Source organism: Hyperolius riggenbachi, chromosome 5 (assembly GCF_040937935.1).
Source record: "Hyperolius riggenbachi isolate aHypRig1 chromosome 5, aHypRig1.pri, whole genome shotgun sequence".
In the NCBI taxonomy this organism is placed as follows: Eukaryota; Metazoa; Chordata; class Amphibia; order Anura; family Hyperoliidae; genus Hyperolius; species Hyperolius riggenbachi.
The window spans coordinates 131574733-131718911 of NC_090650.1; the positions used below are offsets into that span (position 1 = coordinate 131574733).

General features: G+C 46.0%; 1 protein-coding gene across 1 annotated transcript; it reads right to left on the reverse strand.

The window, feature by feature from the left end:
- Positions 1-9455: 9455 nt before the first annotated feature.
- ACP3 (acid phosphatase 3) lies at positions 9456-104318 on the reverse strand. Its single transcript, XM_068236265.1, has 11 exons — positions 104177-104318; positions 80779-80874; positions 72789-72875; positions 71433-71585; positions 66441-66539; positions 62628-62726; positions 55714-55846; positions 52731-52813; positions 31110-31216; positions 16848-17026; positions 9456-10482 (listed from the first exon to the last, which is right to left on the reverse strand). Exons 1-11 carry the CDS (start codon positions 104294-104296, stop codon positions 10370-10372), a joined length of 1269 nt encoding a protein of 422 aa, XP_068092366.1. The 5' UTR covers positions 104297-104318; the 3' UTR covers positions 9456-10369.
- Between the last annotated feature and the right edge of the window lie 39861 nt (positions 104319-144179).

Sequence of the window (144179 nt, forward strand, 5' to 3'; positions counted from 1 at the left end):
CACAAACTTTGCTGAACCGCACTGTGGGCTGGATTCACTAAACTGTGATAACTGATATCAGGGTGGTGCTAGCGTTTTGCGCGCGTTATTAAAACGCAGGCGTTTTGCATGAAAATTAGCGATTGCGCACGAAAACCATTACGCACGTTATAACACGCGCAAATGTGATATCAGTTATCACAGTTTTGTGAATCAAGCCCAGTGACTGCAAGTGTGCTGGCTGGCACTTCTCCCTTGCCCATTATAGGTAGCTACAGGTGTAGCATTAGGTACCTCGTATTAAAGTGAACCGAGCACCTTTTTTTCACTCAGGACATTTCTATAGCACATGAAAAATGTATGCCGACTATCTGTTTCATTATTAAAATAAACTTTAATTTTACCTTGTATTTTACATTCAAAGTTGTTAAATTGGCCTGTTTGAGCAGACCTGCCGACCGTCCCCATCCGCAGAAAGTTCAGTAACCTCTAATTGTTTTATTGCGCTAATTACCAAGAGGTAAACCATGCCTTTCATCAGCAAAGAGGGTGAATAATTAGGAATGTGTTTTCAAAGCCATGCCAGGGCCGGTGCTACCATTAAGGCAAGGGGGGCAATTGCCCCCAGGCCCCAGAGCCCAGGGGGCCCCCCAAGCCTTTCCCATCTTCACCATTTAAAAAGTGTCATGCACCTGACCAGGCTGCCGGGTATCGCGGCCGTTAGCTGGTGTACAGTGGCAGGCAGGGGAAGGAGGAAGGCCCCCCCAAATGCCCCCCCCCCCCCGTCTGCCCATATGCAGAGTGATGGGAGTGGAAGTGACTGTATAACTCGCGTACGTTAAAAAAGGGTGTCGGGAAAAAAGGGCGCAGGGTTTTAAACGATAAGCGTGAATAATGTTTAAAAAAAAATTGTGCTATATTTCATTTAAAAATAATGTTTTATAAAGTTATAAATCATTAAATAATGTGTATAAAATCGGCAATTGTAAAAACGTTAATCTTCCCTGTTTAAAAAAGTGAAATGTATATTAACGTTTTATAAAAGATTAATAAGAATTTTACTAAAGCTATACCTAACCCTACTCTCATACAGAACCCTCCCTGTACCTACCCCTAACCCCTAGACCCCCCTGGTGGTGCCTAAACCTAAGACCCCCCTTGTGGTGCCTAACCCTAAGACCTCCCTGGTGGTGCCTAAACCTAAGACCCCTATGGTGGTGCCTAAACCTAAGGCCCCCCTGGTGGTGCCTAACCCTACGATCCCCCTGGTGGTGCCTAAACCTAAGACCCCCTTGGTGGTGCCTAAACCTAAGACCCCCCTGTGATAAGCATTAATAACGTTTGAAAAAATATTGTGCTGTTTTTGTTTAAAAATAATGTTTTAAAAAAGATTGTACTGTTTTTCGTTTAAAAATGTTTAAAAAATTATAAATCATTAAATAATGTGTAACCATGAGAAGCAGTTATAAAACAGTAAAAGTCTCCAGGCGCCGCTTGTAAAACGTTATTTGTCTTTTTTTCCTGTTGGGCGCCCATTAAACGATACTTATTATGGGAGTGAATGGTGGTGCCCTTTTTGTCCACTTGCCTCAGGCGCCCGAATTTACTGTTTCCGTATAACTCACCTGTCAGGGCCGTTGGGAACTGCTGCAAGTCTTCTCCCCATCACACAGTTCCGTGTCTCCTCTCTGCTGCCCCCTAGTGGTGCCTTTCATTACTGCGCCAGTGGAGGAGTCAGAGAGGAGATACAGAACTGTGTGATGGGGAGAAGACTTGCAGAAGTTCCCAACGGCGCTGACAGGTGAGTTGTACTGCTGCTTCCACTCGCATCACTCTGCATATCAAGTGGGGGGAGACTGCCTAAAATGGTGGGAACATCTGGCTATTTATACTAGGGGCAGACTACCTAATACTCGGGAGTATAACTGGCAATCTATGCTTGGGGGGTAACTAATCCTGGGGGGGGGGGGGCACATCTGACTATCTGTACTGGGAGGAGGCTACCTAATGCCTGAGGCACATCTGGCTATATATAGTGGGGGCTACATAATGCTTTGGGCACATCTGGCTATATATACTGGGGGGCTACATAAACCTTGAGGGCACATCTGGCTTTATGGGGGGAGGGGGGGGCTATCTAATCCTGGAGAACACATCTGGTTATCTATACTGGGGGGGCTGCCTAACCCTAGGGGAACATCCTGCTCTCTATACTGGGGGGGCTACATAACACTGGGGGCACATCTGGCTATCTATCGGGGGGGGGGGACTACCTAAGCCAGCACAGTGATGGGGCAGTCAGGGGGGAGGGTGTCAGGAGGGCCCCCAAGTTACTTTTGCCCTGGGGCCCCAGTGGAGCTAGAACGGGCCCTGCTCCCCCCTCATTGCAATTGCAGCCGCTACATGATGCAATAGCGTGTTTACTCCCTCCCACCCACACACATTATGGCACTAAGCACACTCTGTGCCCTGGAATGCAATGCCATATGCTCCAGTTGCGTGCATATGTCAGCCATTGCTATGCGCACTGGGATGCACGCCCTGCGGTCCACTCACTCCAGGCATTACATAGTGGCTGCATGTCCGGGACCTCGGATTTATACAACGGCAGTGCAGTCCTGAGTCATCAAGGCCACCAACGCCAAGGGGGAGAGCTCTTTAAGGAAATGGATTATTTAGGGACATGAACTGATCTACTCTATGGACTTAGAGTGGTTTGAGTGAACCTACTTTTTATTTCCGCTTCAGCTGAACATTGGAATAATTATGTGTTCCAGCCAGCACCTTCTTCCTCCTCCTCCTTAAAGGGAAGGGCTGAGCTAATAAAACAAACCAGATCTACTTACCCATGGTTTCCTCCAGCCCCTGGCAGCCAATATGTCCCTTGCCGCAGCTCCGCTTCCAGCCGGTGTCCCCTCTATTGCAGATATCGATCTTGCCAAGACGGCATATTCTGTGCCTGTGCATGCAGCACTCGTGCTGGCGCAGTAGATGCCAGGCGACATTTGCAATGGAGGGGTCCCCGGGACACCGGCTGGGAGCGGAGCTGCGGCGAGGGACAGGGGCTGGAGGAAGCCACGAGTAAGTAGATCTCTTTTGTTTTTTTTTAGCTTGTCCTTTAAAGAGACTCTGTAACAAAATTTTGAACCTTATTTCTTCTATCCTATAAGTTCCTATACCTGTTCTAATGTGGTCTGTCTTACTGCAGCCTTTCCTAGTTGCACAGTGGCTGTATTATCTCTGTTATACTGTATAATCGAATCTTCTTTCCTCTGACGGCTTTGTTGGGCTCAGACAATTAGGCAGGAATGTGCTGCTCTGCTTGTGATAGGATAGAAGCTATACACACCCTCTCCACGCCCCTTCCAAGCTCCGTATGAGTCACAGACTGAGCTCCTCTCAGCCTATCACATGCTGGTTAGCAGCCATGTCTTTTGTTTGTAAACACTGCCTAAAACTGGCAATTACATGCCAGGATTGCAGCAGGGAGTGGCAAAAACAGCACAGAGGGGCCCAGGAGAACATAATTAATAGAATGGTATGCTTTTTATTGTACAAATTTTAGAGTACAGATTCTTTAAACTTTAAACAAGAATTGAACTTCATTACTATCAGCAGTTGAACCCCCTTTCCCACGGAAATCTTTACTTTTTCTCTAAATAGATCATCAGGGGGATTTGTATGGTTGATATTGTGGTGAAATCCCTCCCACAGTGTGATGTCATGACCATGGTTTTGACAGTTTCCTGTCTGTGAACCTTATTGAATTGTGGGAAATAATGTTTTTTTTTTCCAGCTGCAAAGCAAGCAATATCTCCCTTTGTGCATAGAACTCTCAGTAACGAACATCTCGTACAGATCACTGGCATGACTAAAGATGTCACCACTAGTGATATTGTACAATGGGCAAACACTGGCTAAATAATCTATAAATGAATATTGTAAAAAATAATCCATTTTATTAACTATGTTATTTTCACTACAGTTTCTCTTTAAAGAAAATCCAAGCAGATCTTTTAACATAAAAAAAGCATGCCACCTGATCGGGGAAGGGGGTATTGTAGGATCAGGCAGTGCCTATTACTGCTGCTCTCCACCGTTCTCATGCCCAGTACTTCTCTACTTTCACTTCTGTGACCTTTGGGGTCCATGCAGAGGAGAGCGCTGATGGGTATTGAGGGGGTGGGGGGTAGGCGGGGAGCAGGCAGTGGAGAGCCATTGAGAAGGCTGCGAAAGGCGGGAAGGGGCATTACGCAGGAGTTCCTCTTCTGTAAAGGATGCCCTTTCCCCATTTAATTTGCTGACAAGCTGCATGTTGGCAAATTCTAGGGGGACTAGCGGGGCGCAGGGGGGGACCAAGAGCTGCAAGGAGGGCACACAGAGGCATGTCCTTTAGATGGGAACATCCCTTTGTGTCCCTGTTTTACATCTAAAACCGCCTCGGGTACACTTTCTCATTTCTGCTCTGCCCCTCCCCTCAACATCATCAATGAGTGGGACAGAGAGCATAACAGACATAGGAGGCCCAAGGAAGAGGAAGAGGTAGACAGCAATGTGCTGCATTTACACATTACTATGAGATCTGCTTCACTGCTAGCTCTGCAACACTGCCCTAGCTCACCTGCCGCCCAAGCCCTTTGTTGTGTTTCCAAAAATCCAGCCAAGGACCTCAACTGCTCTTCTTTTACAGCTGGTACAGATCAATGTAAATAAATGTATTCCCATGTTTTTCCCAACCATTTTTTTCAGGAGGATGGGGTGAAATACTAGATAGCTAGGTGGTGAAAATTTGGGTGCAGTCAAAGTGACAGTCATACATCACATATTTGGTATTGAAGTCCCAGTGCCTCAAGTAAAGTGTTAGGTTTTTCAGTATCCCCCAAACTTTGCTTCATTTCTATCACCTCCCTATATTGGCCTCAATTCACTGAGCTTTAGCAAACACTTTATCAAACGTTTGATAATTAACCTCATGGGTAAAATCTAATTCAGAATTCACCAAGGTGTTATACATTTATTGAACGTTTTATCGATAAAACATTCGATGAGGCGGCCATTGTCTTCCAGTTTTTCAATGTCCCATTTACATAAAGTGCCACAGCTTTCCAGTGCTACCAGCATAAGGTTACAGCCTCCAAGTACCCCTGAAAAGAGTTCCAGTCTTTTATATCTCCTCAGTGTGCTCTCAGGTTTGTAGGGTCCTGGTGGACACTGTTTCCACCTGTGACTCCTGAACTGTGATTTCTGATAAAAAGTTAGGGTGTGAACTGTGACTGGTAAAAAGATTGAGGGCTGTATAGTGACTGCTAACAGATATAGGGGCTATGTGACTGCTGACAGACATTAGAAGCCACACTATTGCTGTTGACAGAGATTGGGGGACAGACTCAGTAACAGTGGCATATACCGTATTTTTCGGACTATAAGACGCTCCTGACCATAAGACGCACCTAGGATTAGAGGACAAAAACCAGGGGAAAAATCTATACCAAACCTGGTGCATCCATGGCGAGGGGGCATCTTGTGGATTATGCCCCCTTTGTACCTCATGCCCCACTGTATGTCTTGTGTCTCCCTGTGTCCTCCTCTGTCCCCCTTGTGTCCCTCTGTGTCCTCCTCTTTGCCCCTTAGTGTCCCCCTGTGTCCTCCTCTGCTTGGGCACAGTACAGGGAGTCCCCAACATTGCAGCAGGTTGGAGGTTCGTATTGGCAGGCGTTCACAAGTCAGGAGCTCCCTGCATTTGGACTATAAGATGCAGTGACTTTTTTCCCCCGCTTTTGGGGGAGAAAAAGTGAGTCTTAAAAATACAGTATTTTGTGTCATACTGTGGACTGCATTGTGACTGTTGACATGGTAATGCACCACCAATTATTTTCATAAAGGGAAACTCACCCTTAATGCTATATTGAATAAACATACAATACCACGTATGGATAAAATAGGTTGCGGCCTGATTTATTTGGGTTTTAAAGCATCCTTGTTTCTTTATTAATCACCACTTGACAATATGAAGTATTTTTCTGAAACCATAAACTCAAACCAGATATTCAAAGTTCAAACAATCAACCAAATATCTGTATTAATTCAACAAACAATATCCACCCGACATTACCTGATCCTTTTACCAATCAGTAAAGGCAACACCCCTCCCAATAAAGTCTTTAGGCCACGACAATGGATGGTATGTAAGGCAGCTTTTTTTCTCCGCAGGTAAGGGCTCTTTATCACTTAGAAAATCAATTGCAATTGTGCTGCAATGTGATTGTGTTTCTTCCTAAATTCCACCACTGCGATTCCACTGTGATCAGGGTGCGAGTGCGACTCATCTAGTGTACGGATGAGTCGGGGGTGGGGGGGGAGGAGAGAATTCTGCACAGCACACACAAGGCACCATTTTTACCACATGCGCTGAGAAGCAGGTGGGGGGGCCTGGGCTGCCTGCATAAGCCTTCATGGCGGGGCGAAACTATCTTCGACCACACCTCCTCCACACCTCCTGCTGACTGTCCACCAAGCTGCATTACCTAGAAAAGGACCTGATAAGTATATTTGTGCTTTCTTATCTGCCATGTCATTTTTTAAAGAAGATGTTGGATTAAAGTGTTCATGTTTTTAAGAGGCAAGTGAGTTGCTCCTGGATCTTTTTTCTGTATGGCGATAGTGTATTAAGGTTAGGTCACACTGAATCTGTTGCAATGAGGGCATATCGCAACAGATCTCAAATATAGCATCTTCTGGTTAGTAGTGGGATAACAAGTAGATAACTACTATGGCGCACGGAGCCTCAGAAGAAGCTCATCTTTGAGCGAAACAGCTGTCAGGCGGACCGCTGCTCCCACACTACCCCACAGCTATGAACAGTAAGGGTATGTCATTGTATGCATAAAATTGATAGACCTGTTTGCATGATCAGGTAAATGGATACAATAAACGACAAGTATGCTTAACCTCTATATGTAGTGCCGGATGGTTCAATCTTCTTGCTATATATACAGGATCTTCTAAAAAAAATTAGCATATTGTGATAAAGTTCATTATTTTCTGTAATGTACTGATAAACATTAGACTTTCATATATTTTAGATTCAAATACACACAACTGAAGTAGTTCAAGCCTTTTATTGTTTTAATATTGATGATTTTGGCGTACAGCTCATGAAAACCCAAATTTCCTATTTCAAAAAATTAGCATATTTCATCCGACCAATAAAAGAAAAGCGTTTTTAAAACAAAAAAAGTCAACCTTCAAATAATTATGTTCAGTTATGCACTAAATACTTGGTCGGGAATCCTTTTGCAGAAATGACTGCTTCAATGCGGCGTGGCATGGAGGCAATCAGCCTGTGGCACTGCTCAGGTGTTATGGAGGCCCAGGATGCTTTGATAGGGGCCTTAAGCTCATCCAGAGTGTTGGGTCTTGCGTCTCAACTTTCTCTTCACAATATCCCACAGATTCTCTATGGGGTTCAGGTCAGGAGAGTTGGCAGGCCAATTGAGCGCAGTAATACCATGGTCAGTAAACCATTTACCAGTAGTTTTGGCACTGTGAGCAGGTCCCAGGTCGTGCTGAAAAATTAAATCTTCATCTCAATAAAGCTTTTCAGCAGATGGAAGCATGAACCCACTTTTGAACCAGAAACAGCGGCAGAAGCGCCTGACCTGGGCTAGAGAAGCAGCAATGGACTGTTGCTCAGTGGTCCAAAGTACTTTTTTCGGATGAAAGCAACTTTTACATGTCATTCGGAAATCAAGGTGCCAGAATCTGGAGGAAGACTGGGGAGAGGGAAATGCCAAAATGCCTGAAGTCCAGTGTCAAGTACCCACAGTCAGTGATGGTCTGGGGTGCCATGTCAGCTGCTGGTGTTAGTCCACTGTGTTTTATCAAGGGCAGGGTCAATGCAGCTAGCTATCAGGAGATTTTGGAGCTCTTAATGCTTCCATCTGCTGAAAAGCTTTATGGAGATGAAGATTTCATTTTTCAGCATGATCTGGCACCTGCTCACAGTGCCAAAACTACTGGTAAATGGTTTACTGACCATGGTATTACTGTGCTCAATTGGCCACTCCATTACTATTGGCCAGGCCGGGTAAATTATGGGATACTGGGCGGGTCAGATCCGTTTGACATGCGTGACAGAGCGTGTTTGGTATTACACAGGATGATATGGACTTGGTGAGTGCATTGGTTTACATATATTTACATGTTAGGATGACAGTCTCCTCTCAGGTCTGCAGCAGGACTCCTCCCACGCTAGGGGAGGTATTTAAAAGTGTATGGATTCACATTTTTACTTGGCTTTGAGCACTTTGATAAAGGGTATTAACCCGAAAAGCAGTCTGTCACTGCTACTACTTTGATGCAATAAAGAGCTATAATACTTGAAGCAGTGACAGTCCTTGTGTTTTTGTTGGACTGTGCTCCCCAGGAGGCACTGGGGTGGGACTTTGGCACGCAGATTTCCACTTTTTGTCGGCGCTTCCTTACTTCTGTTAAAACTGACAACAACAACTGATATATTTCAGCTCTGACAAAATCTTGTCAGAACTGTAAAGGTGCCCATACACTTTACCACTGATAGACAGCAGATTCAATCACTGTGATCGAATCTGCTGTGAAGTCAATGCGCAAATACTGACCGTTCAACCGATTTCCGCCCAAAAACGATCGATCCCGTCAATCTGTCCGCACGGAAAATTTCAATGGTTCGCCGGCGGGTCGGGAGTATGTCGATAGCGGCGTTCGAATGTCCAACGACCGACGCTACCGGTAATACATTACCTGTTCCGCCGCCGCGTGTCCCCGCTGTCCCCGCGGTCCCTTCTCCACACTGGGCTCCGGCTGGCTTTACTTACTTCCTGTCGGGGGAAGTTTAAATAGTAGAGTGCCCTCTACTGTTTAAACTTCCCTGACAGGAAGTAAAGTGAAGCTGGAGTCCAGAGCGGAGAAGAGACAGTGTAGACCGGGAGACTCGCGCCGGCCGGATCAGGTAATGTATGCAGGGGGCGGCGGCAGCGGCTGCTCCACAGATTGTGAATCGATTTCATAGTGAAATCGATTCAAAATCTCTTTGGCAGCCAATAGATCCCTCTTTGATTAGATTCCATTACAGAGGGATCTATCTGCTGGTCGATCTGGTGGCATAATTGACTAGTGTATGGCTGCTTAAGGTATTATTGTTAGAAGAAAATGCTAAGCTTCTGAGAGGAACTGACGGCGAAGTACTTACGAGAGGACAGCAGCACTTTCTTGAGGATTAGGAAAAAGCCTTTACCAGATCCCTCAGAATTATATAATACTGGTAAGTATCATTCCATTAATGGGAGCTAGGTGGCCTCCAAACGCACTGTGCATGCACGGCCGCATCCACGGCCTGCACCACCACAGCCATGGACACAAGTGCATGCAGACACATGCGATTTTGTTAGGTAAGATAATGTTCCACATCTTACACACATAAAAAAGAACCATAGACAAAAAAAAATACAGTAAGATTTTATTATCATAATACACCACCTTTTTAAAAAAAAGCACTAAGGAGTGTTGAGCAATGAATTTAACATATTTTGTTTCCCCCATAAACCATCTTATTACATCCCCATGCTGAAGAAGTACAGCAACTTCCTATATTTAAACACCAAAGCTTCTCTCCTCATGCGCTCGAAGAATATTCTTTCTTGTTTTGACAGACAGCAATGCATCAGAGCAGGGTTTTTAGAGTTTGCACTAATACTAAAGTGACCTCTTTCCACTCTAGGGGGACTTGGCCTTTGTAACCAAGAGTTTGGCAAGTGTCATAAAAGAAGTCCAGAATGCAGCACAATCACATTTTCAGTAAGCTAGAGTATCAAGCTGGTTTACTGCTTGAAACCGAGCTCTGAGCCAGACACTCTCTGGGCTGTGCCAGTCAGCCATCTGTACTTTTATTCAGCATAATTGGTAACAAGCACTTGCTTCCTCTGTGCTGCTGAGGCATTCTGTTATTTTGTGTGTTGTACCTCATATCCTCTGTATTGTTTGCATTACAAGCCTTCGGATTAATTGTAGAATATTATTTATTACTACACACACTGGCCAATTTGTAAATGCATCAATACCCAATTGTTTGCAGGTCTTGCTTTATATTTCAGCCAGTATATGAAACCAGCCAGTTAGTATTTTCATCACTTGCTCTCATATACCCAACTTCTGAGGCCATCTGCACATGCGTGTATATGCTGGTTACATGTAACTTCATTCTTCTTCACCTGTTCATGACATTTTAGTGTCAGTCCTTTATTTAACCACCATTAGTAATATAATATCATGTCCCCGATGTCTGTTACCAGCCTGGTCTTGGCACAATATAATGTCATTTCTGCTCTCTAACAGAAAGCTTGTCCAGTTCTCTATACTACACTGTCTCATAATTAGTCGTTCTTTTCCTGGTGCAACCAAAGAGAGCGATAAGGCCAAGGACCACAATAGTCAGCAAAACCACGGCAACAGTAAGACTAAAAATGCCACCTGAAAAGCAAACAAACAATATTATTATCTTACTAGATATTATTATTATTACAGCAGCAATATGTTACAGAATCCGACATACACAGCATCCTCTATAATAAAACCCTGTGTCTCTGCGTCCCATGTCCGTGTGTGTGTCCCTGCATTTGCGCTACTGCGCATGTGCCACAGGGACACTCTTTGGACATGGAGCAGGACAGCCAGGGGGCGGCCAGCATGGCGGACGTGTGTGTGCACGCGCGGCGAACGGGCGGGTGCACGCATTCGCTGGCAGGTGGCGGCGGAGATGGACCAAGCCCATTTTTAAACGGGCTAAGGTCACTAGTATAAGTATAATATGTAAAAATATAAAAGCATGTTCCTTTAGATTTGTCACTTTAATTACTATGCTCACCTGTTCTGTATTATGAACCAATACCATTATATCATTCATATTATGAACCATTGTCTGTATTATAATTTACCCCGTGTTTTTTCTTACTCTCTACAGTGCCATGGACTATGTTGTTGCTCTATAAATGAATAATAAAAATAGTAATGATCGGCATAGCTCCCAACTGTCCCTCTTTCGAAGGGACAGTCCCTCTTTGGGAGCCCTGTCCCTCTTTTCTCACCAATTGTCCCTCTTTCAGGACTTTGTCTCTCTTTCTATGGATATTTCTCTACTAAATATATATAGTTTTTTTTTTTTTTACAAAAAAGTGTGTTTGATTGACTCTGAACTTTATTCCCATCCTTTAAATTGATATATTACTAATTTTAAAATGTTAATATGAAGGAAATTGAACCAGGATAGAAAGGACCAGTGTGGTTTGAATTATAAAACAACACATTTTTCTTATAAAATCTTTATGGTTTGCTTGATCAGGGGTGTGGCGGGGGCGTGGCTTAAGTGTCCCTCTTTCTCATCTCAAAAAGTTGGGAGGTATGATGATCAGTGAATTATTATGAACTGCAAATCTCCTGCAGAGGATTTATAATACAAACCTCTGCCATTCACCTTTTTGTTTTTGTTGTTTTGAGAATGGTGAAAGGAAAAATCTTATTGACCTGCAGCACCACCTGCTGGTGATTCTGAAATCACCTCTTTGTCTGACTGCCTTTTTTGCTCCAGTCTCCTGTCTGCAGGGCCATACAGGGAAGGAAAAATTGAAAACTGGCTATATCACCAAATATGATATTTCTCTGTTAGCCTTTTTCCTGCATTTCCTGTGCTGTGTATTCTTCGGTATACATTATGATTGTAAAATGATTCTCAGATAAGTGCAAGTTCATCAAGAAGTTCTTTTGCTAAAAAGCTGATACTTACCTCGGGTGGGGGGAGCGGAAGCAGGAAAAAGGGCACAGGAGCCCTTATGAAAAAACGTATTTAGTGGCATTATCGGGAAATGTGGCTATGAATGTGAATTTGGGCGCCCAGAGGTGTCCGATTACTGGCAAGAGGGGACATTTTTTTCCCGCACAGGCTTGTGGAAAAAAAATGGCTTGCAGATACCCATATTGTGGCATTCCATAGCCGCGCCCGCTATGCAATGCCACAATATAGGCACCTGCAAGCTATTTTTTTATGCAAGCCAAGTCCCCTCTTGCTAATAATCCAGCGCCTCCAGGGGCCCCAAATTTACCTTCGTAGCCGCATATCGTGGTTTTGCGGCGGGGGTTAGGTTTAGGCACCACCAAGAGTGTTAGGGTTAGGCACCACTGGGGGGTTAGGATTAGACTCCACTGGGGAAGGGGGGGTTAAAGTTTACCGCCACTGGGGGGGTCTTACAGAGAACCCGAGGTGGGTTCTAAGAATTCAATTAGCATACAGAGGCTGGGTCTGCATATAATCCCCAGCCTCTGCTGCTATACTGTTTGCCCCAGTCTCCCCCCTGCGCTCTGCTGTACCCCCATAAATCAATCGCCGTGCTGGCGACATGCAGAGTGTCATCTGAAGTGTCAGTCTCTGCCGCTCTTCCGCCTCCTCCATAGCGCCACTCCCCGCCTGCGTCCCCTGATTGGAGGAAAGGGACGCAGGTGGGGAGTGGCAATATCAGAGGCGGGGGAGCGGCAGAGACTGACACTTCAGATGTAAACAGCCAGCTGGTGAGTCGCTGCATGTCGTCAGCATGGCGATTGATTTATGGGGGCACAGCAGAGCACAGGGGGGAGACTGGGGCAAACAGTATAGCAACAGAGGCTGGGGATTATATGCAGACCCAGCCTCTGTGTGCTTATTGTATTCTTAGGAACCCACCTCGGGTTCTCTTTAAGGTTAGGCACCACGGTAAGAATGGGGGGGAGGGTTTCTAGGGTTAGGCACCACCGGGAGTGGGGAGTTAGAGTTTACCACCACTAGGGGGTGGGATGGGGTCTTCAGGTTAGGCACAACCAGGGGGATTTTAGGGTTAGGCACCACCCCGGGGGGTATTAGGGTTAGGGGAGTGTTTTGTGTGAGAGTAGGGTTAGGTTTAGCAATAGTAAAATACTGGTACATAATATCAATATTCTACTATGGATATTTGGTAGTAGAATATCGCTAATTTTAGCAAGATTCTACTACCGGCAAACTCGGCACCCTTTTTTTCTGCACGCTTTTATTTTATTTATAGGGCCCTTTTACATTTAATGTGTGGCATTTTATTTACGCAATCACTTCTGTATTTCAGTGTACAGTGTACAAAAAAGGACACTGGACTGCTCATCAGTGGTCCTTTCACTTATAACTGACAGCAACTGATGTAATGTAAAATGACCCTCAGTCTCCGGTAATAATAGCCCATCCCTGCTCTACCTACCTTGGCTATTTCCACAGGAGCCTGAACAGAAAGCTGCTAGTGCTCCTGCGCAGGCAGGCCAATGGATTGTTATGGTTGTCGGAAAGCTGCTAATGAGCATGCGTACAGTGCCAACAAGCCCCAATGAGCGGATCTTAGGGGGTCCCAGAACTGGATCCCCTCTGCTGAGGAGTAAAGGGGAAGTCTCTTTAGGATCCAGAGGCTTCCCCTCCTGAGGTAGGTACCCCCCTAGGGGCACTTCAGGTACACTTAAATGCAATTAATGTATACAGTTATGGCAATTTCCATAGCTTTGGGATTTCTATAGGTTTGGGAGTAAAAGTGCAAGAACGCGAAACAAATACTTTGTATTGAAGCGCAAACTCCAAAATGCTGGGAAATGATGGAAAATTGTAAACGCTACTGTGAGATCAACTTTATTGACTTTTAATAATATAACTCTTTTGGCATTGCAGGCAATTCCAAAATGTTACAGAAAGCGCTCTAGTGGGCCCCAGGCCAAAGGCAGATACTGATTATTAGAGATGGCCGAACGGTTCGCCGGCCAATGGGAACCGGCGAACTTCGGTGGTTCGCGTTCGCGATCGAACGCAAACTTTTCCGGAAGTTCTATTCGCACCCATAGTGCATCATGAGGGTCAACTTTGACCCTCTACATCACAGTCAGCAGGCACATTGTAGCCAATCAGGCTACACTCCCTCCTGGAGCCACTCCCCCCCTTACAAAAGGCAGGCAGCGTCAGGCTTTGGACTCACACGTGTGCCTGCAGTAATTAGAGAAGGGAGAGCTGTTGCATAGAGATCTATAGGGAAAGCTTAGTTAGGCTCTTGAAGGCTTCTTAGCTTGCTCCTTGCTGATTCTTATTGCTAAAAAAGCACCCCTCAACAGCTCTTTTGAGAGCTAATCTTGTTCTTGTGATCTATTTTTTTTTTGTGTGTGTGTGTGTCCCACTGACACTTGTGTTGCATAGCCAGCCTTGGTAATTCCTACTGTGTGTGCCACTTAATTTGAGATTTGAAGCCTAGCGTGTGCAGCTGGGAGGGGTGATCAGGACACAGGACAGTTGGAACTGTGTCTCATGCTCTCTGTCACCTTCTTTCAACCCTGTCTTCCCCCATGAAAAAGATGTCTGCCCCCATGAAATCACAAACATTTGCCTGTTCTTTTAAAACAGGGTGGGTAAGAGATTATATTACCTATCTATCTTAATTAGCATAACTAATGTGACTTAATGACATTATGTTTATTTAGGCTGAAGTTCCCCTTTAACAATAGATCTTATCTATTTGTCATAAATTAGCTAACATCCTTTGAAGAGCCTTTTTGAATGTTCTGTTGCAATTATGGCATCTTAACCCATTCAGGTTCCGTGGTTTTCACGTGAGAAATGTTCACCTCCCATTCATTAGCCTATAACTTTATCACTACTTATCACAATGAACTGATCTATATCTTGTTTTTTCCGCCACCAATTAGTCTTTCTTTGGGGGGTACATTTTGCTAAGAGCCACTTTACTGTAAACGCATTTTAACAGGAAGAATAAGAAAAAAATGGAAAAATTCATTATTTCTCAGTTTTCAGCCATTATAGTTTTAAAATAATACATGCCTCCATAATTAAAACTCACGTATTGTATTTGCCCATATGTCCCGGTTATTACACCGTTAAAATTATGTCCCTATCACAATGTATGGCGACAATATTTTATTTGGAAATAAAGGTGCATTTTTTCCATTTTGCATCTATCACTATTAACAAGTTTAAAATAAAAAAAATATAGAAATATTTCATCTTTACATTGATATTTAAAAAGTTTAGACCCTTAGGTAAATATTTACATGTTTTTGTTTTTTTATTGTAATGGTTTTTTTTTTTATAGTAAACATTTTATTTGGGTAGTTTTGGGAGGGTGGGAGGTAAACAATAGATTTATAATGTAAATGGGTGTTCATTTTAATTTATTTTTATTTTCAGGTGTAGTACTACATGAGTTTGTTTACATGACGTCACTCTAAGCGTAACACACGCTTAGAGTGACGCATCGGGGAGGGATCGGCCAGAAAAGGCGCAGCTTCCGAGAGAAGCTGTCGCTTTTTCAGCGGGGGAGAGGAATCAGTGATCGGGCACCATAGCCCGATACATTGATTCCCTGGCTACCGAATCCGCGGCCGGGAGTGCGCGTGCACGCGCGATCGGCCGCAGGAGCGCGTGGTAGCGCGCATGGTTCCTGGACGTAGTTTCTACGTCCAGGAACCAAGATAGGTTAATGACATTTATTTATATTTCCAAAACAATCTATGTACCTCTTTTTGATGTGAAATGTATATAATACACTTTTTCTTTTAAGTTAGCGAATAAATGGTGTCATCTTGATTCAAAACTTCTTGGTTTTAGGCCCGGTTTGTAGTGCTGTGAAGAAATCTGCGGCGTGCCATCCAGATTTGCTCCACAGTGTGATCTGAATAGCAAGCCATGAAAGAGGTAGGCAGCGTTTCGTCACCCCTCTGCCTGCAGGGAAATGCTGCAGATTTGGCCCGGATTCAGTCATAGTGGAACTAGGTCCTTATTGATGGCTAACATGGTACAATACTCTACTGCTGCTGCTACTATTTTATATAGACACTAAAAATATAGCAATGTTGATAATTTCTGTCAACATTGAGCATTACAAATTAATTTCTATTTTGCTCTGCTAATGACATCTGGACATTATTACATGATCCTGTTACTGGGGAGAGGCAGATGTAAAAAGGAAGGGGAATGTAATGAATGCCATTAATGCTGTTCCTTTTTAACCAATAAGATAAGTCCCCTGTACCGCCTGTATGCCCACCTGTGCCTCCTGTGCCCCAGCCTCCCCCCCGTGTCACTTCTGTCCCCCTATGCCTTCAGTATTCTTCTCTGTGCCACCTCACCTGGGGGTGGGTAAGGCCTACTGTGTCATCTCTGTCTCCCCTGTTCACTCAGCAACCCCCTCTGTGCCACCTCACCTGGGGGTGGGTCAGGCCTACTGTGTCATCTCTGTCTCCCCTGTTCCCTCAGCAACCCCCTCTGTGCCACCTCTGCCTCCACTGTATCCCTTTGTACCACCTCTGCCCCTTTGTGCTTGATTCTTCCCCCCTTTGTGCCTTCTTCTTTCCTAATGTGCTAATTTTGCTTACGCTGTGTGGCTACGCTCAATCACGGACAGGAGAGCAGACGCAAACTTCCAGAGGGTCCCAGCGTTGGATCACAGGTTTGCTTTAAAATGTATAAAATGTGTATGCAGGACTCACTACGACAGGAAAATGCCATTTTACCAAGTTTAAAAAAACATTTTTTTCTTTTGTTTAAAAATTGATTTCTTTAAAATCTTTTGACTTGGTCCTACAGAATTTTGCATTTTTGAGCTGTTCGCATCGGCGGGTCATTCATAAGTCGGGAGTTTGTAAGTCGTAAACTCCCTGCACTGTACATATGAAATTAGCAACTATAACATTTAATACATATATATATATATATATATATATATATATATATATATATATATATATATATATATACTGAAGACATGAAGACATAAATATATATAGATATAGAATACCTTTGCATTTATCTCCGCTGACTACATTTCCACATTCTTTATCTCTGTCTTGGACAGCGGCAGAAGATAGGAGATCAGAGAACTTCTCTAGAGCACAAGATTGGGAGCATCCTGGTAAAGTCATCGGGTATGGATTCACTGCAGAGTTATTCCGGTAATACATCTCAATAAAATAGTTCCTAGTATTTGGAAATAACATATTGTGAGTAGATGAAAAATACTTTGTCATATAAATGAATTACAGTAAGCTTTTTAGGCTTCTTTCAGACGGACAACTGAACTGCACGCTTGCTGAGCAGTTCAACTTCCCATCTGCCGCTCATGAGTGCAATTCAGGTCCAATTTAAATTCAGCCAAATGGCAGCAGTTGCAACACAACAGGTGGCAGCTCTTAGCACACGGTGGTGATACCCAGTTGCAGAGAACCGCAACATGTCGCGTCTGAACATGGCTGAGGCCACACTCAGATGTGACTCCATGGAGGGGGTACCTGTTTAGCGCCAGTACAGAGTGCTAGCAAGCGCCCAGCCGGCTTTTATAAATATTCTACCATAACGTTATCGATAGTAGATTATTGGTGATGTTACCAATATAGTCTACTATTGCCTATTGTCACGGACGGTTGCGGGGCCGCAGGCGCGTCCTGTAACTGCCCGTGAAGAAAAGCGATCGCACTCGATTCTCTGCGTCGATTGCGCTTCAAATCGATAGAATCTGGATTTATTGTGTAGGAGGTCTGCAGTCCTTTCTTAGCAGAGGAATAGCATCACCTTAACTGCAGGATGGCTCTTTTGATATGCTAATGAGCCTGGGCCCAGAGAGTCCCTGGCTTCAAGCTGTGCTGATGGCCCATCCATCAGGTATAAGGTGACAAACACCATGACAGAACCAATTTAGAGTGAGGAAACTCAGACACTCCGACTCCTTTTCCCAGCAGGGAGCCGACATGTGGCTTGCTGCTGCCAACTTCAAAGAACCTTTGCCTGGGAATGACCTGGTATAAATCCCAGGGGTCTCTCATATTCCATAAATTGCTATATGTATCATATTTTCTGTGTTGCCAGGCTGGCAGACCCTCCAAACTAACAGAGCAGGTAGGGCCCTGCCTGGCGTTGGTTCTGAGAACATTTCAGAACCTTCTGAGGTAAAGACTGCCCGTTAGGCAGTCCAACAGTGCCCTAATGGTACCACAGGGGTCCCACCCCTCATGTTTGGTATCAGACTGCTGGGTACATCGAGGCAGATCTGAAAATATTAGTAAATCTGCCCTGACCTGTACGGTTCTGTGAGATAGAGCCCATATATGGGTAGATATGATTTCTAGCCCCAGTACAAGAGGAGGGCTCATCTCATCTTTGAAGGAGGTGTATAGCTCCCCGCCCTCACTCCCTCCTACTGAAGCAGGGGCATAAGAATGGCTGAGGACCCAAACTCAGGGTCCTCCACACTGAACCATCTTGCACTCATCAGATGCCAGCTTGAGGATATGCTGGTATCCACCTGGTCTGAACTCTGAACTCTGGACTTTGAAACCAAGGACTTTATGATTCTTCCCACAATAAGGACATCTTTCCAGGAACTAAGTATTTTTCTCCCTTCTTTTATTTTTCATACTGGCTATTACTGTTTAATAATTGTCTGTATATATTAATTATTTATATTGCGTGAATAAACGACTTTCTCCAAGTCATTCACTTTCCGCTACCCTGCTTATCAGCACACACAGAAATGATCCCGGGTCTCTGAAGATACGCTACTGTTTGTTTGTTGTTGGCTAGACAGAATATCGTGTGTTTAACCGTTTTATTCGCAGGATTAGTCAGTCAGTTAGTGGGCCCCACGGTCCCATGATAACCGCGGTGGTGGCAGTTTACTCTGAACCAGTGGGTGAAGTGGTAATCACCCGTGTCTCACAGGCTCCCTTCTGAGTTGTCCGCGGCTAATTCTTAACGGTTCCTGCGCATTGACTGCGACCAGAGTTCGCACGATCTGTGCGCTGGCACCGTTTAGAAGGCTAAGTGCGGTCAGCCACTGAGGGCTCCTGTGACAGTGTTAGGCAGCGGTTGGGACCTGTGTTGTGCTGAAAGTATCTGCGATAGCGCTAGCGCTATCGAGAAACGAACTAATTCGTTGGTGTAGCTGGAAGGCAATATATTTTTTATATATACAGAGAGACTGTGTAGCCAGTACCCCTCCCCAAAAGTTTTATTTTATTTGGCATGGAAATGTCCGGGAACTACCAGAACATGTGCCTAGCAGACCTGGAAAATCTTTGCGAAGAGAGGGGCATTGGCATCCTCCGCAAGAACAAACGGGACCTGATAGCAGACTTGTCCAGATGGGATGCCCAGCAACTGCGGGAGCCGGGAGTGTCCGCTGAAGTGGATACCAGCCCATCTGACAGTCTAGGGGAACCAGAGACTGAGACTCCTGACCGTACAGAGGTTGTGCATCCTGAGGGCCCTGCATCAACAGTTACGCAGGAGAATGTCAGTGTGGACCCCAACCCCAGAGTTTCTGAAAGTACTCGCCTGGAACCTGCCAGTACTGGACTGTCCGTTTGTACTGATCCGCTAATGCAGCAGGCATTACAAAAGCTGATGGACACTGACCTGGAAAAGTACATGCAGTACATGGAAGCACGAGAGGAACGGGAGCGCCAATCTGCCGAGGCGCGGGAGAGACGACAGCATGAGCTCAACATGGCAAAGGTTCAACAGGCCAGCCGGAGTTCACCGCCCAGCCTCCCTGCCGAAGGAGCTGCAGCACCTGTAAGTGCAAAATTTAAATTTGCTAATATTGAAAAAGACACAGACATTGACTTGTTTTTGCGGTCTTTTGAAAAAGCATGCCGTCAGTATCGTCTGTCCCAAGACCAGTGGGCCAGACATCTGACACCTTTGCTGCGCTACAAAGCGCTTGATGCCTTCGCAGAATTGCCTGCGGAGAAGGATAATGATTATGCTGCTATAAAAGACGCTATCATTACTAAGTACCAGCTGACGCCAGAAGCCTATCGGAAGAAGTTCAGGGCCTGGCAGAAAAAGTCTTCTGATTCGTACCGAGATGTGGCCAGCAGCTTGCTCACCACACTCCGCCAGTGGACACTAGGCCTCACCAAAGGGTCTTATGGCGTCCTGGAGGACTTGATAGTCCTCGAACAATTTCTGAACATTTGCCCTGCTGATGTACGACAGTTTGTGTTAGAACGCAGGCCGGCTTCAGCCACTGTCGCTGCAGACCTTGCTGAGACTTTTGCAACTACCCGGGTGGCTGATCCCCGCAGAACTGTCCCATCCAGCTGGAGAGGAGGTCAGCCCAATACCTCGGCAGACCCTCCTGCCCCTGTGAGCCGTCCGCCACAGAGGCCACCCAGCGCAGCTGCTGCACCCAGGCCTGCAGCGCCTGGAGAGGTCACCTGTCACTACTGCCGCCAGCCCGGACACATGAAATTCGACTGTCCGGAGCGGAGACAGACACCACCAGCACCTGGATCATCTGCATCACCTGCACCTCACCCACAGCAGAGGCAGCCCGCCAGCGAACCACAGCCTGGATCATCCGATTTTGTCCTGTTTGCCCGCGGAAAGGAAATCCGCGACCGAACCGACCAGCAGCAACTTGTTAGAGTGAACGGCAAAGTTGTCACCGGATTTCGAGACACCGGAGCTGACATCACGTTAGTTCACTCACATCTTGTGCCAAAGGAGAGCATCAGCTCCAGCCGATCCCTTGCCCTTACTGGAGTAGAGGGCACCCTTTTCCACATAGCCCACGCCAGAGTGAAGCTGGATTGGGGAGTGGGAGGGGTCCACGAAAGGGTTGTTGGGGTTATGAAGGATCTCCCAGTCCCTGTGTTGCTAGGGACTGATTTGGGCAAGCTTGTGTCCTACTATGAACCTGCCACGACCGCCTTGTCGCTCACGGAAGGAGACGGACTCTCCACCCACCACCAGGTACTTTATACACTTGGGGGAGCACCAGGGGGAGGTGGGTTAAATGTGCCCAGTTCAAGGGTACCCGGTTCTATAGTGCCTGCTTCAAAGGCACCTGAGTTTGATGTACAGACTGTCTGTTGTGATGATGCTGTACCTGTACCTGAGTTTACTGTACAAACTGTCTGTGATGAAAATGTTCCTGTTACTGTTATAAATGCTTGTGACAATGATGTAGGTAATGCCAATATGTGCCATTCTGACAGTGTACCTGTGCTAGCCATACCACGCAGCTGCACTGCTCGGAACCCGAGCTCAGAACAGGTGGAGGGGGTTCCGGCCTCCTCCCCCTCCTCTGACCGCAGGGATGAGACCTTTCAGCCGCTGGCCTCGTGTGACATGAGCCAGTTGGCTGAAACTGACAGCGCCGTATTCTCAGCCGCACTACAAAGTGACCCAAACCTGGAGGTGCTCCGGCAGCAAGCCGCTGAGCCCCTCGCAGACGGGGCCGCTTTCAAGGTGTACTGGGAAGGTGGGAGACTGTACAGTGAGTCTGTACAGCCCCCTACCGGTAGATCACACGCGAATACCAAATGGCTTGTGGTCCCGAGTGCGTTCAGGGGACATGTGCTGAAATCCGCACATGGTAATCCTCTGACAGGGCACTCGGGTGTCCGCAAGACACTTGCCGGTATTCGGAAACAGTATTATTGGCCCCGGATGAACAGGGATGTAGCGAACTACTGCAGGGCATGTGCCGTCTGTCAGGAGCTGGGAAGGACCAGGGATTCCCGCGGGGTTCCCTTGGGTCCACAGCCACTTGGCAGGGGAACCCTGCGTGGGCTGGCTGTTGACCTAACCAACCCACTGCCCGTTGTCAGCAGTCCCAGCAGACACCACGTCCGACTGCAGTGGCGCAAACGCCCTGTCCAGAACGGTCCATGTCGGGTCAACCCTGAGGGTAGCAGACTGCGACCGGTCCAGGGGAACCGAGCCACAGGCTCCAATAGGTTTTCCCGCCGCACCGGCAACCCGAGACCCGTCAGCCAGGTTGGCCGACCCGCAGCGGGCAGCCGACCCCAGAGCGCCAACGGGGAACTAGATCAGATCTCGCAGGTTAGCGGCAACGACACACATCTTGCTGATGAATGTCTATCTGCCTTCTCCCCAGGGAGGGCTGTCACGGACGGTTGCGGGGCCGCAGGCGCGTCCTGTAACCGCCCGTGAAGAAAAGCGATCGCACTCGATTCTCTGCGTCGATTGCGCTTCAAATCGATAGAATCTGGATTTATTGTGTAGGAGGTCTGCAGTCCTTTCTTAGCAGAGGAATAGCATCACCTTAACTGCAGGATGGCTCTTTTGATATGCTAATGAGCCTGGGCCCAGAGAGTCCCTGGCTTCAAGCTGTGCTGATGGCCCATCCATCAGGTATAAGGTGACAAACACCATGACAGAACCAATTTACAGTGAGGAAACTCAGACACTCCGACTCCTTTTCCCAGCAGGGAGCCGACATGTGGCTTGCTGCTGCCAACTTCAAAGAACCTTTGCCTGGGAATGACCTGGTATAAATCCCAGGGGTCTCTCATATTCCATAAATTGCTATATGTATCATATTTTCTGTGTTGCCAGGCTGGCAGACCCTCCAAACTAACAGAGCAGGTAGGGCCCTGCCTGGCGTTGGTTCTGAGAACATTTCAGAACCTTCTGAGGTAAAGACTGCCCGTTAGGCAGTCCAACAGTGCCCTAATGGTACCACAGGGGTCCCACCCCTCATGTTTGGTATCAGACTGCTGGGTACATCGAGGCAGATCTGAAAATATTAGTAAATCTGCCCTGACCTGTACGGTTCTGTGAGATAGAGCCCATATATGGGTAGATATGATTTCTAGCCCCAGTACAAGAGGAGGGCTCATCTCATCTTTGAAGGAGGTGTATAGCTCCCCGCCCTCACTCCCTCCTACTGAAGCAGGGGCATAAGAATGGCTGAGGACCCAAACTCAGGGTCCTCCACACTGAACCATCTTGCACTCATCAGATGCCAGCTTGAGGATATGCTGGTATCCACCTGGTCTGAACTCTGAACTCTGGACTTTGAAACCAAGGACTTTATGATTCTTCCCACAATAAGGACATCTTTCCAGGAACTAAGTATTTTTCTCCCTTCTTTTATTTTTCATACTGGCTATTACTGTTTAATAATTGTCTGTATATATTAATTATTTATATTGCGTGAATAAACGACTTTCTCCAAGTCATTCACTTTCCGCTACCCTGCTTATCAGCACACACAGAAATGATCCCGGGTCTCTGAAGATACGCTACTGTTTGTTTGTTGTTGGCTAGACAGAATATCGTGTGTTTAACCGTTTTATTCGCAGGATTAGTCAGTCAGTTAGTGGGCCCCACGGTCCCATGATAACCGCGGTGGTGGCAGTTTACTCTGAACCAGTGGGTGAAGTGGTAATCACCCGTGTCTCACAGGCTCCCTTCTGAGTTGTCCGCGGCTAATTCTTAACGGTTCCTGCGCATTGACTGCGACCAGAGTTCGCACGATCTGTGCGCTGGCACCGTTTAGAAGGCTAAGTGCGGTCAGCCACTGAGGGCTCCTGTGACAGTGTTAGGCAGCGGTTGGGACCTGTGTTGTGCTGAAAGTATCTGCGATAGCGCTAGCGCTATCGAGAAACGAACTAATTCGTTGGTGTAGCTGGAAGGCAATATATTTTTTATATATACAGAGAGACTGTGTAGCCAGTACCCCTCCCCAAAAGTTTTATTTTATTTGGCATGGAAATGTCCGGGAACTACCAGAACATGTGCCTAGCAGACCTGGAAAATCTTTGCGAAGAGAGGGGCATTGGCATCCTCCGCAAGAACAAACGGGACCTGATAGCAGACTTGTCCAGATGGGATGCCCAGCAACTGCGGGAGCCGGGAGTGTCCGCTGAAGTGGATACCAGCCCATCTGACAGTCTAGGGGAACCAGAGACTGAGACTCCTGACCGTACAGAGGTTGTGCATCCTGAGGGCCCTGCATCAACAGTTACGCAGGAGAATGTCAGTGTGGACCCCAACCCCAGAGTTTCTGAAAGTACTCGCCTGGAACCTGCCAGTACTGGACTGTCCGTTTGTACTGATCCGCTAATGCAGCAGGCATTACAAAAGCTGATGGACACTGACCTGGAAAAGTACATGCAGTACATGGAAGCACGAGAGGAACGGGAGCGCCAATCTGCCGAGGCGCGGGAGAGACGACAGCATGAGCTCAACTTGGCAAAGGTTCAACAGGCCAGCCGGAGTTCACCGCCCAGCCTCCCTGCCGAAGGAGCTGCAGCACCTGTAAGTGCAAAATTTAAATTTGCTAATATTGAAAAAGACACAGACATTGACTTGTTTTTGCGGTCTTTTGAAAAAGCATGCCGTCAGTATCGTCTGTCCCAAGACCAGTGGGCCAGACATCTGACACCTTTGCTGCGCTACAAAGCGCTTGATGCCTTCGCAGAATTGCCTGCGGAGAAGGATAATGATTATGCTGCTATAAAAGACGCTATCATTACTAAGTACCAGCTGACGCCAGAAGCCTATCGGAAGAAGTTCAGGGCCTGGCAGAAAAAGTCTTCTGATTCGTACCGAGATGTGGCCAGCAGCTTGCTCACCACACTCCGCCAGTGGACACTAGGCCTCACCAAAGGGTCTTATGGCGTCCTGGAGGACTTGATAGTCCTCGAACAATTTCTGAACATTTGCCCTGCTGATGTACGACAGTTTGTGTTAGAACGCAGGCCGGCTTCAGCCACTGTCGCTGCAGACCTTGCTGAGACTTTTGCAACTACCCGGGTGGCTGATCCCCGCAGAACTGTCCCATCCAGCTGGAGAGGAGGTCAGCCCAATACCTCGGCAGACCCTCCTGCCCCTGTGAGCCGTCCGCCACAGAGGCCACCCAGCGCAGCTGCTGCACCCAGGCCTGCAGCGCCTGGAGAGGTCACCTGTCACTACTGCCGCCAGCCCGGACACATGAAATTCGACTGTCCGGAGCGGAGACAGACACCACCAGCACCTGGATCATCTGCATCACCTGCACCTCACCCACAGCAGAGGCAGCCCGCCAGCGAACCACAGCCTGGATCATCCGATTTTGTCCTGTTTGCCCGCGGAAAGGAAATCCGCGACCGAACCGACCAGCAGCAACTTGTTAGAGTGAACGGCAAAGTTGTCACCGGATTTCGAGACACCGGAGCTGACATCACGTTAGTTCACTCACATCTTGTGCCAAAGGAGAGCATCAGCTCCAGCCGATCCCTTGCCCTTACTGGAGTAGAGGGCACCCTTTTCCACATAGCCCACGCCAGAGTGAAGCTGGATTGGGGAGTGGGAGGGGTCCACGAAAGGGTTGTTGGGGTTATGAAGGATCTCCCAGTCCCTGTGTTGCTAGGGACTGATTTGGGCAAGCTTGTGTCCTACTATGAACCTGCCACGACCGCCTTGTCGCTCACGGAAGGAGACGGACTCTCCACCCACCACCAGGTACTTTATACACTTGGGGGAGCACCAGGGGGAGGTGGGTTAAATGTGCCCAGTTCAAGGGTACCCGGTTCTATAGTGCCTGCTTCAAAGGCACCTGAGTTTGATGTACAGACTGTCTGTTGTGATGATGCTGTACCTGTACCTGAGTTTACTGTACAAACTGTCTGTGATGAAAATGTTCCTGTTACTGTTATAAATGCTTGTGACAATGATGTAGGTAATGCCAATATGTGCCATTCTGACAGTGTACCTGTGCTAGCCATACCACGCAGCTGCACTGCTCGGAACCCGAGCTCAGAACAGGTGGAGGGGGTTCCGGCCTCCTCCCCCTCCTCTGACCGCAGGGATGAGACCTTTCAGCCGCTGGCCTCGTGTGACATGAGCCAGTTGGCTGAAACTGACAGCGCCGTATTCTCAGCCGCACTACAAAGTGACCCAAACCTGGAGGTGCTCCGGCAGCAAGCCGCTGAGCCCCTCGCAGACGGGGCCGCTTTCAAGGTGTACTGGGAAGGTGGGAGACTGTACAGTGAGTCTGTACAGCCCCCTACCGGTAGATCACACGCGAATACCAAATGGCTTGTGGTCCCGAGTGCGTTCAGGGGACATGTGCTGAAATCCGCACATGGTAATCCTCTGACAGGGCACTCGGGTGTCCGCAAGACACTTGCCGGTATTCGGAAACAGTATTATTGGCCCCGGATGAACAGGGATGTAGCGAACTACTGCAGGGCATGTGCCGTCTGTCAGGAGCTGGGAAGGACCAGGGATTCCCGCGGGGTTCCCTTGGGTCCACAGCCACTTGGCAGGGGAACCCTGCGTGGGCTGGCTGTTGACCTAACCAACCCACTGCCCGTTGTCAGCAGTCCCAGCAGACACCACGTCCGACTGCAGTGGCGCAAACGCCCTGTCCAGAACGGTCCATGTCGGGTCAACCCTGAGGGTAGCAGACTGCGACCGGTCCAGGGGAACCGAGCCACAGGCTCCAATAGGTTTTCCCGCCGCACCGGCAACCCGAGACCCGTCAGCCAGGTTGGCCGACCCGCAGCGGGCAGCCGACCCCAGAGCGCCAACGGGGAACTAGATCAGATCTCGCAGGTTAGCGGCAACGACACACATCTTGCTGATGAATGTCTATCTGCCTTCTCCCCAGGGAGGGCTGTCACGGACGGTTGCGGGGCCGCAGGCGCGTCCTGTAACCGCCCGTGAAGAAAAGCGATCGCACTCGATTCTCTGCGTCGATTGCGCTTCAAATCGATAGAATCTGGATTTATTGTGTAGGAGGTCTGCAGTCCTTTCTTAGCAGAGGAATAGCATCACCTTAACTGCAGGATGGCTCTTTTGATATGCTAATGAGCCTGGGCCCAGAGAGTCCCTGGCTTCAAGCTGTGCTGATGGCCCATCCATCAGGTATAAGGTGACAAACACCATGACAGAACCAATTTACAGTGAGGAAACTCAGACACTCCGACTCCTTTTCCCAGCAGGGAGCCGACATGTGGCTTGCTGCTGCCAACTTCAAAGAACCTTTGCCTGGGAATGACCTGGTATAAATCCCAGGGGTCTCTCATATTCCATAAATTGCTATATGTATCATATTTTCTGTGTTGCCAGGCTGGCAGACCCTCCAAACTAACAGAGCAGGTAGGGCCCTGCCTGGCGTTGGTTCTGAGAACATTTCAGAACCTTCTGAGGTAAAGACTGCCCGTTAGGCAGTCCAACAGTGCCCTAATGGTACCACAGGGGTCCCACCCCTCATGTTTGGTATCAGACTGCTGGGTACATCGAGGCAGATCTGAAAATATTAGTAAATCTGCCCTGACCTGTACGGTTCTGTGAGATAGAGCCCATATATGGGTAGATATGATTTCTAGCCCCAGTACAAGAGGAGGGCTCATCTCATCTTTGAAGGAGGTGTATAGCTCCCCGCCCTCACTCCCTCCTACTGAAGCAGGGGCATAAGAATGGCTGAGGACCCAAACTCAGGGTCCTCCACACTGAACCATCTTGCACTCATCAGATGCCAGCTTGAGGATATGCTGGTATCCACCTGGTCTGAACTCTGAACTCTGGACTTTGAAACCAAGGACTTTATGATTCTTCCCACAATAAGGACATCTTTCCAGGAACTAAGTATTTTTCTCCCTTCTTTTATTTTTCATACTGGCTATTACTGTTTAATAATTGTCTGTATATATTAATTATTTATATTGCGTGAATAAACGACTTTCTCCAAGTCATTCACTTTCCGCTACCCTGCTTATCAGCACACACAGAAATGATCCCGGGTCTCTGAAGATACGCTACTGTTTGTTTGTTGTTGGCTAGACAGAATATCGTGTGTTTAACCGTTTTATTCGCAGGATTAGTCAGTCAGTTAGTGGGCCCCACGGTCCCATGATAACCGCGGTGGTGGCAGTTTACTCTGAACCAGTGGGTGAAGTGGTAATCACCCGTGTCTCACAGGCTCCCTTCTGAGTTGTCCGCGGCTAATTCTTAACGGTTCCTGCGCATTGACTGCGACCAGAGTTCGCACGATCTGTGCGCTGGCACCGTTTAGAAGGCTAAGTGCGGTCAGCCACTGAGGGCTCCTGTGACACCTATCTTATCTTATTCTCACACTGACTTTCCCTGTATCTATACCTGCCCCTAATACTAACCTACCCCAACTATGTATTGCAGTTAAATAGCCACTATTTAGATGGTACAGGCAGCCACTATACAGAAGTATGGCGGTGAAATAGCTGCTATTTAGATAGTAGCAGTGTTTAAGGCACTATATAGCTGCCATTTAGATGGTACACCTGTTATACAGAAGTATTGTGGCAAAATAGTTAATTAGTAGATGGTCCGGCCACTATACACAAGTAGCAGCCAAATAGCCACTATTAAAAAGGTACATACGCAAAGCAGAAATAGCGGACACTTAGGCCTCAATTCACTAAGCTTTATCAAACACTTTATCAAACGTTTGATAGTTTACCTAATGGGTAAAATCTAATTATGAATTCACTAAGGTGTTATATCTTTATCGAATGTTTTATCGATAAAACGTTCAATACATCTATAACACCTTAGTGAATTCAAAATTAGATTTTAGCCATGAGGTAAATTATCAAACGTTTGATAAATTGCTTGATACAGCTTAGTGAATTGATGCCATAGACCTACGTTGATGATACAGCTGCCATGAAAAAGTACTATGGCAAATTAGCCATTATTTCAATGGTACAGACGCTAAATAGAAGTACTGTGCTCTAATCATCCAGGCTGCACCTATAAATCTGTAACAGTGGTAAAGTTACATTGACAGTTTAGCAGTCCCCAAATTTCCTTGTGCTGTTATTCACTGTTCCCACACCTAGTCTTTCTTCATAACCTTCCTCTGACAAGACCACTTATTGAATGGGTTATAATACACAATCTCTTCAGTACATATCCTCACTAATTTCCAGATACCAACCCAATCGCAATCTCAAATCGGCACATGATCTTCTGTTGTCCTCTAGATTTACCTCCTAACATTCACATTTACAAGATTTTGCACGCACTTCACCCCACCTCTGGAATGCCCTCCCCCAACACATCCGTCACCCGTTAACCTTTGTTACCTTTAAACGCTCTCTAAAAACGTATTTGTTCCGACAAGCATATGCGCTACCTTAGGCCACTTCCCTTTGTCCTAAGACCAAATTGCACTCCTACTAGGTATCCTAAAACACACTGCCTCTATATATTTTATCGTATACTACCCCTCCTCTTGTCCCCCCCCCCCCCCATTCCCTTTAGATTGTGAGCTCACAAGGGCAGGTATGTAAGCAGGGGTACAAAGGAGAATGGGGGGGGGGGGGGGAGTGGTGGTTGCCATCAGGACAGCTCCCCATACATGCCTGCTCCCCGGTTTCCCCCTACTCTTTGTGGTGACTCTCCAAAGCCTGTCCTGTGGCTGTACACATCCATCTCCCCACAACAGACATTATTGTATGGAGGATTAGCCAGTCAATTACCCGACGCCTTTGATGTCTAGTACAGTGCATTTGGGACATCCTTGGCATCATGGATGTGGTATAGTATACAATGCTGTGAATCCTGACTTTTAGCTGTTGCTTTTGCTGCTTCTGTGCTGATTTGTGGCAGCTGCCACAGCGTGCAATTCCTGCTTTGACCTGCATGGCTATATACAACATGGCATAGAGACTGCATTTTCACTGCCTTGCCTTGCCATTTCTGGATGCTTTTCCTGCTATAGATATCACCTCGGTTTTTTACACACTTGCTGATTGATATCATTGAACCCTCTGGACTCTATGAACTGTGCTGGCTTGATGCCAAAATTCTGCAGAATTCATTCAAATCATACAGTACTGGATTAGAGATCTTGAACATAACTGTCTGGCTATCACCAGCAAGGCAGTTTCTAGACTAAATTGCACCCAGGGTGAGGGTGTAAAAATTGCACCCCCTGACCCCCGTGGACTCGCGAACCTTTACTTTTTAGGAACAGTCACACAGCCACAGGTCACAAGTAGATCTACCTACTTAGGGCCTGTACACACTGCTGCACTTGCGCTGCACTTTTAAAATTGCATGCGTTTTTTAATCGCAAGGTCTTTTGAAAAATCATGAAAATCGTGAAGACCTGTACACACTGGTGTGATGTGTTTTTTCTATTCTCATGAAGGCTTTGCGATTTTAAAATCGCATGCGATTATTTTAAAAACACAGCGCAAGCACAGGAGTGTGACCAGGCGCTCATCCAGGAGAAAGCAGGGACCAGAAAAACACACAGATGAAGAGAGCCCGAAAAACTGACTCCTCCATGGGCGCCGCACACTGACAGCCTGCAGTACTACAACAGGACATCAAGTGTCATCATGCGGTGGTGACGCGATGATGACTAGACGTCTGATGCAAGCATTTTAGGAGCAGTCAAGGAAGGTGAGCGAGCTGGCAATCTTCTTCTTCCATTTGGCTGCACTGCGCGTCACCAGCTCCCTATCGGTTATGTCTTTCTGCCTGCGTCCCCCTTCTACTTGCTGGTCTGCACCCAGGGCGGTCGCCCTACCAGCACTGCCCAAGAAACTGCCCTAATCACCACAGATTAGTCGCTGTATGTTTGTAGTGTGGTCCGTGTGCGGTGTGTTTGGGAGGCCGGTCAGATCCATGTGTCACTTTTTATATTTAATGATATATTCATAAAATTATGATATTTTAATTAATTTTGAGTAGTTGATTGACACGTACCCATCCATTATACTATCCTACTAGTTGTTTCTTACTTATCCCTTAAAGCAGCTGCCAGCTTCCATAATCTCGGTTTCTTTTCCTTCCTCAGTCAATGGAAATTTGTATATGGGAATAAAGTTGTGCTCATCACTGCTACTCACTGCAGGAATCATTACTACCGAAACTGCAGCTGTACAAGAATCCTTTGGGCTTGATTCACAAAGCGGTGCTAACTGTTAGCACGCTTGTAAAAAAGCTCCTCTTCATGCTTAAACTCAGTTTAGGCGTGCTAAAAAGTGCTCATGTGCAAAGTCCCGCATGGGCTGCGACCTTAACGTTGCACGATGCGCCATTAGGGTCGCACCCCATGCGACCTTATAGGCGCATCAGGTGCGTTGTTTTGTTTCGCGCACACCACGCTGTGCGCACGCAAAACTTTGCGCATGGGACTTTGTGCGCGATCTGATTTCAAAAAACGGTGCTAACCTACTTAGCACCCTGGTTAGCACGCCCAAAGTCTTTAGGCGTGCTAAGCAGGTTAGCACCGCTTTGTGAATCAAGCTTTTGTTTTGCCACTTACCCGTTTTCATCTTGATACAGTTCAAAAAAATGGCAAGAAGCATAAGGAGGGATCTTTCCATTGGATACATTTAAAGCTGTTTGTAGAGCAGCTACTGTTGTATCATGCTGCAACAGAGAAAATAAAAACAATTGTTCAGGTTAAGTGCAAGTTCGCATGGATGCTTTTTTTGCATTTTTTTCCCTCTGTTGTACCCAAATGCTTATCTGGAATCTGCATAGACTGCAATGCTATAGTACAGGTAAATGCTGCTTTTGGGTATCAAGGTAACTGTGGCACCATATGAAGACACCAAAATGCCAACAAATGCATAAAAGGGAGCACTAACATGTCATAACACAGGTATGGCATCATTTAAACCCAATAGGTTTTAAAAGTTCCTTATTAGCCTATAGAAAAACATACAAACACTGTGTGTCTGTTCTTATGAAAAACGTTAATGTGGACTAAAGAATGGTATACACATCCAATCTTGATTGGCCAATCACTGGCCGACTTTACCACCTTGATGTTGTATGAGAGCTTACCTCCACAATCTGTTCATAGTATTCAAAACGTGTGGGCCCTCATACAACATGGAGGTGGTAAAATTGGTCAGTGATTGGCCAATCAAAAGTGAATGTGTGTATTCACCTTAAAGGACATCCGAGGTGAAAATAAACTTATGAGCTAAACAATTGTATCTATCCTTTTCCTCTTAATGACTTTTTTAGTTATCTCACAGTTTTATTTTATAGTTAACCTCCCTGGCGTTTTAAATCCCTGCGGCCGCATGGCCGTGGGTGGTTTTTTTTACCTAATTTTTTTTTTATCATGTAGCTAGCCTAGCGCTAGCTACATGATTCCCCCTCCCTGCTCCCTCCCTCCCACCCTTTCGATCGCCTCCTGCGATCAAACCCATCAGGAAATCCCGTTCTGACATCAGGGGGAGTCCCGATCCGCCCCATAGCGCAGCCTGGCGGTGATTGGCCAGGCTGCGCAAGCGGTCTGCGTGGGGGCCCTCTTTCGCGGCAGATCGACGGCGGCTATCGGGTAGCAAAGTGCTAGCTGCGTGTTTTAAAAAAAAAAATTATGCAAATCGGCCCACCAGGGCCTGAGCAATCCAGCGCGGTGTTAATGGACGAGCTGAGCTCGTCCGTAACGCCCAGGAGGTTAAATCTACTTTTTAATTTTTACTGTTTCATGGCCTTGTCTCAATGACACATGCATTGAAGTATGCCAGAGCTAAAATGTATGAACTATTTGAGACTTTTTATCTTTTTCCTTCTCTCAGAAGCCATTTTCTGCCCGGAAAGTGTTCTAATGGCCATTATTCCTTATTAGTGACCAGGTCCCGACACAGACAGAAACTGTCACTTGCATACCTGATTTGTAAATCTTTCAGACAGAGAAAGAAAAAAAGAAACACAGCATAGTTATTTGTGTGCTTGGCACTGTACATACACATGTCTATCTCACAATGTCACTTGTTACCACGGATGTCCTTTAACCACTTCAGCCTAACTGGACGAAAATTTTCGTCCAGTTAGGCTGCGCGCGCTGCCGTGGGCCCCCCCGTGCGCGCTCCCGCTGGGGGCCGTTAGCCCAGCGAACAATGAAAGGGATTGTAAATCCCTTTCACTGATCGGACCCCCCCCCCCCCCCGGAGAAAAGCCGACAGCGTCTCTTGTGACGATGCGGCTTTTCTGAGCTCAAAGAGTTCCTTTGCTACAATCTTCTTCCTGGGAGCGAGCTCGATCGCTCCCAGGACTTTTTGACTGTGGCCATCTTGTGGCCAAATAGCTAACTACACCAAAAACACTTAACACTGAATAAAATACATTTACAAACATTTACAATTCCCTGTTTACCTCCCACATCAAAAAATACCCACATACAAGTTTCAATTAAAAAAAAAAAAAAATTACAATAAAAAAAAAAAAACATAAATAGTTACCTAAGGGTCTAAACTTTTTAAATATTCATGTCAAAGGAGTATATCAATATGATTTATTCAATTATGGGCTTCTAAATAGAGATGGACGCAAATTGAAAAAATGCACCTTTATTTCCAAATAAAATATTGTCGCCATACATTGTGATAGGGACATAATTTTAACAGTGTAATACCCGGGACATATGGGCAAATACAATACGTGAGTTTAAATTATGGAGGCATGTATTATTTTAAAACTATAATGGCTGAAAACTGAGAAATAATGATTTTTTTCCGTTTTTTTCTTATTCTTCCTGTCAAAATGCATTTACAGTAAAGTGGCTCTTAGCAAAATGTACCACCCACATAAAGCCTAATTGGTGGCGGAAAAAAAAAGATATAGATCAATTCATTGTGATGAGTAGTGATAAAGTTATTGGCAAATGAATTGGAGGTGAACATTGCTCGGATGTAAAAAATTCTCAACCCTGTAGCTGAAGTGGTTAAAGGAATACTTAAGTCAAAAAAAACAAATAACGTATATATATACGCTATAGCAGCATAGAGAGTGATAGCAGCGGCTGGGAACGCGGAAAATCAGCCGCGTTCCCAGCCTGTCGGCGGCTGTCGCCGAACCGGAAGTAGCCGCCGGCGGGGACAGGACGATCGGAGCGGGGCTGCGAGGGCACCATCCAGCTTCGGGGTGCTGAGGGATGCCCCAGGTGAGTAAATGTCATTTTTTTTTTTTGACTTAAGTATTCCTTTAAAGAGACTCTGAAGCGAATAACATTTGCCATTTTTACCTTATTATTCGCTTCAGGAGTCTCATCAGAAATAAACCGCCACATCCCCGCCGCAAAACGAGAGGTTTAGACCCCCAAATCCCTGTGCAAACATCCACGACCAACTTGGTCGTGGATTTTGCTGCGCTGAAAGGCAGAGCTTTCAGCTTCAGCTCTGCCTCTCCTGACGTCAATCGCCACACGGATTTCTGCCTCTCCCTGCCCCTCTCTATGAAGGTAGACTGAGAGGGGCGGGGAGAGGTGGCGGTCCGACATCAGGAGAGGCAGAGATGAAGCTGAAAGCTCTGCCTCTTTGAGGAAATGCCGTCCGGATTGCCCCCCGGGGATTTGGGGAGTCTAAAGCGCTCGTTTTGTGGTGGGGATGTAGCGGTTTACTCCTGCTGAGAGTACTAAAGTGAAATCAAAGGTAAAAATGGCAATTTTTTTTCGCTTCAGTCTCTCTTTAAAGGGATACTGTAGGGGGTCGGGGGAAAATGAGTTGAAGTTACCCAGGGCTTGTAATGGTCCCCCGCAGGCATCCTGTGCCCGCGCAGCCACTCACCGATGCTCCGGCCCCGCCTCCGGTTCACTTCTGGAATTTCAGACTTTAAAGTCTGAAAACCACTGCGCCTGCGTTGCCGTGTCCTCGCTTCCCCTGATGTCACCAGGAGCGCACAGCGCAGGCACAGACCATACTGGGCCTGCGCAGTACGCACCTGGTGCCATCAGCGGGATCGAGGACACAGCAATGCAGGCGCAGTGGTTTTCAGACATTAAAGTCTGAAATTCCAGAAGTGAACCAGAGGCGGGGCCAGAGCATTGGGGAGTGGCTGCACGGGCACAGGATGTCTGCGGGGGACCATTAGAAGCCCCAGGTAACTTCAACTCGTTTTCCCCTGACCTCCCTACAGTATCCCTATAAGTCTAAATTATCTAAATTATGTCTGATCACATGTGCAATTTACCAGGAAAAAGCAAAACAAAAATTCAGTTCACTTTGATTCTTCCTGCTGTGGCTGGGTAAACTATACATGCAACTAAATAAAGCAAATCATAACTAAAACATTTCATTTTCACTTGATTCAATGTAATTGCTGCATCGAAAATTGCGGCCATCAATCCTCCAACACTTCTGACCATTGTCCCTAGTATTTAGTTGGACATTTTTATTGAATAAATAAACTAAAGACTACTGCAAGTGTATGCCTAGCATTGGATTGTAAGTTTGCCTAGGCAGAGTCCTCATCTCCTCTTGTGTCAGAGTTTGTGCACGGGTGTGTCAACTCCACCCCTGTCTATTGTATGCTTTGAGTAATAGATTTGGCACTTTATAACACAACCATATGTAACAACAGGTCAGGGTAGAATGGGTAGATCTTCAGTGTATATGTATTACTTTAAAGGTTGCTCAAATAATTGTCTCCCATTGCTATTCCTCCTCATCTACATCTGTATGCATCATTGGGGTTCACCTGTCTGGGGGCTTGATTGTTCAGCAATGTTCATTCTATTTTTTTTTTTTTTATAGTGGACCTGAACTATTGCACACGACAGAAAGAAAACGTAGCAAAATGCACCCTGTATGTATTTAGAGAGTTTAGCCTGTCTAATTCCCCCTCATTTGTGTCTAATCACAAGGTGTAATTTGATCTCTTATCTGTGTCACCTGACTGTCATGGCAGAGAGCTAATTTGAAAGCACAGGATGTTAACAATATGTCTGCTTCCATGACAGTAGGAAGTAGAAACAAATCATTTAATAAATCTGCAGTGTATTAGCTGTAACAAAGAAATGTGTTTCTTTAAAGGTTATTGTCACGGAACAGCCGTGAGAAACGAAAACGCAACCGCAATCGGTTTCCTGCCTCGATTGCCTTGCGCTGCCAAATCAGAATCTCATGTCTGTGGATACCATTCAGTCCAGCCTGGAGGGTCTCTGCTGTCTTCATAAGAGCAGCAGAGTTCTTTTCATGAAACCTGGTGCCTGTGACCTGTTAGCCAGAGGTGTAAACTCAAAGCTTGTCCCAGCTGATTTCACATTCAGATGCTAATTAAAGGAACCAAAAGGTCCCTTTCATACAGGGCTATCCCAGGAAGCTAGTCACAGCTTGAAACTAGACATCCTGGCTGCAGCAAAAAGCAGGAAGAAATGAATGTTGTATATGGTTTTTGCATATTTAAGGAATACCGTTCAGGTATTTTGATATTAAATTGGGGCCACTGGCATAACCAGAACTCGGGGGATTCCACCATTTTTTAACCGGGCATGCAAACATGCCCAAGTTTGGTATCATATGAACTGGCCTAGTCTGAGAAATATGAATATGTGATGGTCATGTGTGTGCGGAAAGCGTAAGCCGAGATATGGCAAATGTCATATTTGGTGGGCCTAGAGCACCCCTCCAGGGAGCTCACCGCTCCTGTCCAACCCCTGGGCTGTACATGAGGCTCCACCCAAAGGTGGGCATTGTTCAAAAGTGTTTGCAAGGGACCACTCCCTCAGTCCTCCAAATTCCACCTTCACGAAAGCACCCTGCCAGCCAGGGGACCATGTGGTTGGCGGCCATCTTGTCTGAGCTGAAACAAAGGACACATGGCTAGCGGCCATCTTGATCGGCCATCTTTGCTGAAACTGAACAAAGGACATTTTCCAGTTTGCTTGGATTTTAAAGGGAACCTTAACTGTCGAGCAAAAAAAAAATTCACTTACCTGGGGGCTTTCCCAAGCCTCCCGCAGCCGTCCGGTGCCCGCGCCGGTCCTTCGGTGCCCTCCGGTCTCCCTCCGCCGCTAAGTTTCGTTTTCGGACGACTGCCAGTCGTCCTTGGGCCTCTTCCGCACTCCTCGTCGTAAACTGCAGTAAAGCGTGTCCGCATGACGCCGAACGCGTCATGTGCATGACGCCAAACGCGTCATGCGGCGCGCTTTACTTCAGTTTACGACGAGGAATGCGGAAGTGGCCCGAGGACGACTGGCAGTCGTCCGAAAACGAAACTTAGCGGCGGAGGGAGACCGGAGGGCACCGAAGGACCGGCGCGGGCACCGGACGGCTGCGGGAGGCTTGGGAAAGCCCCCAGGTAAGTGAATTTTTTTTTGCTCGACAGTTAAGGTTCCCTTTAAACTTTGCTGAAACTGAACAAAAGGAACTCTGCAAGTTTTCCCAGAACGGACATATTTCCACAAACCCTAAGTATTTTCTCCTTTTTTATTTCATACTGGCTATTAATGTCTCAATAATTGTTGATTTTAATAATTGTCTGTATATATTAATTATTTATATTGCTTTCAATAAACCGACGCTATTGTCAGTTGTTGTTCTAGCTACCCTATTATTCAGCATACGCAGAAACTGATCCCAGGTCTCTGAAGAGACGCTACTATTGTTTGTTGTTGGCTAGACAGAATACAGCGTGTTTTAACCGTTTTTATTTGTAGATCTAGGCTCAGACAGTCAGCGGGCTCCTCTGTCCCATGGTAACAGAGGTGGTGGCAGTTATACCCTGAACTAGTGTGTAAGTTGTAATTACCGTACCTCACAGGCTCCCTTCTGGTTTGTCTGTGGCCAATTCCCAACGGTTCCTGCGCATTGACTGCGACCAGAGTTCGCACGATCCGTGCGCTGGCACCGTTTGGAAGGCCATTTGCGGTCTGACCACTAGGGCTCCTGTGACAGTTATTATGCTGTTGCGAATCTTTTAGGGCAGAGAGGAGTTTGGAGTTCTGGTCCGCTTTAATAGTGGAAGTCGCTTGGAAAAAGATTGTTCACATATGGAGGCTGTCAATCAATATGTTTGTGGAACAAATCGTCACAGCATGGGAACATGGCAACATTCATATTTTTAAAGGTCAGCTTCTTTGTTCTTAATGTTCTTTGGAGACTCCTGTAGTTCAATATTTATCAATAAAAGTAAAGTTTTACCAATGTAAATGGTTCCTGGGATCACTGTTATTTCCCACTATAATGTCCCAGCCAGTGCCCTTTCAAATTGGTAAAGTGTTACTGAGGTGACATGTATGGTAACATGATGAGATAGACATGTATAGGTACAGTGCCAATCATACAAGTAACTATGCTGAGTTCCTTTTTTTTTCTTATTCTGCCTGAAAGAGTTACCATTCACGTATTCAGTTTTAGGAGTAGGAGGATAAATAAAATTGTTTATCTCATCAGGCACAGTGGCATGTGTCAAAATGATTGCTCCTCCTGGCCAATATGGAGTATGCCATCATGGTAGTTGGCACTTGGTTGATACTGACAGTCTTAATTTTTTTACCTCCACTTCACCCCCTTTCCTTCCTGTTATGGGCATGATGAACCCTTTATAGTCTGATTTAGTTTGCGCACACATCCATTCAATGGAAAACAAAAATCCTCCAATTTGTTGCTGAAGACGTCCTGACAGGCTTAGCAAGCCTAGAAAGCCACCTAGGCCCTTTTACATAAGGGGCATGGTTTACTAAAGAAAGGGAATTTTAAGACCTAAAAATGATTTTCATTCCAGCCACAATAACATAACTTGCACTGGTATTGCAGAAAGTGTAACATTATTTATTACACTTAAGGTCAATCTAAAGGGTATAAATGTTGGATTTAGCATTACAACTACAAAACAACACAAGGTTTAAATACAATAAACTAGAAATTTGTTCCCAAGTTTAAAAAAATATACTAAAATCTTAAAGGACACCAAAGTAAGAGAGATATGGAGGCTGCCATATTGATTCCCTTTTAAACAATACCAGATATGTGGCATCCTGCTGATCTTTGATGCATCAGCAATATCTGAATCACAAACCTGAAACAAGCATGTGGCAAATCCAGTCATACTTCAGTCAGAAACATCTGATCTGCATACTTGTTCAGGGTCTGTGGCTAAAAGTAGAGGCAGAGGAATTTGCATTATTTAAAGAGGAACTGTCAGCCATACTATCTCAGAAAAAAACACCTATATAAGTAGATAAATACATGCTCTACTTACATAACATATGCATTGATACATTTTGATTTTAGTAATTTTTCTGTAGTAAAAAAAAAAATATTCTATTTTGACTCTGTCTATCTTGAAGCTAGTCCTGCCATAATTTAACTTAGGGCTTGCCTTGTTCACACTAAGAGCGATTTCGCTCATTTTTAAGCACTGGAAATTTTAAAAATCGCCTTAAAAGCGTTAGTGCAATGATGCTCAATGTGAGTGTTCTCACATGAGTGATGCGCTTTTTGTTGAATTTTTATTGAATCGCAAACGCGGTTCCTGCACCATTTTCTGAGCATTTGTGATTAGAGTTGGGCCGAACGGTTCGCCGGCGAACGTGGTTCGCGCGAACGTGGTTCGCGCGAACGTAGGTGGTTCGCGTGCGGGTACCGCACGCGAACCTTTTGCGGAAGAAGTTCGGTTCGCCCCATAATGCACTGAGGGTCAACTTTGACCCTCTACATCACAGTCAGCAGGCCCAGTGTAGCCAATTAGGCTACACTAGCCCCTGGAGCCCCACCCCCCCCTTATATAAGGCAGGCAGCGGCGGCCATTACGGCCACTCGTGTGCCTGCATTAGTGAGAGTAGGGCGAGCTGCTGCAGTCTCTCATATAGGGAAAGATTAGTTAGGCTTAACTTCTTCCTGGCTGCATACCTGTTCTGTTCAGTGAGCCCTCAGCCCACTGCATACCTGTACTGTGATCCTGCCACTGCATACCTGTTCAGTGATCCTGCCACTGCATACCTGTTCTGTTCAGTGAGCCCTCAGCCCACTGCATACCTGTACTGTGATCCTGCCACTCCATACCTGTTCAGTGATCCTGCCACTGCATACCTGTTCTGTTCAGTGAGCCCTCAGCCCACTGCATACCTGTACTGTGATCCTGCCACTCCATACCTGTTCAGTGATCCTGCCACTGCATACCTGTTCAGTGATCCTGCCACTGCATACCTGTTCTGTGAACCCGCCACTGTATACCTGTTCTGTTCAGTGGACCCGCCACTGTATACCTGTTCTGTGAACCCGCCACTGTATACCTGTTCTGTTCAGTGGACCTGCCACTGTATACCTGTTCTGTTCAGTGGACCCGCCACTGTATACCTGTTCTGTTCAGTGGACCCGCCACTGTATACCTGTTCAGTGAACCCGCCACTGCATACCTGTTGTGTTCAGTGAACCTGCCACTGCATACCTGTTCTGTGAACCCGCCACTGTATACCTGTTCTGTTCAGTGGACCCGCCACTGTATACCTGTTCAGTGAACCCGCCACTGTATACCTGTTCTGTTCAGTGGACCCGCCACTGTATACCTGTTTAGTGAACACGCCACTGCATACCTATTGTGTTCAGTGATCCTGCCACTGCATACCTGTTCTGTGAATCCGCCACTGTATACCTGTTCTGTTCAGTGGACCCGCCACTGTATACCTGTTCTGTGAACCCGCCACTGTATACCTGTTCTGTTCAGTGGACCCGCCACTGTATACCTGTTCTGTTCAGTGGACCCGCCACTGTACACCTGTTCTGTTCAGTGGACCCGCCACTGTATACCTGTTTAGTGAACACGCCACTGCATACCTATTGTGTTCAGTGATCCTGCCACTGCATACCTGTTCTGTGAACCCGCCACTGTATACCTGTTCTGTTCAGTGGACCCGCCACTGTATACCTGTTCTGTTCAGTGGACCCGCCACTGTATACCTGTTCTGTTCAGTGGACCCGCCACTGTATACCTGTTCTGTTCAGTGGACCCGCCACTGTATACCTGTTTAGTGAACACGCCACTGCATACCTATTGTGTTCAGTGATCCTGCCACTGCATACCTGTTCTGTGAACCCGCCACTGTATACCTGTTCTGTTCAGTGGACCCGCCACTGTATACCTGTTCTGTGAACCCGCCACTGTATACCTGTTCTGTTCAGTGGACCCGCCACTGTATACCTGTTCTGTTCAGTGGACCCGCCACTGTATACCTGTTCTGTTCAGTGGACCCGCCACTGTATACCTGTTCAGTGAACCCGCCACTGCATACCTGTTGTGTTCAGTGAACCTGCCACTGCATACCTGTTCTGTGGACCCGCCACTGTATACCTGTTCTGTTCAGTGGACCCGCCACTGTATACCTGTTCAGTGAACCCGCCACTGCATACCTGTTGTGTTCAGTGAACCTGCCACTGCATACCTGTTCAGTGAACCCGCCACTGCATACCTGTTGTGTTCAGTGAACCTGCCACTGCATACCTGTTCTGTGAACCCGCCACTGTATACCTGTTCTGTTCAGTGGACCCGCCACTGTATACCTGTTCTGTTCAGTGGACCCGCCACTGTATACCTGTTCTGTTCAGTGGACCCGCCACTGTATACCTGTTCAGTGAACCCGCAACTGCATACCTGTTGTGTTCAGTGAACCTGCCACTGCATACCTGTTCTGTGAACCCGCCACTGTATACCTGTTCTGTTCAGTGGACCCGCCACTGTATACCTGTTCAGTGAACCCGCCACTGTATACCTGTTCTGTTCAGTGGACCCGCCACTGTATACCTGTTTAGTGAACACGCCACTGCATACCTATTGTGTTCAGTGATCCTGCCACTGCATACCTGTTCTGTGAACCCGCCACTGTATACCTGTTCTGTTCAGTGGACCCGCCACTGTATACCTGTTCTGTGAACCCGCCACTGTATACCTGTTCTGTTCAGTGGACCCGCCACTGTATACCTGTTCTGTTCAGTGGACCCGCCACTGTATACCTGTTCTGTTCAGTGGACCCGCCACTGTATACCTGTTTAGTGAACACGCCACTGCATACCTATTGTGTTCAGTGATCCTGCCACTGCATACCTGTTCTGTGAACCCGCCACTGTATACCTGTTCTGTTCAGTGGACCCGCCACTGTATACCTGTTCAGTGAACCCGCCACTGCATACCTGTTGTGTTCAGTGAACCTGCCACTGCATACCTGTTCAGTGAACCCGCCACTGCATACCTGTTGTGTTCAGTGAACCTGCCACTGCATACCTGTTCTGTGAACCCGCCACTGTATACCTGTTCTGTTCAGTGGACCCGCCACTGTATACCTGTTCTGTTCAGTGGACCCGCCACTGTATACCTGTTCTGTTCAGTGGACCCGCCACTGTATACCTGTTCAGTGAACCCACCACTGCATACCTGTTGTGTTCAGTGAACCTGCCACTGCATACCTGTTCTGTGAACCCGCCACTGTATACCTGTTCTGTTCAGTGGACCCGCCACTGTATACCTGTTCAGTGAACCCGCCACTGTATACCTGTTCTGTTCAGTGGACCCGCCACTGTATACCTGTTTAGTGAACACGCCACTGCATACCTATTGTGTTCAGTGATCCTGCCACTGCATACCTGTTCTGTGAACCCGCCACTGTATACCTGTTCTGTTCAGTGGACCCGCCACTGTATACCTGTTCTGTGAACCCGCCACTGTATACCTGTTCTGTTCAGTGGACCCGCCACTGTATACCTGTTCTGTTCAGTGGACCCGCCACTGTATACCTGTTCTGTTCAGTGGACCCGCCACTGTATACCTGTTTAGTGAACACGCCACTGCATACCTATTGTGTTCAGTGATCCTGCCACTGCATACCTGTTCTGTGAACCCGCCACTGTATACCTGTTCTGTTCAGTGGACCCGCCACTGTATACCTGTTCAGTGAACCCGCCACTGCATACCTGTTGTGTTCAGTGAACCTGCCACTGTATACCTGTACTGTTCAGTGAACCCACCGCATCAGTGCGCATACCTGTGCAGTTAAGTGAACCCACCTACCTACGTGAGTGCACGCAGTGTGATATACCACTCCGTGCATACCCGATATGGACAAAACAGGTAGAGGAAGAGGAAGAGGTAGTGGCAGAGGCAGAGGAAGGCCACCCGGCAGGTCTGCGCGAGGTCGTGTAAATGTAATTTCGTGTGGACCTGGCCCACAGTACAGTGCTCGGAAGAAGGCACGTCCCATCACCTCCCAAGATTGTCAGGACGTGGTTGAGTATTTAGCGACACAGAACACCTCATCTTGCTCAGCCACCAGCGCTACTACTAGCACCACTTCCGCTGCATTTGACACTTCGCAAGAATTATTTAGTGTTGAAATCACTGATGCACAGCCATTGTTGTTACAGCCAGATGAATTTTCACCAGCTAATATGTCTGAGTTACGCGGCAACACTATGGATGTAACGTGTCAGGAGGATGAAGGACCTACTGATGGTGCAAGTTTGGATTTGTCTGAGGCAAGCGAAGCTGGGCAGGATGACTACGATGATGACGGTAATAGGGATCCTCTGTATGCTCCCAATAGAGGAGATGAAGATGTTGGAGATACAACTGCATGTACTTTATATAGTACTGAGTATTAACACCACTAGACCAGTAGATGGCACTGTAGCAAATACTAAGGTTAACAGTTATGTGTGTCTGTCTGAAAACTTGTTTTTTCTTTATCTCTTCCTCTCTCTTCACAACTAAGATATCTGCTGTTAGAGGTTACTGAAATGCTCTGTATGCTTGCAACTTAATCCAGCGAAGTAAACCAAGTTCTGCCTCATCACAAGCTTCTAGTGTCTTCTCTAATACATAACCAACAGGTTATGGGCCCAGCTCCAGACACTAGAAAGAGGAAAACTACAAGCAAGTACTGTATATTCCTGCGTATAAGACTACTTTTTAACCCTTGAAAATCTTCTGAAAAGTTGGGGGTCGTCTTATACGCCGGGTGTTATTGATGCCGGGTGATACGCTCTATCCTGTTAATGCCTCTCAGATCTCCCTGCTGAGGGAGCACAATCTATTCTTCCATACCGCTCTGATAAACAGGTAGACAAGGCGAGCTTACCAATCCGCTTAAGGAGAGTTGACCAATGCAACAAGTCAATGACTATATCTGGTAATATACTGGGTAACACATACAGTACAGCACCAGTTTCTGTTCATACACAGCAGCAGTATATGATTTTTTATTTTAATTTGATGTGCATTGGAAGAGGGGTAGTCTTATACGGCAAGTATATTCCAAACATATTTTACCTGGAAAAGTTGGGGGGTCGTCTTATACGCCCAGTCGTCTTATACGCCGGAATATACGGTAAGTGCTGCATCTATAATCATACTGAATCCTGTGTGAGGAAACAAGAGCTGCACCCAGAAAGATGGCAAGCGCTTCAGATACGAAGTTTACAATAGCAAAGCTTAACAATACAAACTACCAGCTGTGGAAGTTTAAGCTTGAAATGCTGTTATCCAAAGATGACTCGTGGCAGGTGCTGGATACAGACAGACCTAATGACAACCCAGAAGAATGGGACAGAAAAAACAGGCAAGCAAAAGCAGTCATAAGCCTGCTAGTGGAGGATGATCAACTCATTCATATAAGGAAAGAAAACACAGCTAAAGGTATGTGGACTGCATTACAAAGGCTGCATGAACGTGCAAACCTAAACAGTAAACTATATCTGCTACGCAAACTGTATAAGATGAGGCTGGAAAAAGGGCAGGACATGAGTGAACATGTAAATGCTATGCTAGAGATTGTGGACCAGCTGGGTGCAATAGGCGAAGAAATGAAAGACAATCACGTAGTAGCATTACTGCTATGCAGCCTCCCGGAATCATACAGTGCCCTTATAAATGCGCTAGAAACTAGACCAGAAACTGAACTGACTCTAGAATATGTTAAGGGAAAACTAATTGATGAATACAGCAGAAGAAAGGAAAACCTGCATAGTGAAGAGAACGAGAGATCAGAGACAGCTCTAAAGGTGCATGAAGGCACAAGACAAAGCAAAGAAACCAGGGTGTGTTTTCGCTGTAAAAAGGCCGGTCACCTGAAAAAGAACTGCTCAATCTGGAAAGATGAGCAAAGAAAGCAGGAACCACCCACAAGAGAAAGAGCTAAAGCAGTCATGCAGGAAAATGAAAGTGCATCATGGAGTGGTACTTTTAAAGTGACTCAGAATAGCACCGCAAGCGGATGGTACATCGATTCAGGGGCAACAAGTCACATGACAAGTGACGAGACATTCTTCACAGAAATTGATTACAGTGTTAAAGACAAAGTCTTCCTAGCAAATGGGAAAAGTATTACTGCTGAAGGTAATGGTCAGGGGTTTCTGAACTGCAAAACACCATCAGGGGGCAAGCAGAGTATCCTTGTAAAGAACGTTCTATATGTTCCAAGCCTAGAAGGAAGCCTCCTATCAGTGAAAACCCTTGCAAGCAATGGACTCACCGTCCAGTTCAGAGGTAATGAATGCACAATTCAAAATGGAAAGCAAATCCTAGCAAGAGGAAAGTTAAATGAACACCTGTACAAGCTCGTCACTGAAAATGAGAAGGCTAAAGCAGCAACTCATAACCCACATGACAAGTGCATCCACCTGTGGCACAGAAGATTGGGACATCGAAACCCAGAAGCTATAAAGGACCTTGCAAAGAGAGGTCTATCAGAAGACATGAAGGTACTGCCTTGCCACACACTCAGCAAGTGCATGTGTTGCATCAAAGCAAAAGCCACCAGAAGCCCTCTTCCACAGACCAGTCAGAGAAAAAACACTAAACCTATGGAACTGATACATAGTGATGTGTGCGGACCAATGAAAACCGTCACACCCGGCGGGAACAGATATTTACTGACTTTCATTGACGATTATTCTAGGTACACAATAACTTATCTGATGAAGCACAAAAGTGAAACTTTAGAAAAACTTCAAGAGTTTATAGCTATGACAAGCAACAAGTTTCAAAGAAAACCTGAAATAATACGCACTGACAATGGAGGAGAATATACGAGTAAGGAGATGGAATCATACCTGAAGAAACACGGTATCCTACACCAAACAACTGTACCATATACTCCTGAGAAAAATGGTGTAGCAGAAAGGAAGAATCGCACTCTTGTAGAAATGACCAGATGTATGCTTTCAGATGCTGGCTTACCTAACAGATACTGGGGAGAAGCTATAATGACTGCAACATACCTACAAAACAGACTCCCATCAAAAGCTATTGAGAGTACACCATACGAAATGTGGAATGGATCGAAACCTAATGTAGGCCACATCAGAGTGTTCGGCTGTAAAGCATATGCCCACATTCCAAGTGAGAAACGCTCCAAGTTGGAAAACAAAGCCATAGAAGGCATTCTGGTGGGCTACAGTAAGCAGAGTAAGGGATACAGAATCCTTTGTCCAAAGACCAATAAGGTGACAGTCAGCCGCAGTGTCTATTTTGACGAAAGCGAAGCACCAGATAATACAATTCTTGAGAAATGTGCAGAGGATTTGCGGGCTGAATCAGCAAGAGACACTGACTCATGTGAAGCAGAACAAGAGCCAGACCAAGAAGTGGAACTTACAATCAATGAGCCAGTAGAACCCACTGAGCAACAAGAAATCAGAAGATCCACTCGGACTACAAAAGGGATACCACCCCGCAGGTTATCATATGCTGCAAAAACGCATCAAACACAGGAGACAACATCCTGGGAAGACATAGAAACTTTGCCAAGAAGGGAAGCTGATCAATGGAGAAAAGCAGCTGAAGAAGAAATAAAATCACTTCAAGAAAATAAAACTTGGTCACTAACAGAACTCCCTCTCGGTCGCAAGACCATCGGAAGCAAATGGACTTTTAAAGTGAAATATGATGCAGAGGGAAACATCTATAGATACAAAGCAAGATTAGTTGCCAAGGGATACTCCCAGAAATTTGGAGAAGATTATGATGAAACATTTTCTCCAGTTGTGAAATATTCCACCATGAGAACACTCCTTAGCGTTGCTGCCGGAAAGGGAATGCAAGTGAAGCACCTAGATGTCAAAACTGCCTTTCTATATGGAGACATCAAGGAGGATCTATACATGGAACAGCCACCAGGATTTGAGGAGAAAAAGAACCTTGTATGCAAACTGCAGAAAAGCATCTATGGGCTCAAGCAAGCGGCAAGAGTGTGGATTGAAAAAGTGAACGAAATACTCACGAAAGAAGGTTTCTCAAGAAGTAAAGCGGATCCATGTCTGTACTCAAAGAATCAAGAGAACAGATGGACATATATCCTAATTTACGTTGATGACATCTTGACGTGTTTTGAACAAGAAGGGGACTACGAACAAATAGTTCACAAACTGAAACAAAACTTTGAAATTAAAGTGTTGGGGAACATTACTCACTACCTAGGAATTCAAATAGAGCAGGAAGAGGATGGAAGCTATCTTCTTAACCAAAATCAGAAAATTACAGAAATATTAGAACAGTTTCACATGCAAGATGCAAAGGAAGTGAGAACGCCAATGGAACCAGACTATCTGAAATACAATGGAACAGAAAATTTGTTACCTAACAATGATTACTACCGCAAGGCAATTGGAAAATTGCTATACATTAGCACCGTGACAAGACCAGACATTGCTGTAGCAGTGGGAATACTTTGCAGAAAAGTCGCATCACCGTGTCAACGCGACTGGAACGCAGTAAAAAGGGTAATGCAATACCTAAAGGGAACAAATCAGATGAAGCTGAGACTTCCAGCATCGTCAAACCCAAAACTGATTGGATATGTGGACGCCGACTGGGCTGGAGACACCACTGACCGGAAATCTACAAGTGGTTACATCTTCCAGTATGGACAAGGAACTATAAGCTGGTCAAGTCGTAAACAAGCGACTGTTGCACTCTCTTCAACTGAAGCGGAATACATAGCAGCAGCTTATGCATGTCAAGAAGCCATTTGGATTCGTCAGCTTCTACTAGACATGGGACTAAATATGTCACAACCCACACCCATCTTTGAAGACAATCAGGGATGCATAAAGCTCACACAATCTGAGAAGGTTAACCCAAGAACCAAGCATATTGATGTAAAATATCATCTGCTTAGGGACATGCAAGAACAAGGAGTTATTGACATTCAGTACTGCCCATCGGAGGAGATGACTGCAGACGCACTCACCAAACCTTTGCCAAGGGAACGTCATTGTTTTCTACAAAAGAGACTGAATGTTGTATAATAACGCACATGCCGTTGAGAAGGGGTGTTGGAGATACAACTGCATGTACTTTATATAGTACTGAGTATTAACACCACTAGACCAGTAGATGGCAGTGTAGCAAATACTAAGGTTAACAGTTATGTGTGTCTGTCTGAAAACTTGTTTTTTCTTTATCTCTTCCTCTCTCTTCACAACTAAGATATCTGCTGTTAGAGGTTACTGAAATGCTCTGTATGCTTGCAACTTAATCCAGCGAAGTAAACCAAGTTCTGCCTCATCACAAGCTTCTAGTGTCTTCTCTAATACATAACCAACACAAGAGGGGGACAGTTCAGAGGGGGAGTCAGAGAGTAGTAGGAGGAGAGAAGTTGCTGAAAGAAGCTGGGGCAGCTCTTCGTCAGAAACAGCTGGTGGCAGAGTCCGGCACCATGTATCGCCACCTATGTACAGCCAGCCAACTTGCCCTTCAGCATCAGCTGCTGAGGTCCCCATAGTGCCCACATCCCAGGGTGGCTCAGCGGTGTGGAAATTTTTTAATGTGTGTGCCTCAGATCGGACCAAAGCCATCTGTTCGCTCTGCCAACAAAAATTGAGCCGTGGAAAGGCCAACACTCACGTAGGGACAAGTGCCTTACGAAGGCACCTGGAGAAAAGGCACAAACAGCAATGGGATGGCCACCTGAGCAAAAGCAGCAGCAGCACACAAAAGAAAAGTCACCCTCCTTCTCCTCTTCCTCCTTCAGGTGCATCATCTGCTTCTGCCGCTTTCTCCCTTGCACCTTCACAGGCACCCTCCTCCACTCCGCCTCTGCCCTTGAGCGGTTCCTGCTCCTCTGCCCACAGCAGCAGTCAGGTGTCCGTGAAGGAAATGTTTGAGCGGAAGAAGCCACTTTTGGCCAGTCACCCCCTTGCCCGGCGTCTGACAGCTGGCGTGGCGGAACTGTTAGCTCGCCAGCTGTTACCATACCGGCTGGTGGACTCTGAGGCCTTCCGTAAATTTGTGGCCATCGGAACACCGCAGTGGAAGATGCCAGGCCGCACTTATTTTTCGAGAAAGGCCATACCCCAACTGCACCGTGAAGTTGAGAGGCAAGTGGTGTCATCTCTTGCGAAGAGCGTTGGGTCAAGGGTACACCTGACCACGGATGGCTGGTCTGCCAAGCACGGGCAGGGCCGCTACATTACCTACACAGCCCATTGGGTGAACCTGGTGGTGAACGATGGCAAGCAGAAAGCGGCGGACCAAATTGTGACACCTCCACGGCTTGCAGGCAGGCCTCCTGCCACCTCCTCTCCTCCTGCTACATGCTCTTCGCTGTCCTCCTCCTCCTCCTTGGCTGAGTGGCAGTTCTCCTCTCCAGCTACACAGCCCCAGCTCCGCAGGGCCTATGCTGCATGCCAGGTACGACGGTGTCACGCCATCTTAGACATGGCTTGTCTCAAAGCGGAGAGTCACACTGGAGCAGCTCTCCTGGCTGCTCTTAAGAAACAGGTGGATGAGTGGCTGACCCCGCACCACCTGGAGATAGGCAACGTGGTGTGCGACAACGGCAGCAATCTGCTTGCCGCTTTGCATATGGGGAAGCTGACACACATACCCTGCATGGCACATGTCATGAATCTAGTGGTTCAAAGATTTGTGGCAAAGTACCCTGGCTTAGCGGATGTCCTGAAGCAGGCCAGGAAGTTCTGTGGGCATTTGAGGCGCTCTTACACAGCCATGGCACGATTTGCAGAAATTCAGCGTAAAAACAACATGCCGGTGAGACGCCTCATTTGCGATAGCCCCACTCGCTGGAACTCGACCCTGCTCATGTTCTCCCGCCTGCTAGAACAGAAGAAAGCCGTCACCCAGTACCTCTACAACTGGAGTAGAACGAAACAGTCTGGGAAGATGGGGATGTTCTGGCCCGACAACTGGACACTGATGAAAAATGCATGCAGGCTCATGCGGCCGTTTGAGGAGGTGACCAACCTGGTGAGCCGCAGTGAGGGCACCATCAGCGACTTAATTCCCTACGCGTACTTCTTGGAGCGTGCTGTGCGTAGAGTGGCGGATGAAGCTGCGAATGAGCGTGACCAGGAACCGTTACGGCAGGAACAGGCATGGGACCAATTTTCATCAGACCCAGCTGTTTCCTCAACACCTGCGGCAGCACAGAGGGGGGAGGAGGAGGAAGAAGAGAGGTCGTGTGCAGAAGACGAGTCAGACTCAGAGGATGATGAGCAAGGTGTTTCTTTGGGGGAGGAGGAGGAGGAGGGGACAGCGGCAGGAGAACAACCGCAGCAGGCGTCGCAGGGGGCTTGTGCTGCTCAACCTTCCCGTGGTATTGTTCGCGGCTGGGGGGAGGAGGTTGACTTACCTGACGTCACTGAGGAAGAGCAAGAGGAGATGGAGGGTACTGGATCCGACTTTGTGCAGATGTCGTCTTTTATGCTGTCCTGCCTGTTGAGGGACCCCCGTATAAAAAACCTCAAGGGGAATGAGCTGTACTGGGTGGCCACACTACTAGACCCTCGGTACAGGCACAAAGTGGCGGACCTGTTACCAACTCACCGGAAGGTGGAAAGGATGCAGCACATGCAGAACCAGCTGTCAACTATGCTTTACAATGCCTTTAAGGGTGATGTGACAGCACAACGCCAGCAAGGTACCACTGCCACTAATCCTACTCCCGTGTCCACGCAGTCAAAGACAGGACGCTCCAGCGATCTCATGGTGATGTCGGACATGCGGACGTTCTTTAGTCCAACGCCTCGCCGTAGCCCTTCCGGATCCACCCTCCACCAACGCCTCGACCGGCAGGTAGCCGACTACCTGGCCTTAAGTGTGGATGTAGAGACTGCTGTGAACAGCGATGAGGAACCCTTGAACTACTGGGTGCGCAGGCTTGACCTGTGGCCAGAGTTGTCCCAATTTGCCATCCAACTTCTCTCCTGCCCTGCCGCAAGCGTCCTCTCAGAAAGGACCTTCAGCGCAGCTGGAGGCATTGTCACAGAGAAGAGAAGTCGCCTAAGTCACAAAAGTGTTAAGTACCTCACCTTTATCAAAATGAATGAGGCATGGATCCCGGAGGGCTGCTGCCCGCCCCAAGACTAAGTCAGTCCCCGCACACACAGCATCTCTGCCTGCACGCCGTGTGACTGGCTGCCTGGCCTGCCCCAAAAAGACTAAGTCGCTCCCAGTCCCTCCACACAGCATGTCTGCCTGCAGGCCGCTTCACTACCTTCTCCGCCACCACCAACAGGGTCCGGGACTCCAGGCGGATTGCTGAATTTTTTAGGCCGCTGCTAGCAGCGGCCGCTGTAATAATTTTTATGGTGCGTGTACATGACTGCCTAATTTTTCTGGCTGCACTGAGGGCAGCTGCAACAACAAAAGAAAAGGCATGTACATGCGCCCATTCCCCTTCGTGATCATTACCTTGCCGTGGTGAAGGGGCTTGCGTATCACAATGAAGCAATGACCGGCGCCTAGATGAGTGTCTCGGGGGGCACACAAAAGATAATAAGGTCGTTGCTTCATTGTGGTCAGACCAAATTTGATCAGCTGGACAGTCACTGTTCTGTCATTCAGCTACATCAGCCAGGCCGACCATATGGGCTGTAAAGCCACCAAAACCTGCACTCTCGCCATGGTGCGCACCAGTCCAGCACGGCCGTCACTAGTACAAACAGCTGTTTGCGGTGCGTTACACGGTGAGTTTGGTGTGTCAGTGTGAAGCAGTACCTTAATTACACTACCTGATTGATGTATACACATGCAAGATGTTTTAAAGCACTTTAGGCCTGTCATTTAGCATTCAATGTGATTTCTGCCCTTAAAACGCTGCTTTGCGTCAAATCCAGATTTTTCCCGGGGACTTTTGGCGTGTATCCCACTCCGCCATGCCCCCCTCCAGGTGTTAGACCCCTTGAAACATCTTTTCCATCACTTTTGTGGCCAGCATAATTATTTTTTTTTTTCAAAGTTCGCATCCCCATTGAAGTCTATTGCGGTTCGCGAACTTTAACGCGAACCGAACGTTCCGCGAAAGTTCGCGAACCCGGTTCGCGAACCTAAAATCGGAGGTTCGGCCCAACTCTATTTGTGATTCAATAGAAAGTATAGGAAAATCGCAAGGCTCTTGAAAAAGTGCTTTGAAAAGTGATTTTCCGGGCGCTTTTATGAATAAATACATTGCATTTATTTATTTCCAGGTCAAAAAGTTCACTTCCTGACTGACATCAGGAAGTGTAAAAAAAAACATTGCTCCACAAAAGCGCTTAGAAAGGCGCTTTTCTAAGCGCAAAGTGCAGGGAAAAGCACTTTTAAAATCGCTAGCCAAATCGCTGTAATGTGAACAAGACCTTACTATGTCTATGTATGCTTTGCCCACCCTCCTCCCAGTCTTAAAACACTCCCACCCATCTGCAGTAGAAAGTGCATTGTTTCAGCAGGAGAAATATAGGCCAGTCACAGAGGAACAGAGATGTGGGAGGGGAAAATGGGAGGGAAAGAGGCTTCATCCAATCAGGCTGCATTAGTTTTGTCTGAGGGGAAAGTAAAGAAGAAAAAAAGAAAACCCAGCATGCCCTGCAACTTCCTTTGTGCAGCAGATATACCAAATAAGAGCCAGGGAAACGGCAAAGATCTTTTATGGAGAAGAAAAATAAGAGTGATTTTTAACTTTTGGATTGCCTGGTTAGCATCCTTATTGCTTATTTACGAAGAATTAATTTTTGATTTTATGCCCGACAGTTTTAAAAGTAAATACCTGTAAATATGGCAGCCTCCATATGTCTCTCCCGTCAGGTGTACTTGAATACAATAACAAATAATTGTGTGCTCTCATTTTAGAGAATTGTCCTTACAGTACATTGTTTCCTTCTAAGAACAATAATTCTAGTTCTTCTAAGAACAATAATAAAATATATTGGTGATAAATACATACCGCAGAGTACATAATTAGTTTTAGTGAGCTGGAATTTGTTGTAGCTTGAGTAATATTTTCCAAAATGCTTTTTACAAGAACACCTGTAAGAAAATTACACATAATCAAATCCATTGTAGTTATTATTTCCTTTCAAGTTCTCCAGTACCTCTTTGTACTACTAATAGTAGCTCTGCATGAGTATAACTTAGGATGTAGAAGGAAAGTCGGTGCTGGCACTTGGGAGCAGCACACAATTCCGCGGTAATAGGCAGGAGATTGGTGGTGGTCACCCTTGAGCTTGTCGTGTAGCACCAGGACTAGTTGGGAAGGCACGGGCAGGCCCATATCTATTAAGAGGCACTTGGTGGCACGTGCCCCTGGCAGCCATTCATGGCAAGTGCAACCTGACTGACGGCCATTTTTTTTCTATGCCCCTGGTGTGGTGTGGGCATGGGGAGTTAGTGACCGTGGCGTGGGGAGAGAGGGGTGTACTAATAACAGCATGTCTTCTATCTAACGGCGAGTCTCACTGCTCTCCTTGCGCTGCCTGGGAGTAACCATGGTAACTGGACGCTCCCTCCGCTTAGCGTCCAATTTACATAGTTATTCTCCCAGGCAGCACGCAATGAGAGCAGCAAGATTTGCCACTGCATAGGGGACATTTCAGTAGTGTTATCTCTCCCTCATTGCTTCCCTCTAGTGCTGGGGACACAAAGGGGGAACAGACGGGACAAGGGAGACAGAGGTAACACACAGGGGGGAACAGAAGTGGCACACGAGGAACACAGGTGGCACAAGGAGAACACTGCCACATTGTGTGTATTTTGGGGGATACGCTCCTGCATTAGGTACATTATTGGGGCATACACTGCCACATTGTGTTTATTTTTGGGAAAAAGTCACATTATGTAGGGAAATACTGCCATATTTTGTGTATTTTGGGGCAAGACTGCCACATTATAAGTATTTTCTAGGGAAATGCAGCCAAATTATGTGTATTTTGGGGGATCTGCTTAGCGTCGGGAGATTCTTCTGTTTTTAACTATTGCCCATACTGAGTGCTGGGACTCACTCTGGCCTCTCTGACAGGTCCCATCACACTGTGCCAATAACAAACTGTGTGTCAATATGTAGTTACATAGCACTGACATCTTCTACAACACTTTACAGAGTGGATAGTCATGTTACTGCTGTCCTCAGAGGAGCTCACAATCTAATCCTGCTAGAGTCTAATGTTCTACTATATTATTATGTATTTATATAACACTGACATCTTCTGCAGTACTTTACAGAGTACATAGTCATGTCACTGGTTGTCTTCAGAGGAGAGGAGCTCATAATCTGATGCCTACCATCATTTTGTGGGAGAGAACACTGGCTAACGTGTTTTTATGAGCTATGACTAAGGAGCCATACGTTTGCTCCGGTGCGCTTGAGCTGTACCGCTGTTTGTCCACAAATGTTTCAATAAAAATTGGACTTCTATCCTGAGATCGGTGCAGCGGAACTCTTCTCTTCAACATAACGTGCTTTTATGGTGCGGAAATTTCTTGCTTGTTTAAGGGTCAGTTTACTCATATCTGGGGAGGAAACACAGGCCCACTGACTTTGGGTTGCACTCTTACCAGGAAATTTTAATTGACCATGGCCACTGCATGTTTTGGGCACACCCACTGCATTGTTTGGCCACGCCCATTTTTGACATTAACGCGCCCCATCAATGTCCTTTTGGGGCGGGGGGAGGTGTTCAGCGTCATAGGTGTGAGGTGGCTTGGGCAACCCAAACTCTAAATACAACCCTGGGCACAGGACGTGTGAGAAAGGTAGATGGAGCACTGACCTCTCTCTATATGGTCTTTATTCCAAAATGACGATTCCATGGACATCAAACAGTACAAGAGCTAGGGGTGCCCGACTGGTGGGTGACAACCACAAACAGCTGACAGCTGGTTCATGTACAAAACAAAGCTTCTTCACAGAAAAAAATGTAATTTTGGAATAAAGACCATATGTACAGGTTGGTTCTTATGTAATTACTAAGGGTTAAAACATAAGGAAAAAGCGTGCACGCTCAAAAGGACATCTCAGAATTCAGGCTGCTGCTGTTGAAATAATTTCACCTGGTTTGATGGCTGATCTACCCGTGTGTTTTTACATTAATTCGGTACACAAAGCTGCACCTGTCCAGCGTGTTCTCCTGACCAGACTAACTGATTTCTCCTCGAACACTTTCAGTTTCTCCCTACAGACTTTAGGTTGACACTGCAGGATGTGAGTGATTTACAAACTCATAACTCAGCTATATCCAATGAGGAATGACGGCACGATGGAGTGACTTCAGGAGGAAAGGGTAAGTGCTTAAAGAGACACTGAAGCGAAAAAAAAATATGATATAATGAATTGGTTGTGTACTATGAATAATTACTAGAAGATTAGCAGCAAAGAAAATATTCTCATATTTTTATTTTCAGGTATATAGTGTTTTTTCTAACATTGCATCATTCTCTAATATGTGCAGATTACACAACACTCAGCATTCAAAATGAGTCTTTCAGAGCAGTCTGTGAACTAATGACCTCTCCTCTGGCAGAGGAAAAGAAAACAGTTGAGATAATAAGAGTCAGATAACAGCCCTCTCCACGACTTTGAAAGTCATAGAGCTTAATGGCTTTTTTGCATAGAGATAACAACTGGAGTTTCTTAACTCTTCCTGTACTAAAAACAATTAGACTGATGTGTCTGATCTTAATGTTTTATTTCTTAGCTGTACTACACATACAAATCATAATATCATAATTTTTTTTCCGCTTCAGTGTCTCTTTAAAGCTAAGCTCCCTCTAGCTGAGTTCAAAGCTTAACTCTTTGTGGTTAATCAAAATCAACAGGAAGTTAATTTGATTGTCCAAATTCAAGTTGCATACAATATGCATGAAATTACCATTTCAATACCATCTCTACCTATAACTAACCCAGCCATTGTGCAATTAGCAGCATCATTTACCTGCCATCAATCTGCTTTTCTCCTGTTGGTTGTCTATTCCATACAGAGAAGCCAGGGAGATTTCAGACAGTCGAAGGAGTTTCTCCAGGACATTCTGGGTTGCCCAGTCAGGCAGAGTGTAATTGTGAATGCCCTAGATAGAATGACAGAGAAAGAACTTATAGCAAATGGTGGTATATATATATATATATATATATATATATATATATATATATATATATATATATATATACTACCTTTCGTGTCCCTACCTCTCCCTCTAGATTGTTTTGTGTCCTACCTGATCATGCACCTCCATTACTGTGCACCCATGGTATGCATTTGAGTGAACCTAACTTGTCTAATCTCCATGCTCCATCCAGTGACTGACTAAGCATTACCTTGTACTCCTACTGTGCTGTGTGATCTGGTTTTTCTTGTATTCCAGTATTGTCATATTGCTGTATGTCACCCCTAAATATTGTCTGTAACCTAAACTAATATCCAGCGCTGCGTAATAGGTTGGCGCTTTATAAATACAATAAATAAATAAATATACTAGCTCATGGGTCTGGCATTTCCCAGGTATGTATTTGGCTAGTGTTGGCTCTGCCAATTTTTTCTAACCCTAACACACAATTACTCAATGACCTAGTTTGTGAGCTTTGAGGTTTTTGGCAGCAATAATTTGCATTGAAATTAAGCAAATCTGATTGGCTGTTTGCGGCTCCACACCCTTTTATGAATTTGAACCCCAGTCAGCCATTGACCAACTGTAACAGGTTTGAGGCTTGTGCCATTAACAGTGCAAGAATGGCAGCAATAAAATATTCCCCTTGAAAATCAATAGGTGCATTTTGATTGGCTTTTTTGGCTCCACCCACTTTCCTGAATATTAATCCCAGTCACCTAGTGATCAACTGTGCACAGTTTGAGAACCCTACTATTAACAGTGTAAGAATGGCTGCAGTGTACATTTTCCCAGTGAAATTTGTATTTTTCTCCGCCCACTTTTTGGTTATGGGGATAAAAAGTATCCTATATGTTATTCCAGGTAATGTACTATGTGTGTGCCAAATTTCTTTCAAATCCATTTAGCCGTTGTTGCCTGATTAAGTAACAAACATCCAAACTTTCGCATTTATAATATTAGTGAGATGCCCAATGTCCAATTTTGTGAGCTTTGAGGTCTGTTCTTAACACACAGTCACTCAGTGACCAAGTTTGTGAGCTTTATTATGCTGGGAATACACCTGTGAGAAAACGCGGAAAAGCCGTTGCCAGTACTCAGAGTAAGGCGGCTAATTCCGCATCCAACATGGCAGCTTGCGCACATGGGCCTGCATCCACCAGCCTGACGGAGCGCGGAGAAGCCGCCGTATGCCCAGTGAACAAGGCGGCGGATTCCGCGTCCGACGCGGCGGTTTGCACGCATGGGCCTACCACTAGCAGTAAGGCTGAACGCGGGGAAACCGCCGCATGCTCTGACAGCGGTGCGGCTGGCCCCGCGTTCAAGCCAGCAGATACATTACAACACATGTCTGGTGTGGCTGGGACTGATATTCCACACAGGTTCAGAAGGACGCGCGCGCACGCTGAGAGGCAGAGCCTTTATGACAGTCAGAAGGGTGTCAGCTGATCCAGCCGGTCAGCTGACAATTCTACCAGGTTTTATTGGTCCAGCACTTAGGGGAGGCGCAGGAGAGCGCTGGTGTATATATACTGGGTGCTGGTCATTTCTCTGGTGTCTGGCATTGCGATCACTACGTGGTAGCACTCAGACCTTGTCAGTATCTGTGATATTATCTGTTATTACTTCAGACTAGTTCCAGGGTGTTGATGATCAAGGAACTCACACCCAAGACTAGGGAACTGTATTACCATTCTGTTATTACTTCAGACTAGTTCCAGGGTGTTGATGATCAAGGAACTCACACCCAACACTAGGGAACTGTATTACCATTCTGTTATATATCAGACTAGTTCCAGGGTGGTGATGATTACGGAGCTCACACCTAAGACTAGGCATTGTTATTATCTGTTATGACTTTCTGCTTTCCTGACCACTCTCTTGATCTCTGATTTGGTACTTCGTTATATCTGATACTCTGTTGCTGAACCCTGCTTGTCTTAAGATTCCGTCTCTGTCTCCTGTCTCTGTACCTGAGCTGTTTGTCTGTTGCCGACCTGGCCTGTTCGACCTCGAGAACTATCTCCCCTGTTTGGAGATAGTTCACAGACCTGTCAGTGACACTTCACCATTGGTGTCACTCACTCTCTGGTCCTTCCCACTCTCAGCCTGGCTCCGCCCCTTGGGGAGCATCAGACCATTGGAAGGAACCTGTTCTCTGAGCAGTATCTCATACTGCCTAGCACCCTCTATACGGGTGCTCTCCTCAAAGTATTACTGTTGCACCAAAACACTCATATTACTCAGGTGTCCAGAGGTTAGTAATATATCTGATTATCGGTGATACTGCAGATCATCAATAATCGGCTATATATCTGTATTTTCGGTGATACTGCAGATCCCCGATAATCAGATCCTCTCTGTGTTACACCGATCGTTACAACACCATACAATTTTCTGTTAGATTATTCTGTTAGATTTTTCTGTTAGATTTTCTGTTAGAATATTTTCTGCATAATTAGATTATTTTCTGTAGAGAATGGTCATTATCTCTGGTGCATTGTCTTCTGTTTATCTCCTGCTGAGTAGAACAATGCCTAATTGCTGGGCAGATAGATGGTAAGATATATACAACATGTTGAACTTTATCTATCTGGCAGGTAAATCTAATGCTGGGCATACACGATAAGTTTATGCGCTGGTATCGAACCAGCGGCTCGATGCCGGCGCGTCCTCGCTCGTCCATGCGTGCGCGCGGATCGATCCCCGCTTGTCTCCGCCGGCGCTCCTTATCAGCCGCTCGATTCCTCGCTATTGTCCGCCCGCGGGGATCAAGCTGGGAATCTATCCGGCAGGTCATCGGACCTGTCGGATATTATCAATCGAGCCATCAGCGGCTCGATTGATAAGGACATTCTCGAACCGTGTATGTTTAGCATAACAGAAAATTGTAGTAATTGTTCAGGAAAAAAAAAACATCTTTTCAGAATTGTGTTGTTTGTAAATTGCAGGGGTATAACAGAATTACCCAATTTTATTGTGATTATAGTATTAACACAGTAAAGCCAACTTTTCAGTGACTGTATGCTTCACTGTATGCAATGCAACATGGCCGAAATGTGTGGTGTGAATTTTTATTTCCATTGTTTTGCTTTCCTGTTATACAGGGAACACAATGCAATGCCCCACTGTGAACACTGCCTTCAATGGAACCTGAGCTGAGTAAAATTATTTAAAATAAACACATGATGTAGCTGCAATTAAATATTACAGTACATACTTACCTCACCGTCAGTTCCTCTCAGAAGCTCACCATTTTCTTCTTTAAGTGATCCCTTCCAGTTCTGACAATATTTTGTCAGAACTGAAATATACCAGTTGCTGTCAGTTATATATCAGCTGCTGTCAGTTACAACTGAATGTGCAAGGTAATGTCCATGCTTCCCTATGGCTCAAGAGGGCAATAAGACAGTTTAACAGTGTGCTGACCAGGAAGCTGTTGTGGGGTGATGGCCATTTTCGAAATGGAGGACAGAGAATTCCATCGATCACAGTGGACAAACAAGACGCAGGAGTGGATAAATAGATTGATGACTAGACTACACAGGAGTTAAAGAGGAACTCCAGTGAAAACAATGTAATAAAAAAAGTGCTTCATTTTTTACAATAATTATGTATAAATGATTTAGTCAGTGTTTGCCCATTGTAAAATCTTTTAAATCCCTGATTTACATTCTGACATTTATTACATGGTGACTGTAAACAATAGCGGAGCCGCCGCCGCGCAGGGCAGCGTGGTGGCGGCTTCCGCATCCCAGCCGGCGGTTTCCGTTCAGCTCACGGAACCGCCGGCACAGAGCAGGGCGGGCGCCGCTGCCACTAGCAACACGGCGGCGGGTCCCACAATGCGGCCAGCGGATTTTGGGACGCGGGCGCGCGTGGACTCGGGGCCTGGCCTCTCGGATGTTCTGAGGCAGAGGGTCACACGCGCGCGCGTAAGGAGGCAGGACTCTTACCTCCTACGTAGGAGGGTCAGCTGACTCTCCTGTCAGCTGACATCAGGAGAGTCCCTGATTGATTGAACTTCTGGGCAGATTAGCTGAGGAACTCTCAACATATAAGGAGCTGGGCTTCAGTTGCTCCTTGTCTGCTGTCGTGAATACTCTTGTGTTAGCGCTCAGACCTTAGCTCAGTGCCCTGGTGTTGATACTAAGGATTTCACACCTTAGTTAGGATTGTATTTGATATTGTATCTGTGTTTTGACTCCGGCTATCCTTGACTACTCTCTCTCTCTACGCTATTGTACCTCTGCCTATCTGATTCTTGTTGCCGACCTCTGCCTGATTACCGATTACTCTTCTGCTTTCCGTTCCTGTACTGCTGCCGTCTTCTCTGTTGCCGAACCCTTGCCTGTCTGACCTTCCTCCCTTCAGTGGAACGTCTCCCACTGGAGGGTTTTCTCTGAGGCTTGCCTCTCCGAGACGCCTGCCCCAAGCAGACGATTACTGCTAGGGGTCGAGATTCCTCACTCTGCCTGGTTAGAGGATCTCACTCACGGGGTTCCCATTCAGAGGTAACCACACCTCTGAGGAATTGCAGTGAGGTGGATATTTCCACACTTTTGTGATATTACTGTATTTCTTGTGTTCCTTTTGCTGGGTGTTCAGAGGTTAGCGATATATCCGTATTATCGGTGATTCTGCAGATCGCTAATAATCGGTTATATATCTGTATTCTTGGCGATACTGCAGATCTCCAATAATCATATTCTCTCTGAGTGCTGATACCGATCGTTACAGTGACATTTTTACTGTTGGCAGGTGATGTAGCTGCTGCATGGTTTTTCGGCAGTTGGAAGCAGCTGCAAACAGCTATTTCCCACAATGCAGCAAGGTTCCCAGACAGGAAACTGCCAGGAGTAAGTACTGAAGAGTGTTACGCTTGGTGGTATATTCTCCACAGTCAGCACGTAGTGTATATCCTGACGTGAAGGAGGTACACACGCTAGCACAAGGAACCAGGATATCCCCAGTATAGTGGAAGAGAGGACTGACTCCAACAGGAGATGTGGTGCACAGAGCAGGCGTAGATCTGAACAGCCACAAACAATCCTTCCACTATAGTGGCTCAGCGCAAGGTAGTGCTGAGCGCATAAACCAGAACTCAGAAGATCAGGACAGGTAACAGAATGAACGCTTGCTAAACTAGTCACTGCTTAAGTGACAGCAAGCATCCATAACAAGACAGACTGGAATGAGGCAGCCAATGCGATTGCAGCGGTGGCGTGCCTCACAAGGACAGGACAGAATAGTTGGGAAATAGAGTCAAAGAAGGCAGACGTAATACACACAAATATACAATAGGTATGATTTCCTAGCGTATTACGATTACAGCTATCAATGAACTACAAACGACTAACTGACATATGTATATATCCGCGATAAACCGATATATGACATAAGAAAGGAACACTAACTAAGAATTATCTGCGATAAACCGATATATGACATAAGAAAGGAACACTAACTAAGAACTGGAGCAGGACTAGGAAGGACCCGCTACTTCTACGCAGAAGCGAGCGCAATCCACGCAAGACAACAGGAACAGGACTAACTAGCTAAGCACGGGTGATCACGATACGCGCAACCTACCAAAACGTGCTGGAACTGACTGACTGAACACAGGATATAAACAGTTCGAGTACGTATATATCAGTGACACTGATGTATCAACGTAGTACGAATACAAGGAAAATAACAAACACGCTAGTATGCGTATATATTAGTGATGAACCAATATATGATGCAAGACTAGCAAAGAAACAATTACTGATAAACAGAACAGAACTAGGACTCACTGACTCCTACGCAGGAGATCAGTGCAGGCCACATGAATTGACATTAGAACTATGAACACAGTCTGGGGCCAGAGCAGCAGCAGCAAGACAGGCTTATGCTGAAGCTATGATAGCCTGTGGAGCCCTGCAGGAAGCAGATCTTTATACTGAGGTCATCCAATGGGAGCACACATGCAGATTCCTACACAGGTGAATGGTAATTATTCAATCCTGAGCTGGCCAGAGCTGCAGAGCCACTGCAGATGGAATCAGCAACTAGTTTGAGTACAAACCAAACTATGCAAGCAAATGCATGTAATGACATCATAAACTGCTCGTCTTCAGTAAAACTGCAGCCAGCAGTACATGCTGCAGACGTGATCATAACAAAGAGTTTCTTGTGGGAGGGGTTTCACCACAATATCAGTCATGCAGTGCCCCCTGATGGTCTGTTTGTGAAAAGGAATAGATTTCTCATGTAAAAGGGGGTATCAGCTACTGGTTGGAATAAAGTTAAATTCTTGGTTGGAGTTTCACTTTAAGTATGATGTCTTTATGTTTATTTTGACTTTTAATTTTCAGTTCAGGTTCTCTTTAAGAAGAATTTTGTCAGTTGAATTAACTTTTTAATTAGTGAAAAAAAAAACTGTGCAAAATGTATAACCAAGATGAAAAGTGAATGATAAATAGTTTTCTTCACTAATGGTTGCTTTTCATTTAAATAAGCCCCCTTTGTCTGTAATCTTTAAGCCCAATTTCAATGCGTTGAATTGGATTGAGTTGCGTTTCATTGCATCCCATTGCCAAAAAGGGACGCAAATCAGTGCAAGTGTAAATCCAGCCTTATGGTTGGAATCAAACCAAAAGCAAGACGTCTTGTGCTATATCTGGTTCATAACTGAATGAGCTTTTTATGCTGTGCTATAATTATTATATTGATTATATCACAATCTCCATTTCTCTCTTACCTCAATCAACAGTGCATCATAAATTGTCCACCATGTGAAAGGCTCATTTAATTTCTCAGCTGTGTAGCCAGTGATGTTTTGTAAAGATTTCAGATAATCCTGTGTGAAAAACAGTAACAGTAAGTTTGAAGAAAAAAAAACCTATGAACCGTATCATGTGGCCCAATAAACATACACTGATTAACAGAATACGAATAAAAAAAGACAACAGTTCTAGTGGAGTTTTGTGCACAATGTAATATTTGCTTAAAACCAAAATGGTATTTTACTCACGAATATGTCGTATTAGTAAATTGGAGGCCGCAGGTAAGGATCCATCTGAAAATGGCGCCTGTGAATAATGGCGCACGGTGTTGCCGCTAATCTGTTTGCCGCTTATCGCTATTTAACGTTAAAGCCTTATTGTTATTTAAAGAAAACCTGTACTGAAAATTAAAAGTCAAAATAACCATACACAAGTCATACTTACCCCCCGTGTAGTTTACTCCTCAATCTCTTTCTCCTCTCCTGTGTCCTGTTTGTCCACTGTGATCAATGGAATTCTCTGTCCTCCATTTTGAAAATGGCCATTACACCATAACAGCTTTCTGGTCAGCACACAGTTAAACTGTAACATCGCCCACTTGAGGCATAGAGAAACATGGACACATCAGTTCTCCTCTCACCTGTAACTGACAGCAACTGATATATAACTGACAGCAACTGATATATTTTAATTCTGACAAAATGTTGTCAGAACTGGAACGGATCATTGTCAGAAGAAAATGGTGAGCTTCTGAGAGGAACTGATGGCAAGGTAACTATGTAATGTTTATTTGAAGTTACCTCGTGTTTATTTTAAATAATTTTACTCAGTACAGGTTCTCTTTAATGTTAAAGCCTTATTGTTGTTTAGCGTTAACACAAAGAACCCTCTCTGTACCTATCCCTAACCCCTAAACCCCCCCTGGTGGTGCCTAACCCTAAGACCCCCCCAGTGGTGCCTAACCCTAACCTTGACAGTGTTACATTAAATCCATTCACCGTTTTGCAGTTAAATAATGTCTGCAATTTGGCTTATGTAGGGCGCTATTGATAAATAACATTACTGTGGGCAATAACATCTGCTGTTTGGCAAATGAATGGCACTATTGATAAATAACGTTAGTGTGTGCCACTGTTGATAAATAACGTTAGTGTGTGCCGTTTTTCTTCTTTTTTCCCTGTGCGCCATTATTATGCAGTACTAACGATAAATAGCGATAAGCGTATCTTTTTAATGCTGCACCATTTTTATGCATAGGCGCTGTGCGCCATTATTCACTGATCCGGCAGGTAAAGCCTCTAAACAAACAGACTGATAATTTTTCCCTCTGTGACGGTTACCGGCCTGCTGTAACATGGTATTGTTGGTTGACATTGCAGACTCATTAGTGTTTTAGCTAGCTCCATGTACAGAATCCTGTCCATTAAACTCTGCCCGGAAAAGAGCTTGGCAGCACGGAAAACGCGAACTACAAGTGGACTATATGCACATTTTTAAAGCACAGATTGTAAGTGCATTTCTTTTAATCTTTTTACTGAATAAAGGTTTTTACCTTATGCAGATACTCTTTGAGTTTTAAGGTCATTTGACACTCCAAAGTAAGCTGTAAGGGGAAGCAAAGAGACACAAAGCGCATTTGCTGGTCTGTGTGGGGTCAGCCATAAGATCTGGTGAGAGGCTTTATTTACATACTGGTGGACAGTTGTTGCACACTGGGTGAGGAGCTGGTTTTCTAACAATACCGGTGGTGAAATATAATGTAATTCAGACAGTATAGCAGTGTATCGGATTAGTATTACACTATGGCTATCATTCATAAAGCATTTCCGCATGCGGAAATGCTTAAAACAGCTGACTTTACCGAACACTAGCAAGTCTAGCAAGTTCGGCATTCATAAAGCCTCTTTCCGCATGAAAAGCTGACACTACCGAGCAGAGTGATAAATCCCCGCCTTGTGCGGTGATTATTGTAAAAAATGTAGCAAAATGTTAATCCATAAAGATCACCGCAAGCAGTGTGAGGTCGGGAAGTACCGCTCCCTCTGATGTGGCGATAAAAATGTTAAGTGAATGTAGAGACAGACCTCCCAGGCAGCTACAGCAGAGCGGAACACGGAGAAATGTATCAACTCGGCTGCTTCCTGTGTCTCCGCCTGCGGAGAATCTCCGCATTGCTACCGCACCTGAATACTTTTTTATGAATCAGCAGCCAGAAGTCTAAAACACCGCCAGCGGTGTTTTCCCGCACTGAATCTCCATACCGACAGCACTTCCATGAATGATAGTCTATGTATATTCTGTTCATTTTGCATGAATTGAAATTCGATGGGGACTTGGAGTTGATAACACTGGCCTGAGCCTCATGCTATTTCTGCTGATCAACACATGGTCAGCCAGGAGTTCTGGTGAGCGCAACCTATTGCACATGCTACACTATGATGAGGATAATAGTTAAGAATAAGAAGGTGGGGTAATACAATACTTTACTAATATATATATATATATATATCTTTTTGTTTAAGGAAGTGCTGAAGATGAAGAGTTAAGAGAGATTATTGGCTGGATGAAATCTGTTGGACTCTCTGATGGACTGTTTTGTATTATTTTTGGCTTATTTGTGGAGTGCTTTATCAATACTTAATTTCATTTATTTTAAGGGCTATACAACGCTAGCAGGGCGAGCGATCTAGTACATAGTTTGATTTGATTTTCATTGTGTAGGTTGTTGTGTTTCGGTATTTCATCTGTTATACCTTCCCTGTGAAGGTGATATACAATCTATCGGAGGAGCGCACTATTACCCATATTAAAATTCTAGATGTCAGCCTGACTTCAGGGTCCCCTACACTTGGGAGCTGGGATAAGGTCCTCCAGCACCCAAGGCTGAGACATCAAAGTGTGCCCCTCCATCCCTCCCACCTCAGCCATCACACACTGATTGCTATTAGAGTAAGAGGTGCCCCAGAGCCCACAGACCCCCAACACCTTAATCTCTAGTTATCTGGCTTGCAGTCACTGCCATGTATCCCCTTTTCTTATTTATCTCTGCTTCAAACACAATAGGGGAATAATAGCTGAGTAGTTGTGCACCCCTCCTACACTGTGCCCTTAGGCTGGAGGCTCTCTCGCCTCTGCCCAGCCCTGCCTATACTTTCCTAGTCGTTCTGGGTCATCATGAGTTGTTTGTGTAATCTGTTGCAAATAATAGGAATTCAATTACTGTGCTGCATATTTTACCTTGTATTCACTTCAGATAACCAGTGGTGGTTAAAGTGACAAACACTGGACTGGATTCATCAAGCTTGGCTGCTAAAGTAGCGCAGCTTAATGAGAGGAGCACGGGCTCAGCACACGCTATGCTGTGGTAGTGCAGCGTAGCGTGCACTGGTAACTTACGTGTGCTCCTTAAAACGATGGCTGCTCCACTCCTCCTGCCCTGAACCCCCCAGTGGCTTTAATAGACATGATCCCTGCACGTTGATTGGCCCAATCGGCTGCCTGTCAAGTGACAGGCAGCCTTCTGGGCCAACCAAAGCGCCAGGATAACATCCTATGAGGCCACTGGACCCAACAGGGCTCAGGGCGGGGCGAGTGGAGTGGCTGTTACCAGGAGCGTGCGTAAGTTACCAGCGCATGCTACACTGCACTACCACAGCATAGCGTGTGCTGAGCCCACGCTCCTCTCATTAAGCTGCGCTGCTTTAGCAGCCAAGCTTGAGGAATCAAGCCCAATAACAGAAATATTATCTGAAGTGAACACAGACTGGTTGAAAGAGATTAAACATTACCTTATAAGGACTTATAAGTTGTTGAAATTCCTTTGAAGCATATGTTTCATTTTGAAGTTGGTTGTAGCGGGGACAGTTCTCCCTTGGCATATAAAGCATCTGAAATCAAAGACAGAAAAAAAAATGATCTAAATGTCTCTAGCAGATTTTTTTAGTAACATTGAAAAGTTTAAATGTAGGTAGTATGTAGTCCAAATTAAATTGCATTGTTTTCTGAATCAAAATCATTGGGCACATTAATGAATACTTTATTGACTGTTGGTGTGAAAAGCTGAAATTGGCGATTCAGCTTCCTGTCAACAAGCTGTGCACTAGTCTGCAATGCAAACTCCAGTATGTCCAGATGCTGCCTGTGCTCCAGTATGTCCAGATGCTGCCTGTGCTACAGTATGCCCAGATGCTGCCTGTGCTCCAGTATGTCCAGATGCTGCCTGTGCTCCACTATGCCCAGATGCTGCCTGTGCTCCAGTATGCCCAGATGCTGACTGTGCTCCAGTATGTCCAGATGCTGCCTGTGCTCCAGTATGTCCAGATGCTGCCTGTGCTCCAGTATGCCCAGATGCTGCCTGTGCTCCAGTATGCCCAGATGCTGCCTGTGTTCCAGTATGTCCAGATGCTGCCTGTGCTCCAGTATGTCCAGATGCTGCCTGTGCTCCAGTATGCCCAGATGCTGCCTGTGCTCCAGTATGCCCAGATGCTGCCTGTGCTCCAGTATGCCCAGATGCTGCCTGTGCTCCAGTATGCCCAGATGCTGTCTGTGCTCCAGTATGCCCAGATGCTGCCTGTGCTTCAGTATGTCCAGATGCTGCCTGTGCTCCAGTATGTCCAGATGCTGCCTGTGCTCCAGTATGTCCAGATGCAGCCTGTGCTCCAGTATGTCCAGATGCTGCCTGTGCTCCAGTATGCCCAGATGCTGCCTGTGCTCCAGTATGCCCAGATGCTGCCTGTGCTCCAGTATGTCCAGATGCTGCCTGTGCTCCAGTATGTCCAGATGCTACCTGTGCTCCAGTATGCCCAGATGCTGCCTGTGCTCCAGTATGCCCAGATGCTGCCTGTGCTCCAGTATGCCCAGATGCTGCCTGTGCTCCAGTATGCCCAGATGCTGCCTGTGCTCCAGTATTCCCAGATGCTGTCTGTGCTCCAGTATGCCCAGATGCTGCCTGTGCTTCAGTATGTCCAGATGCTGACTGTGCTCTAGTGTGCATAGATGTTGAAATCATGTCTGGTGAACCAAGTGGAGTTTTTGAGTGTTACCATAGGTATTGGAGTACCTGCTTGAGGGATCCTGAAACTTCATAAGAGCTCATGGAGACTTGCGGTTTCTGGGGGATCTCAGACAAACTTAGTCTGGGTCACATGGAACAGATCAAACCTCCCTTAGGGTTCATTTATCCTATGTGCGTTGCATGGTAACATGAAAGCCAATAGACTGTCATGTTACCGTTCACAGTACAGTGTGTCTTCCCGTGCGCTGTGATATAACGCGGAGGGGAACATTTCATTGCATGGGCAGCATATGGCATATGCAATGGGGACACCCCTTATATATTCTCAGCTGATCATGCAGATGTATTTGAAGATGGCATCCAGGGTTAAAGACACAAACATATCTCCCCCCAAAGTATAACGACTCACCAGATGGTGCGGCCTACAGGGCCCGTCTGCGCAGCAGGGGTATTGGCCACCCCCTCAGCCTCTCTGGCAAGTCTCCACAGCTGACTCCTTAGGTAGATGAACCTTGTAATCACTCGATCGGGGCCTGATTTCACTTATATTACTGATAGCGCTCCACCTCAATCATTTTTGGTGTATTGTCTGGTCATATCTGTACTAATTTTTATTGTAAAGCGCTTATATACTTGTGTATCCTAGCATATGGCATAGTGTTTATCACTCTCGCCTTGCACGCTGGGTCCCCGGTTTGAATCCCAGCCAGGGCACTATCTTCATGGAGTTTGTAAGTTCTCCCCATGTCTGTGTGTGTTTCCTCTGGGCACTCCGGTTTCCTCCCACATCCCCAAATCATACAGATATATTAATTGGCTTTCCACCAAAATTGGCCCTAGACTATGATACATACAATACACAGTACATACATAGACATATGACTATGGTAGGGATTAGCTTGTGAGCCCCTCTGAGGGACAGTTAAGTGACAAGACAGTATACCCTGTACAGCGCTATGAAAGATGTCAGCACTATATACGGTAATTACTAAATAAATTAAAATAATTGCACAACACGTGTTTTCCCATTAGGTTCTATTTTGTTGTGGCTGCCAAATTTTGATGCTTTAATGCGTTCCGTCGGGAACAAATGCACAAAATCACCTTTATGCTTTAATCATTACTAAGCTGATCATATAAATGGTGGTTGTCATAAGGTATTGCTGCAAACTCTGTGGTTCCCTATACCTAGGTGGATAATCCTGGGAGACTTTAACGCATGGGTCGATACACACTCTTCCCAATTAGGAACTGAGCTACTTCTCTCCATGAATGAACTGGGCTTCTCTCAAGCCGTCAGCCTCCCTACCCACAAAAAAGGACACACTTTGGACCTCATTTTCCATTCAGAACTCCTAATATCCAATGTGGAAATTGATCCAGTAGTTTGGTCAGACCACCACACTGTCCACTTCTCCTTTACAGCACCGGCTACAAAACACCAAGTGAAAGAACTAATAAAATATCGTTCCTTGAAAGGTTTGACACCCCAACACCTTCAGAACAGCCTCAATCTAGGCGGACTGACAGATCACAACTTAGGCCTTGAATCCATGGTCCTTAAATATAACCACAATGTCTCAGCCGCTTTTGACGCCATAGCTCCCTTTAAGATTAAATGTTCCGCACCATTACATCACGCTCGCTGGTTTGACAACTCTATAAAGGAACTAAAGAAACAGGGACGCAGACTGGAACGAAGGTCCCTGATGACAAACTTTCCCTAATTGCTCACCTGAAAAAATATCAAACGATGATTAACAAAAAGAAGTCCTTATTCCTGTCTCACGAAAGTGCAAATGCAGCCAACAGACCTGCCCAACTCTTCCGCACGGTTGACAGTCTCTGCAATCCATCTTGCAGGAAATCCAGCATCAAACCTTCACAGGAACTGTGCGAGAAATTTGCCCACTTCTTCTCAGACAAAGTCTCCTCCATACGATCTGCCATTCAATTCACAGCCCCAGAAACCCATGCAGAGCCATATAACAGGTGCAAAAATAGCCTACCACCATGGTCTGATTTTAAGGTAATCACTGAAAAAGACATCTTGGATATCCTCTCAAACTTTCGCTAGACTACCTGCGATCTGGACCCTGGCCCCACTAAGTTCATGTTGAAATGCCCTGAACTATTTATACCGGCATTCCACAAAAAAGTCAACGGTTCCTTACAAGAAGGGTGGTTTCCCTCTACTCTGAAAGAAGCAATCGTCAGGCCACTACTCAAGAAACGATCCTTAGACCCAGATGCTCTAAACAGCTACAGACCTGTCTCAGACCTCCCGTTTCTAGGAAAAGTTATTTAAAAGGCTGTCTACCTCCAACTTGAAGCCAGGCTTTCCAGAAACAACATCCTTGACCCTCTTCAATCTGGCTTCAGGAAATATCACAGCTGTGAAACAGCCCTCAGCCAGATTTGCAATGATCTGCTCATTGCAAGAGACAAGGGTCAATGTTCCATCCTGATTTTGCTCAACCTCTCAGCAGCTTTTGACACAGTCGATCATGAAATCTTGCTCAACAGGCTACAAGAGTACTGTGGCATAGATGGCATTGTTCTCCGGTAGGTTCAACTCCTTCCTGGCTGGCAGAACACAAACGGTAGCCTTAGGGCCCTTCCTCTCCAACCCTGTTCCACTAAAATACAGTGTACCTCAGGGCGCAATATTATCCCCTTTACTTTTCACCATATACATGTTGCCACTTGGAGAAATCATACAAAAACATGGCCTGACGTATCATTGCTATGCTGATGACACCCAGCTATATTTGTCATTCAAACCTGGCGTCACAGACCCTACTCCACAAATAAATGCATGCTTAGCTGAGCTTCAGGAGTGGATGAATAATAATTGGCTAAAACTTAATGCTGACAAAACTGAGGTTCTTGTTATCAAGGGCCAGGGCTCAACAGCAAAGCAGCCCCAGTCTCAACCAACACCGCTAAGGATAGGGAGCTCAGACCTGAACAACTCAGACTGTGTGTGCAGCCTGGGAGTACTGATTGATGGGAAATTAAGCTTCAGGAATCAAATCTCAGCTGTTGTGAAACATTCCTCCTTTCATCTAAGGAATATTGCAAGGATTAAACACCTAATTCCTTCAGAGGATCTTCCAACCCTAGTTCATGCCTCCGTCACATCAAGGTTAGACTACTGCAACGTCCTCTACACAGGCCTGCATAAGAAAGACTTACACCGCCTGCAATTAGTACAGAATGGCGCCGCAAGGCTGTTAACGAGCCAACCCCGCCAATGGCACATAACACCAACCCTGTGCTCACTTCACTGGCTACCGATAAAATGGAGAATTCTGTTTAAGATTGGCTTACTGACATTCAAATCCTTGCACAATCTGGGCCCTGGATACCTGAAGGACTTGTTGCAACTGCATCACACCCCCCACAATCTTAGATCAAAAGGACGTAACACCTTGATCACCCCCAGAGTCCACCTCAAAACCTTTGGAGACAGAGCCTTTTGTCATGCTGCCCCTACACTTTGGAACTCCCTGCCACACCTAATCAGGACAGCTCCATCCCTGGAAGCATTTAAGTCTAAACTGAAAACCTACCTCTTCAGTCTGGCATTCATGAACATCTGACTATCTCCTCTGTAACACAACCCAGCCTGCAACCCTGTATTAATCTGAGACACAGCTATGCGCTTTGAGTCCTATGGGAGAAAAGTGCTTTACAAATGTTATTGTATTGTATTGTATATGTAAACTGTTTATTTTTCCAATAATACCAAGCAGTCACTTACGTAATCTTCTACTTGCGGCATTGTATGTATAGGAATTAATTGCCAGGTAATGTTGTGATGTAAATATTGATTATCAGTGTTTTGGAACAAACCACCAATATTAGCCTGGGCACTCATTAATGTTCGGTCCACGTCTGTGCTTCTCACATAAAACTATGAGACAAAAAGAATTATTATATCAGTTACTATTACGGTATTTTTTTTACTATTAATGTAACAGATAACAGAATAGTCTCTGGTATTTATATTATTACAGTATATACTATCTAGATGCATTTATATCAGTTTATGCGCCAAAGGAGATAAGGATCCTCAGTAAACATACAGACACACATACACATGCTAGGGACATTTTGACAGGAGGCCACTTAACGGGAAAACTACTTTCTCTTACAGCTTAGAATTTCAAATGCCTAGCATGGGGCATAACTGCAAATCATGGATCCCCCAGTAAAAGTTTGATGGAGCACCCCAATGTATTCTGAGGTGGAAGCAGCCTGCCAGATTATTGTCATGCGCATGGCTCCTTAAAAAAGAGGCCCTATGCAATCTCGAAACACTGACATTATTTATCTTATTACAATAAATGTCATGCAATTAACCAGGGAGGTGCCGTCTTACACTTAATTGATGTGAGATAGGAGTGCCATCATCTACTCCATTTAGCCCTGAGTGCAGGATAACCTATTTTGATTGAATGCCTAGAAATGTTTTTGGTTTAGCACACCGTCCCTGCTTCTACCACAACTTACATCCTCTAATTCTACAGCCACAGTGTCACAGGTTCTTGCTCACCCATAATAACTACTTTCTCCAACCACATATCTTTTATCATGCAGACAATCTGCTTATCGGTTTCCCCCTCAACTGTGTGTCCTCACTATTGATTTACTTGCAATGTATGCTCTAGCCACATCCTACTACTCCACCCCCTTGACCTACTTCTGATCACTCGATTTATCCCACCCAATACTTTCTCCTGTCATCTTCACAGTGCTGCACCCGGTCCTCTGTGTCCTTACTTCAGTTTGTGCTCCCAGCCCAGCCACTCGTCTATCTTACTGACCCCCTTTTGCCTTGTTATCACCAATCTCTTCAATTATGCCCTCCATCCACCCTCACACCCTCCTTTACCACTATTCATTTACTGCCACTACCTCCTGGCTCCTACTTAACCCCACTTTGTGCTTTATCCACCTATCCTACAAGCCCTACCAACTGCATCACTGCCTCCTACCTGCCTCTACTCAACTTCACTTTTTAACATGTGCTGTGCCTGAATGGACACACATTTTCTAATTTACACAAAAGATTCACAGTCGAGTTTGGCATAATTGAAAAAATGAATGTGTATACCTCATGCCTTTTGTAGGTTTCATTCAGAAGTCCGGAATATCTGTTTCTCATGAATCTTCCCAGCTCATAGTGTTGCTGTATTCCAAGCTGTAGAAACATTTCATACAACACAATTTAGGACATTCTGATTACCAGAATTGTATTATTGTTCTACTGCTGTTTGAAATCATAGTTTGATTGTATTCCTTGGTAAATATCACACTGACATTTTAATACTGTCTACTGGGGGCAGCACGGTGGCGTAGTGATTAGCTCTCTCGCCTTGCAGCGCTGGGTCCCTGGTTCGAATCCCAGCCAGGGCACTATCTGCAAAGAGTTTGTATGTTCTCTCCGTGTCTGCGTGGGTTTCCTCCGGGCACTCCGGTTTCCTCCCACATTCCAAAAACATACGGATAAGTTAATTGGCTCCCCCTAAAAAAAAAAAAAAAACATTGGCCCTAGACTACAGTACTTACACTACATAATATAGACATATGGCAATGGTAGGGATTAGATTGTGAGCTCCTTTGAGGGACAGTTAGTGACAAGATATATATATATATACACTGTACAGCGCTGCGTAATATGTCAGCGCTATTTAAATACTAAATAATAATAAATAATAATAATAATAATACAATTTGTGTATTGTACTATATTGCTTCAATAAATCACTGAGGCAGAAAGCACCACAAGTAAAACCAGCAAGCCATTATGTTTTTGTTTTTCACATGATCAGCTAGAGGAAAATACGTTATTGTGAAAGACATTCAGTGTTATTTAAAATTAAAGTGGCCCCATAATATTAGATTATTGTAAGTAAAATTGGTACTATGATTGTAAACCATTGTTACCTTATTAACTCTTCCCACTGTTTCCTATTGCATTCTGTTTGGACCCAACACTGACGTAGTGTTTTGGCTAAGATAATTGTTTGGCTACAGAGGAGGGGAGAAGATTAAGAGAAGTCATATTGTAAATCCTGACGCTTTTCATCTCTTGAACTCTGTGGCTAGATCCCCCAAATTCTCATTAGTGTAGTTAAATGATAAGTTTGCAGCTTCACGGATAACCAAGGCAACTCCAGAGGTAAAAGAACAGACTGAGAAATTGTCTTTCATTGACTGAGACTGAAAAATTGCCTATCATTGTTGATGTGATGTTACTTTGAAACAATTGCTTCTCTAAAGCTATTACACGCTTTCAGAAATCTAAAGTGAAGCGTACCTCAATCTTAAATTTGAAGATAGAAAATATAGATTGATCAGGTGTGCAGGAGCTGCAGTAGATTGGAGGCCTATAGTGTTGCACTGAATTGGACAGTGCAACGCTGAGGTTAGATAGATGTTCAATAAATTCCATGCAGAAATGTACTGATCTATGTGCAGTGTGTGGCGGGATTCAATCAGATCAGAGAGGGATTGATATGTTTGCCACATTGGGTTGCAATCTATGCCACCATAGGATCATTGCTGAGATTGTTCATCTATGGTATTGTGTTAACACCTGAATGCTACACACCAGCACAATGTCAAAACTTCTGCTTTTATAAAGGCGGTCACCACTGCTGATGATCAAATAATCACGTAAATTTGATCATCAGCTCCTGGCTACAACTGCCCCTCTTAATTCCTGTGGAAGTGGATAGGGTTTACTTACTGTTCCAGCAGCATTTTGACTTGGGGTCCTTTCACACTTACCGTGGTCTGTTGTGTCACATAAAAGTGCTGCATCCCGTTGCAGTGATAGCTCTATGGCAATGTCACATTGAACGCAGAGTTGCTGGTACCGTCATGGCAACGCAAGATTAACTGCGTGTGGTAAACCCGAAACGAAGCTTACTTTCATTGGAAAGTATGCATCACAGTATGGTCACACCGCAGCGTACTGTACGGTGCAACCTTTCAGGATCGTTGCGGTGCAATCGTATAACAATCACAGCGGAACGCATTAAGGGCTTGATTCACTAAACCATGATAACTCATAGCACGGCCGCGCTAGCGTTTTCGCACACAATCGTGAATAGATTCGCGATTGCGCTCGGAAATTCTTGATTGCGGGCAAAAACGCTAGCGTGACCATGCTATGAGTTATCACGGTTTAGTGAATCAAGCCCCAAGTGTGAAAGGGGCCTTAGTGTTTGTGAAATAAAAAATGACAGGTCTATTATGTTATCTGTTTTTGTTCATCTAAGGTTGTACTAACCTAATTTTAAGACTTGCAAAAAACATGCAAAAACAAATTGGACACAGATTTTAAAAATAAATCTAACATTTAGTAACAGCGTGCAATGAGAATTCTCATTTGGAATGTTATTTTATGGCTTGGAGTTGGAAGGTGGCCAAACACTTTTATGCAACATACAGGGAGCTTAGAGTAGAGGCAATTACAGAAGCCAACAACATGGTGGTAATTTTTATAAAGGTTAAGCGAAGTGAAGTGCTCTTCACTAGAAAGATCCAGTTCTGTGGAGGGGAATTACAGAGAATTTCAGTTGAATACTTGAAATGAGAACAGGTTCACTTTCAATTATTTTCAGCAACTAAATGATAATAAGGGAAACCTGAGTGAAGTATGGTAAACTGTGCTGAGTGGACAATGGGATCTGACATATTTTTTGATAATGTTGCTTGCCTTCCTGACTGCCTTATCTGAGTAGTTCTTGTTTCATTGATCTGCAACAAATATGGAGCCAGTGAATTCACAATGAACTCCTGATCTGCATACTTGTTCTTGTTCACAGTAACATAATAACACGCCATCTTTTGTTGCAATACAAGCTACCCTTATCAACCAAAACTCTAAAATCACCTCCCTAATATTGTGTAGATCTCCTTGTGCCACCAACAAAGCTATGGCCCTTTCACTTACTGACCCCACAAGACTTCTAAAGTTGCTTTGTGGTATCTGAAACCAAGGCATAAGCAGCAGGACCATTAGGTTGGGGATGTGGAACTCTAGTCCTCAAGGACCAAGGTCTTTACACATTTTTGGCCCAGCTCAAATTAATTGATAAGAAAGGTATAGTTTATCAAGTAGAATACATTTCTCCCTTTCTCAGTCCTTCCTAAACACAGGATATGGCCCTCGAGGACTTGAGTTCAACGCCTGTGCTTTAGGTTCTGTAAAGTGAGAAGTTGGGCTTTAACGAATCAGACTTATTTCTCAAGTACAACCCACAGATGAAGAATTGGAATGCGACCTGGTAATGACTTTGTGGTGTAATTTTGATGCATAAATGCACTTAGAGGGCATGTTTAGCAGTGGACACAGGTCAGCAGGGGCACTCTGACTGGTTTGCATCTATGCAGCCCCATACACAGCAAGCTTCAATTTGCTGCGTTTTGACACCTTCTTCTCATGGCTAGCAATATGTCTTTCAGCAATGTTTCTTTACTGTACTCTACTATAAAATTGGACGAAACAGGCTAAACGTTGCTCCTCCCATGCCTGAATGAGCCTTCGGTACTCATGAACCTGTTGATGCTTCACTGGTTGTCCTTCAGTGGGCAACTATTGATAGGTTCTAGCTACTGCATACTGGGAAAACACCACAGGGACTGCTGCTATGAAGATGCTCAGTGGTCGAGCCGTCACAATATGGCCCTTGTCAAAGTAACAGAGATCTTTATGCATTTCCATTTATCCAGCTTTGAACACATTATTTTTAAGAATTGATGGTTTGCTTGTTGTCTGTCTCATTTAAAGAGACTCTGAAGTCTCTTAAAATTCAGCTTTTTATTTCAAAAATGTGTTTAACATCATTCCTCTAACTAAAACGCCGCATCCCGTGGCTGGACTCTAACTAAATTCCCCCAAACTCCCCTCGCAAAATCCACGACTTTCTTGGTCGTGGATTTTGCTGCCCTGTGCGCTTCCGTGTGAGGCAGAGCTAGCAGCCGCAGCTTTGCCTCCTTATACGTCTATCAGTGTGTCTCTCCGCCTCTCTCTCAGTGAAGGAAGACTGAGAGGGGCGGGGAGAGGTGGCAATCCGGACTGATAGATGCGTGGAGAGGCAGAGCTGCAGCTGAAAGGAAGTGCTGCTGGGATTGCAGGAATTTAGTTAGATTCCAACCACGAGGATGCGGCATTTTAGTTAGGGGAATGATGTTAAACACATTTTTAAACAACACACACACTTGCCCCCATGCACTTTGCACAAGCACCCTTCTGCAGACCCACACGCACAACCGCGGCCCACTTAAGCACGCTGCGTCTAAGGTCACGGCACCACACCTGCTCATGGCCACTTGCTGTGCTAGCATGGCAGGCACCTGACACATTCTTAAGGATGCAAGGACACAGGCAGAGGTAGTTTCATAATATAGGATTAGGGGTGCTGTGAGGGGGATGAAATGTTATATTACTTGAAGCATTTACCTTCCATATTCTACTGTGTTTTAGCTGAAAGATGGCGTAGCATAAAAACAAGAACATGAAATAAAAATGCTTTGTCAATCCCGGTTTTTATGCCAATACCGCTGCCAGGTAAAACATAGTACAGTGTGGAGGGTTAATATAATAGGCTTGCTCTAATTACATCCCATCCCTTGATAGAAGCCATTTTAATGAGATCAATAGATACAGCAGCACCTGTCACTTGTTTCAATGTAGTGGCTTATCAGCATAGCTTTAGTAATTTAATGTTATAAATTCTACCTCCATGTTTTTGTCTGCTACTATGGTTTATAGCAATTAGGGATGCTCATTCGGATTTCGCGGAATTGAAATTTCTGAATTTCCAATCGGAACTCGGAAATCAGAAAACGGAACTAGGAAATCGGATTTCTGCAGAAATACTGCATTACTGCAATTCAATAATTTTAGCCCAATCACAGAACTGGAAATCAATGGACCAATCAGAGAATGCAAAAACAACTCGAAAGTATTTGGCCAATCAGAGAATGCAAACAATGACAAAAAAAAACAAAAACACTACTCGGAAATCGGAAACCGATCGGAAATCGGATTTCTGTATAAAAATTGCATTACCACAACTTGGTATTTTTAGCCCAATCACAGAACTCGGAAGCATTGGACCAATCAGAGAATGCAGAGTCAACTCGGAAGTATTTGGCCGATCAGAGAATGCAAACAATGACTCCAAAAAAAATACTCGGAAATTGGAAATCCGAACTCAGAAATCGGAAACGATCGGATATCTGTGAAATCGGTAATCGGCATTGGCCGAAGTCGGAATTTCTGCAGGATCGGAAATCAGCATTTCTGACCATCCCTAGTAGCAATCATTTGTTTCCTGAACAGGACTTCACAAAATTCCTATCTCACTGCTCTTATCCAGGACCGGTTCTCTCTTGAAGCAAGGTGAAACATTTGCATCAGGCACAGAGATTACAGGGGCAGCATGTTTGTACTGTGTTTACACTAACAGCATGCAGTCAGAGTAGGAGGAAAAGCAAAAGTAGAGCAAGGGGAAAATCAGCTTGTTGTGCTGTGTGAGGAGTCTGACAGTGAGTGAGGAGGGGGAGCCAGGAGAGCAGCAGTGTTTCATTTGAGGAGGTGGCACTGCTATCCTGACTGAGGAGGAATGGAGAGGCTGAGGGGAACATTTTGTTTCTCACAAACTCGATTCAGTCAGCCAGTGTGTTATTGTGTTGAGCTGCAGCATGCCATGTGAGTACATTAAATGAAGCAAAGTAAATTGTCGGGTGCTGTGCGATCATTTCAAATCTGGAAGGGGGGAGGGGGCCCGCGTACATCAAAAAAGGGCGTTGGGAAAAAAGGGCGCGTGGTGTAAACGATAAGCAGTATTATCATGTATAAAAATATTGTGTAGAATTTCGTTTACAAATAGTGTTTTAAGAATTTATAAATCATTAAATAATGTGTATGAAATCGGCAATTCTTAAAACGTTAATCTTCCCTGTTTCTAAACTGAAACTTAGAATTACGTTTGTTAAAAAAAAACAGTAATATTTGTTTAAACATTATAATTATATATTGTTATGAATAATCTTGATTTATTGTTTATTATTATAATAAAATGTGAAAATATTGTTTATAACAATGATATTAATATAAGTACATTCATAATAACTGTTAATTAGTATTATTAAAATTGTACTAAAACTATGCCTAACCCTACTCTCACACAGAACCCTCCCTGTACCTATCCCTAACCCCTAGACCCCCTGGTGGTGCCTAAACCTAAGACCCCCCTGGTGGTGCCTAAACCTAAGACCCCCCTGGTGGTGCCTAAACCTAAGACTCCCCTGGTGGTGCCTAAACCTAAGACTCCCCTGGTGGTGCCTAAACCTAAGACCCCCCTGGGGGCAGAGTCGGGACAAGGTCCTCCAGCACCCAAGGCTGAGACACCAAAGTGCGCCCCCCCCCCATCCCTGCCACCCCAGCCGTCACACACTGATTGCTATTAGACTAAGAGGGCCACAGGGCCCACAACCTCCCCAACACCTTAATATCTAGTTATCTGGCTTGCAGTCACTGCTATGTATCCCCTTTTCTTATTTCTTTCTGCTTCAAACACAATTCGGAATGACAGCTGAATGAATTCTGCGCCCCCTCCTACACTGCGCCCTGAGGCTGGAGTCTCTCCAGCCTATGCCTCGGCCCGGCCCTGCCTGGGGGTGCCTAAACCTAAGACCCCCCTGGTGGTGCCTAAACCTAAGACCCCCCTGGTGGTGCCTGAACCTAAGACCTCCTATGGATAATAATGTTTTACAAACATTAATAAATAAAAAATGTAAATAAAAAAATGTAAATAATTTTTTTGGGTGGATAATGTTTTAGAAATGTTTTACAAATAGTGATTGTAAAAAATATATTGCAATTTACGTTACGTACTGATCGCTTTATTCTGTGACTAATAATGTTTTACAAACAGTAAGGGTTAAAATGTTAAATAATGTTTTAATTAAACAGGATAAATATGTGTAGCATTTTTATAAACGTTATTCGTCACGGGCTCATTTTGTAAAGTTAAATCATCACAAGCACAGTTATAAAAAATTAAGAATCTCCGGGCGCCGTTTGTAAAACATTAATAATCTCCGGCGGCCCTTTTTCCCTGTTCGGCGCCCATTAAACGATATTTATAATGGGAGTGAATGGGGCGCCCTTTTTGTCCACTTGTCTCATGCGCCCAAATCTCCTGCTTCCAGGGGGCCCTGCTCATATCACTAGGTCCTTGCTTTCCTAGACATCTTCACACAGTAGGAATGATCAATTAGATGCAAATGATTTCTCCTTGCATTCAAATTTCATGTAAATTTTATGCAGCTTGAACTTAGGCAATTAGAGTACATTTTTAGCCCTTAATTTTCGTTGTATCAAATTCAAGTGTAAGTTGAATGTTTGGCCAGATCTTATTCATCTGGTCAAAAAAAGCTTGTAATTCCTCACCAGTGCCATATACCTATTTTGCATAAGTTGCACTAAACACCAATACTGCACTACAGCGAAGAAGGATCGAGCTGTAGTTTTCAGCAGAGCTGTTTCTAGTCAGTGTTTCTAATTCAGGTATATAATTATTATTATTATTATTTAGTATTTATATAGCGCCGACATATTACGCAGCGCTGTACAGTGTATATATATATATATATTGTCTTGTCACTAACTGTCCCTCAAAGGAGCTCACAATCTAATCCCTACCATTGCCATATGTCTATATTATGTAGTGTAAGTACTGTAGTCTAGGGCCAATTTTTAGGGGGAGCCAATTAACTTATCTGTATGTTTTTGGAATGTGGGAGGAAACCGGAGTGCCCAGAGGAAACTCACGCAGACACGGAGAGAACATACAAACTCTTTGCAGATAGTGCCCTGGCTGGGATTCGAACCAGGGACCCAGCGCTGCAAGGCGAGAGAGCTAACCACTACGCCACCGTGCTGCCCATAATGTGATGACAGTTTCCCTTTAAAGGATAGTTTCAAAAATGAATTGCAATACAGTATAAGCAGTGGTGAAAAGTATGCTGTAAAATGAATGAAAAATACATTCAAAAGACATATTAGCCTATTTATACAATACCTCTGTCAGCTGTCCAAAGCCATCAGGCCAAGAGTCTTCTTTATATTTGTCATTTGGGTACGTTGCAATGGGGCTCCTGTCGCCATGGCGAAACACCTGAAACAAAGCACAAAGCCTTGTGACATTAAATTGACAACTTTTCCTACAGAATACTGTAAATAACACAAGCCTAATTTGGAAGCTGTTACATTTGTCTATAGTCAGTCATTCAAATTGACCCGCTGAAAGCCACAACCTGGTAGGCAGTGCATACCCACGTATACTGTATATGAAACACACACCATAGTTGCTCCAACTATTGCCTGATGAAGCAGGACTGAACCCGCGAAACGTGTTTTTAAAATAAAGCTCTGATTGATGATGAAATCTGCTTGCATCACTGATTATACCTTCAGGGGCAAATCCAGGTTTTTCAAGGAGGGGATTCCTGAAAGGTCTCCCTCAGCCATGCACAATACAGTATAATAATATGGTAGGACATCATGCTGGGTACACATAATGCAATTTACCATCTGACCGACCGGCGGACAACGGGGATCGATCAGGAGCAGTTTGGATACAGATAATAATGAGGGCTATGAAAGGGAAAGTGAAGCATTCACACAGCAGGGCACAGGGCTGTGCTCATACCTGACTCTCTTAAGTTGCCCAGAATTGCTGATCCATGCTCTGTACACACTCTGCTGCTACATCCAAAGTCAACTGTAGCAGAGAAAGAAAGGGGGCAGCTGAAATCCCCCCTGCGTTTTCCTATGACCTCTGTTTTAAAAAAAATGCCACGTCAATGCCATCATTACATTAAAACATACTAGGCACTACTCTGCTCAGCGAGAGTAATTTACTAAAGCTCCGGTAGGTGCCAGTGAATTTTGATGTGAGTAAATTCTTGATTGCGATATTTATGAGAAAAAAAATGTGTTAGTAGGAGTGTCGGAAGCCTCATTAAGATACATGACAGATTTATTAACCATTTACAAATGGATTTAATGGGCTGATGTCCCGGGCAATCGCCACAGTGAACACCAACTTCCTATCCAGCTGTTCAAGTAGCTGGAAAAACATAGAGTGAATGTACGGCTTCCCTAATAAATTGAGCAATCCACATGGACTTCAATAGCAGGTAAGTACAGTTCCCAAGTGGCACACCTTTCAATGGTATTTAGGGAGCATGACCTAGGTGCGTAGCCAAGCCAACCAACCAAACTTGCAAAAGCAGTAAGTCAGGTCAGCGCACCAAATTGCTTTCTGAAGCTCTAAAGTGTAATTCATCAGCAGTCTACAATGACAAAGCTCACAGTAGTTTCCAGGCCCCAAGGAGTCACCTTCTTCAGAGCACAATGTAGTCAGTCTTCAGCACTTTTCATTTAAACCACACATTGACAAACTATCCTCCTCTTGTCGCCTCCACCTAAAAAACATCTCCTGCATCCACCCTTTTCTCACACAGGACACTACTAAACAGGGGCGTTTCTAGGGTCCTTGGAGATCGGGGGCACCTGTGGGCACCAGATGGAGAGGTGTGCCGCGGCAAAAATGGGCGTGGCCATGATGTAAGTGGGCGTGACCATGGGTGGGGCCAAATGTACATGAACTTAGCAGCGGTGTAAGCTACAGATAACGGGCCTGCCCATCGAAATATTGGATGGAGCCCCCTGTCCTTTATTTAGATAATTTACACTCAGTATAGGCATAGATCAAAGATGTATACGCACATACAATTTTGATTGGTCAATCACTGACCCCCAATTTTACCAACCCCATGCAGTAAGTGGGCCAACAGACAATGAATTTTATGAACAGAGCTAAAATTGGCTAATCGAAATTGTATGTGTGTACCAGGCTTTACAGTTATTCCTGTATATACTGAAAGTAGCAGGGATCAGCATACAATACAGCTGGTTTACAATAGGTAAAGGCACAGAGTAACACCTTACACTGTACACACTGGAGGTAAATCAGCACACAGTGCAGGCACTAGAGAACAGCGTATACTGTACATACTGTAGGCAGCAGAATTCAGCACACTGCAGCTAGCATGCCAAAAATATGAGGATCACGTTGTGCGGCGTGCTTATCGCGCCGCACCGAAAAATGGGTGGGCCATGGACCAGAATATAGGTGTGGTAACGGGTGGAGACAAATTTACATGAACCTAGCAATGGTGGGACATTAGATTATGACAGTGGTGGCGAACCTTTTGGAGGGCGAGTGCCTAAACTGCAACCCAAAAGTCACAACAGCAATTTAAACTAAATACTGTACAAACGTTTTAACTCATACATGAACATTATGGAAAATCCAAGTTGAAAATAAACTGTGAAGATAAACAATTTCATCCATCCTACTCCTGAAAAATGTATTCAATTTTTTAGAACCTCCCAGTTTTATTTTCTGTTTTAAAAAGCTAAAAAAGTAGGTTTAATGCTATTGTCTCATATGATAAGGATTCAGCTTTTCCCATAGTCTCGCAGTTAGCAATCATGCGACCCCCAACAAGACAAATTCAGCAATCATGAGGCCCCCGACAAGACAAATTCAGCAATCGTGTGGGCCCGACATGACAAATTCAGCAATCGTGAGGCCCCCAACATGACAAATTCAGCAATCGTGAGGCCCCCGACATGACAAATTCAGCAATCATGAGGCCCCCAACATGACAAATTCAGCAATCATGACGCCCCCAACAAATCACGAGGCCCCCAACAAGACAAATTCAGCAATCATGAGGCCTCCAACAATTCATGAGGCCCCCTCAAGACAAATTCAGCAATCTTGAGGCCCCCAACAAATCATAAGGCTCCCAACAAGACAAATTCAGCAGTCATGAGGCACATAAATAGACGGCATTTCACATAAATAGGCAGAATGCCCCCTTAATATGGTAGCCCCCCAAGTTAGGTAGTGAGTGACATGGACCCCCAGGTTAGCTAGTGAGTGACAGGCGCCTCCAGTTAGGTAGTGAGTGACAGGGACCCCGATAGTGAGTGCCAGGGAGCCCCTTTAGGTAGTGAGTGAGTGACAGGGATCCCCTTTAGGTAGTGAGTGAGTGCCAGGGAGCCCCTTTAGGCAGTGAGTGAGTGCCAGGGAGCCCCTTTAGGTAGTGAGTGAGTGCCAGGGAGCCCCTTTAGGCAGTGAGTGAGTGCCAGGGAGCCCCTTTAGGCAGTGAGTGCCAGGGAGCCCCTTTAGGCAGTGAGTGAGTGCCAGGGAGCCCCTTTAGGCAGTGAGTGAGTGCCAGGGAGCCCCTTTAGGTAGTAAGTGAGTGCCAGGGAGCCCCTTTAGGCAGTGAGTGAGTGACAGGGAGCCCCTGCCGCCGCCGCTCCCCCCTTACCTCGCACTCGCAGCCAGCAGACCTCAGGATCAGCGGCGACCCGACCAATATGAGCGGGCGCCGGACGCACCCGCTCTATATGCAGAAGTGATGTCACTTCCGCATATCAATGCGGGCGCTGGGTCCTAGCACCCGCACGAATGGTCGCCGCCTGATCGAGGTCTGAGTGACGCGGCGGCGGCTGGAGGGAGCCGCGGACAGAGGGGGTGAGCGGCGCCTGTCAGAGACAGGCGCCGGGATGCAATGCACCCGCCCAGCCGCGGCCCTGCGGGCACCCCTGGGGAAGAGATCCATGGCACCCCAGGACAGATTGGGGGCACGTGCCCCCCAAAATAGGGCTAGCGACGCCCCTGCTACTAAACTTCTAGTGCATGCCTTGATTATTTCACGACTAGACTATTGCAACTCTCCGCTCTGCGGCCTCTCGCCCACTATTTAGCTCCTTTACAGTCCATCATGAACTCTGTTGCACGACTCATCCACTTCTCTTCCCGTTTCTCCAACCCAACCCCCCTTTTTCAGCCCCTTCACTGGCTGCCAGTTACACAAAGGATACAATTTAAAATCCTTACTCTTGCCTACAAACTCTCTACAACGTAGCTCCTTCATATCTAAATCAACTTATTAGATACCATCCTACATGCAATCTCCACTCTACTAACAATATCCTTCTGTTTTCTTGCCTGCTCACCTCTTCTCACTCCCGCTTACAAGACTTCTTTCGATCCTCTCCCCTCCTCTGGAACACTCTCCCTCAACACATCCGCCACTCAGCCACACTTACTCTTTTTAGGCGCAATCTGAAAACTCACCTCTTCAGGCAAGCATACTCTCCTACCTAGGACACCTCGCCCACTTTCCACCATTTCTACCACCCCATACACAGCTTCCCTTTACTTACTGTCCTATACCTTAAACCTTTAGACTGTAAGGCCTTTCAGCCAGGGCTCTCTTCCCCTTTTGTCTCACAATGCTGTGTAATGGGTATACATACCCCCACCCCTGTGTAAAAATATGTAGTTAATTTGTTTACTGCATCAGCTGTTATCCACTCTTGTATTGTATTAACTGTTGTATGTTTATTTTTGTATTGTTATACCCTGTATGCTGTTGTACAGCGCCACGGAAGATGCTGGCTGGCACTATATAAATCAATAATAATAATAATAATGATAACTTTTGCACAATGTTGAAGAGTGCCTTGCAAGGTGAAGGGGCAGAAATCACTCCCACCACAATGCACCTTTGTCCCAATATTTTTATATTTTTCTCCACCTCTGTGCCCCTCAGAAATAGGGCAGGTGCCAAAAAATCAGGGGCATAAGGTGCTTTCTCTCACTGCCCTCTTAATAAGTGGCCAACCAAACAACCATCCATACCCACATTTAAAAGTAAAAGTGGTCTTTTCCAGACACCTACTTATTTATTAGAGTTAAAATAGTAAAAATAAAAAAAACACAATTTTTTTTTTACCTGAAATAAGACGCACATACCATAATTATATTTAAAATGAAATGATATTAAAATCAGCATCATAAATTCAAACTCATTTTATTATTATTATTTTTTTTATATTGTAGTTCTTCATCCATGTTATTCTTTCTCACTAAAATGTCATTGCAGCTAAAGGTCACCATTGTTACATTGTACTAGAATAATTCAAGCACATAGGCTTAGGGGTTCTCTGTCATTTGTTAGTGCTTAACAATAAGACAGCAATTCTTCAGTCAAGCCAAAATAACACAGCCGGAGAGCATAAGAACAAGGATAAAGAAAAAGAACTAGAAAAACGACTCACAGAGAGCATATAAAACTCACCTGGGAAGTAACAGAAGATCATAGACAAACCTCTAAAGCTACACCCTCACCTCGCGACACAGGAAGAGGGATCCCGGCAACGTCCCACGATGACGAGCACTCACCGATCCATTTTTTGGGCGGTGGGTATGCGCACTGTCACGCAACGACACATGTCGGGCACGAATGAGACTTCAAGCAATCGCTGCACTTTGTGCAGGAGATCCAATCTGTTATTATCGCAGCGCAACATTAACGTCATTGCTCATGATGATTACAGATCAATCAAAATTGGAGGGAAGTACATTTGATCATCCCAATTCCAATGGGCATTATATAAAATACATAGGCTAATAGTATGTGTACAGTGAAGTATGTAAATCAGTGAGGTAAGGAGCTTGATTCACTAAACCGTGATAACTCAAATATCACACCTCATCAACGATATCACACCTTATTAAAGTTAACACGCCTTATCAGAGTAGCAAAGCGGGCACTACGAACCCGCAAGGGACTCAGGTCAGTACGAGTGCCATTGCCAATTAGCAGGCATAAGTTCGTAGCTCTCGCTATGCTACTCTGATAAGGCATGTTAACTTTGATAAGGTGTGATATCTTTCATAAGGTGTGATATTTGAGTTATTACGGTTTAGTGAATCAAGCCCAATATGTGAAATGATGTGTGAGTGGAATGCAAACCAGGCACAGGATGATGGGAATCCTTTCTTAAGCCACAGCACAAAAAAATGGTTTTGTCTCACAAATCAAACCAGTTTTCATTTTATCTTAGAAACAAGGCGGCTGAAAGGCTGGTGGCTTGCTATAGACAGTAAATCTACCCTGCACTGCACAACTTTTTCATGGGTCTTCTGTTTGCACAGGGAATATTTCTTTTTTTTTTTTCTTTTTTTTTTTTCTTTTTTTTTAAAATAATTTTTATTCCAAGAAAGCTTTGTAACAATCACTGTTTGTACATTTCAGCAATATCAAAAATAACAGTAGATCAGAACATTTTTAATGTTAACAGTTACAGTATTATGATTAAAGGAAATTCTTCTTCTAGATAGTCCAAGTCTTTTTTGCATATTTTAGCTTTCTTTGCTTTTTCTTATTTTTATTTTTCTTTGTTCTATGCATAGTATAAACAGAATAGTCATTGCTAGATTGCGATGGTTCCAGTGTAATCATGACCTATGTGCAAGATAACCCCAAGAGCCCATATGGGGCTAATAAACTGGGCCCAGTACTATACTACATCAACCTTCCCTCGCCAGAGGGAATGTGTCTAATCAAATATAACACAGCAATGACCTTAACATTCTCTAAAACTACAGCATACAGATCCTGATGATGTTATTATTCCCATCACATCTAACATTATCACATCAGTTTTAACCTTTAGCTTTATTCAATCTAGATCTGTCAATTAGATCCACACAAATATCTATGGCTTTTTCCTGTGGGCAAGGTATGTATTACAGACTTGGTCTAAAATATTCCATTCTGTGGGCGTGTCAGCGTAGAAAGAGAGAATGAAAGGGGGTTCAGATACCAACATCCAGAAACCCTAGAGTGCCCGCAATGTGATTAGTGAGGTACCATTTGGTGTATTTAAATGGTTCCATAAGAGCTAGCAGATCCGTTCCTGCAACATAATGTTTGATGAATGGAGTCCAGATTTTAAAGAATTTAGCTGTATTTTTTGATTTACACTGTTCAGCATCAAATTTGTTGATATACATTAGTTTGCTCATTGTATCAACTAGGTTTCTGGATGTTGGAGGAGATGAGTAAACCCATTGCGTTAAAATACATTTTTTGGCTGCTAGAAAAACCAGATGCTCGAGAGGCTTTAATGGCGTATCTTTATCGCTTGTAGCAGGGTCTATAACATGAAAAAGAGCATCCCAAGGATCATTCCCTCTCTGTATTTTAGTTAGGTTCAGACACATGGCACAAGCCTCAAGCCAGAACTATTGTATAGTGGGGCAAGACCACAATAAGTGGAAGAGGTCTGGGTAAGAGTATGCACATTTCGGGCAGGAGGTCAGGTAGTCCGTCCTTCCCGTTGTTTGTTTAAAGTTAAATGCATAGTATCCTTTATGTATAATTTTCATCTGCATTTCCCTCCATGTTTCCACCGTAATAATTGAACAGACTGTTGTCCGTCCTTTCTCCAGCAACGGGGCCATCACTTCCGTGGTAGTGCGTAACATTTTAGCCCAGTAGGAGAGGTGCTTAAAGGGGGCAGCGCCAAGTTTAAATAGTCTCAGCTCTGTGTACAAGTCAGAAATGGATTTTTTTTCTTGTAGGGGGGCGATAATCTTATAAAATTGCTCATGAGAAGGGAGAGAGGCTTTTGGGCCTGTAGATGCATCTATGTAATGTTTCACCTGGTGATATACCATGACTGAGTTATTGGGAAGCTTATATTTTTTCTGTAATGAGAAAAAGTTTAGCAGATGCGCATCTGGGCCTAATACATCAGCTAAGTTTGTTATCCCTCTTTTCTCCCATATTCTAGAGATACTTGTACCTTGGCCTCCTGGGATGTCTGGAGAGGACCACAGAGGTAATAATGGAGAAATATGACCTGGGAGAGAAATGCATTTACGGAATTCTCTAAAGGCTAAACATGTGTCTCTCAACAAGATATTTTTCCTTATTTTGTCAGGTAGTTTGGTTATTTTAGAATGTAAGATTCCAGCTAGAGACCATGGGGAACATAGTTCCTGTTCAAGAATAGTGTTCGTGAAGAAATTTGTGTGGCCTAGCCAATCTCTAGCATGTCTCAGAATAGAAACCAGATTATATGCCCTAATGTTCGGGAAATTAACCCCAATGCTCTCCCTTGGGTTTTGTAAAAGCCTAAGTGGTATTCTTGCTCTTTTTCCCTTCCACAGAAAATCTTTGAAGGCTCGTGTCATGGTCTGAATATCTTTGTGTCTCAAAAGTATTGGCAAGGTCTGGAGCGGATAAAGAAGTCTACCAAAACTAATCATCTTTATAAGGTGTGACCTACCCAAAAGAGACAGGGGTAAACCCCTCCATTGTTCCAGTTCCGCCACGACCCTTGTAATAATGGGGGTGAAATTAAGAAAATAGAGTTTTGTTGCATCTCTGGGTACTTTTATTCCCAAGTAGTATATATATTCCTTAGCTATCTGAATACCTACATTTTCTGTTAGATACCGCACTATTGATTGGGGTGTATGGGGGTCTAGAAACAAGATTTCTGATTTTGTCTTATTTATATGGAGGCCCGAAAATGTTCCGGGAATATTTCTACAAATATTGTAGGCATTGTTATGAAGGAAAATGACTATGATTAGTACAATTTTTCTGTTAATGTTGCTGGAAGGAAAATAGGTGTCTGACTTGACACATTGGCAGCAATCTCGCTGTCTACAAGTCAACTTACAGCCTGTTCTTTCTGGTTAAAAGTGCATGAACCATTTAAAACTGTGACCCACATTACTTTATATCACATAGCTCCCAACTGTCCCTTTCTTCCTCATTTGTCCCTCTTTTAGGACTGATGTAAAAATATGTGTAAATATTTGCATTGTTCTACTGAAAAATGAGTTTATTTGACTCTAAACTTTATCCCCATCAATTAAATTGATGCATTTCTTATTTTTAAACATTCAAATGAAAGAAATCTACTGATGACAGAAAAGACTTGTGTGATTTGAATGATAAAACTAAATCTTTTGCTTTTGAATTCTTTGTGATATGCATGGCAAGGGGTGTGGTGGGGGCGTGGTTAGAGGTGTGGCAGGGCCGTGTCTTAATGTGTCCCTCTTTCTTATCTCAAAAAGTTGGGCGGTATGATATCAGTCTCTGCATTGGAGCAGAAGGTGGTTTACAGTCACATGTGTGGGCTGGGTTGAAGGAAGGAGGGAAGGTTTGTGAGGGGCCTTGCATATGACCCAGGAAGACACAATCCCACCCAAATGCAAACATGTAAAGTGCATTTATTCTGGGACAAATGTATGTATGTGTACATATGTATTTGAGATTTTACGATTTTTTTCCCTAGTTCCCTCTATGGTCTAACGCATTAAACACAACAGAAAACTAATAGTAAAAACCTGAGATTGGTTTCCAAGCAACTGGAAGAGTTAATACTCTAAGACCCCACTCACACTTAAAAATGAAAACGCAAGCGTTTTGCATTTTTGTGCGCTGTTTTTCCCCCTCCCGGTGCTCCACTGCTCTCTGCGCTTTTGTAAAAATTGCTTTTGTAAGTGCTTTTTTCAGAGCGGTTTTGTAATTCACTCCCTGACGCAAGTTAAGAAGTGAACTCTTTGACCCAGAAAAGAATAAATACAATGTATTTATTCTTAAAAACGCGAATGCAATCGCTGCACAAAGCGATTTTGTGAACGTTTTGCGTTTTTCCTATACCTTCCATTATAGCAAAACACCTAAAAAATGGTACAGGCACCGCTTTGCTGAGTGGATTGGAAACGAACCGCTCAGCTGTGAACTCTCTCATAGGGAATCATTGCACATGCATTTTGTAGGCAATTTTAAAAATCGCCTGCACTTGAAAAAAGGCAGAAAATGCCCCATAATGTGAACAGGCCCTCATGGTAGCCATACATCAGGCGACTTGGTGGCTGATTGACCATCCAATTTGATTATTATAATTCCTTGACCAACAAAGCGACCAATTTCAGGCTGAAATTGACATGCTGCAAGATGTAGGGCCGACTTGCTCGATTGGGTGTGCAGCCGTAACGGCGTGCTCAGTGGCGTACCTAGGGTATTTGGCACCCGGTGCTGGTTATCCACAGTCACCCCCCCCCCCCCCCCGGGCTGTGGAGTCGGTACAAAAATCTTCCGACTCCTCAGTTTATGAAACCACGACTCCAACTCCGACTCCGGGTACCCAAAATAGCTTCAACTCCGACTCCTTAGTCTTAATACTTAACAGGGCTGTGGATTTTGTACCAAAATCACCCGACTCCTCAGTTTATGAAATCAACGACTCCGACTCCAACTCCAACTCCAGGTGCCCAAAATTGCCCAGACTCCGACTCTTCGACTCAGACTCCACAGCCCTGCCCCCCCGTAATTGGGGCTACGTTGCGCAAAAAATGTGTGTGGTCATATACCAAAATGTGGGTGTGGTCACGGGTGGAGACTAGTTTACATGAACTTAGCAATGGTGGGACATTAGATTAGGACAGTGGTGGCGAAAAGTCACTTATCTATCGCAAAGTGCCAACAGCAATTTAAACTAAATACAAACATTTTAACTCATACATGAACATTATGGAAAATCCAAGTTGAAAATAAACTGTGAAGATAAACAATTTCATCCATCCTACTCCTGAAAAATGTATTTTTTTTTTTTTTTAAAACCCCCCCAGTTTTATTTTCTGTTTTAAAAAGCTAAAAAAAAAAAAAAAAAAAAAAAAAGTAGGTTTAAAGGAGTTATCCGGGCAGTTTTAATAAAATGAACGCCCCAAGCTCCCAGGACCTCCCTCGCCGCATCTCTGCTCTCAGCCGTTCGCCGGAGGCTAAGAACTACTACCACCTGCGCAGTCCGCTCCGGCCCACGTGGCGGTGATTGACAGCGCCGATCGCGCAGGCGCAGTACAGAGCAACCTCCAGGTCGCTCTGACATCATCGCCGGGGACCGGGTCGGAGCTCCGGCGAACGGCTGAGAGCAGAGATGCGGCGAGGGAGGTCCTGGGAGCTTGGGGCTGGAGGAAGCCCCCGGTTAATTTTATTAAAACTGCCCGGATAACTCCTTTAGGGCTGGAACCCACAGGAGCGCTTTTGGCAGCGTTTTGGCAGCACTGCGATACGCTAGCAGTTTGCCAAAACGCTGGGCTAATGTTAATGGATGGGGCAACTTCCACAGGAGCGTTTGCATTTCCCAGAAACGCAAACGCAGGACATGCAGCATTTTGGGAGCGTTAGCGCTTCAATGTAAAGTATTGAACCGCTAGCGGAAACGCTCAGCAAAACCTAAACTGAGCGGTTTTGCTAGCGTTTTGCGGTTCAGCACACTGTAACAAAATGAAAAATAATTCACAGGACCAATCAGGATAAAAACGCAAAACGCAAAACGCTACGCACCCGCTGGGCAAAAAAATACAATGTTGCAAAACACGACCAAAAACGCGCATGAATCCGCTTGCAAACCGCTCAGACAAAACGCTAGCGGTTGCGTTTTGCGTTTGCGGTTTTCAGTGGGTTCCAGGCCTCAATGCTATTGTCTCATATGAGGTTGATTCCGCTTTTCCCATAGTCTCGCAGTTAGCAATCATGAGGCCCCCAACAAGACAAATTCAGCAATCTTGAGGCCCCCAACAAATCATGAGGCCCCCAACAAGACAAATTCAGCAATCTTGAGGCCCCCAACAAGTCAAATTCAGCAATCATGAGGCCCCCAATAAATTATGAGTCCCCCAACAAGACAAATTCAGCAATCATGAGGCCCCCAGCAAGACAAATTCAGCAATCTTGAGGCCCACAACAAATCATGAGGCCCCCAAAAAGACAAATCCAGTAACCATGAGGCCACCAACAAGACAAATTCAGCAGTCATGAGGCACATAAATAGACAGCATTTCAAATAAATAGGCAAAATGCCCCATTAATATGGTAGACACCTCTCACCTGGCTTCTGAATTCTCCTCTACTGGCTGCTGTGCCTGGCTGGCAATACTATTTTTGTCTGGATTGGCGATGATGTGTGAGCTGAAAGGCCTGGCAGTGATGCTGTGGCCTGACTGGCGGTGATGCTGTGGCTGGGCTGGCTGGCGGTGATGCTGTGGCTGGACTGGCTGGTTGAAGTAAATGCTGGCCTGACTGGTGGTGATGCTGTGGCCTTTTTGCCAGTGATTCTGGGCTGGTTGGCTGGTGGTTATGTTGGGCTGGCTGGCCTAGATAGTTTAGGTAGTGAGAGGTGCCCCACAGTTTAGGTAGTGCCAGGAGCCCCCCAGTTTAAGTAGTTACAGGAGCCCCCCAGCTCAATTAGTGACTGGAGCCCCCCAGTTCAGTTAGTGACAGGTACCCCCCAGTTTAGGTAGTGACAGGTACCCCCCAGTTTAGGTAGTGACAGGTGCCCCCCAGTTTAGGTAGTGACAGGTGCCCCCCAGTTCAGCTAGTGACAGGTGCCCCCCAGTTCAGCTAGTGACAGGTGCCCCCCAGTTTAGCTAGTGACAGGTGCCCCCCAGTTTAGCTAGTGACTGGTGCCCCCCAGTTCAGCTAGTGACTGGTGCCCCCCAGTTCAGCTAGTGACTGGTGCCCCCCAGTTCAGCTAGTGACTGGTGCCCCCCAGTTTAGATAGTGACAGGAACAGGAAAAGTTGTGACTGGGCACACCATCTTAGGTAGGGTGCTTGGTATTGTGGTATAGGCAAACCACCAAAGTATAAGTCCAGAATTCAAATATACCAGCACTCCAGCTTTCTCAAAGAATCACGCTCTTTTATTGAGCTAACATATCCACAGAAATGACCGACAATTGTTTCGGGGCCTCGCAGGGTCCCCCTTTCTCAAGGCGTGTGTGGTTACCAATATCAATAAAAGAGCGTGATTCTTTGAGAAAGCTGGAGTGCTGGTATATTTGAATTCTAGATAGTGACAGGGACCCCCAGTTTAGATAGCGACAGCGACCCCCCAGGTTAGACAGCGACCCCCCCCGGTTAGACAGCGACCCCCCCCAGGTTAGACAGCGACCCCCCCCAGGTTAGATAGTGACAGGGACCCCCCAGGTTAGATAGTGACAGGGACCCCCCAGGTTAGATAGTGACAGGGACCCCCCCAGGTTACATAGTGACCCCCAGGTTAGATAGTGACAGTGACCCCCAGGTTAGATAGTGACAGTGACCCCCAGGTTAGATAGTGACAGTGACCCCCAGGTTAGATAGTGACAGCGACCCCCAGGTTAGATAGTGACAGGAAACCCCAGGTTAGGTAGTGACAGCGACCCCCCGGTTAGATAGTGACAGCGACCCCCAGGTTAGATAGTGACAGCGACCCCCCAGGTTAGATAGTGACAGCGACCCCCAGTTAGATAGTGACAGGGATCCCCCAGGTTAGATAGTGACAGCGACCCCCAGGTTAGATAGTGACAGCGACCCCCCCAGGTTAGATAGTGACAGGGACCCCCCCAGGTTAGATAGTGACAGGGACCCCCCAGGTTAGATAGTGACAGCGACCCCCGGTTAGATAGTGACAGGGACCCCCCAGGTTAGATAGTGACAGGGACCCCCAGGTTAGATAGTGACAGCGACCCTCGGTTAGATAGTGACAGGGACCCCCCAGGTTAGATAGTGACAGCGACCCCCCAGGTTAGTGACAGCGACCCCCAGGTTAGTGACAGCGACCCCCGGTTAGATAGTGACAGGTACCCCCCAGGTTAGATAGTGACTGGGACCCCCCAGGTTAGATAGTGACAGCAACCCCCAGTTAGATAGTGACAGGGACCCCCAGGTTAGTGACAGCGACCCCAGGTTAGATAGTGACAGGGACCCCCCAGGTTAGATAGTGACAGCGACCCCCCAGGTTAGATAGTGACAGGGACCCCCAGGTTAGATAGTGACAGCGACCCCCGGTTAGATAGTGACAGGGACCCCCCAGGTTAGATAGTGACAGCGACCCCCCAGGTTAGATAGTGACAGGGACCCCCCAGGTTAGATAGTGACAGGGACCCCCAGGTTAGATAGTGACAGCGACCCCCGGTTAGATAGTGACAGGGACCCCCCAGGTTAGATAGTGACAGCGACCCCCCAGGTTAGATAGTGACAGGGACCCCCCAGGTTAGTGACAGCGACCCCCAGGTTAGTGACAGCGACCCCCGGTTAGATAGTGACAGGGACCCCCCAGGTTAGATAGTGACAGGGACCCCCCAGGTTAGATAGTGACAGCAACCCCCAGTTAGATAGTGACAGGGACCCCCAGGTTAGTGACAGCGACCCCAGGTTAGATAGTGACAGGGACCCCCCAGGTTAGATAGTGACAGCGACCCCCAGGTTAGTGACAGCAACCCCCGGTTAGGCAGTGACAGGGACCTCCCAGGTTAGGCAGTGACAGGGACCCCCCAGGTTAGGCAGTGACAGGGACCCCCCAGGTTAGGCAGTGACAGGGACCCCCCAGGTTAGTGACAGCGACCCCCAGGTTAGTGACAGCGACCCCCGTTTAGATAGTGACAGGGACCCCCCAGGTTAGATAGTGACAGCGACCCCCCAGGTTAGTGAAAGGGACCCCCCAGGTTAGATAGTGACAGGGACCCCCCAGGTTAGATAGTGACAGGGACCCCCCAGGTTAGATAGTGACAGCGACCCCCCAGGTTAGATAGTGACAGCGACCCCCCAGGTTAGATAGTGACAGCGACCCCCCAGGTTAGATAGTGACAGCGACCCCCAGGTTAGTTAGTGACAGCGACCCCCAGTTAGATAGTGACAGGGACCCCCCAGGTTAGATAGTGACAGCGACCCCCAGGTTAGTTAGTGACTGCAACCCCCGGTTAGTGACAGGGACCCCCCCAGGTTAGATAGTGACAGCGACCCCCAGGTTAGATAGTGACAGCGACCCCCAGGTTAGATAGTGACAGTGACCCCCAGGTTAGATAGTGACAGTGACCCCCCAGGTTAGATAGTGACAGCGACCCCCAGGTTAGTTAGTGACTGGGACCCCCCCAGGTTAGATAGTGACAGGGACCCCCCCAGGTTAGAGAGTGACAGGGACCCCCCCAGGTTAGATAGTGACAGCGACCCCCAGGTTAGTGACAGGGACCCCCCAGGTTAGATAGTGACAGCGACCCCCAGGTTAGTGACAGGGACCCCCCAGGTTAGATAGTGACAGGGACACCCCAGGTTAGATAGTGACAGGGACCCCCCACTGCCCCAGGTAAGATAGTGACAGCGACCCCCAGTTAGTGACAGGGACCCCCTAGGTTAGATAGTAATAGGGATCCCCGCCAGGTTAGATAGTGACAGGTGCCCTTCACTCGTTGTGCAAATTTGGGATTTTACACCCCCCGTGGCCGTCCCCGCTGACAACCTACCCCCCCCTCACCTCACAGGCCTTCCCCGGTGACAGGCAGGAGCAGCCCAGCTTCAGACCTCAGTATCAGCCGGCGACCAGTATGCGGGCGCACCGAACTCAGTGAACACCACGCCGTATATGCGGAAGTGATGTCACTTCCGCATATCAGTGCGGTGTCCGCTGGGTCCTAGCGCCCGCATTCTGGTCGCCGGCTGGTCGGAGGTCTGAAGCTGGGCTGCTCCTGAGTCCTGCCTGTCACCGGGGAAGGCCCCGGGGGGGGGGGGGGGCGACACACATAGGTTGTCAGCGGGGACGGCCACGGGGGGGAAGTGTAAAATCCCAAATTTGCACAACATGTGCACTGGCGGCAGGGGCGGCAACACAGGACTCCGGGTGTCACCCCCTAAGCATCAAGACACCCGGTGCGGGCCGCCCCTGCCGCTTGACGGTAGGAACGCCACTGGGCGTGCTATATCAGCACAGATGACGAACGGGATCAGTTGAAATTGGCGCCTGAGCTGCCTGTATGAAAAGTATGCCTCCATAGACAACAATGTTATTTCTGCAAATATCGGCTACAAGGTGGTGAAAAGGGCCCCCAAATTTTGATATAGACTACAAGCGGGCGCCCCTTTGTAGCCCATATTTTTTATTCAGCTACAAGGTTTTTGGCTACAGTAGGGTGCCCCTTTGTAGCCCATATTTTTTATTCGGCTACAAGGTTTTCGGCTACAAAAGGGCACCCTACTGTAGCCCATATTTTTTATTCGGCTACAAGGTTTTTGATTCTGTTACAAAAGGGCACCCTTTTATAGCCTAGATTTTTGATTCAGGGGTGCAGGGGGGATTAGAATTAGGCATCACAAGCGGGGGGAGGGTTGGAGTCTTAGGGTTAGGCACCACCTGGAGGTCTTAGGGTTAGGCACCACCAGGGATGGTTAGGGTTAGGGGAAGGTTCTGTGTGAGAGTATGGAGAAGTTAGGTCATAGTAATCACCAGGGGCTGACTTAGGGCTGGTTCACACGGGCGTCTGCCTGGCTTTTGGAGGTGTTGCGTTTGGCGGCGTTGCGGCAGCGTTGCGTTCGAGCTTTTAGTGGCTTTCCGTGGCGTTCAGTTGCAGTCAGCGTTTTTCTCCCCTACAGGGGGACATTAGCCACAGCGTTCACGCAAACGCCGGTAAAAGCCCGGTACAAACCCTCCTATTCACTTGAATGGGAGCGTTTAACACCGAGTCCCGAACGCCGGCAGTAAACGCGGGGCAGACGCCCGTGTGAACCAGCCCTTAGGGTTAGGCACCACCAGGGAGGGGTTAGGCACCAATAGGGCGGTTAGGGTTAGGCCCCATCAGGGGAGGGTTCTGTGTGAGAGTAGGGAGAAGTTAGGTCATAGTAATCACTTTTCTCAGCTATATCTAGAGCCCTTTTATAGCCCAACACATTTTGCCTATAACAGCATCCTTTTTATAAACTAAAACTAGCTTTTTCGGCAGGCACCCTTTGTAGCCGAATTTGGCATATATGGGCTACACCAGGTGCCCTTTGTAGCTGAATTTGGCATATGGGCTACACTGGATGCCCTTTGTAGCCGAATTTGGCATATATGGGCTACACCAAGCAACCTTTGTAGCCGAATTTGGCATATATGGGCTACACCAGGTACCCTTTGTAGCCAAAATTGGCATATGGGCTACACCAGGCGCCCTTTTTGTAGCCGAATTTGGCATATATGGGCTACACCAGGTGCCCTTTTTTCCAGGCGCCCTTTTCAAATGGACGCATCACAAACACAACGAAACCCCCGATGCTGTCCCCTCTAATGTATAAAAAGTGTATGTAATGTGCGTATTTATACATTACCTGTCCTGTGTTGCGGTGCCGTCCATCTTCTCAATGTGCTGCTCTTACATTACCCCCATTCATGCCGTGTGTATGCGGCTGTGGAAGAACGGTGGATATAGGAGATGGACGGGCAGCACGACACGGGACAGGTAATGTATAAATGCACACATACACGCACATTTATACATTACATGCTGTACATACAGTACATACACAGTGGTGAGTCGGCCATTTCCTGAGAGATTTCATGCTGAAATTGATAGGGAATCATCCTGTGGCGTATGAGCAGCTGACAGATCTCTCTCTAATCAGATTCGATTAGAGGAAGATTTGTCTCTTGGTCGTATCTGCTCATCATCGCCAGATGTATGGCTAGCTTTACTTCTTACTTAATTTAGCTGCTAATTGATAAGATTGTCATTGTATAGAATTATTAGATTATCAGATTGTGTTGGAATGGTTCTAAATGGTGTGACCTGTTTATAAAATGCAGAAAAAGTTTCTGCTGCGTCTTGGGGGGAGGGGGGGGGGGGCTTAGCAGAGAACTTTCTCTTCTTTGTGCGCTTCTTAATTACGGTACACTTTAATAACAAATCAATAATATGTCCTGCAGTGGGCAATGATATCAGCTAGCCTCAGGGTGGTTTTACACTTGTGCGTTGCGATTCTCCTGCGGCAAGAGAGGCTGCCGCAAGAAAATCGCAGTGCACCAAAGCCCCTTTCACATTAACGCCAACAGGGTAATGTGCATAGGCCCGCCCCCTGCTAAGTGATATACGTCTTGGGCAGGAAGTACATCATCAGGATTCCCGTCAGTCCATGCATGCGTGCGGCACCTCGCTCCGACGTTCACAAGCACGGTGTTATGATCGCTGCTGCAGCAGGTATTGCTGGCAGTAGTAGTGCTGCTGAGGCAGTTCTGATCTCTTTCCATGCAAGCTGCATAGCTTTGTCTGCCTTTCCCTGCTGTCAGCTTGTGACTGATTATCATTCACCTGTGTGGGAATCTGCATGTCTGCTCCCATTGGATGACCTCAGTATAAAGATCTGCTTCTTGCAGGGTTTCCTTGGGCTATCATAGTTTCAGTGTAAGCTAGTCTTGCTGTTGCTCAGCCCCAGACCGTGTTTCTTGTTCTAAAGATACTTTGCTGGTTTTGCATCATATATTGGTTCATTGCCCATATATATGCATACCAGCACGTTTATTATTTTCCTTGTATTCGTGTTACGTTGATACAACAGTGACGCTGATATATACGTACACGAACTGTTTATATCCTGTGTTCAGTTAGTCAGTTCCAGCACGTTTTGGTGGTTGCGCGTATCGTGATCACCCGTGCTGAGCTAGTTATCCTGTTCCTGGTCCTGTTTGTGGATTGCGTTCATCTCTGCGAAGAGATAACGAATCCTTCTGAATCCTTTCCTGTTACCGTTTGTGGATTGCGTTCATCTCTGCGCAGAGATAACGAATCCTTCTGAATCCTGTCCTGTTACCGTTTGTGGATTGCGTTCATCTCTGCGAAGAGATAGCGAATCCTTCTGAGTCCTGTTCCCTGTATCGTTCCAGTCCTAAGTCAGTGTTCCTGCTTATGTCATATATCGGTTCATTGCCGATATATACATATGTTAGTCAGTCGTTACAAATAGTTTCATTGATAGCTGTAATTGTAATACGCTAGGAAATCATACTTATTGTATATTTATCTGTGTTACATTCATCTATCTTGATCCTGCTATTTCCTGACTATCCTGTCCTGTCTTTGTGAGGCACGCCATCGCCGCAACGCATTGGCTGCCTCATTCCAGTCTGTTTTATTGTGGACGCTTGCTGTCACTAAGTAGTGGCTAGTTAAGCAAGCGTTCATTCTGTCTACCTGTCCTGATCTCCTGAGTTCTGGTTATGCGCTCAGCGCTACTTTACGCTGAGACGTTATCACGAAAGTATTGTTTGTGGCTGTTCGGATCTGCACCGGCTCTGTGCGCCACAATCTCCTATTGGAGTCAGTCCTCTCCTCCACTAAACTGGGGATATCCTGATTCCTTGTGCTGGTGTGTGTGTACCTCCTTCACGTCAGCTTATGCATCGCGTGCTGACCGTGGAGAATACACCACCAAGCCTAACACACGGCATCCCCATTGATTTATGCGGTAGGCACGGATCATGCGGTAACGCACAGATGACTGGTAAGTGGTGATTTACCTACTTCCATTGCAGCATGTCAAATAGCATTAGCTATGAAAATTTCCATAGACTTACAGTGACTTAGTGGTCTCTTGCAGTAAAATTGCTTACCGCAACGCCGAAGTGTAAAAGGGGTCCCGAGTGTGGTATAAATATACATTCAAATGACATCAGATCAGTCTTATAGGGTTTTTTATTTCTTTTTTTAGCTGTGATTAATGTTTTAGAGAAAAAAAATAATTTTAAGGATTATACACTATAAGCATGGGTGGTGTGACTCACATCTCAGTATAGCGCAGAAGCTTGCTCAGTCTAGCATGCTTACAGTTCATGCGCAATCTCCAAAGTGTTCAACATAATTCTGTTTGGATAAAAAGCACCTGCGTTTGCTTTAGAGCCTAGATTCTCACCATGCAATATACATATACTGCAGGAGTTACTTGGCTCAGAGGGTAATTGAACTTCACGCAGTGAATCTCTTATAGCTGATTTGAAATTACAAAAATTATAAATCACTTATAAACAAACCTGAACAATTAATTTCGCCACAGGGGAATTTTACATTGGTTTTAAAGGGGCACTATGGCGAAAAATGGGACAATTTAAAATATGTGCAAACATAGAAAAATAAGAATTACGTTTTTTTCCAGAGTAAAATAAGCCATACATTACTTTTCTCGTATGTTGCTGTCACTTACAGTAGGTAGTAGAAATCTGACAGAAGCGACAGGTTTTGGACTAGGGCCATGCTATGCCGGTGTTGTGTCTGATTACGCTGCCTGTTAATTTGCGCTGCCCCGCATGCGCAGTAGGAGACTGTGCGCCCACAGTTCCTATTTAATTATGCGGCTGATGGTTAAATACTAAATATCTCCGCTTGCTTACATCCTACACTCCTCAAATTTTCAGGGTAGTGAGTGCACCCCGCGAACGACCTCTATGCCAAATTGCAGCCCCCGAGCCCCACTGTTCCCGAGATAGGTTTCTCTAATCTATCTCCTGAACCACCAGGGCTGGGGGGCTGCAATTTTGCATAGAGGTAGTTCAGGGGGTCCCCTCCCTACCCTGAAAATTTGAGGAGTGTCGGATGTAAGGAAGCGGAGATATTTAGTATTTTGCCACCAGCAGCATAATTAACTTCACACTGAGCATGCGTGCTACTCAGTGTGGAAGGGAGCGTCCGGGCAGCGCAATCAGACATTTCACCGGATTGGCAAGGTGTACTGTCACAGTGGATTTGATGTATGTTTTTGATGAATCCAGTGTCTGCTGTTATAGGTTTTTTGTATCTGTTGGTGTCATGTGTTTACATGGTTGACGATAGAGATGGCTCGAACCTCCGATTTTCGGTTCGTGAATCTCGAACGCGAACCTTCGCCAAAAGTTTGGTTTGCGCGAACTTTCGTGAACCGCAATAGACTTCAATGAGGAGGCAAACTTTGAAAACTAGAAACATTTATGATGGCGAGAAAAGTGCTGGAAAAGATGTTTCAAGGGGTCTAACATCGAAGTTTTTGCATGGAGGAGTGGGATACACGCCAAAAGTCCCGGGGAAAAATCTGGATTTGACGCACAGCAGCGTTTTAAGGGCAGAAATCAGATTGCATGCTAAATTAGAGGCCTAAAGTGCTTTAAAACATCTTGCATGTGTATACATCAATCAGGGAGTGTAATTAGAGTACTGCTTCACACTGACAGACCAAACTCACTGTGTACCGCACCGCAAATAGCTGTTTGTGTAGTGACGGCCGTGCTGGACTGGTGCGCACCATGGCGAGAGTGCAGGCCGAGGCGGTTTTCAAGCCCATATAGTCGCCGGGCTGAGGCAGCTTAATGACAGAACAACAGTGACTGTCCAGCTGATCGAATTTGGCCTTAAAAATTCAGGAATCCGCCTGGAGTCCTGAACCCTGTTGGTGGTGGCAGAGAAGGCAGTCAAGCGGCCTGCAGGCAGAGATGCTGTGTGGGGACTGACTTAGTCTTCGGGCAGGCCTGACCGTGCTTTGCAGACCAGGCATCCGTAGTCAGATGGACCCTTGACCCTTGCCAGAGATGTCACCACTGCCTTTCAACATCACGGTACAGTTTAGGTATCTCCTTTTTTGAGAAATAATTGCGGTCTGATATCTTCCACTGCGGTGTGTGGCTTTGCTTTTGTGTGCTGCTTTTCCTCAGGTGGTCATCCCATTGCAGTTTGTGCTTTGTAATCATGTGCCTTCGTAAGGTAGTTGTCCCTACGCGGGTCTTGGTCTTTCCACGGCTCAATTTTCGGTGGCAGAGTGTACAGATGGCATTTCTCTCATCTGAGGCAGACACACAAAAAAATGTCAACACCGCTGAGCCCTGTGGTGGTGGCACTTTGGTGATGGCTGCCGATGGAGTGTTAAGTGGGGTGCCAGAATCAGAGCAGGAGGAGGAAGATATGTCACACTTTCGTGCGGAAGCTGAGGAAGATGAGGTGTTCTGTGTTAAATAGTCAACTACGTCCTGACAATATTGGGGGTTGATGGCACGTGCCCTCTTCTGAACACTGTACTTTGGTCGAGGGCCGCACAAAATCACGGCAGCGTGACCTCAAACAGACCTGCCAGGTGGCCTGCCTCTGGCTCTGCTTCTTGTTTTGTCCATATTGGGGGGGAAGAAGTGAAAGGTATGCACTGACTTGACTAATACAATGTACGGTTACACAGGTGCAGTGAAAAGGTTGCACTGACTGCTGGTACAACAATGTGCAGTTACACAGGTGCAGTTAATAGGTATGCATGGACTGGTATATAAAACAGCGTGCGGTCACACAGGTGCAGTGAACAGGTATGCAGTGACTGGTATTACAAATGTGCTGCTGTCACACACACAGGTACCGTGAACAGGTGCAGTGACTGGTGGTATATAACACTGCGTGCGCTCACATAGGTAGGTAGGTGCACTGAACAGGTGGGTGTGCAGTGATTGGTATTACAAATGTGCAGCTGTCACACACACAGGTACCGTGAACAGGTGCAGCGACTGGTGGTATATAAAACTGCGTGCGCTCACGTAGGTAGGTAGGTAGGTGCACTGAACAGGTGGGTATGCAGTGATGGGTATTACAAATGTGCAGTTGTCACACATGCAGGTACCGTCAACAGGTGCAGCGACTGGTGGTATATTAAACTGTGTGCTTACTTAGGTAGGTAGGTGCACTGAACAGGTGGGTATGCAGTGATTGGTATTACAAATGTGCAGCTGTCACACACACAGGTAGTCACTGAATGTGCTGGGCCTGGCCGTGGCACAGTAGGAATTGCCAAGGGCCAGCTGTAACTGTCTGACAGGGCTGTATATGCAACACAAGTGTCTGTGGGACACAAACACACAAAAAAATAGATCACAAGAACAACATTAGCTCTCAAAAGAGCTGTTGAGGATGAGGAGTGCTTTTTAGCAGTAAGTATCAGCAGTATCAGTATTGTCCTTGGATCTTTTCCTTCTCAGGTCCTTGGTAACTATAATTAAACCAAATTTGAAGCGAGCTGAAAACAGAAAGTTTACAGATATTTACCTATAGAGGAGTAATGCTCTGGATCTCATAGAGCCTTCCTGGCCCTCTCTCTGTCCCCTCGTTCCACTGCTGTCCCCCGTTGAAATTCTGAGCCTTTGAGAGTCCTCATGACTCAGGACAACAGGCAGCACCAGTACCCAAGTGCTCCTAAGCCGCCCGGGTTCGGAGGCACTAGGGGACACAAGTGCTTCTGAAGCCAGAAGGTCAAATAATTTCAAAAGGGAAGACAGTGGTGGACTGAGGGGATAGACAGAGAACCAGGAAGGCTCTATAAGATCCAGAGCCTTAGCTCTAATTAGGTGAATATCTTACTCTTCAGTTTTTTTAAGCTAAAATAATGTTTGCTATTTATCCTTGCAATGCATATTGCTAAGCTAAAAGCATTGAATTTTTCTCCAAAAGAGCGAGATTTTGCATTCATTATAAATATCAGTGAGCATACGGAAGTCATTTATACTCAATTACAGGTTGTTTCTAAACAATATATATGTAGAAACAGGAACATGAGGTAATGTTGTCCAATAGTTGTACTCGGGCAAACACTGTCTTTTATCTAATCATAAGAAACCCTCCTCTACACTATAATACACTCCTTTGCAGGAACTAAAACAGAGACAAACTTCCTGCAAAGACATACCTTAGTAGCACCTGTAACATAACCATAAAAAGGCTTTTATGGAATGCAATCAAATTACTCACCGCAATAACACACTTCAGTTTCTTCTCTGCAGCAGTTTGACCATATAAAGGAAAACATACATTTATAAAAATGCAGAAAATCAGTAAAAAAGAAGCAGGGTTTCTGGCTGCGGCAGACATGGTGATTTGTCTTGTAGAACAGGTAAATCTAGCAGGATCTACAAGACAAAGCACTCTACAGGTTTAAAGGCAGCTGGGTGGAGCTAGGTGTATCAGTATCACAGTCACACTAATAATCATGAGATTTCATAATTGCTTATGTCAGCTCTTGCAGATTCTTCCAAATTAACTTGTAAACAAGTGTGTGATTCTCTCAGTGATTGGGCGACACACTTTCACAAACCATAATACAGGCACAGGTAATGCCTACAGCAGGCTACTTTTTATAGCAAATACACATTATATTGCTATTGTCTTGAGTCGTATGCACTGAACAGTGTTTTAGTGAAGGTGTGCTGTATTTGCTTGTCTTTTAGCCAGTTGGTGCCTCTGGATCAAACATTGCTGCGTTAACTGCTTGAAGCCTGAAGGGAACAAAATATAGAAAGTGCTTTGCTGATTCATTATAAAAATGCTATTCCCGTGGCTATTGTGCTGAATATTTACCTTTAGTTCCTTCTAAATGACTCACCTAGAACAAGTCTGCAGAGAGGAGAGTAGAAATAGCCATAGCAGACATAGCAGGTGATGTGACGCTGTGAAGCAGAGGAGGCCCAGGTGTTGCTTAAAGAAAACTTTAGCGAAAAGGGGAAAAAATAAATCATCACATTTGCAAAGTGAGAAGTTAAAAAATAGAAGCGAGATCACGAAATGATTGATTTACCCCATGTAATTTGTTCTTATTGTTTGATCCACTTTTAGCCTGCACATAATCATATTTACTACTGGTAGACATGAAAAAAACCAGACAGCACCAACTGCCATTATCTATAACCACACCCCCTAACAATGTGATAGGCTAAAAGGCTTTGTTTTTTTTATAGATCTACATATGCAGATAGGGAGATACCAGTTGCTTAGCAGCTGGAAACAGCCATTATTTCCCACAATGCAACAAGGCTCCCACAGCTTGATGTTAGGACCTAGGTCCTGACATCACACGGTGGGAGGGGTTTCACCACAATATCAGCCATACAGGCATCCCTGATGATCTATTTAACCACTTCCCGACCGCCGTATATACAATTGGCGGCCGGGAAGTGCACCCCGCAAGGACCGCCGTATAGACAAATGGCGGCGGTCCTTGTAGGGGCATTGGCGGAGCGATCGCGTCATCCGTGACGCGATCCTCCGCCTCTGCCTGGCGCCGCTCACCCGCCGCAACATGCCGCCGGCCATACGGAAGCGCCGGCGGGATAAGTCCGCGATCGCCGCATACAAAGTGTATAATACACTTTGTAATGTTTACAAAGTGTATTATACAGGCTGCCTCCTGCCCTGGTGGTCCCAGTGTCCGAGGGACCACCAGGGCAGGCTGCAGCCACCCTAGTCTGCACCAAGCACACTGATTTTCCCAACCCCCCTGCCCCAGATCGCCCACAGCACCCATCAGACCCCCCCTGCCCACCCCCCAGACCCCTGTTTGCACCCAATCACCCCCCTAATCACCCATCAATCACTCCCTGTCACTATCTGTCAACGCTATTTTTTTTTATCCCCCCCCCTGCCCCCCGCTCCCTCCTGATCACCCCCCCCACCCCTCAGATTCTCCCCAGACCCCCCCCCAGACCCCCCCCATGTACTGTATGCATCTATCCCCCCTGATCACCTGTCAATCACCTGTCAATCACCTGTCAATCACCCATCAATCACCCCCTGTCACTGCCACCCATCAATCAGCCCCTAACCTGCCCCTTGCGGGCAATCTGATCACCCCCCCCATACCAATAGATCGCCCGCAAATCTGACATCAGATCACCTCCCAAATCCATTGTTTACATCTATTCTCTCCTCTAAACACCCACTAATTACCCATCAATCACCCATCAATCACCCCCTATCACCACCTGTCACTTTTACCTATCAGATCAGACCCTAATCTGCCCCTTGCGGGCACCCAATCACCCGCCCACACGCTCAGATTGCCCTCTGACCCCCCCTTATCAATTCACCAGTGCATTAATTACATCTGTTCTTCCCTGTAATGACCCACTGATCACCTGTCAATCACCTGCCAATCACCTATCACCCATCAATCACCCCCTGTCACCCCCTGTCACTGCCACCCATCAATCAGCCCCTAACCTGCCCATTGCGGGCAATCTGATCACCCACCCACACCATTAGATCGCCCGCAAACCCGCCGTCAGATTACCTCCCAAATGTATTGTTTACATCTGTTATCTTCTCTAAACACCCACTAATTACCCATCAATCACCCATCAATCACCCCCTATCACCACCTGTCACTGTTACCTATCAGATCAGACCCTAATCTGCCCCTTGCGGGCACCCAATCACCCGCCCACACGCTCAGATTGCCCTCAGACCCCCCCCCCCTTATCAATTCGCCAGTGCATTAATTACATCTGTCCTTCCCTGTAATAACCCACTGATCACCTGTCAATCACCTGCCAATCACCTATCACCCATCAATCATCCCCTGTCACCCCCTGTCACTGCCACCCAACAATCAGCCCCTAACCTGCCCCTTGCGGGCAATCTGATCACCCACCCACACCAATAGATCGCCCGCCTACACGCTCAGATTGCCCTCAGACCCCCCCTTATCAATTAGCCAGGGCATTATTTACATCTGTCCTTCCCTGTAATAACCCACTGATCACCTGTCAATCACCTGTCAATCACCCATCAATCACCCCCTGTCACTGCCACCCATCAATCACCCCCTGTCACTGCCACCCATCAATCAGCCCCTAACCTGCCCCTTGCGGGCAAACTGATCACCCACCCACACCAATAGATCGCCCGCAGATCCGACATCAGATCACCACCCAAGCGCAGTGTTTCCATCTATTCTCTCCTCTAAACACCCACTAATTACCCATCAATCACCCATCAATCACCCCCTATCACCACCTGTCACTGTTACCCATCAGATCAGACCCTAATCTGCCCCTTGATTACCTGTCAATCACCTATCAATCACCCATCAATCACCCCCTGTCACTGCCACCCATCAATCACCCCCTGTCACTGCCACCCATCAATCACCCGCTGTCACTGCCACCCATCAATCAGCCCCTAACCTGCCCCTTGCGGGCAATCTGATCACCCACCCACACCAATAGATCGCCCGCAGATCCGACGTCCGATCACCTCCCAAGTGCAGTGTTTACATCTGTTCTCTACCCTAAACACCCACTAATTACCCATCAATCACCCCCTGTCACTGCTACCTATCAGATTAGACCCCTATCTGCCCCTAGGGCACTCAATCACCCGCCCACACCCTCAGAATGCCCTCAGACCCCAGCCCTGATCACCTCGCCAGTGCATTGCTTGCATCTATTACCCCCTCTAATCACACCTTGAGACACCCATCAATCACCTCCTGTCACCCCCTAGCACACCTATCCATCAGATCAGGCCCTAATTTGCCCCGTGTGGGCTCCTGATCACTCGGCCAAACCCTCAGATCCCCCTCAGACCCCCTTCTGATCACCTCCCCAGTGCATTGATTGCATCTATTTTCCCCTCTAACCACCCCCTGAGACACCCATCAATCACCTCCTGTCACCCCCCTAGCACTCCTATCCATCAGATCAGGCCCAATACAACCTGTCATCTAAAAGGCCACCCTGCTTATGACCGGTTCCACAAAATTCGCCCCCTCATAGACCACCTGTCATCAAAATTTGCAGATGCTTCTACCCCTGAACAGTCATTTTGAGACATTTGGTTTCCAGACTACTCACGGTTTTGAGCCCGTAAAATGCCAGGGCGGTATAGGAACCCCACAAGTGACCCCATTTTAGAAAAAAAGACACCCCAAGGTATTCTGTTAGGTGTATGACGAGTTCATAGAAGATTTTATTTTTTGTCAAAAGTTAGCGGAAGTTGATTTTTATTGGTTTTTTTTTCACAAAGTGTCATTTTTCACTAACTTGTGACAAAAAATAAAATCTTCTATGAACTCGTCATACACCTAACGGAATACCTTGGGGTGTCTTCTTTCTAAAATGGGGTCACTTGTGGGGTTCCTATACTGCCCTGGCATTTTACGGGCCCAAAACCGCAAGGAGTAGTCTAGAAAACAAATGCCTCAAAATGACCTGTGAATAGGACGTTGGGCCCCTTAGCGCACCTAGGCTGCAAAAAAATGTCACACATGTGGTACCGCCGTACTCAGGAAAAGTAGTATAATGTGTTTTGGGGTGTATTTTTACACATACCCATCTGGGTGGGAGAAATTTCTATGTAAATGGACAATTGTGTGTAAAAAAAATCAAACAATTGTCATTTACAGAGATATTTCTCCCACTTAGCATGGGTATGTGTAAAAATACACCCCAAAACACATTATACTACTTCTCCTGAGTATGGCGGTACCACATGTGTGGCACTTTTTTACACCCTAAGTACGCTAAGGGGCCCAAAGTCCAATGAGTACCTTGGGGATTTCACAGGTCATTTTGCGACATTTGGTTTCAAGACTACTCCTCATGGTTTAGGGCCCCTAAAATGCCAGGGCAGTATAGGAACCCCACAAATGACCCCATTCTAGAAAGAAGACACCCAAAGGTATTCCGTTAGGAGTATGGTGAGTTCATAGAAGATTTTATTTTTTGTCACAAGTTAGCGGAAAATGACACTTTGTGAAAAAAAACAATTAAAATCAATTTCCGCTAACTTGTGACAAAAAAATAAAAACTTCTATGAACTCACCATACTCCTAACGGAATACCTTGTGGTGTCTTCTTTCTAAAATGGGGTCATTAGTGGGGTTCCTATACTGCCCTAGCATTTTAGGGGCCCTAAACCGTGAGGAGTAGTCTTGAAACAAAAATGACCTGTGAAATCTTTTGATTTTACACACAATTGTCCATTTACAGAGTTATTTCTCCCACCCAGCATGGGTATGTGTAAAAATACACCCCAAAACACATTGTACCACTTCTCCCAAGTACGGCGATACCACATGTGTGGCACTTTTTTGCACCCTAACTGCGCTAAGGCGCCCAAAGTCCAATGAGTACCTTTAGGATTTCACAGGTCATTTTGAGAAATTATGTTTCAAGACTACTCCTCACGGTTTAGGGCCCCTAAAATGCCAGGACAGTATAGGAACCCCACAAATGACTCCATTTTAGAAAGAAGACACCCCAAGGTATTCTGTTAGTAGTACGGTGAGTTCATAGAAGATTTTATTTTTTGTCACAAGTTAGCGGAAATTGATTTTTATTGGTTTTTTTCACAAAGTGTCATTTTCCGCTAACTTGTGACAAAAAATAAAATCTTCTATGAACTCACCATACTACTAAGGGAATACCTTGGGGTGTCTTCTTTCTAAAATAGGGTCATTTGTGGGGTTCCTATACTGTCCTGGTATTTTAGGGGCCCTAAACCGTGAGGAGTAGTCTTGAAACGAAATTTCTCAAAATGACCTGTGAAATCCTAAAGGTACTCATTGGACTTTGGGCCCCTTAGCGCAGTTAGGGTGCAGAAAAAGTGCCACACATGTGGTATCGTCGTACTCAGGAGAAGTAGTATAATGTGTTTTGGGGTGTATTTGTACACATACCTATGCTGAGTGGGAGAAATATCTCTGTAAATGGACAATTGTGTGTAAAGAAAATTAAAAAATTGTCATTTACAGAGATATTTCTCCCACCCAGCATGGGTATGTGTAAAAATACACCCCAAAACACATTATACTACTTCTCCTGAGTACGGCAATACCACATGTGTGGCACTTTTTTGCAGCCTAACTGCGCTAAGGGGCCCAAAGTCCAATGAGCACCTTTAGGCTTTACAGGGGTGCTTACAAATTAGCACCCCCCAAAATGCCAGGACAGTAAACACACCCCACAAATGACCCCATTTTGGAAAGTAGACACTTCAAGGTATTCAGAGAGGGGCATGGTGAGTCCGTAGCAGATTTCATTTTTTTTTGTCGCAAAGTGTCATTTTCCGCTTACTTGTGACAAAAATTAATATCTTCTATGAACTCACTATGCCTCTCAGTGAATACTTTGGGATGTCTTCTTTCCAAAATGGGGTCATTTGGGGGGTATTTATACTATCCTGGAATTCTAGCCCCTCATGAAGCATGTCAGGTGGTCAGAAAAGTCATAGATGCTTGAAAATGGGAAAATTCACTTTTTGCACCATAGTTTGTAAACGCTATAACTTTTACCCAAACCAATAAATATACACTGAATGGTTTTTTTTAATCAAAAACATGTTTGTCCACATTTTTCGCGCTGCATGTATACAGAAATTTTACTTTATTTGAAAAATGTCAGCACAGAAAGTTAAAAAAATCATTTTTTTGCCAAAATTCATGTCTTTTTTGATGAATATAGTAAAAAGTAAAAATCGCAGGAGCAATCAAATAGCACCAAAAGAAAGCTTTATTAGTGACAAGAAAAGGAGCCAAAATTCATTTAGGTGGTAGGTTGTATGAGCGAGCAATAAACCATGAAAGCTGCAGTGGTCTGAATGGAAAAAAAGTGGCCGGTCCTTAAGGGGTAGAAAGCCCTAGGTCCTCAAGTGGTTAAGAGAAGGTAAAGATTTCTCATGGGAAAAGGTGATCAGCTACTGATTGGGATGAGGTACAATCCTTGGTTACAGTAACTGTATCAGGGAAAAAAATGTAATGGTGCGCTAGACGACCTCCTCCTGGACCTTCTGATACTATTGATTGTCTCAGGATTCTGTCTGTTCCCTGTCCATGGTCCTCTACGTATTTGACTGAATCCCTCCATCCAATACTTTTCCAGAAGATCCCCAAGCAACACAAAGATCTATATATGATTTATTTCACTGTGCATGTGCAGTTCGAAACTTGTGCATGCAAAGTTCAGAATCGTTAAGTGCTGCTTGTAGGAACTTCTGGGAGGCTGGGGAAAAAAAGTATCGGCATTGGAGAACAAGAGGGACTCCTATGACAACGAGCAGCATCAGGAGACAGGAGTAGGATGTAATCTAGCATTTTTTTAATGCTAGTACTTTAAAGGATACCTTAGCGCTGTTAAAAATTAAAAAATGGGAGGGGGGAGCAGGCATGTGTAGGAAGCTCTCCCCATGACCACTGCTCCCCACATTCTCCTCCGCCCCCCTTTGTTATGTTCTAATGGCCCCCCAAAGCTACTTCCAGGTCGGGAGGGTTAGTGAGCAGTGCACAGGCGCTACCTGGCAAAGTGCATCCTTGATTGTGCACCCACAGCAGGAAAAGCTCTGCGCATGTGCACGACTTTTACACTAGGGCTTTGCCTACACTTTAGAAACAGGATCACAACAGAGGGGAAAAGTCGAAGCATGCATTACACATGCAATACAATGCATGTAGTGAAGCCTACTGGTAATAAAAAGTTAAAGTATACTTAAAGGGGCACTACGATGAAAAATTTAAAAATTTTAAATATGTGCAAACATATACAAATAAGAAGCACATTTTTTCCTGAGTAAAATGTACCATAAATTACTTTTCTCCTATGTTGCTGTCACTTACAGTAGGTAGTACAAATCTGACAGAAGCGACAGGTTTTGGACAGGTCCATCTCTTCATAGGGGATTCTCATTGATTTATTTATATTCAAAAGCACTTAGTGAATGGCAGTTGCTCTGTCCAACTGCCAAAAAACTGTATAACGAGCAAGGAAGCTGGCCAGCATCATTGTTTAAATCCTTTTTAGGGAATATCTTTATAAAGAATAAAAGCCTTGCTGAGAATCCCCTATGAAGAGATGGGGCTCGTTTCCACTAGTGCGGCGTGCGTCTCGTAGACGCACGCCGGCACTGAGCGGGTGGGCGGGATCGCAGGCGATTCCCATCAGCCGTGCCATGCACGGCTATGGGAATCGCAGCCTCCGCCGCGAATTCTGTGGGGGTTTCCGGCCGAATCGCTACTGCAAGCGATTCGGCCGGCGGCGCCGTTGTCCCCTATGGCAGAGTTTCCCCGCGCGATTTGCCTGCGGGGAAACTCTGCGGATTCGCGGCCGTTTCCGCGAGAGTGGAAACGGGCCCATGGACTAGTCCAAAACATATCACTTCTGTTAGATTTCTAGTACCTACTGTGCGTGACAGCAACATAGGAGAAAAGTAATTTATGGCTCATTTTACTCTGGAAAAAAAGGTACCACTTATTTGTCTATGTTTGCACCTATTTTAAGTTTTACAATTTTTTGCCATAGTGCCCTTTTAACTGCAACTGTACATGCAGACGTTGTCCAGTACCTGGACAGTATGCCTTGGGTTATGTCGCTCTGTACTTCTAACACACTGATGTGAAGGTACCATTACGATATAATTGCATCACATTAGCAATGCAATTATATTGTCTGATGACATGCACGGCAACACCCCAGTGCAAGTGGAGCATTAATGTAATCACTTAATTTTCCTGTGTTCCTCCACCCCTTTGAATTTACATCTCTTTCCATGTAGTATTTCATGGTACATTGCGTGTGAGTGTGTGCTGCCATATCAATTACTGTATCCACATCATATCTACTCATATCTCACAGCAAAGAAAAATGGCATGGGTAAAAAAATCTAGCTATGTCACTGTATGAAGATCAACGGACTGATGTCATTCATTGAGATAAAATATTCACTTTATGCAAGCCTTTTATGTTTTCAACATTGCATCTACAGTGGCTTGCAAAAGTATTCGGCCCCCTTGAAGTTTTCCAAATTTTGTCACATTACTGCCACAAACATGAATCAATTTTATTGGAATTCCACATAAAAGACCAATACAAAGTGGTGTACACGTGAGAAGTGGAACGAAAATCATACATGATTCCAAACATTTTTTACAAATAAATAACTGCAAAGTAGGGTGTGCATAATTATTCAGCCCCCTGAGTCAATACTTTGTAGAACCACCTTTTGCTGCAATTACAGCTGCCAGTCTTTTTTTAACCCATTCGCGTTCCGTTGCTTTCACGTGAGAAATGTTCACCTCCCATTCATTAGCCTATAACTTTATCACTACTTATCACAATGCACTGATCTATATCTTGTTTTTTTCCGCCACCAATTAGGCTTTCTTTGGGGGGTACATTTTGCTAAGAGCCACTTTACTGTAAATGCATTTTAACAGGAAGAAGAAAAAAATGGAAAAATTCATTATTTCTCAGTTTTCAGCCATTATAGTTTTAAAATAATACATGCCTCCATAATTAAAACTCACGTATTGTATTTGCCCATATGTCCCGGTTGTTACACCGTTAAAATTATGTCCCTATCACAATGTATGGCGACAATATTTTATTTGGAAATAAAGGTGCATTTTTTCCATTTTGCATCTATCACTATTTACAAGTTTAAAATAAAAAAAATATAGAAATATTTAATCTTTACATTGATATTTAAAAAGTTTAGACCCTCAGGTAAATATTTACATGTTTTTTTTTTTTTATTGTAATGGTTTTTTTTTTATAGTAAACATTTTATTTGGGTAGTTTTGGGAGGGTGGGAGGTAAACAATAAATTTATAATGTAAATGTGTGTTAATTTTTTTTTTTTTTTCAGGTGTAGTATTACTTTTTGGCCACAAGATGGCGGCCATGAGTTTGTTTACATGACGTCACTCTAAGCGTAGCACGCGCTTAGAGTGACGCATCGGGAAGGAGACAGCCAGAAAAAGCACAGCTTCCGAGAGAAGCTGTCGCTTTTTCAGCGGGGGAGAGGAATCAGTGATCGGGCACCATAGCCCGATACATTGATTCCTTGGCTACCGAATCCGCGGCCGGGAGGGCGCGTGCACGCGCACGATCGGCCGCGAGAGCACGCGGTAGCGCGCATGGTTCCTGGACGTAGAAACTACGTCCAGGAACCAAAGTAGGTTAAGGTATGTCTCTAACAGCTTTGCACATCTAGAGACTGAAATCCTTGCCCATTTTTCTTTTCAAAACAGCTCCAGCTCAGTCAGATTAGATGGACTGCGTTTGTGAACAGCAGTTTTCAATCTTGCCACAGATTCTCGATTGAATTTAGATCTGGACTTTGACTGGGCCATTCTAACACATGGACATGTTTTGTTTTAAACCATTCCATTGTTGCCCTGGCTTTATGTTTAGGGTCGTTGTCCTGCTGGAAGGTGAACCTCCGCCCCAGTCTCAAGTTTTTTGCAGACCAAGAGGTTTTCTTCCAAGATTGCCCTGTATTTGGCTCCATCCATCTTCCCATCAACTCTGACCAGCTTCCCTGTCCCTGCTGAAGAGAAGCACTACCAGAGCATGATGCTGCCACCACCATATTTGACAGTGGGGATGGTGTGTTCAGAGTGATGTGCAGTGTTAGTTTTCCGCCACACATAGCGTTTTGCATTTTGGCCAAAAAGTTAAATTTTGGTCTCATCTGACCAGAGCACCTTCTTCCACATGGTTGCTGTGTCCCCCACATGGCTTGTGGAAAACTGCAAACGGGACTTCTTATGCTTTTCTGTTAACAATGGCTTTCTTCTTGCCACTCTTGCATAAAGGCCAACTTTGTGCAGTGCATGACTAATAGTTGTCCTATGGACAGATTTCCCCACCTGAGCTGTAGATCTCTGCAGCTCGTCCAGAGTCACCATGGGCCTCTTGACTGCATTTCTGATCAGCGCTCTCCTTGTTCGGCCTGTGAGTTTAGGTGGATGGCCTTGTCTTGGTATGGTTTACAGTTGTGCCATACTCCTTCCATTTCTGAATGATCGATTGAACAGTGCTCCGTGGGATGTTCAAGGCTTTGGAAATCTTTTTGTAGCCTAAGCCTGCTTTAAATGTCTCAATAACTTTATCCCTGACCAGAGGCGTATCTAGGGATAACAGCGCCTATGGCAAGCATTGAAATTGCGCCCCCCCCAGATGTTGAAAATACTATGGAGCGGCACTATATGACGCATTCGCAGTCATTTTTTGGAAGATGACGGCGCTTAAGTACGTGATGACAAATAAGCAAAGCGCGCACTGTTCTCCCGCAATAGTCTATGTTCTTTTTGCTGACCCACAAAACCTAGAACCCGGACATACTGTGCTGTGTATGCACAGTATGTCCTCCTCCCCTGTGCCCACGCCGAATGATGTCACTATACAGGAGTATGCTCGCTATCCGCGCTCCACTGCAGTGAGAGTACACGCAGGACAGGAGTGAGCGCGCTCCTGTGTAATGACATCATTCATGCACAGGGGAGAAGGACATACTGTGCATACACAGTATGTCTGGGTCCTGTGAGTTGCCCAAAAGAACATTGATTATTGCAGGAGAACAGCAAGTGAGGGACAGGAAAAGAAAGTGCTATTTGCTTATACCACCCTACCCTAACCACAACATATGCCTATTTAACCAGAGTCTTTTGGCTCTGGTATCCAATTTGGTCAGTGGACAGTGGTTGTTAATCAATCTATTCTTATTAGATTATAATATTTTAAATTTCACTTCTGTCACCAGCCAGGTGTGATCTGCCCCATGCCTCACAGACACAATGTGCACACTCACCACCAGCGCTATTGTATAGGTCCGCAGCCTGCCCGCCGCCCGCAGGAGGAGAGGCCAAGGGATTCTGTGACATTTACTGCTGTGATGGTGACCTGCCGTGCAGTGCCCCCCACGTGTCACCTAACCGGCTGGTGCCAGCTACATCCACGCACTATTTCCTACAAGTGGAGTCTCCCCTTTCACCTCTATTACGTATGCGGCCAATCAGGAGCGGGAACGGGGATACAAGGCAGCGAGCAGCAACCGCAGTTGCTATGGCGACCAGAGACACTGCGGGGACCTCCGTCCCTGCAGTGTTTCTGGTCGCCATAGCAACGCCGGCGCCTTCTCGCTGTCTTGTATCCTCGAATCCGATCCCCCTCCTGATTGGCCGCATACGTAAAAGAGGTGGGAGGGGAGACTCGTCACTCACTAGTAGGAAATAGTGCGTGGATGTAGCTGGCACCAGGCGGTTAGGTGACACGTGGGGGGCACTGCACGGCAGGTCACCATCACAGCAGTAAATGTCACAGAATCCCTTGGCCTCTCCTCCTGCGGGTGGCGGGCAGGTCGGCGGACCTATACAATAGCGCTGGCAGTGAGCCAGCTAATATAGGAGTGATTCATTGCTTGTTGGGGATGCGCCCCCCCACAAGGGGGCGCCTATAGCAGGTGCCCTATGTGCACCCCTACAAATACGCATCTGTCCCTGACCTGTCTGGTGTGTTCTTTGGACTTCATGGTGTTGTTGCTCCCAATATTCTCTTAGACAACCTCTGAGGCCGTCACAGAGCAGCTGTATTTGTACTGACATTAGATTACACACAGGTGCACTCTATTTAGTTATTAGCACTCATCAGACAATGTCTATAGGCAACTGACTGCACTCAGATCAAAGGGGGCTGAATAATTATGCACACCCCACTTTGCAGTTATTTATTTGTAAAAAATGTTTAGAATCATGTATGATTTTCGTTCCACTTCTCACGTGTACACCACTTTGTGTTGGTCTTTCACGTGGAATACCAATAAAATTGATTCATGTTTGTGGCAGTAATATGACAAAATGTGGAAAACTTCAAGGGGGCCGAATACTTTTGCCAGCCTCTGTAAATTAAGCTGTGATTAAACTGCTCAGCATTTTACTCCCAATGTCTGTGTGAGGGTGGCCTCACACAGCACTTTAAGCCCTTCCGTACCAGCAGTCTCTGGCCCCTTAAAGAGAACCTGTACTGAAAATAAAAAGTAAAAATAACCATATACATATCATACCTACCTTCCGTGTAGTCTACTCCTCAATCTCTTTCTCCTCTCCTGCATCCTGTTTGTCCACTGTGATCAATGGAATTCTCAGTCCTCCATTTTAAAAATAGCCATTACCCCCTAACAGCTTCCTGGTCAGCCCACTGTTAAACTGTAATATCACCCAAATGAGCCATAGGGAAACATTGACATTACCTTGCATATAACTGACAGCAACTGGTATATTTCAGTTCTGACAAAATATTGTCAGAACTGGAAGGGATCACTAAGAAGAAAATGGTGAGCTTCTGAGAGGAACTGAGGGAGAGGTTAGTATGTAATATTCATTTGCAGCTACGCCATGTGTTTAATTTAAATTAATTTTACTCACTTCAGGTTCCCTTTAAAGAAAACCTGAACTGAAAATGAAAAGTCAAAATAAACATACACAAGCCATACTTACCTCCTATGTAGTCTGCTCCTCAATCTCTTTCTCCTTTCCCGCGTCCTGTTTGTCCGCTGTGATCAATGGAATTCTCTGTCCTCCATTTTGAAAATGGCCATTACCCCATAACAACTTCCTGGTCAGCACACTGTTAAACTGTAATATCGCCCACTTGAGCCATAGGGAAACATGGACATTACCTGGCATGTCAGTTGTCCTCTCAGCTATAACTGACATCAACTGACATATAATGGACAACAACTGATATATTTCAGTTCTGACAAAATGTTGTCAGAACTGTAAAGAATCGTTGTCTGAAGAAAATGGTGAGCTTCTGAGAGGAACTGATGGCAAGGCAAATATGTCATGTTCATTTGAAGTTATCTCATGTGTTTATTTTAAGTAATTTTACTCAGTTCAGTTCCTTCAAGGACCAGAGACTGCTGGTACCACAAAATGGCACCCCCTGAGGAATTGGCACACATACTCTCTCACCGGTCAAGCCATTCTCCCATCGCCGCAGGCCCCTCTCTCTGCCATCGCTATGACGGCAGAGCTCTGTGCGCCGGTCAGGAGCCTCTTTCATTGGCTCCTAACCCTGTCCATCAATGTGAGCCAATGTGATTGGCTCACAGTGATCACGCATTCAGGAGTCAATGAAATCGTCTCCTGACCGACTCAAAGAGCTCTGCCATCATTGAGATGGCTGCGATAGGTGCTTGTTGCGGGTGCAGAGCGGCGCGATCGTCGGTAGCGGCGGGAGAAGAGCAGCGCAGCCACCTGCAGGACGTATATTTCAACCAACGCAGGCTGTTGAATAAATTGCCTCAAGCAGTTAAGGGGGTTTAGTGAGATGCTGGACTAAGGCCATTTCACACACACACACACACACACACACACACACACACACACACACACACACACACACACACACACACACACACACACACACACACACACACACACACACACACACACACACACACACACACACACACACACACACACACACACACACACACACACACACACACACACACACACACACACACACACACACACACACACACACACACACACACTCATACACACACACTCATACATAAGGTATGCTACTAATACAGGGCAATCACTTTTAATTATCAAAACTGAATTATCAATGTCAAAAATATTACAGGCAAATATTATTAGAGAATGTACCCTACATAGTTTAAAGTAGATTCAAGCGGCAGGCTGATAGGGATAGATTAAGTTGTAAATAATCCTCGGCGCTGTAGCATTAAGGTGCCAGCCAAATCCAAAAAATCTTTATTGACAGGACCGAATACATTTAGCATTGTCAAAGCAAAACATTAGTGTTAGCATGGGAGGTGGTGGTTGTGGGATTGTAGGCATGGGGAGCCTCTGTGCAGTATGCAATTATGCAGTGCTCAACAGCAGGGATATGTGGCCATCACCAGGTTATATAAAACCACAGTCAGGCTCTTTAAGTTATTGCACAAGGGGGTACACTTTAAAGAAACTTCACAATAAAAACAGTTAAAACATGAACTTACATTGAGGGTCTATGCATACTGGACCCTGTAGCATAAATGAGCCTATATGGTATTTGCACAAATCCAACTGGGAAAGTGCACCTTATGTAAAGAAAAAGTCATTGGTACAGTAAAGTAGAGTAGGCAATCTTTTACTTTACCAATGACAGTGTTATGATGGTTTTAAGAACTTCCTGCGCTTCAGGTGGCCCACCATGGGTCACCATGAGGCCTGCATCAGACCACTTCATTGCTGGCCTAGACCACCTATGGCTATGAGCCCCATAGCAGCTGCCATGGCTGTGGGCCCCATAGCAGCTGCTATTGTTGTTATCCCTACAACACTGTCGCTGACCAATAGCATGTGAAGGGATGACAGCTTCACCCTGGAAGGAGGGGGGGACTTGAAAGGCCATAACAAGGCAACAGCTTTAAATTGGTGTAATTACCTGAAGTGAGGTATCACAGACCCCATGACAAAATCCAGTAACAGACAGACCCCTCCCAGTAACAGACACCCCATGACAGACCCAGTAACAAACAGCACCCTTTGATATTTACCAGTAACATAAGATGCCCATGACAGACCCCAGGACAAACCTCAATATCCGACAGCCCCTCCATAACAGACAGTACCCCATGACGGTCCCCAGTAACGGACAGCACCCCATGACAGCCATCTTGTAACAGACTGCATCTGAGTAAAAGATCAAACCTCCTGCTCGGTGCTTAACCCCTCACTATCGCTAAAGGTGGCCACACACCATACAATTAAAAGATTCAGATTTTCACCAATTCGATAATTTAGATCAGTTGTCCCCCCCCCCCCCCCCCCCCCAAAAAAAAAGTGAGAGCTTTTCTTTGTTTTTGATTGATAAATCCGGTTAATTCGTTTTTTCTTTTTCTTTGGGAGATTGGAAATTTCAGCCCAACTTTATCAAGAATTGTATGGTAAGTGATGGATTGTCAATTACTTGATGTACAGCTCCAATCAATTTTTTCTGAGCTTTCAATTATTTTATTCATGATTGGGGAAAGATTTAACATACACTCACCTCAAAGGTTAATTATGAAAACGTGTTCAATTTCTCATTAATGCAATTATGAAATCAACCAATCACATGGCAGTTGCTTCAATGCATTTAGGGGTGTGGTCCTGGTTAAGACAATCTCCTGAACTCCAAACTAAATGTCAGAATAGGAAAGAAAGGTGATTTAAGCAATTTTGAGCATGGCATGGTTGTTGGTGCCAGACAGGCCGGTCTGAGTATTTCACAATATGCTCAGTTACTGGGATTTTCGCGCACAACCATTTCTAGGATTTACAAAGAATGAGAAAGTGAAAGAGTGTGAAAAGGGAAAAACGACAGCAGACAAACTCTGAATGCAGCCCGAAAGCTTAAGAAGCAGAGGAGACCTCACTGGCACGCCCCTCAGAATCAACCAATCCTGGGCGCCAGGAGACTCCTCTGACATCAGCTAACCAGCAGGTCAGCTGACAGGCTTCCTCCCAGCATAAAGGTCCCGTCTGTGCGCGCGCCCGCGCGAGACGGTGACCCCCTGGGAGTCAGAACGTTCCGTCCCCGGCGTCCTGGACGCCAGGAGGACAGGCAGAGGCGCGGAGGCAGCTGCCGTGGCGGCGCTGTTCGCCGCAGCTGCCCCGCTGCTCATTACAGTATCCCAGAAAAGGGACTTGAGTGACCTCGAAGAGGCACTTTTCTAACTTGGCGTACAACGAGTTCTGCCTTAATTTACGTAACACTAAACTTCACATGTTTACGATGTTCCGTTAGGTTGGGAGAAAAGATCAGTATATCGTCTAAATACACTAGCACGAATTTTCCCAGAACCTCCCTAAAGACCTTATTAATCAATTCTTGGAAGACGGCAGGCACATTACACAACCCGAAGGGCATGACCAGGTACTCGTAGTGCCCATCAGGCGTGTTGAACGCCGTCTTCCATTCGTCACCGTCCCTAATGCGTACCAGGTTGTATGCCCCTCGAAGGTCCAGTTTAGAGAAAATACTGGCATTGGTCACCTGAGCAAACAAATCGTCTATCAAAGGCAGTGGATAGCGATTTTTCACTGTGATCTTATTTAACCCCCGATAGTCAATACAAGGTCTGAGCCCACCGTCCTTCTTCAGCACAAAAAATAACCCAGCCCCCGCTGGGGATCTGGAAGGACGGATGAAGCCCTTGGCCAAATTTTCCTTAATGTACTCCTGCATAGCCAGCTTCTCGGGCCCAGACAAATTATAGAGATGACCTCTAGGAGGCATACAACCTGATCTTAACTCAATGGGACAATCGAAACTCCGATGAGGTGGGAGTTTGTCTGCTGATTTGGGACAAAACACGTCAGAAAACTCCGCGTACTGCACTGGCACCCCTTTCACCTGAACCTTGGTGGCACAAACAGCAACTCTCTCCAAACAATGATGATGACAATGGGTTGACCAGCTCTGTAGCTGACCGGAAGACCAGTCAATCTGAGGGGAGTGTAGTTGCAACCAGGGCATACCGAGGATAATGGTAGAAGTTGCTGCAGCAGCAGAACGCAATGGACGTTCAGGTAAGTGCCTGTTTTTAAATTTTTGGGAGATGGATGCGGATGGCCCCCCCCGGCGCCGGCCACGCTTGGGGGGGTCGTCTGCGCTACCCAGCCTCCACCTCCGGGGTGTTGCTGTGGTCCCTAGGCAGTGAGAGAGCCTGGGGCCCCGCAGCCCCCCCCGGTTGTATGGGGGCAATGGGAAGCCTCCCCGAGGCGCTCCTGGATAGTGCTGTATAGCATGAACTAATTCCCGCAGGGCAACCGCTTCGCGGTATTGGTTTTTGACCCTGCAAAGTTTGACATGCGAAAGCAGATGCATTTCTGCGTGAGCATGTCTCATGGTAAGCCATTTTAGCCAGATTTGCACAGCTAGACTTGAAAGGGTTAAGCTTGGTGTAGAGCACGCATACATTTTCTTGTGATTGAGCACATTTGCATTCTGCCCTTTGGAGGCAGGTGGTGGATGGTTTGCTCTATGAGTGGGCTGTCTGTGCCTGTCCTCCCCCCCCTTCTGGAGTGATGTGTGTGAGCCAGCCCTGAGCTCCACAGCTCGGGGTGACCCATGCGTCACTCCTTTCCCATGCAGTGCCCCGAGTCGATGCGCAGCAGCAGAACGTAATGGACGTTCAGGTAAGTGCCTGTTTTTAAATTTTTGGGAGATGGGTGCGGATGGCCCCCCCGGCGCCGGCCACGCTTGGGGGGGTCGTCTGCGCTACCCAGCCTCCACCTCCGGGGTGTTGCTGTGGTCCCTAGGCAGTGAGAGAGCCTGGGGCCCCGCAGCCCCCCCCGGTTGTATGGGGGCAATGGGAAGCCTCCCCGAGGCGCTCCTGGATAGTGCTGTATAGCATGAACTAATTCCCGCAGGGCAACCGCTTCGCGGTATTGGTTTTTGACCCTGCAAAGTTTGGCATGCGAAAGCAGATGCATTTCTGCGTGAGCATGTCTCATGGTAAGCCATTTTAGGCAGATTTGCACAGCTAGACTTGAAAGGGTTAAGCTTGGTGTAGAGCACGCATACATTTTCTTGTGATTGAGCACATTTGCATTCTGCCCTTTGGAGGCAGGTGGTGGATGGTTTGCTCTATGAGTAGGCTGTCTGTGCCTGTCCTCCCCCCCTTCTGGAGTGATGTGTGTGAGCCAGCCCTGAGCTCCACAGCTCGGGGTGACCCATGCGTCACTCCTTTCCCATGCAGTGCCCCGAGTCGATGCGCAGCAGCAGAACGCAACGGACGTTCAGGTAAGTGCCTGTTTTTAAATTTTTGGGAGATGGGTGCGGATGGCTCCACCCCCCCCGGCGCCGGCCACGCTTGGGGGGGTCCGCTGCGCTACCCAGCCTCCACCTCCGGGGTGTTGCTGTGGTCCCTAGGCAGTGAGAGAGCCTGGGGCCCCGCAGCCCCCCCCGGTTGTATGGGGGCAATGGGAAGTCTCCCCGAGGCGCTCCTGGATAGTGCTGTATAACATGAACTAATTCCCGCAGGGCAACCGCTTCGCGGTATTGGTTTTTGACCCTGCAAAGTTTGGCATGCGAAAGCAGATGCATTTCTGCGTGAGCATGTCTCATGGTAAGCCATTTTAGCCAGATTTGCACAGCTAGACTTGAAAGGGTTAAGCTTGGTGTAGAGCACGCATACATTTTCTTGTGATTGAGCACATTTGCATTCTGCCCTTTGGAGGCAGGTGGTGGATGGTTTGCTCTATGAGTGGGCTGTCTGTGCCTGTCCTCCCCCCTTCTGGAGTGATGTGTGTGAGCCAGCCCTGAGCTCCACAGCTCGGGGTGACCCATGCGTCACTCCTTTCCAATGCAGTGCCCCGAGTCGATGCGCAGCAGCAGAACGCAATGGACGTTCAGGTAAGTGCCTGTTTTTAAATTATTGGGAGATGGGTGGGGATGGCCCCCCCCCGGCGCCGGCCACGCTTGGGGGGGTCGTCTGCGCTACCCAGCCTCCACCTCCGGGGTGTTGCTGTGGTCCCTAGGCAGTGAGAGAGCCTGGGGCCCCGCAGCCCCCCCCCGGTTGTATGGGGGCAATGGGAAGCCTCCCCGAGGCGCTCCTGGATAGTGCTGTATAGCATGAACTAATTTCCGCAGGGCAACCGCTTCGCGGTATTGGTTTTTGACCCTGCAAAGTTTGGCATGCGAAAGCAGATGCATTTCTGCGTGAGCATGTCTCATGGTAAGCCATTTTAGCCAGATTTGCACAGCTAGACTTGAAAGGGTTAAGCTTGGTGTAGAGCACGCATACATTTTCTTGTGATTGAGCAAATGATAGAGATGACCTCTAGGAGGCATACAACCTGATCTTAACTCAATGGGACAATCGAAACTCCGATGAGGTGGGAGTTTGTCTGCTGATTTGGGACAAAACACGTCAGAAAACTCCGCGTACTGCACTGGCACCCCTTTCACCTCAACCTTGGTGGCACAAACAGCAACTCTCTCCAAACAATGATGATGACAATGGGTTGACCAGCTCTGTAGCTGACCGGAAGACCAGTCAATCTGAGGGGAGTGTAGTTGCAACCAGGGCATACCGAGGATAATGGTAGAAGTTGCCACTTGCAGGACAAAGAACTGTAATTTCTCCTTATGTAGCACCCCTATAGTACATAACGACGAAGGAGTCTGGGAAAGAGGCTGTCTGCACTGTAACGGAGAATCATCTACCGCTGTGACCAGAATCTGACGATCCAGTGGGAGTAAAGGAATACCCATTTTTTTTCACAAAGTCATAGTCTATAAAATTAGCTGCAGAGCACGAGTCCACGAATGCCTCTGTGGCCCGACCCTCCCACGTAATGGAGCAAGGGAGGAGCAAAAGGTTATTGTTTAGAGGTAAAAACGGCTCACCTAGGGTATTACCTCTGACTACACCTAGGCGGCAGCGTTTCCCGACTTCTTAGGACAATTCTGGACAATGTGACCCTCCTCAGCGCAATATAGACAGAGTCTTTCTGACCTTCTGCGATTCTTTTACACTTGCGGTAACCTAGAGTGACCGATCAGCATCGGTTCATCTTGAGATGACAAGGGTGGAGAAGAGGCGTAAGAAACAGATCTTACAGCGTTTTTCCCACGGGTCTGTCTCTGATAACGAAGGCGGCAATCAACCCGAACCGCCAATGAAATCGCTTCGTCTAGGGATTTAGGCTCAGGATGCCCTAACATTAAATCAGAAACTGCATCAGATAATCCTGACAGGAAACAGTCTAACAATGCATACGTTCCCCATCTAGCTGATACAGCCCACCTCCTAAACTCAGCAGCATAAACCTCCACCGGATTACGACCCTGCCTGAGAGTTTTTAGTTTCCTCTCAGCCGCGATAGCAATATCCGGATCATCGTATATAACGGCCATGGCCTTAAAAAACTCCTGAACTGAAGATAAAGCCTTATGCTCAGCATGCAGACTATATACCCATGTTTGTGAATCTCCTGACAGAAGGGTCTTTATAAATGTTACCCTCTGGTTCTCAGATCCTTACAGATTGGGCCTCAACTCAAAATAAGACAACACACGATTCCTGAAATTCTGAAAGTCAGATCTATGCCTAGAAAACTTTTCAGGTACGGACATACGAAGGTCCGTGACTGGAGGGGATCGCACTGCATCAACGGCTGTTTGAAGTACCTGTACAGTCCCAGACAATTGTGTAATCTGAGTCTGTTGGGTATTAATCACCCCGGTAAGATTGTTTACCGCGGTGGTCATGACTTCAACTTGGTCACGCAATGCATCCATAATGTTTGGTCTGCTGTTCTGTAACGATTGGTGTCAGCGAGAACAGACTTCTCTGATTATTGGTGATCTGCAGTATCACCAATAATACAGATGCAGAATCACCAATAATACTGGTATAGCCAGAAACAGGACAACTAATGTAAGAGTAGGTGTTTGGTGCAAAAGTAATGATGGAGATACTCGCTTTCCCAGAGGAGCTGGGAGAGAGGAATATCTCTATATAACACAGGGATACAAACTCCAGCAAGCTGGAGATACAGACAATAGTGAGATAGTTCACCCGAGGAGCAGGTAGAGAGGATAGTAGTGTAGTGACTATTCACGTGAGGAGCAGGTGATAAAGACTGTACTGCAGCAACTGACCACCTGAGGAGCAGGTGATTCAGACTGTACTGCAGCTACTGACCACCTGAGGAGCAGGTGATTCAGATAGTACTGCAGCTACTGACCACCTGAGGAGCAGGTGATTCAGATAGTACAGCAGCTAGTAATCTCCTGAGGAGCAGGTGATTCAGACTGTACTGCAGCTACTGACCACCTGAAGGGCAGGTGATTCAGATAGTACTGCAGCTAGAGTTCACCTGTGAAGCAGGTGATGTTAGCAGAGGATCCCTCACCAGTGACTAGGCTCACTGGTGAGGACAGAAGAGTCAGACAAGCAGATTTGGCAACGAGCGGACAGATACGGTACAGAGACAGAGAGCTAGATCAGAGTAGTGTTTCAGGCAAAGTCGGCAATTATATCAGATAGGCAAAGGTACAGGATCAGTAAACAGAAGAGTAGTCAAGCTAGCAGAAGGTCATAACAAATAATACAATTCAATTAGTACTTTAAGCTATCAACAGAATCTGCTGGTTCTAGCACACTTTGGGATCTGACTAGGTCTGAGTGCTAACACGTAGCATTTGCAACAGCAGACGCGGAGCAACTGAACAACCTGTCCTATATATACTGCAAGCGCTCCACAGCGCCGCCCCAGTCACTCAGCCAATCCGGAGCATAGCTGGAGTCAGCTGACCGACTGATCAGCTGACTCCCCTTCTAGTTGCATAAAGGTCCTGTCGCCTGGCGCGCGCGTGTAGCCCTTAGTCTATGAGCAATAGAAGGACCAGGCAAAGCACCAGCATGTAACTGCGCGGCGGAGACCGCCGGCTGCGACGCGGAGATAGTCGCCATGCCGCTTGCTGTTGCGGCTGTATCGCCGCTATCCATTACACCGTAATTATTTCTCAAAAAAGGCGATACCCAAACTGTACCATGATGTTGAAAGGCAAGTGATGTCATCTCTGGCACACAGCGTTGGGTCAAGGGTCCATCTGACCACGGAGGCCTGGTCTGCAAAGCACGGTCAGGCCTGCCCGAAGACTAAGTCAGTCCCCATACACAGCATATCTGCCTGCACACCGCGTGACTGCCTGCCCAAAGACTAAGTCAGTCCCCACACAGCATCTCTGCCATCACACCAACAGGGTCCAGGACTCCAGATGGATTCCTGAATTTTTAAAGCCACTGCTAGCAGCGGCCGCTATAATAATTTTTCTGGTGCGTGTACATGCCTGTCTAATTTTTCTGGCTGCACTGCGGCTGCAACAACAAAACAAAAGGCATGTACATGTGTCAATTCCCCTTCGTGATCATTACCTTGCAGCGGTAAAGGGGCTTGCGTATCACAATGAAGCACTGACCGACGGCTATATGAGTGTGTTGGGGGCACACCTGACCCAAAATAATAAGGTCGTTGCTTCATTGTGGACAGACCAAATTCAATCAGTCACTGTTGTTCTGTCCAGGGGCGTTTCTAGGTTCCTGTGAGATCCGGGGCACCCCTGGGCACCAAGAGGTACTGAGTGTGCAGTGAAAGATGGGCGTGGGTATGCCGCGTAAAGTGGGAGGGGTCAAAGGTGGGGCCAAATGTGCATGAACATAGCAGTAGCGTAACTTAAACATATTCAATAGGCAGCATTTCACATATATAAGCCCCTCACCTGGCTTCTGTCTTGTCTTCGGCTGGCTGATATAGGTTAGATAGGTAGCTTCCCACAGCGTAGGTTAGATAGGTAGCTGCCCCGAGTGTAGGTTAAGTAGGTAGCTTCTCCCAGTTTAGGTTAGATAGGTAGCTTCCCCCAGCGTAGATTAGATAGGAAGCTGCCCCCCCCAGCATAGGCTAGATAGGTAGCTGTCCCCAGCGTAGGTTAGATAGGTAGCTGTCCCCAGCGTAGGTTAGATAGGTAGCTGGCTAGCTGCCCCCAGCGTAGGTTACATAGGTAGCTGCCCCCCAGCGTAGGTTAGATAGGTAGCTGCCCCGAGCGTAGGTTAGATAGGTAGCTTCCCCCAGTGTAGATTAGATAGGTAGCTTCCCCCAGTTTAGGTTAGATAGGTAGCTTCCCCCAGTTTAGGTTAGATAGGCAGTTTTCTCCAGTATAGGTTAGATAGGCAGCTTCCCCCAGTATAGATTAGATAGGCAGCTTCCCACAGTATAGATTAGATAGGTAGCTGTCCCCAGTATAGATTAGATAGGTAGCTTCCCCCAGTATAGGTTAAATAGGCAGCTTCCTCCGGTATAGATTAGATAGGCAGCTCCCCCAGTATAGATTAGATAGGCAGCTGTCCCCAGTATAGATTAGATAGGTAGCTTCCCCAGTATAGATTAAATAGGCAGCTGTCCCCAGTATAGATTAGATAGGCAGCTGTCCCCAGTATAGATTAGATAGGCAGCTTCCCCCATTATAGATTAGATAGGCAGCTGTCCCCAGTATAGATTAGATAGGCAGCTGTCCCCAGTATAGATTAGATAGGCAGCTGTCCCCAGTATAGATTAGATAGGCAGCTGTCCCCAGTATAGATTAGATAGGCGTGCGTCATCACAGGGGGCGCTGTAACCAAGGCGACGGACCCCGGTGGGAGGAAGTCGGAAGCACATGGAAGCTGTGCCTGCGTCGATCCGAACGGGAGGTGAGTTTTGAACGGCCCACTCCCCCTCCTGCCACTCAATCGATTCGGGGCACCATGGCAACAGGTTCTGGGAGGTGCCCCGGATCAAAGGCCCTAGCGACGCCACTGGTTCTGTCATTGAGCTACCTCAGCCCGACCATATGGGCTTGAAACTCTCGCCATGGTGCGCACAAGTCCAGCACGGCCATCACTACACAAACAGCTGTTTGCGGTGCGTTACACGGTGAGTTTGGTCTGTCAGTGTGAAGCAGTACACTAATTGCACTACCTGATTAATGTATACACACACAAGATGTTTTAAAACACTTTATGCCTCCAATTTAGCAAAGAAATGTGATTTCTGCCCTTTAGGGATTATGACGCTGCTGTGCGTCAAATCCGTAATTTTCCCCGGGACTTTTGGCGTGTATCCCACTCCGCCATGCCCCCCTCCAGGTGTTAGACCCATTGAAACATCTTTTCCATCACTTTTGTGGCTGAAATTAGTGTTTGAAGTTTTGAAAGTTTGCCTGCCCATTGAAGTCTATTGCGGTTCGCAAAGTTCGCAAACTTTTGCGGAAGTTCGCGTTCGAGGTTTGTGAACCAAAAATCGCAGGTTCAAGCCATCTCTAATGGTGTGTGGCCACCTTAAGGCTTTGGTAGGGAGACTAAACTCATGTGCTTCCATGCTCTTCAGCCAAGTCAGCATTCATAGCCATCCTTTTTTTTGTTTGTTTGTTTTAGCAGTACTATACCTTTCCTCCTAAAGTCCATCCCCTCGTCCACGCCGTGGGAGACGGGCAACAAGTAGGGAATTGCCTATGGGGGCGAAGTACAGTGGGAACTTCGTGTGTCCCGTGACCGCTACGGTAGCTGTGAAGGCCCTGGAGGAATCCTGAAAGCGACGGCTAACGGGGCTCTGGTAAAAAGTCCTTGATCAGCAGATGTGGCGGAGAGGGAGTCCCTCGGAACGGCACTGACGGTGTAAAAGGCACCTTTTTCTCTGGGGTCAATAAGAGAAACCGCTGCCTTGCGGAGAGGAATTCCTTAAAGGCTAAGGGATAAAACCCTGACAGAAAATAAGGCATGTCCAGAGGCCAAAAGGAGGCAACCCCTCCATTGGGCTAGGGGACTGTGGGCCAATCACCCGCATACCCGAAAATAAATGATTACAGAAACCTCAAACCTCAACTATACCTTTCACTAGATACACTTATGCTGCCCTGGCACTCTGACAGACTACTGCTGCAAAAATAATAAGGGAACCCTGGCAAAGGCATCTTTACAACTCTTGGTGAGGTTACCCATTGATTGGACCAATAAGAATCTTTCCTGAGGTGGATTCCCATTAGTCAGGTGAAATGACCAATAGGGAGCCATGGCGACAGATTCAAAGATGCTTTCTGATGGTTTTTCCTATACATTATTATTGCAGCAATACAAGGAACCCCGACAAAGAAGGGATTCTGACTTAATTTAACTGGTCTATGACCGTGTCATGCCGATGGGCGTGATTTTAGCAGCAGCCCCAAATCACTAGCGTGTTTGTTATTTTCTATATTGCGATGCGGATTACTGTATATATTTGTGTATTTCCTTTACTTGTTTCTTGCTCTGCCTTTGTCTTGCTTTGTGGATTGCGCTATCTCCTGCGTAGGAGTAGCGAATCCTTCCAGTCCTGTTCTTGTGAGGTAAGCCATCGCTGCGGTCACGAGTGGCTGCCTCGTTCCAGTCTGTCCTGTTTGTGAATTCTTGCTGTTACTGAGGAGTGACTAGATTAGCAAGCGTTCATTCTGTCAGCCTGTCCTTTTCTCTCTGAGTCAGTGCTGGTCGTAATGGAAAAATCTACGCTTACGGATCATTACGCGTAATTTTACGCTATTACGCATTATGCAATTACGGTTACGGCATAGGAAATTGTCTACGGTTCATCACTGTAATTACGCATTAACTTACGCAGTTACGCGTAAGGATACCGTAATGTAGGCGCTTACACTACGATGTTACGCGTAGTGGTGGATTACCCATGAATGCGTATTTTTTGATGCATACGGACGATGTGTACGCAATAGCCGTCAATGTGACAGCTATTGCGTACACATCATTCGTATGCGTCAAAACGTACGCTTATATACTGAAGGGCGGGAGAAGATACTATTGGTTGCTTAGGATGTTGACTGATTGGCTACTCTTAGAAAAGGGTAGTTTTTACGTTAGTAATTACGCGTAAAATTATGCGTAAGTCTTCGTAAAATTACGCATACCTAGCAATTACGGTAGACAGCGTAATTACGATACCACTTAACTGCTTACGCGTAAATTTACATTGAATTACGATGCGTAATTACGCTCATGCGTAATTTCGGCCCAGCACTGCTCTGAGTTCTGGTTAAGAACATTCAGCGCTGTTTTTGCGCTGAGCAACCTTTGTTAAGTGTTGTTGTGGTTGCTTGGAGCTACGCCTGCTCTGTGCCACATCTCTCTCTGCTGGAGTCAGTCCTCTCCTCCACCAGTGCGTCAGCACTATAACTGGGGAAATCCCTTGTTCCTTGCTTTACTCTTGCGTGCATGTCTCCTTCACGTCAGGGTGTGCATTGCGCGCTGACCGTGGAGGATGCACCACCGATCGTTACAGTCACATTGCACAAAGAGAATTGCACAGACGCAGTTCTAAATTGCTTCGGCACATCGAAAGCTTGCACCGAGTCCCGAACTTGTGCCTGCGCAGTTCATAGTTGCTTTGCATTGTGCGGAGGAACTTCCAGGTGGCTGCTGAGTTCAGAAGAACAGGGTCGGGGAACAGGGGGGACCCCGAGGACAACGAGCAATGCCAGAACATTCAGTGACAAGTAATCTATCCCACCATGAACATTATTTCATACATTTTAAAGGACCACTCCAGCCATAAAAATTAAGTAGTTAAAATCTGACAGAACCGACAGGTTTTGGACTAATCCATCTCCTCATGGGGGATTATCAGGGTTTTTTATGTTTTCAAAAGCATTTCCTGAATGGCAGTTAAATTGCCAAAATAAAAAAGCCTACTTGCCTCCCTACAGACTTGCAACTGTCGTTCAGGAAATGCTTTTAAAAAGAAGAACCCCCTCCCGCCACATGAGAATCCCCAATGAGGAGATGTTTTAGTCCAAAACCTGTTGGTTTGGTCAGATTTTAACTGCTTACTTTTTCCCCTGCAGTGATTCTTTAAAGAGGAACTCCAGTGAAAATAATGTAATAATAAAAGTGCTTCATTTTTACAATAATTATGTATAAATGATTTAGTCAGTGTTTGCCCATTGTAAAATCTTTTAAATCCCTAATTCACATTCTGACATTTATTACATGGTGACATTTTTACTGCTGGCAGGTGATGTAGCTGCTGCTTGCTTTTTGGGCAGTTGGAAACAGCTGTAAACAGCTATTTCCCACAATGCAACAAGGTTCACAGACAGGAAAGTGCCAGGAGTACCACGGTCCTCAGAGTTTCTTGTGGGAGGGGTTTCACCACAATATCAGTCATACAGCACCCCCTGATGGTCTGTTTGTGAAAAAAAATAGATTTCTTATGTAAAAGGGGGTATCATCTACTGATTGGGATAAAGTTCAATTCTTGGTCGGAGTTTCTCTTTAAGTCACGTCAGGGGTATTTTAACAGCTGAAACCGTACTGGTTACTCTGGGCAACTGCCTACTTTGCTCCAGTTTCCTTGTCCTATGCTTCATGAATCAGAACCTTTTTTTTTCTTTCTATCAAACATCATTATTGAAAGTGAAGATAAACAGCAGGGCCGGGCCGAGGCATAGACTGGAGAGGCTCCAGCCTCAGGGCGCAGTGTAGGAGGGGGCGCACAATTCATTCAGCTGTCATTCCTAATTGTGTTTGAAGCAGAAAGAAATAAGAAAAGGGGATACATGGCAGTGACTGCAAGCCAGATAACTAGATATTAAGGTGTTGGGGAGGTTGTGGGCCCTGTAGCGCTTCTTAGTCTAATAGCAATCAGTGTGTGACAGCTGGGGTGGAAGGGATGGGGGGGCGCACTTTGGTGTCTCAGCCTTGGGTGCTGGAGGACCTTGTCCCAGCTCTGATAAACAGTACAGACTGGATGAAGATTCACTACATTCATAACAGTGAGGTAGAACCTATAGGCGTTAGCAGGTCTTAAGTGGGTTACCATGGAAACGGCCGCTCGATCGAGCGGCCTTTCCATGTCAGTTCACGGAGGGTGTCTCTGTGAACAGCCGGAGAGCCGCCGATCGCGGCTCGCCGGCAAAATGTAAACACGCGGGGAAGAAATCCCCGCTGTTTACATCATACGGCGCTGCTGCGCAGCAGCGGCGTAGGGCAGATCGGCGATCCCCGGCCTCTGATTGGCCGGGGATCGCCGTCATTTGATAGGCTGAAGCCTATCCTACAATGCGCAGGACGGATATCCGTCCTGCGCACATCAGAGCCTAAGCGAGAGGCAGGAAGAGGTAGGGAGGACGGAAAACGCTGCGGAGGGGGGCTTTGAGGAGCCCCCCCCCGCTCGGCCACACAGAGCGGCGGCGATCAGACCCCCCCAGCAGGTCATCCCCCTAGTGGGGAAAAAAGGGGGGAAGTCTGATCGCCCTGCTGTATGCAGAGCCCACGCAGCACAGATCTCTAAAACACAGCCCGGTCCTTAAGTGGTTAGTCTTTAATGCTGTGAATCAACCACAATGCCACCAGCCATGGTAGCCAGAGACTGTGTAATCACATGGCCTAGATGGCATGTCATACAAGTAGCAGTTTTTTTATTCATAACAAAAAAAAAGGTACTTTTCATAGAAATCTATAAATCCATTTGATGATATTGAGATGTACACTATTGATTCATGCAGTTCTCTTCAATAAGACTGAGGCTGTATTTCAAGTTGGAACAGTTGTACAGACTGTAATCATGAGGGCTGTCTCTTCAGGCATGCCAAGCATTTGTTTCCACAAACTTCACTTCTGTTTTTCCTCCATAATAATGCAGTCTTTCAAATAAAGAAATGTTGAAAGCATGCTTGAAACGAAATGGAGTTTCCATATGTGTGATTCCTGTCTGTGTCCCTGCATGTGAATTCAGATGCAATATTACAGCCCATTCTGCATATGAATTACCGTGTGGGGAAAAATGTGTCAGCCGTTGACAGAGCACAATGTTTGGGGAGTCGGTGTGCTTTGAAATATATATTTGAGTAGGGGCATAACAATAGACCCTGGGATGCAGCCGCAGAGGGGCCCAGAAGCCACAGAAGGCCCTTTCCTGAGAGACTGACATCGAAGGGCAACGAGAGAAAAACTTTCTATTCTCTGCACAATTGTTCTAATGACTGCATATGCTCAGCCACTGATAACAAATTATACAGTTTTGTAGACACAGATTTGTAGACAGTCCCTATTCAGTGTGCAGCAGGCTCTTGTGTACAGCGCCCTTTCCCCAGCCTCTCTACCCCTCCCTAAGTGCTGTGTACTGTATTGAGGCTGGAGGAGTCTGCAGAGCCAGTTCTGCTCCATCAAAGGATGCCAGAGCGAGTGTAATAAGCTGAACCTGGGAGCATCCTCATCTGTCAGTTTTCTGTATGTGTTTTCTGCACACAATGGGCTTGATTCACAATGAATAGCACAGTCGCGCTAGCGTTTTGCGCGCATTATAACGCATGTAACGGTTTCCTCGCGCAACCACAAATTTTTGTGTTCTATCACTAATTTTTGCATGCGAAAACCGTTACGCGAGTGACCGTGCTATGAGTTAGCACGGCTTTGTGAATCAAGCCCAATGTGTGTCTGTATATGTGAAAACATGCATGTTTTATTACAGAAGCTTATGTAATTGATAGAGAAAATGCATGCAGTGCTTCACTGCTGTGAGTTTTTATCTGCATGGGGAAAACACACTCAAATGTGCACCATCCAATTTAATAACTTTGGATCTCAGTGGCTAGATAGTGTAATGGTTAAGGGCTCTGCCTCTGACATGGGAGACCAGGGTTTGAATCTCGGCTCTGCCTGTTCAGTAAGCCAGCACCTATTCAGCAGGAGACCTTAGGCAAGTCTCCCTAACACTGCTACTGCCTATAGAGCGCGCCCTAGTGGCTGCAGCTCTGGTGCTTTGAGTCCGCCAGGAGAAAAGCGCTATATAAGTCTTTGTCCTTTCTTTTACTTGTGCAGAAGTAGGTGGTGTGTGTGTGTGTGTGTGTGTGTGTGTGTGCGTGCGTGCGTGCGTGGGGGGGAATCTAATCTCCATTCCAACTGCAGATTAGACTCATTATCCAAATGTTGTGTCTGCAATGTGTGTATGTGTGTGTGTGTGTGTGTGGGGGGGGGGGGCGGGGGAGGAATGTTAGCCCTGGCGACTCAAGCTTCACATTTTTGGAGGGCACAAAGAGGGCACAATGGCTGGCTGGTGAGGCACGTTTAGGTGATTGAAATTGATATTTGTTTGTCGAGCTTTAATCCTTATACATCCATTTTACCAAATAAGTATTCCTCCAATATTAAAATGACTGTTTGCTGCTTCCACCAGTTACCATGCTTTAATCTTTACTTGCTAGCAAGCTGCTCTTGCGTGGATAGATCACAGACAAATCATTCCATCATTGTCTCACTACTACAAGCAAGGGAGTGGGAAGAGGCAGGAGGGAGAGAATCAACATGTTTGTAATTCCTTATCTTAGTAGCTAAGCATTGCTGGAGACAAGAGCTTGTATTTACGGACAGGAAGTTTTGAGTCAGGATTATTATACTGGAGCCTGAAAAAAGTTAACTGTATGGTACTGAGAGGGGGGGGGGGTAGCGCCGCCTTTGAATGTTAGAAGATGAAGGGGTACTATTGTTTTTTTCTTCCTTGCTCCATTCAGTAGGGTCTTCTTCTCCTCCTGTGCCAAAGCTTGTACTTGCTATGTATGGAAATGAATCTTCTGCCCCCCCCCCCCCCCCTCTTTTCCTAGTAGTTTCATGCTTTATTAAAAAAAAAAAAAAAAAAAGATAATACTACTAATAAAAAGATACGGTTTTTATGTTAGGGAGAGGGTTATTTGCTGTCTCCGCTGATTGGTGAGTGCGGCGCACAGGGATCGGAGGCGATGACGTCAGCAGAGGATGCTGCTTGTCTCCATTTCATACACGCGGACGCCGTTTGCTGTATATATTAGATTCTTTCAGGTGACAGGTAAATGGATTAAGTGCCTCACTATTGATTTGCATATTACACTGCTTGTTTCCCATCAGGTCCGCTCTTTACACCCCGCCCAGCAGGACACCGATTGGTGTTTTTATTGGGGGAGGGATATTTAAGGACACATTTACTGGGGTTGTATTTAGGCTGTTGCAATTTGAGAAAGGGCATAGCCCGAAACAGCGTCTGTCATTGCTTAGCCATGTTTGCTTGAATAGAAGAGCTTATAATGCTATTCATTTTGAGTGGTGCCGGTCTTACTTGTGGATGGACTATTGCAGGTCTCTAATGGCACAGAGGCTTTGATCGTGGCACACTCCAAGTCTACTTACTTTGTGGTGCTTCTCCTGAAACTTTGCTTACTAAAATAGTCAGTGCTTACAAGGAGTGGAGCATCATGACGACTACACAGATAGAGAAAGTGGCGGGTAAGTTTTGCTACAATGAACAACAAGCAACTGAGATCCTGTCTGTGGTTGAGAGAGTTACAGCTTTTTTGAATACCCCAGACCCCAAACCATTACAATGGGAACTGGAAGTGACCATAAAGCGGAAGATTAATTTGGACTTGCATTCCAAGACCTTGGCTGAGTATTGCCATACTAAAAGGATTCCCAGGTCCATGAGATCCCAAATAGCGCCTGTGATGTTTCCACATGACGCAGCATACTGTGAAGTCTGGGCTAATATCTGGAATAAGGCGTCTTTGGACGCAATGCTACATACAATTGTACGCATTCAACAGGAGCTTCCTCTACTTACAGCCAAGATTGAGGTTCTGACTAAGCAAATTAAGGATACCTTACCAGGTGACAAGTTTATGGAATTTATGGATGCCTTAGGAACCAGGATGGAAAACTTGACTAAAACCATCCAGGAAGAGAAGAGAGGGAAATTCACCCGAGATACTTGTGACTACGTGTCAGGTTATGTATATTCATTGCAGCGTCTTCCAGGTGCTCGTCCAGTGAGGGATGGACAAAGGGGACGCAGGACTTAGGGGAATCCCGGCATGATAAGGCAGGCTAGCCGCTACAGGACAGGGTTAAGTGTGGCAGGGAGCAGGGGCAGTGCCCGGGAGATTTGGTTTGACGGGGGGGAGCGGTGATTGGCCAGGGGCAGGGGAGCAGAGGTTCATGGGAACAGGACGAGGGGCGGAGCAGGCACTCGGGCGGACGACGCGCAAGAGTAGAAAGTGTGTCACGTGCGTCTGCTCCGAGCAGGTATGTCCAGCATGGAAGATTTAATGCGGATTGTCCGCGAAGCAGCAGAGGCGAACGGGGCCCTCTGGGTGCAGGAGCAGCTTGCAGGCAGCCAGCCTGGCCCCTCGACGCCCCCCGCAGAGACACTACGTCTGCGCAGGTCTAGGCCGCCGCAGCGGCTTAGCCCGGACGTGACCCCTCGAGCACGCCGCCGGTATGGGAGCCCCCTGGGGACCCTCCGCCCGCTGCCAAAGCTTCCGGCCCTGCTTCTGGTCGGTCGGGCGGAATCCCGCTAAGAAACGGAGCTCGCAGGGCGGGAGGAGAGGCAAGGGCAAGGCCTCTGGCAGTGCAGCCCCCTCCACAGGTGCGACCACGGCAGCAGCGCCCGCTGCTGCCCGGCCGGGAACAGGACCAGCACCCACTCAGGCCAGGGAGGCCCACCCTCCACGGGCGCCCACCTCAACGGCCGGTGGTACCACGGCAGCACCCCCTGGGGCTGCTCGGCGGGGGAAGAGTCAGATGACGGGGAGTAGCAGGGGCAAGGCACCTGCTCCCCCAAAAAGCAACCCCAAGAGCACTTCCAAGGGCCCTAAGAAGGGGTCCCGTAAGAAAGGACATGGAGCTTCAGCTGCCAGGAGAGCCAGGTCTCCTTCCCCGGCAGCCTCCGCCCAGCAGTCATCCGACCCGGAGTCGAGATCCGAAGGCGTGATCTCCTCCTCTGAAGACAAAGCCCTGCCGCAACAAGGATCGGGATTGCCCGCTGATCGGGACGGACGTCCGATGCAGCTCGGTGAGCCAGCACCCTTAAATGTTATTCATGCTGTACCAAATGTTGTTTCAAATCCTTTGCCTAGTACTGTTGTAAGGATCACTCCCAGGAGAGGGGAAAAAGGACAGCGCTCCACAGCAATATAATTATCAAAAAAAAATATTTTTTAGCACCAATGTCACCAGTTATATATTGGGGATCCGCAGACTTCAACCGAGCACACACACTCTTCAACAGATTCAGTCCACCAAACGAAGTTGCGATCACAATCCTGCCCTCCCAACAGGAGCCTAGGATTTCCCTGTAAATAGAAGCAGGAATAGTGCAATATTGCCTTTTGAAAAGCACCACGTGAGTCACTGCAATGATCTGTGCAAATAAGCACCTCCACCAGAGGTATAGGGAAACAAGGGGGGGTCTGAATACCCCCTCTGTGAGTCTCACTCACCAGATTCCTTCTTGGGTTTTATGCAAACAAGCCCTCCTTCCTGGGCACCAACAACAGCAATAACCACCTTCACACACCTTCAAACACAAATCGGAACTTGCATAGTGTAAAAAAGCTTTTAAAATTTATTAGTAAAACACATAAAAGATCTGCGTACCAGATAGAAGATCATACAAGCGCTTTCTATGTGTGCCAGCACCGCCGCGGTCGGATCTCTGCTGCACGCCACAGTCCCCGCTCTGATTACTTCCCCCTTCCGTCCTGCGTGACTCCTAGCTCCGCCCAGGGCGGAGCTAGGAGTCACGCAGGACGGAAGGGGGAAGTAATCAGAGCGGGGACTGTGGCGTGCAGCAGAGATCCGACCGCGGCGGTGCTGGCACACATAGAAAGCGCTTGTATGATCTTCTATCTGGTACGCAGATCTTTTATGTGTTTTACTAATAAATTTTAAAAGCTTTTTTACACTATGCAAGTTCCGATTTGTGTTTGAAGGTGTGTGAAGGTGGTTATTGCTGTTGTTGGTGCCCAGGAAGGAGGGCTTGTTTGCATAAAACCCAAGAAGGAATCTGGTGAGTGAGACTCACAGAGGGGGTATTCAGACCCCCCCTTGTTTCCCTATACCTCTGGTGGAGGTGCTTATTTGCACAGATCATTGCAGTGACTCACGTGGTGCTTTTCAAAAGGCAATATTGCACTATTCCTGCTTCTATTTACAGGGAAATCCTAGGCTCCTGTTGGGAGGGCAGGATTGTGATCGCAACTAGTACTGTTGTAGATGGGGGGTTGGGTGTCGGCGGGGGGGTTGCAGGAGTTGGGGGTGTAGTTACCCTGCTGAGCACGGCGCTGTCAGGGGGACAAGGGTTGCCGCAGGCAATCGGGGTTGGTGTAGCGGCAGATACTGCTTTAGCACTGTTGAATTCGGTAATGGTTTCCATTAGGGATGTTATGGCTAAGAGCTCAGGCTCGTCGGCCCTTGCTCCCCTGACGGTGGCATGGACGGGGTCAGCTCCCTTGGCTGGTACTGCGCCTGAGGGGGCAATAATTGTATCGCCGGTGGTCCTGCAGGCACCAGCACTACTTGCACCCGTCGCAGCAGCAGGCTCTAGTGGCGTTGTGGCAGGCACGTCAGACAAAGGTGTCAGTCTAGCGGACGCGGCTCATTCGGAGATGTATTTATGTGTGGAAGGGCCGTTAGGGTCCCATTTGAAGCAGGAGGTACGAGAGCGCATCTGGAGGGGTGAGTAAGTAGAGATCTTTTCCCTCCTTCCTCTCGAGAAATTTAACCTCGACAGAGTGAAGCCTGACGATAGTAATAAGGAGGAGGAGGAAAAGCGGAGGTACCATCTGATACCGAGAACATTCCAAAACTGGTTTCAGGCTTTTACCATCCTGGCAGGGGTAATCGGAGAAAAACAGCCGGAATGCTTCACCGGTTTGTTCTGCTACATGGACTCAATTGGCCACGCGTATCGCTCATACGGAGGCAATGCTTGGCTCCGCTATGACGAATTGTTTAGGCAGAAAAAAGCGGTGCGGCCGGGGGTGCGTTGGGATCACAAGGATATGATATCGTGGATGAATTTGATGATTCCAACTCGGAGTCCCCAGTCCTTTCTTGCCACAGCTAGTGGGTCGTCCACAGCTAGGAAGCAAACAGGTAAGCGAAAGGGGCAGTGCTGGCAATACAATAAGGGAGCCTGCAAGTTCGGTGGATCATGCCGCTTTCGACACGAATGCACTTCATGCAATGGAAGTCACCCCGCCAGCAAGTGCTCAAAGCCAGCAAAGTCGCGGGGTGGTGAACCTCATTCAAAGAGGGACGACGCCGGTGAGAGTGGACACGATGGCTCCTTTTCTAAGTAGGTATCCTGACACGGAAGTGGGAACCTTCTTAAAGAACGGTTGCCAGTTCGGTTTTGTGATCCCCAGTTCTTGCTCCACTTCAGGAAGTTCGTGTTCAGTTAATTTGAAATCCGCTCAGGAAATGCCCAAGGTTGTGGCGGAGAAGTTGGGAAAGGAGGTGGCCTTAGGTCGAATGGCAGGTCCTTTTAGGGAAAAACCTTTTGAAGATTTAGTAGTATCGCCGCTGGGAATTGTGCCCAAGAAAGAACCAGGTAAGTTCCGTATGATACTGAACAGGAGATGTTGGAGATTTTTTTTTTTTACTGTGGTTATAGAATGACAGTAAGAGTGTTTATTTACTTTTCCCTGAGAGAGGATCTTTGATTGAGAAGCATTCAACTCCATAATACTGAAAGAGGAGGCTAAACATAAATGCTGGAAAACTAGCAATGCCAGATACAGTACAAACTGAATATACTTCTCTCATCTCAGATCTCTTTAGAGTTGTACTGTTGGCACAACTTGCAGTATAACAGTGACACCCAGTGGTAAAAATTACAAGTTGCAGTCTAGTATGTTAAAGCGGAATATAACCCTGCATTTCAACTTTGCTCTAAAACATTATTTACAGTATATTATATGCAACCAGCATTTTTTTTTTTACTAGACCAGCATTGGAAGGGTTACACAGGGCTTTAAAGTCCCTAGAGATTTCTGCAACCGAATCCGAACTTGAGTTAGATACTTTTTGTTTACAAATATGTGTTTATTATGACTCATCTCTCTCACTGAGAAGGAGCTTGGAGGACAGCCAAAGAGATGTATCTATTGATAAACAGTTACACACTAACTAAATAGAATGTAACCATCTGAATGTCTGCACGGAACTTAAAACCTCTGTGTTTAACCCTTCCAATGCTGGTCTAGTAAAAAAAAAATGCTTTTTGCATATAATATGCTGTAAATAATGTTTTAGAGCAAAGTTGAAATGCAGGGTTATATTCCGCTTTAAATGGTCAAGTTTGAGTATAATGTCAATGGTTGCAAAAACGGAACTAAAAAGTAACTGGGGTAAGGTACAAGAAAGTAAGAGGAGACAAAACTGTGAAGTGGTATAACCTCTGTGAGGCTTGTTTGACTTCCTTTGTCCCTACTGAACATATTCATAGCTCCCAATTGTCCCTTTTTAAAGAGACACTGAAGCGAAAAAAAAAATGATGATATTATGATTTGTATGTGTAGCACAGCTAAAGCAGCCCATACACTCAGCCGATTTTCTGGCCGACCGATCGATCGCGGTCGATCGATCGATCGATCGATCGCAAATCGGTTGGCCAATCGACCGATCGACGGCCGATTTCGATCGATTTCGATGGATTTCCATCGAACTTGCAGGGTGGAAAATTTAGGTCGATCTGATGAGATTGCTTATCAGTTTGCATTGGCCTTAATGGAAATCTGATGGCAAAAAAATGCCATCAGATCGAATTTCAACAGATTTCAAACTGAAATCTATTGGAATTCTATTCTGGTAAAAAATGTTCTAAAAACGCATCAGATAGATCATCAGATGCATTTCTTATCTGTCTGCTGCCAATCTGACGAGTGTATGGGCACCTTAAGAAATAAAACATTAAGATCAGATACATCAGTGTAATTGTTTCCAGTACAGGAAGAGTTGAGAAACTCCAGTTGTTATCTCTATGCAAACAAGCCATTAAGCTCTCCGACTAAGTTAGTCGTGGAGAGGGCTGTTATCTGACTTTTATTATCTCAACTGTTCCTGGACTATTTACTTTTCCTCTGCTAGAGGAGAGGTCATTACTTCACAGACTGCTCTGAAAGACTCATTTTGAATGCTGAGTGTTGTGTAATCTGCACATATTATAGAATGATGCAATGTTAGAAAAAACACTATATACCTGAAAATAAAAGTATGAGAATATTTTCTTTGCTGCTAATCTTCTAGTAATTATTCATAGTACACAACCAATTCACTATATCATATATTTTTTTTCCGCTTCAGTGTCTCTTTAAGAGGAACAGGCCCTCTTTGGGAACTAAATCCCTCTGTTCCTCTTTCTTCCTCATTTGTCCCTCTTTCAGGATTCATGTATAGATATATGTAAATATATGTATTTTTATACAGAAAACAATGTGTTTAATACACTAATGTAAATCTATATATTTCTCAGTTTAAAATATTAAAATGTAGAAAACCTAATGATAATAGAGAGGACCGTTGTGGTCTGAATTTTAAAATTCTGACTTTTGTTTCTGAATTCTTCAAAATATTTATTTTGATGAGTTGTGTAGTACATATTCACACAGACAGGACATTGACTGTAGTTTATATCAAGAGAAAATAGAAAGAAAAAAAACAAGTAACAAAAAGTCAAATGCACCATCAATAGTTCTAGCACATATATACAAGCAGAACGAGTTTCCCAATATGAGAGGCCGTGTTAAAAGGAGCACTCGCAATCAACCAGTAGAGATGTCCCGAACGGTTCGCCGGCGAACGGTTCCAGGCGAACTTCGGTGGTTCGCGTTCGCCTACCAAAGGCGAACTTTCCCGGAAGTTCGATTCGCCCCATAATGCTCTATTGAACAAAACTTTGACCCTCTACATCACAGACAGCAGGCACATTGTTGCCAATCAGACTGCACTCACTCTTGGAGCCCCACCCCCCTTATACAAGGCAAGGTCCTTGAGCCATTTGTCTCACTCGTCTGCCTATACTAATTATTTAAGGGACAGCTGCTACACACTCTGCTAGGGAGATTTTCATTAGCCACCCTCCTACCGGAGGGAGGAGGGTCTCATCTGCCAGGGAATTACAGTATTTCAAAAACCAGCTTACATACCGTGACTGGGATTTGAACCCAGGTCTCAGTGTATGGCAGGTAACTAACATATCCATTATACCACCAACACTACTAGCTGAAAGTAGCTGAAAGTAGCTGAAAGTGGCTGAAACTAGCCTAGCATGTAACATTTATGCTCAATGCAAGAGAAAAATTAGACAAGACAAATAACATTTATATCACACTTTTCTCCTGGCAGACTCAAAGCACCAGAGCTGCAGCCACTAGGGCACACTCTATAGGCAGTAGCAGTGTTAGGAAGACTCGCCTAAGGTCTCCTACTGAATAGGTGCTGGCTTACTGAACAGACAGAGACGAGATTCAAACCCTGGTCTCCTATGTCAGAGGCAGAGCCCTTAACCATTACACCATGCAGCCACTGCTTACGGATATGTAGCCAGACATGGCCTTGTCTTTTGTGTTCAACAGTTGTCAAGAGAAAAATTAGACAAGATAGCAGTGTTAGGAAGACTTGCCTAAGGTCTCCTACTGAATAGGTGCTTGCTTACTGAACAGACAGAGACGAGATTCAAACCCTGGTCTCCTGTGTCAGAGCCCTTAACCATTACACCATGCAGCCACTGCTTACAGATATGTAGCCAGACATGGCCTTGTCTTTTGTGTTCAACAGTTGTCAAGAGAAAAATTAGACAAGATAGCAGTGTTAGGAAGACTTGCCTAAGGTCTCCTACTGAATAGGTGCTGGCTTACTGAACAGACAGAGACGAGATTCAAACCCTGGTCTCCTGTGTCAGAGACAGAGCCCTTAACCATTACACCATCCAGCCACTGCTTACAGATATGACATGGCCTTGCCTAAGGAGACCTTAGGCAAGTCTTCCTAACACTGCTACTGCCTATAGAGTGTGCCCTAGTGGCTGCAGCTCTGGTGCTTTGAGTCTGCCAGGAGAAAAGTGTGATATAAATGTTATTTGTCTTGTCTAATTTTTCTCTTGCATTGAGCATAAATGATACATGCTAGGCTACTTTCAGCTACTTTCAGCTACTTTCAGCTAGTAGTGTTGGTGGTATAATGGATATGTTAGTTACCTACCATACACTGAGACCTAGGTTAAAATCCCAGTCACGGTATGTAAGCTGGTTTTTGAAATACTGTAATTCCCTGGCAGATGAGACCCTCCTCCCTCCGGAAGGAGGATAGGAGGGGCTTGAAACATGATTTCTATCAATATTTTATCCAGTAGAAATTTTTCTAAATTTTAAAGTTCGCCTCCCCATTGAAGTGAATTGCGGTTCGCGAACTTTTTCGCGAACCGAACTTTCCGCGAAGGTTTGCGAACAGGGTTCACGAGCCGAAAATCGGAGGTTCGCGACATCTCTATCAACCAGTAATCCATGTGTCAGCAAGTTATAATGTAGCCAGGAATAAACCCCCACATACATTGGTGGTCATTGTGTCCTGAGACAGAGCCTCACTCACATTGGCTGTTGTGTGGCCAATAGTGGAAGACCGCTCAATGCCTCCCTATCCTACAGACTATCCAACCTGGTGGATGCAATTGATGGATTGAAACTGCTGGAATTGGTGAACAGACAGGGCAGGAGGGAATGTGTGAGCGAAACAAACACTTTAACCTCCCTGGCGTTCAATTTCCCCAGGTTTCTTGTGCATAAAGTGATCCAATTAATTGTCA

Bases quoted from the DNA above. Each gene is read 5' to 3' on its own strand.
- ACP3 (XM_068236265.1), bottom strand. From the start codon at position 104,296: ATGTCTGCCGCAGCCAGAAACCCTGCTTCTTTTTTACTGATTTTCTGC. The intron at 55,847-62,627 runs GTAAGAGAGAAA...CATTCTATCTAG, and splicing joins ATGATGCACTGTTGATTGAG to GGCATTCACAATTACACTCT. The intron at 10,483-16,847 runs GTATTCTATATC...TTTGCTTTTCAG, and splicing joins CAGCGGAGATAAATGCAAAG to GTGGCATTTTTAGTCTTACT.